The 144179-nt window shown below is 34.5% G+C and overlaps 1 protein-coding gene across 1 annotated transcript; it reads right to left on the bottom strand.

Moving 5' to 3' along the window:
- Positions 1–45497: 45497 nt before the first annotated feature.
- On the bottom strand, positions 45498–116686 carry LOC128995989 (uncharacterized). The gene is made up of 12 exons (XM_054421091.1): positions 116609–116686; positions 115598–115639; positions 114419–114442; positions 110068–110094; positions 107978–108007; positions 100396–100428; positions 97477–97563; positions 82566–82703; positions 81428–81454; positions 67327–67464; positions 48091–48243; positions 45498–45644 (listed from the first exon to the last, which is right to left on the bottom strand). The coding sequence occupies exons 1-12, from the start codon at positions 116645–116647 to the stop codon at positions 45588–45590; spliced, it is 795 nt and encodes a 264-aa protein (XP_054277066.1). The 5' UTR covers positions 116648–116686; the 3' UTR covers positions 45498–45587.
- Positions 116687–144179: the final 27493 nt, after the last annotated feature.

The following is a 144179-nucleotide window of genomic DNA, read 5'->3' as shown; positions in this document are numbered from 1 at the left end:
TTGAGTTTTGCACTTTATTTCGCACTGAACATTGAACATGTTCGTAAAAATTTACGAATTGGTTCTAAAATGTTACACTGTTTAACATAGCATTATCAAGTGTTATTTTAACTTCCAAAAAATGTGAAAATAAAATGGATTCTTGGTACAAAAAGGTTTAATCGTATTTAACAACTAAAGTTTACAGTTTTCTTTCGTCAACTATTTAATTTAGCTGTTTCAGTTCATTATACGTGATATATCTTGCTTAAATGGTGGATTTTGTGTTAAAAACAAAACCATGTTATTCAGCTCCATAGCCTCATCTAGGGGATATATTAATGAATTAACTAGAACTCAGTCAATTTTATCTTATTGGAATTCTAGTGTTACTTTCTATTTTGAAATTATAAAAACAAAAGTACTTGGAGCGAAATACAATTTGTATGGATGCAAATTCACTGCATTTATTATTTCGAAACCATTTTATAAAAAATTATTTTACAGTTTAAAGATGATTTATAATTTGCCTTCTGTCTGTCAGGTGGATTACAATCAAATCAACAACTTATAAAATTTAAAAATTCACCCTAGCTAAATCACATTTGATTTAGTCTTTGCATGAAATATTTGTAACACGTCAGAGAAACATGATTTAAGATATAAAGAAGGAAATCTATCATTCAACATGAGAACCACTGGTTGTGCGAAAATGAATTTCCGCCACGATACAGAAGAAATATGACCATCATGCGTCAAACGTATAACACATGTGACCACGTGTTGAGAAATGGTTCCTTTGGTGCAAATACTGAATATACTGGACAAGAGGAAATTCACTCAATTGTTTGAAAAATATGTTTAAAATTTAGCTGTAAAATTTTATAGACTGTCATTCGTTTTCTTGAATAAATGAATCAACACTCAAAAACTGTTATGAGTTTCTATGCAAGAGGGATGGGTTCGATCCTCGATATATTCAAACAATACAATATGAGTTATTATTGTTTTATTTATTATTCAAGTAGCTACTAGTGTAGAAACACGATTTTTGCCATTGTTTCAAATAAACCGTTACACTCCTAATATAAAAACCCTAAAGCTGGGTTTTCCTAGGCGCGGAGTCGGCCAGCGGAGTGAGGAACGCGGAGAGCGGAATTGAAATTAACATGGCATTCCGCTCCGCTTCTAGGAAAACAGTAACATTAAATTGCCTAAGACAAGTGGAGTCCGCTCTCCGCGTTCCTCACTCCGCTGGCGGACTACGCGCCTAGGAAAACCCGGCTTAAGGAAGAATCGTTAATTACAGGAAAATAACAAATAGATTTATAAATAGGTAAAATATTATCAGTGTTTATTATTAAGTGTTGTTCTAGTATTACAAAGTTGGATTTTATCGGTTATCTTACTGCTCACTTTATTTCTTGAAATCCACAGATTGTTCTTTGTGACTGGTGCAGAAAGAGGCATTTCGCTGTATTTAAGATATTCTTTAATAGAGGTAGATATAGTTGTTTTATGAGTGTCGCAAAGATAATTTGTACTTTAAAAATCGTTTATTGTACAGAAGTACATTTTTGAATAGTCTTCTTTCTCTTTTAATACATATGAAGAAGGAAAAGTAATTGATATTCATCATACCTTTTTAAACTTACTTAACCGTAGAATTTTATTTGTTTGTTTAAATATCTGGTAGTTTATTAACAAAACATTCCTGACTTTTTCTTACTACTCCTGATTAATATAAAATCACTTTCAATTTTTTCAACAATATCTCTTAATATTGTAACCACTTTTACAATTTTTAGTTTCAATACATCCGATTATAACGTACACTATTATTTTCTAAATCACCCTTCAGGCAAAACTTAGTACGTCGTCTATATATTGAAAACAGACAGACTAATGGACGGTGCAAAGCACAATGTATTAGTCTTGTTAATCAGTTATTTTATTCGAAGAGTTGATGTAAGTGAGGTTAGTATGAGACAGAATGTTATATTGGATGACTAATTAATGAACCCCCGTAGGGTGTGTTATGCTTTAGACAGCACAAACTGTATTAACAACTTACTCACGTGTAGTGTGTCTCTAGGTGGATTTAGATATTTAGGAACAAGAAAATAATTTCCGTTTCACAATTTTGTTTCGACTATTAAAATTTCAAATAAAGTTCTTGCGATTAGGTTTTACAAATAAATGAAATGAAAATTAATAATTCATGAGTCAAAGTAAGAAGCATTTAATCTTCAACTGTATTTACACGAGTATTTACAAATATTTTATTTACAAAAAACCCTATTTTAATCAATAAATTGCGTACGAAATGACTCACACACTCAATCACTTTGTTAGCAATTACAAAAGCACTAAAACTTTTCTAGGATAACTAGGCGTTCTTCAGAACTATTTTGTAGCTTAACTTTGAAGATAATGGATGTCACTGTACTGTAAGCGTGGCAAACCTTTCGTTCTGTTATTTCAAAATCTCTATCAGAAATTAATTTAATGTCTTCACAGCTCTCATGAAGTCATTCAGTTCTTGCCCGGAAGATATCAACTGGTGCTATGTCCGATAATGTTGTGTTTCACTAAGTGTTTATATAAACTGAGAATTGCATTCGATTTTGATTTTAAAATGTGAAGATTGATGAAAAATCATCATACTTTTGATTGGATTTTATTTAATCAAAATGTTGGCTGAAGAGGTAAGGATCTCCTGGTTGACGTTCAATAATATTGTAGTCGCTATTTGTGGATTGTGAAAACTACTTTGGAAAGATGTTGGCATATTTAGCCTGGATACCAATACATTTACCTTCGATTCTTCGCAAACTCGTATTTCATCATGGACTCTCATGTAAGGATCCAAACTGAGTTTTGATTTTTTTTTTTTTATGCAGGCTTCGGCTCAGTCTCAACATCTGCCAGAACTTTTGACAGTTCATTAACGCTGTCGTCTTCTGGGTACCGAATAAGATTCGAATGCATCATACTACTGTATCTATGTAGATTAAAAGTGTTCGTGATTCATAATAGCTTGAATTCTACTAACTCACTTTCTAGTATAAACTATTGCCATATATTTAGTGATAATTAAGGTTACTGAAGTGTTCATTTAAACTAACACTACAGTAAAATTGAAATGAAATATGTTCTTACATTATAATTCGAACAATTACTTGTCTGGCTGTTGTATATATATATATATATATATATATATATATATATATATATATATATATATATATATATAGTATAAATACCGTAAGCTGAATAGTTTCAGTTGAAAGGAAGTAAACATATTAATTAACCCTGATGATTATTTATATGTTTTTTAAAGAGGTGTTAATGGAGGCATTGTTTACGAATCGATAAGGGGATCAAATACGATTTTATCGTTATTGAGTCTAGATCTCTCACATTCACTCAAGTACGTTATGATCCTCTATCCCATTTACGGCCTCTTTTATTTGATAGGATACTTCCACAGCTCACAGCTCGTTTATTCGATTTCTTTTCAATTGTGCGTTTAGATCTTGTAAGACCCATCATCCCGTTATGTATTATGTTTAACAAATGAAATCACAGTTGGTAAAGGCACCTGTAAGGTTTAAAACAACCGATCTTTGACTTTCAACTAATTTTGTTTTCGGAAATAATTTGCATATCATAGTTAGAAATCAAAAGCACTTTTTTCCCAAATTGTACTTTGGGAAAAAAAATTAGATATGCTTATTGTTTGCAATTTTTCTTTGCATAATTTGGATAATTTAATAAATTGAACGTTAAATTGATTGAGTCATAAAAAATCTGAAACAGTTGAAGTTTATAGCTTAGTTCGATGATAAGCCAGACAATTTCGGATGGAAATTGGTTGAGAATCTCTTCAAAACAGATCAATATGTTTTGCCAAATATGGCTTATACTCAAATGATTACTCCATAACCAACCATAGTAGAAATTGATCTTTGTCATTGGTAAGTTATGTTGGTAAAATGTTATTCAATGATCAAATAGTGTATTTAGGGCAATCTTTCTTTCAAATTCAAAACTCACCCCATACAATGTATTTATTTATTTATTTGCCAACGGATTTACACCAATTTTACAGTTTGATTGAGTTGTAAATTGCTCATTATGACTAGATAATCCATAATAATAACAATTAAAGGAATGTCAAATGTAACAATAATAAGAGTTGCGTTTGAATCCTCTAAAGTAATAACATTAGTTTCCCTGGCTTTTCGCTACCTCAATAGTGGAACACAACCATCCGCAGAAAAATACACTTTTTTATTTAATGTACCTTCACATCCTAGGACGCTAGTTCCAGACCAGATATGTTTTACACATTACTTTAAGCTAGTCCTAGAGGGTTGCGGCATTATCACATGGATAAAATCCATCGGTGATTAACAGGATTTGAAGCCAGGACGCCAGTTCGCTCCCACCAGTGAAGCACACTCAGGATGTGACAGCTATCACTATATCTGTTGGAAAGACCACACAACCATCGTGGGACTATTTTCTGCTGCACTCGAACAGCCGACATTTGTGGTCTCGGCTTAGCTAGGGAAAAATCCAAATGTTAAAATCACAGATCCTTTTATGATGCACAAATAACCTGGCAATATAGTTAAAGCAAATTCGATTTCCTTTAGAGACCAAAGGAAGACCTAACGGACTGGGTCAGGGAAATGGTAGAACTCACAATCACCATATCTTGTTTCTTTTTTCTTTAAAATGCCTTAGTATAAAGAATTAATGACACCATCCCCTTTGAATATTCTGCATGTTATTGGTACAGTTTTTGGGGAGCAAGCTGGCGTAGGGGTTAGAGTGTGGGACTTCAATCCCTGAGGTCCCGGGTTCGATCCCCGCCAAGTCACCAATGGATTTTATCTAAGTGATAATGCCGCAACCCCTAGGTCTAGCCTGAAGTAATGTGAAAAACAATCCCAGGTTCGTGCCTAGATAAAAAAAAATTCGTGCAGTTTTGACAATTATACGCAAAAATTACAATTATAACGATTGTATTCTGCCCGTTGGTATATAAACTCTAATGACTACCAAATAACTAGAAGGAAATTTTAAATAAAGTTAATTATAAGTCAACAACTACTTATAATAATTCAGTTGAAAACTACGTTAATTGTTGGAACTATAACTCTGTATTAATTTAAAAAGTACTTCACTTTGAAATCTAAGATAGTAATTATTTACTCTGAGGAATATTATAGCATAAACTAACCAACAAAAGTAGACTGCTCAGTCCATGGCAAATCTTGCAGCTCTTTTTTCGTCTAGTTCATGTCTGGTGACACTGATCGCTAGTGGCGTCGAAACTTTGTTTCTAATATTTTACGGTTATTTCCATGATTGGTGCTGTACTGTTAAGCTATACAACTGGGGGGTGAGTGTTACAGCTTATATTACATCGTTTTATTTGGTTCCACGAGGATTTAAATGACTGAAATAACAAGAAACAAATTTTAAACAAGACACGCCTTCTACAGTGCACTGGACGGAACTAACAATAAAATTGGCTTCAGCTGTTCCATAACGATGAGAAATCTACTAAGGGAGTATGTTTTATCTTTGATTACAGTATGACCAGCAACACTTACGATAATCAATTCTATTATTTCTGACTGGTTAATCAGAATTAAATTACTTTAGGGCCGATACTGTTTGAATAGCGTTTATTCTCGTACATGTATTAGAAATCCCTTAGTATGAGCTAACTTATTATTCAATGTATACTTTACCTATCAATAGGCTCGCCTAATTTCACTGATACCTCAGATGATAACACAAGAGAATACATATGTGTGGACTGTTGAAATCAGAACACCTACTATTGTCAATTTGTTTTAACTGTTTTAAGTTAAATAAATCATACTGTCTAATAACAAAGTTACTGCAGAGCGCTTAACTATTTTAACATAAAAACTGCATTATGACGTAATTATCGCTTTAAAGCGAAGACTTATTGTCAATTAAGAAAGTGTTTACTTTATTACGCTTAATAAAGAAAACAGTTAAGTGAAACGAGATTCATATACTCCTTGAAAATTATAAAAGGACACAACTCTCTATTATTTCACTGGTTTTTCAAGATAGAGTTTGTTTGCAATGAAAATATTTCCCAGAAGTATTTAAGACTGTTTTTAAGGTATTTACTAGTATCATACACTGTTCTTTGTTCTTATTGCAATATTTACTGCATTCTTCAACCCGTCCGTTCATTCACACACGTGACTTGGGAGCGTATAAACTCTTAGTTTATATGTTCTTATGATCACCTTAGGCTAGTTGGTGTTGTTTGTGTACAATTGTAACACATTAATTAATTACTGTCAGTTCGAAGTATATAAAGAAGTTAGAGAACTTTTCAAAATGAACTAGTTTGTATAAACATTTTATGTCTGTAAATTATATATCTTTTAAAGGATACCTTAGATAAAGGAGGTTTTAAGCCATAGAACGTGTGGTGTAATTAATTACTAAGACAAGTATCGCTCTAGAGACTATATAATAAACTGAACATTTGTGATAGAATAATTCATGTCTTATGTTCTTGTATTATTTTTGTTAAATTGTATTATTTATTTACTTAAAAGTGACGTCAACTTATTATTGGTGTCGGACATAAATAATTTCAATCCATTGTATATATATTTTTTTTATAAAAGTTTGTTGTTAATTTAATTTAATTTAAAAATTTTATTTCATTTGTGTTCTTCACGTTATTGGTGCATATAAAAAAACTTAGCGTAATATTTGAAGATGACAAAAAATAAGAATAACTGTTACTGTAACAGCAAAACAATCTGACGGATTTTTTTCAAAACTATGCAATGGATTAAGTTTGTCTGATTCGAAATACGAATTTTTAATATGTAAATTACTCTGTATAGTATTAAATGTGGCGTTGTTTTTTTTTTTTTTTTTTACTTAAATCAACTTAAATTTATCTCATGCTTTCTGGCAAAATTATGAAACTTTATCATATCTAAAATAGGTTATATGGATTTGGGATGTTCGCCACACACAAAGTACTAACTATATGTGTAAAGTGTTAACTATATGTTTAACAAACTACTCGATCAGCCACCAGAGCTAGCAAAAAAATTTGTTCTTAAGGATTTGTTGTTGTTAAGGATGTGTTTATTGTAGAGTTAATAAGTTTATCAAGGGCGTGTGTTGAAGCTGAGCACTTTGAAATTAACTTCAGCATTTATTTTGCATTTTTTTAGGTTGGTGGCCTTTTTAAAACTTGCATTGCCCGTCCACATAGACTAGCTGCCCCGTGTGTGGATCGTATACAGCAAAGCAAGGAGTGAGCCGGTACAGTACAAAGGTGATCTGTACTGATAAAATGTTTTCGGCAGTGACCAGGATCCGTACCCACGACATCACTGTCTTGTGCCCGAAGTCCGTGACGCTACCGACTGAGCCACCGACTCACTATTTTATTTTTATTTTTACTATTTAAATCTACACAATGAATGTGTTTGGCATATACATATGCAAGTCATTTGCGGGACAAATGTTTCTAATCCGTCAATTGGGATCAAATTGGGATCCCGCTTTGGGATCAAAAAATATGAACGATTTGTCCCTTCCTTGATATTTCAAAACCATAAAGCTTGATAATAGCTTCTGTAAGAGAAATATTATGACCATTAGACTATTTATAATTTATAATTATTATAATTACCATTTAACTAGAATATAACTATTTAGAACTATTTATTGAGTTTTTTTATATATTTAGAAATTTCACTGATGCTACCCCATTGTATTTCTTCTAGAAATAGTTGTAGTGTAATATGAAAATGAAAACACTTATGGAATAGTAGACTAGGGGGTTTCCTTTATTTAATTACTTAAAAATTCTTTTCGATTTATTAAAGTTGGGTGTCTATAAATTTTAATGAGTTAATAGAATATTTATTTTACAGGTTCTGACTGTATGGTAAAGGTAAATATTAAAGTTATTCAATTAAATAATAATTAACTCTAGTTTGAGGACATGTTTACATAAACATCCAACAAACTTGTTCAAAGTAACGACCAAATTTTACTTCAATATTTCCTATTTTGATATAACATTAAATTCTAAAAATTTGTATAATTATAATATAAATTTCTAGATTTGTGAAACTTTTGTACATCATTGCTGTCGAAAAATAAATTTAATATATCACAAATATACACCTATAAAACACATTTTAGCATTGGTTACAAGATCAGCACTCCCAGTATGCTACAGTTGATAAATTAAATTCTCCCCGGGCTGCAGTCAAAGTCAAGAGGTTATTCATTGGTTTTACCAAACTCATCGACAATCGACTGGCTTTGTTTTCATCAGAATCCACTCAATCAGCTGACTGGAATGAGTTTGTTTTAGACGTGACCAATCATCTGTAGTGTTGTTCGTTAGATAAGAGGATGGGATTGGCAAAATTATCCTCCTTGGGGTAATGAATAGGAGTTGTAATATGTCAACAAGAATAGAATTTCAAAGTCACGAGTTTATATTTATTTATAAACGATCCGTAATGTGTGAGATTATCTCTGCAACATAGTATAATTATTGATTAAATATTTATTTGTGTAACTATTGCGCGAAGTGGCACTTTGTGCTCGTATTACACATTTTATTTTTCCAACAGTTACTATAAAGCATATAAATAATTAGTCGTTAAAAGCCTAAAAAACAAGTTTAAGGTTAGGGTAAAATCCAAGAGATGAACGTTACACGTATTACTTTACTAATAAAGGCACACTTCTTTTGTTTTGTTTGGTTGGAATACTAGAGTGTGGAAAAAAATTAGTGCGGCTAGAACAATAAGTGCAGCTAAGGTAAGTAAATGCAGCAATTAGCTACTTTGCGAGCTATAATCAGTGCAAGGGAGCCTACTTTGTCAGGTATCTATAGGAAAATTAAATCGTTCCTTCATTTACACTTAAATAATGCTAATATATATATATAAATGTTTTGAATTAAACTAATTGAGACCGTAGTATGTAAAATCGCATATAAAATATCAGATATTATGTAAGAAACCCCTTACAAACCAGAGCTATATATTTATTTCATTTATTTGAATTTATGCTCGGAAAAGCACCTAGTTTACCAACCAACAGCAATATAGATCATAATTACAAAAGTTTAAAGTGGTTGAGGTTCTCTTCTAAGCTTACGACTTTGTTCATGTTTATTCATGAACATTAACAGACCCCTTGACAATGTGTTGTTCAATAATTTGACTTACAGGTTAATAATCGAGTTTGTTTAGAAGTTATAAAGCCCTTCTCAAATGTTTGGTTCTAATATAATTCGAATTGTAATGTTTTTCTATGTTTGGTGTTTGTAGGATTTTTGTACCGTAAATATCAACCGGGTTATTTCACTGATCAAACGATATAAAACAGAACTATATTACTATAAGGTAAGGCAAATTGCTTCTTTGGGACATTTATGTAGATTTTTTCAAACATCAGTCTTATGGAATGAATTCAATATGATCTATCATATGGATTCTATAACCGCAGTAGGCTAAATAGTTTTTATGTTGACAGCGTAGGTATTTTATAAAGAAATTTGAAAAGAATATCCTCAGACCAGACCCTAGTCTATTTACTAAACAAGATGGTTTTTGTTGACGAAAGCCATTATAACATCATACATAGTTAGTTTGAATCATGTTCACTGTATTCACGGTTTAAATATTGAATAAAAAATAAAAAAACTGAGAAAAGGCAGATGAGTTTACATTATAGATTACATTTTTGACCTGGCATACTAACACACTGTATAAGCTGTCAACGCAACATTTGGCAGACAAACAATAAGCCTAATATTGCTCTTAAGAACATCCGTTCATGTTTCAATCTAGTAAATAATAAATAGTTTTAACATAATGCAAACCTCAATGTAAGTTTAAAAGGGACAATGCTAATGTTAGACTTAAACATAAAATATAAAAGGAGATGACAATATAAAGCAAGAGCACTATCTTATCAGACAAAACGACAATTAATTATGCTAGCAAAACTCACTCAACAATATCTTTCACTGATTTTAGATTGAACTCATCTTTGTAAAATTCATAATATTTCTGGCCATTCCAAAAAAACCACAAAGATTTGTGAAACGATTTGCTTCTAGAAATTGTAAGCTTTGTCCATTTACATTCAAATAATATGAAATAGCTTCAGTGGACAATTTTCACAGTTGGCACTTCTGTCACCATCGGATCTACTGTTAAAAGTAAAGAAAAATCCAAGTAAAGAGATCTATGGCAATCTCTTGTAGAAGTAAGATAGTAATAATTATTTGCATCTATTACAGTTGTAATTGACACAGAGAATAGTTTATTAATAACTTTGACGTGTCAAATAAATCTTTAGTACAGATTTTTTTCTTTAATTACCTTTTCTATAAACATACAGCTGGCTCAGTATGCAATGTAATTATTTTATTGTTATCATATATGGGTAAGGAGTGAGAGAAAATCTCTAAATGAGAGAAATTATGGACTTTCTCTCATTTAGGAGAGTACCATTATTTAAGTATTAAGAGGAATTTTAAGCGTGTCTTTTCACTCATCAAACCTACAAATTTATGTTTAAGATCAAAGAATTATTGGAAGCATTTGTATCAAATGGTTATGTACTTTATATTGCCACTATTTTTCTATGATCAATAGAATTCGGCTTTTTATGTTTGCTAGGCAGTACCGAAAACAAGTATTTCTTTTGTAGCATTTAATGAAAATAAAAAAATTTAAAGGTATCTATATAATTAATACGCTACACGAAAGTTTGTCGGTTGAACTCCTCCGCCATTTCTTAACCGATTTTATCCATTGACGTCTCATTGGAAAGAGCGTGTCGCGTAGATTTGCAAACTGACCTTACATTTTTGAAAAAGTCCCTTGGGCTCTGCCCCAGTGGCTTTGAAAGTTCCCATGTTATCCTTATGAAGAACATAATTGTTTACATTTTGATCAGCTGTATAATTTAATTGCTGTTATTTATTTTTCAATTCAATGAAACGCATTGAGTACATTTGTTTACTATTTGAGTTTGTGTAAACATAACCTCCAAGACGGATCGCGTTAGTATGGTTGTATCTTAAATTTTGTATTTATCGCTGTTTTGTGTCGCTATGACAGATCGTGTTAGTATGATTGTAACTTAAATTTGTGAATTTATCGTTGTTTTGTGTAGCTATAATTTGTGTATTTGTTGTTTTTTCTTTAAAAAGCCTCCGACGCTATGACAACGAAACATAGACAGGAGGCGTAATCGTGATAACGACCGCAGCTACAGAAACAGTGACGCGTAATAGGCTCAACTATTAGGTTAAAAATGCGCCCTAACACTACCCCAAAACAACTTTCCGTTCTCAATTGGCCCTCTATCAATGACCTGTGTTGCCTGTACAGCGAGGCATTTTGAGAAGGAGAAAACCGGCCGGAATGCAGGTTTACCAATAACGAAGATAAACATGGTCTGAGTTACACACCGGTAATCTTTGAGTTGACTCTTTTAAATTCATTGTAAATATGTCTGTTATTCGTTTTGAAATAATAACTCCTGTAATACTTTGCTATTGCTCGAATTCGAGCAACATGTACACTAGTAAATTACAATCCACTACTACAAGCGAACAGAGCATGTTTCAGTCCGAGGATTTCTACTGAGCCCCAGAGACGTTACTTCACTGATCCTCAATACTGATTCTGTGTGCTCGGCGTGACGTATTTTATCGTGGTGAGTTTCTTTTTAGAGTGATTTCCTTTAGTTATTCACCATCAATTTACTGATGTAAATATACTTATTTATAAAGTTTTCCGCCCGTGTGGATTTGTGGTTGAAATTATATTTTTTTAATTTTATAAAACTTTGAGAGATTAAATATATTCATTAAAATCTTTTGTACGCAGTTTTTCCGATTTCCACCCTGTAACATACCAAGCTTGTTTACGATTCCATCATTTGTGCAGTACGAGGGCATATTGTAACGAGGCTTGTATATCATGGAAAAATTTAAACTCTCATCGAGGTATTTCTTAATCCATTAGGTTTATTGTAGTTGCTGCTGTTCTACATGATGTGAACAGGAAATGAAACGGAGGAAGAAAGAAACCCCTAACATGACTACCGCGTATCCATCATCGCGTCACTCGTTCACCACGATACTAGTGACGTTTGCAAATATTTGATAAATAGGCAGTAACGTTATTGATATGAAGATGCAATAAGAAGGTAATATAAGATGTCACAAAAATAGTGAAATGCATATATCGTAAAAACAAACTACCAGTTAATTTCAGGGTGTTCTATCATAAAACGCAACCCATATTACAAGTACAAGGTGTACCTGTTTAGGTAAAATACAAGCTCACAAGCTGGCAGTCCTTTGATTTTTTACTGATCAGCTGACATGCGTTTTGTCTACACGGTTTCGTTTTGGGGTTTATTTGTTAACAAGACCCAACATAAGTTCAATCCTCACAAAATATTCAATAAGAATTATACGTTAACATTGGGGTATTGAATAAGATTTGGGGTCCACTTATGTTTAATCGTTAATGTTTAGGTTTTTAATGAAGACAAAAATTCAATGAATAGTAAATGTATTGTTGCAGCTTCTTGTTTTTGACTTGGAATATCTTGGCTATTGGTGAATGCCAGTCAATAAAATTTGTATAGGTTCAATTGTTTGTGGAATTGGCAACGTAACATTGCCGTTATAACGGCAAGAGGTATAAATTAATTTGTTTTATCTCAATGGATGTAGAGTTAGTATAAAACTACATACATTGTTTAGTTGGATTAGTTCCATAATCATCTGGGTTTATATTATTTTGACCTATTACATTATTTAACTATTATTTAGATCCTCCAACAAACTGATTAAATGTTCACATTGGTATATATCCTCCTGAATATTACAAACATCAATATTTACTCCCAAAAAGGTTACTGCGTTTCTTTTTATAAACAGCTGTTTTTTAAATTGGTTCTATGTAAATCGTATGGGGGAAACCGACATTTGAGAGCACTTCATGCCCTTAAGGGTGAGAATTTTAAAATTCTAAATCCTTATTGCACAACTAAAAATTTAGACAAATTTTTTGACACCTCAAACGTTGAAATTGGTCCACAAATAAAGGAGGAGTAGTGTTCATACAAAAACGGATTCACGCATTTTAGATATAATGTTAATGTACTCAATAAAATAAATAATTATTAATATCAAGGGGGGGGGGGTGTGAACAGTTTGCAACCAATGTATGAATATTAACGTTTCATAAGAAGTAGAACTTAGCGAAACCAACACTCAGCCTTCAGGATATTACAATCTTTTAAACTTTCTTCATATCCAAAGAGGCAAGGTATTATATTGCTTCAGTTTTGTTTTTGGGAAAACTTTCCAACCAAATGTTGGTTTTTAATATTCCCGGAGGACTTTATTTATTTATTGGCAGTTTAAGGGTAATGCTGGAACAACCCTTGCTATCAAACTAATAATAATTGAACAACAAGAACAATTACTGGACTTTAAACCAGCTATGAATGCCTGGAAGGTACCAGAGCACAAAATGACAACATAATAAACACATCTTATTCCACAAAAGATTTATTAGAATCAAAATTAAAAGATAGCCTTTTAAACAATTAAACATATCAAATGAGAGGGCATAAAAGAGGAAAAAGAATGGGGCAATCTAGAGGTATCTACGTCAATCCTATCAAAAATTATGGAAGTTCAAAATTTCAATTTGTAACGTCCCTCATATTTTATGTACTACAGTTAACTCATTATGAGAGATGCTACTCTTCAGCTTAAAGCCATCAATAGTGAGACAGTATGCACCCAAACATAGATTGGCAGCAAAATAAAACAGTTCACTCCAGAAAAGATTTTTATTACAACAATTCGTAATGTTTACAAAGAATTATAGAATTTTAGATATGACCATAAAATACATTACAATTTTGACTCTTTTACTTGGAAACTCCGAGTAATTTTTCTCTGTTCAAATAAAATAATCACTTACTAAAAACAAATTAAGTACCCTGTAAATTCTCCCCTCTCCTACACAAAATCTCATAAAACACACTCTAACAAACTATCTCTAAGTCTTTACGCCTCAAAATCCAACTAAAATTACATAAAATAGGCCCCAAATCAAAATAAACTGCACTGGAATGGTACTCATCACTTCCATCCCGCGACGTGGTATCCTGGACTGAAGACGTGTGATCTCCATGGAGCATCTAGCTTGAAAATATGTGGAAGTCTGCGCAGATCCAAGAAAATCAGTGATCTGAAGACGAGACCTTCAAAGATGATAGGCCTTCCTCCCGATGCCGTAGATTACAATAGCCTGCCTAATGCCTCAGATCCAGGGGTAGACGTGAACCCTGTGAAAACTCGCTATTCTCAGTAATCACACTCACTGCTGTATACAATATATATACAGTACTCCTCCCAGTTCACGATAGGTACAAATATCTAACCATTCCAGTGCAAAGGTAATTAGTCTACTACATTTATCAAGGCCATTTAATAAAATCGTCTAATTTGTCATCTTTATTTTATGGGAATTTTTTCTATTATAAAATACACTTATTACTCAGATTTTGTGACACATTTGTTCAAATTATTATTAAATTAAATTAACTTCGATTAAGTTACATACTTTTGAAAGGAAGCTATTACCCTAACATGATTCAGACTGTACAAATTAAGCTCAGAAATGAATAATATACCCATGATACATACTTCAAATTACTTAAAACTAAAGATTGAGTGCCTAGATGGAATTTGAAATTACAAAATTATACATTTTCTATCTTGCCACCACGTGGTATGATCCTGCAATCTACAACTTGTCTATTCAAACTACTCTGCAACTTAAAACATTCACTTAAAACAATTAACAATGCACTTCTCGATATATTAACGCTCTTTCCTGGAATAAATTTGTAATTTTTTAAATAAACTAAAATTTCCTTAAAATCTTACCTCGTTCTGAGGGTTATAACATGTAAGATGATCTGCTTCTCCAGATGCGACCAACATGACATACAGTACAATGACGAATGTGGGCATTTACCGTAGTCTGCCCTCACTCATTTAATTTCGGCGTACACCTACAGCGACTCTATCTGTCTGCAAACCATGAAACTAATTCCCCCCTCCGTCGCATGAATAGGTGACCATTGCCTTGTCTTTTGTCCTTGAACGTCAGCTCACCTACATAACATGTAAACCCGTCTGCGAATGTTAAATATTAAACCTATCTAGATCAAACTCTTCTAACAGATTTATTGTAACGAAAATCGTTACAAATCTCCCCTTTTAAAATAAAATCTCGTTTTCCTCCTAACCCATAAAACGACTTTTTATTTACAAAAAAAAACTTGTGTTGAAAAAAAATTGTACCTCAAACATAAAATCATCACCTCTCCTTATGTAAGGATAATCTCTACGTTCCATGACGCTAGTCGCTTCGCCGGCTCTCGGCCCGCGATAAGGCGCCCTTATCATGATTTCTGCCTGATATCGGAATATTCTAGTCCCACTCAGTCAATATTTACTATTTCATATTACACTGGTCTGATTATCATAGTTTATTATCATATAATGATTTATTATCATAGTTTATCATATAATTTATTTTCCACTAACTGGTCTTTTACAACATTACAACAATTCATTTTATTTCTACTATATTACAACACATTTTCAATTAAGGTATTTACAAGACATTTTATACATCTGTTGCTACTCTAATAACTAAGGAAACTGCTATTTTCTTGCGAACATTCCAAAAACATGAAATGATAATATATCACACTTTTAACTCAACTTGTACACTATGATCCCCTATAGCTGTCTCCCCTTTTCTGATCTTGAAATTAGCTCCCTGGCCATGAAACCATTTCATTACCAGATTAACCATAGATAATCGAAGACGGATTTTTAAATTGTTCCAAATCCCTGCATGTCGAGACCTTTGATCACTTAACGCCAGTGCGTCCTAAGTATAAATTATCTACCTTTCAACTGTATATTTTTATCCCTTTATTATTCCAATTATTCTCCTCCCCTTTTCTTTATTTATATTTTACTCTGCGTTCCGTTACAATCATACTGTCACGCTTCACCCACAAGTGTCAAACTCGCGTTCCATTTCAGGTTTTAATCTTAAGACCTCAGGCTTCGCTGATAATTCTCCACCCGGCGTTCGATTACACAGGAGATCCAGGCTTCACAACAAGTAAAAGTAAAAAAATATATATACATAAACCCTTCCTTTGTTATTGAATATCGATTTAAATAGCTACTACTATTTACAACAGGTGCACTCATTACCAAGCTTTCTTTAACTGATCTACGTGAGCCCTTTTAATAATCTTATAGTCATCCACCTTCTGTAACAGAACTGTAACCGGCGTCAAAAATGTATTATCCTATATTTCTCTGACCATTTTAACGCTAACTTTGCCTGAAACTTAGCAGCCTTGTTGCTCAAGTGATGAAGTTTAACATAAACAGCATCAAATAACTTGAATGGATGTTTTTCTCCTTCCTTTAACAATCTCCGCTGCTTAGTCTTTGCATGAGCTAATCTCAGGTTTCTTATAGCATGATTAAACTTTGATTTAACATTCTTCTTATCCGTGTGATACCCTATCAAGTCATTGACTCTCCACATAGCCGACAAGCTACAGTTTGGTTCAAAGTTGAACATTAACCTAAACGCTGTATGTTTTGTCACCTCATTTACCGCAGTATTAAGTGCCAGTTGTATATAGTGCAAGTTGCTATCCCACTTATCATGGCAGTTATGATGCAGCGCCACCATACTCTGTTTTACAGTTTTGATATACCTTTCACTTTTGTTTGACTTAGCGTTATATGCTACTATTCTATGTAACTTTATTCCATACTTGAAACAAAAGTTTTTGAAACCGTTTCCTCTGAAATAACTAGCGTTATCTGTAACCAACATTTCCGCTGTCCCTACATGCTTAAAAACTTGCGTTTCGATCGCCCTGATGATACTGGATGTTTTTGCATCTCTGAGGGGTATTAGCCAAACAAACTTGGTGAAATCATCCACCACAACAAGTAACATGTTATTACCATTTCTACTCCTGGGAAAGCTCCCCGCAATGTCAACGTATAGTTTACCCATGGGCTTATCACTTTGATAATTAACGATTTCCCCGTGGTACACTCTTTGCGCTTGCTTTGATCGACCACACGTTTCACACTGCCTCACATAGTCTCTTACGTCATCAAGTAGTTTTTCCCAATAATAAGTATCCTTAATCTTGTTCATTGTTTTAGAGATACCCAAATGGCATCCGGTGCTAACACTATTATGGTAATAATGTAATATCATCCTTCTTAACGCACTTGGCACAACAATCCTCCCTTTTGTTTTGTTAGGAGGCTTAAACAGTAATACACCCTTTTGAATAGTAAAATGTGTTAGGTTTTCTCCCCTTTTTATCTTGTTCATTACCTGCATAATTTCGTCGTCTTTAGCTTGATGCTCTTGTAGGTCAGTAAAAGCTAGAGGGTAATCAGACACCACAGCTATTTTATTTGGTTTGAGCACTTCACTTAAATTATTTACAAACTGCTTCATTTTACTAATCTCATCGTCCGTCACCTTTTCCTCCACTTCAATTGTAGGGTATCCCTCAAACATTCTCGACAAACAGTCTGCTATTTTGTTATCTTTCCCCTTTATATGTTTAACTTTAAAAGGCAAGCCAAGTATTAATTCGGTCCATCGCCCTAGTTTTCCCAGTTTGTTGTGGTGTGACAAAACCCATGATAATGCTTGGTTATCCGTCTCAAGATAAAATGGAATTACCTCCAAATAGCTCCTAAACTTTTGGATTGATAAAACGATCCCTAATGCCTCCTTTTCATAAACTGTTAGGTTTAACTCCTGTTTCGTAAACTTTTTGGAGTAGTAATGAATCGGATATCTGACACCATCTACCTCTTGTAGTAAAACACTTGCGCACCCAACTTGACTAGCGTCCGTTGGCAGAATAAAAGGCAACTCATAGTTGGGAAGTCTTAACACTGGTGGGTTACAAATACCTTCCTTTAACTTTTGAAAGTTTACCTCACACTCCTCCGTCCATTTGAATTTTACATTTTTCTTTCTCAACTCATTTAAAGGAGCACACAGTATAGCATAATTTTCTATAAATCTGGAGTAAAAATTTATCATCCCGATAAATCTACTCAAGTTCTTGGAATTAGTTGGGCTCTTATAATCTCTAATCGCCTTGGTTCTGTCCGGATCTATTTTTAGACTGTTATGAGATACTCTATGTCCCAAAAAACTGATCTCCTCAGCTGCAAATAGAACTTTGCTCGGATTTACTGTTAGATTAGCTTTCGATAAACGTGCTATGACCTCCGTGAGGTGTTCTATGTGTTCTTCCGGGGTTTTCGAAAACACAACAACATCATCTACAAAAGATATCACACTTATGAATTTCATGTCCGAAAAGACTCTGTCTAAGTAGCTTGATAAAAGCCCAGATCCTAGATGTAACCCATAAGGACACCGAGTATACTGATACAAGGAGTATGGAGTGCTGAAGGCAGTTAAGTGTCTACTTTTTTGGTCTAGAGGAACTTGATAATAAGAATTATTCAAATCTAAAACTGTGTAAATAGACGCCCCGCTGAGATAATTAAATGATCCATGGAGCTCTCCAATGGGATGTACAATCGGCTCGATTTTAGAATTTAACTCCTTGTAATTTGTAACCAAGCGATAACCCTTTCCTTCCCCTTTACTTACAAGGAAACTCGGAGATGAATACGATGATAAACTTGGCTCGATTATTCCCTGTTTTAAAAGGGAATCAGTTATCTCCCTCATAACCTTCATATTAGGTGGTGACACTGGATAAGGTTTTATTTTAACAGGATTTGTATCTTTGAGTTTTATTTCACACTCAAAATCAATCGCCTTCCCTATCTCATTTGTAAAAACTTTTGAATTGTCCTCTACTAGCTTAACTATCTGTTCCTTAAGCGCTTCGCACCCAATTTTCAATTCCTGTGTACCTTCATTCGTCAACAACTTAACAGGTTTAATACCAACACTTAAGTTAAATACATTCCCAGAGTCAAATGCAAAATACCCTTGATTTTCTCTTAAGTTTAAGTGTAATCCTGTTTTCTCCATAAAATGCATACCTAATATGACATCCCAACTTATTTTGTTCGCTATTACAAACCGCACTACCCATGTCTTATCTTGGATTCTTATCTTAGCTTGACAAACTCCGATTATCTCGACTGGTTCGTTTGTAGCTGTGCTACAGCTAATATTTTCTCTAGAGAAACTCTAGAGAATTAATTTCCTAGCTTCCAATTCCTCATATACACTTGACTTTAAAATATTTACAGAACAACCAGTAACTAATAACGCACATTTCACAAAGTTTTTACCAAAACTTATACCTACCGTGGGCAAATTATAAATACTCCTTTTGGTCTTAAACCAGAGTTTGTTTTTCTCCTTTCTCTCTTTCTTTCTCAATTTAATTTTCTCAAATTTGAAATGCTCCTTGACATCTAATCTATTTACATAACCATCTGTACTTCGCACTCTATTTATTAACTTTTTCATATTCCCACGACCTGTTTTTTGGAAGGCACTCTTCCGACCGATTAGTTTTCCGGATTTTGACTCACAGACTGGTTCCTATTTTCCCCACTGGTACTCTCCCCGTTATTATTTACACCTCTAAAAAAACTTCTTCTATCAGTCCCCTCATAACCCCCCCTGCTGTTACGTTGCCAACAGCTTCTTATCTGATGTCCCGGTTTTGAACAATAAAAACAAACAGGGTGGTCATCGTTACGAACATTTCGCTCTGTAGATTCAGACACATTATTCACACCTTTACTTGCGTAACTACCTCGCGCCTGATTTCTTACTCTCTCGTCTCTCTCTTTATCAATATAATCTATGTTCTGCACGAACATACACATTCTGTCTAGATCCTGGACCGTTTTAGGCAAACCTTGGAACACTAATTTACTCCTATCACTAGAGTTTATTCCCATAATGATAATCTCGATTAACTCATCCTCCGAATATTCACACATCAGAGTCTCAACGTTCTTTTTAATATCACACACATACATCGCCAAAGGTTCATTTGCACGTTGTGGTCTATGTACCATGTCCCTCTTAAGTTTCTCGTACAGTCCGCGGGGAATAAAGTATTTTAACAATGCTTTCTGCGCGTCCTGAAGGTTCGATCCACTTTTAACGAGACCATTTATTTTCCCAAGTAAAGGTTCACTTACATAACTAGAAACAAGTTCTAATAACTGACCTTCCTTTAAATTACCATACTGCTTAATCTTATTTATAACAGTGATGAAACTTAGCAGCTTAACATGATCAAGACCGTTAGTGTTTGGTGGAATTTCCCTTAAGGTTCTTTCTAAAGGATTTACTAACTTAGTAAACAATTTACTTGATTGACTGAGTGAGGATTGATTTGAGCATTCCCCAACATAGTTTACATTGCTTTGTTGGTTATCATTACCACATTCTTTAACTAAGGTCGCTGGCCCCTTATCTTCGCTAACTACACTATCGATTTCTTTGGACGGACCTGCTTTCACTAAACTATTGTCCGAATTAAAAACATCATTACACATTTCACTAACATCAACTTCCACCTTACTCTCCTCTACTTCATGGCTTTCGCTTAATTTTCTCAAAATTTCCTACGATACACTACTATCTAACTCGCCCATTTTATTACTAAGCAACGTCTCCCATTTAACAGTTTCCCTTGACCACTCCTCTACCACTTTGCGATTTTCACTTGGCAAACGCGTTTCTCCGTTCTCCAACAAATTAATCAACCTACGACGAAGATGACAAACCCTTTCTTTCAACCTATGTACATGAACCGGTTCCTTAACTCCACCTATTCCCTCAAGAATCTCCCTAAGTTCGCCTAGCTTTTCTCTACAATTGTCAATCTCGATTGAAACTCTTAAAATAGTCAAATTATTCCAATCTGTGGGCAGCCCGTCTTTTAATGCCTTCCTAAGCCGCTTTCTTAAAGTCGCTACAGTATTGTCACTTGTCACAGGTAACCCCCTCCATTGCAGCTCATACAAAAGTTCGTCCTTGAGGAGCAGATCCACATTAAATGCCATAATGATGCCTTTATGTTACTTTATTTTTATTTTGTCCAATCCGTGCTCGAACCGCATAACGTCTGACTCACATTGATTAGCAGATTGGCGCAACTTGTAACGTCCCTCATATTTTATGTACTACAGTTAACTCATTATGAGAGATGCTACTCTTCAGCTTAAAGCCATCAATAGTGAGACAGTATGCACCCAAACATAGATTGGCAGCAAAATAAAACAGTTTACTCCAGAAAAGATTTTTATTACAACAATTCGTAATGTTTACAAAGAATTATAGAATTTTAGATATGACCATAAAATACATTACAATTTTGACTCTTTTACTTGGAAACTCCGAGTAATTTTTCTCTGTTCAAATAAAATAATCACTTACTAAAAACAAATTAAGTACCCTGTAAATTCTCCCCTCTCCTACACAAAATCTCATAAAACACACTCTAACAAACTATCTCTAAGTCTTTACGCCTCAAAATCCAACTAAAATTACATAAAATAGGCCCCAAATCAAAATAAACTGCACTGGAATGGTACTCATCACTTCCATCCCGCGACGTGGTATCCTGGACTGAAGACGTGTGATCTCCATGGAGCATCTAGCTTGAAAATATGTGGAAGTCTGCGCAGATCCAAGAAAATCAGTGATCTGAAGACGAGACCTTCAAAGATGATAGGCCTTCCTCCCGATGCCGTAGATTACAATACCCTGCCTAATGCCTCAGATCCAGGGGTAGACGTGAACCCTGTGAAAACTCGCCATTCTCAGTAATCACACTCACTGCTGTATACAATATATATACAGTACTCCTCCCAGTTCACGATAGGTACAAATATCTAACCATTCCAGTGCAAAGGTAATTAGTCTACTACATTTATCAAGGCCATTTAATAAAATCGTCTAATTTGTCATCTTTATTTTATGGGATTTTTTCTATTATAAAATACACTTATTACTCAGATTTTGTGACACATTTGTTCAAATTATTATTAAATTAAATTAACTTCGATTAAGTCACATACTTTTGAAAGGAAGCTATTACCCTAACATGATTCAGACTGTACAAATTAAGCTCAGAAATGAATAATATACCCATGATACATACTTCAAATTACTTAAAACTAAAGATTGAGTGCCTAGATGGAATTTGAAATTACAAAATTATACATTTTCTATCTTGCCACCACGTGGTATGATCCTGCAATCTACAACTTGTCTATTCAAACTACTCTGCAACTTAAAACATTCACTTAAAACAATTAACAATGCACTTCTCGATATATTAACGCTCTTTCCTGGAATAAATTTGTAATTTTTTAAATAAACTAAAATTTCCTTAAAATCTTACCTCGTTCTGAGGGTTATAACATGTAAGATGATCTGCTTCTCCAGATGCGACCAACATGACATACAGTACAATGACGAATGTGGGCATTTACCGTAGTCTGCCCTCACTCATTTAATTTCGGCGTACACCTACAGCGACTCTATCTGTCTGCAAACCATGAAACTAATTCCCCCCTCCGTCGCATGAATAGGTGACCATTGCCTTGTCTTTTGTCCTTGAACGTCAGCTCACCTACATAACATGTAAACCCGTCTGCGAATGTTAAATATTAAACCTATCTAGATCAAACTCTTCTAACAGATTTATTGTAACGAAAATCGTTACAAATTCATCCCCCCCATTTTTAGAAAAAAAGTTTGATTTAAAACGTCTATAGCTCGAAAACGGTAAGTGCTAGAAAAGATTTGAAAGAATTTTCATGATCATGAATTACAATTTCTACAAAACACTCCTTTGCGTTTTCCGACAGTCACACTTCTCCGATTCCCAACTCTTTGAAAGCAAGCTCACGACTCTCTTTCATTTTGACTTAAATTTGCCATGAGCCTGATGGCTCTTTTCTGGAGTCTAAACTCATAATCTCACTTGGCACAACCACCCCATAACCTAATTTCATAGGAAAGGTTTGAGTGAACAAAGCCATATAATAGGCCATGATCAGAACTTGTGTTGTGCAGATCAGTTTGAGATTCCTCAGGTCAAAAATGATCTTTTTTTACGATTCTTAAGTCCATTGCGGACATCTTCGATTAACTTGTTTACTGTATCAATGGTGGTTTTTCCTGGTCTAAATCCATACTAATTATCTGAATGAATATTATATTTGTCAAAGAAAGCTGTAGCCATAAAAGGAAAACTCATTCAGAAATCTTACTCATAACTGGTAAGATTGCAATTGAGTGTTAACTATTTGAAATTTCCTTTTTGAAAATTGAAATGGATTTTGATAATTTTAATGCAGATGGGAAAGTTCCGGACTGAAGAGAATAACCATACTAAAATGTAATGATGTTTCATTTTATTTTATCAAGCATCAAGTTATGTGATGAGTTTCATGTATTGTTCTATGAATTTCGTTAATGGGGTAAAAATGGATAAATACTTGTTTAAGTAGCCACATTGATATGCCATTTATGTCATCATGTGTTTAGATGGTAGGTCATGAATACTTTGTGCTACTTCTATCTCGCAGGTTAGGAATAAAACCATGTAAGAGGATTATTATTTCTAAATAAAAGGAAATGTTAATGAATATGATATTTTTAAATTATATTGATAAATTCACTATGTCCCGACTCTCAGTTACACTCTTTTAAAGATCTGATAGTTTTATTTTGGGTTATGGTAACCTGAGTGGTTCAAAATAAGCACAAACTAAAGATTAAAATTAAAGAAATAAAAATAATAAAAAAATGGGCCTTCCGAGTTGGTGATGAAATAAAAACAAAATATAAACGGAAAATTAAAACAAATAGAAGAAATTCCAATCACATGTTTTATTTACAGTGTGGGGTGAAAATAGAGAAGTATACATTACATACTTTTGTTCGTGTTTTCGACCACTGGACGACTTATAGTATGGCATTATTATCTTAAAAACTAATTAAATTTAAAAACTGGTTTTAGAGTGTTTATTTTCAAAATAGCAAACCCTTAGAAGTTGAAAACTTGAATATCTCAAAAACTTCATCTAAAAAATAAATTACAAATTTTGATACCGAAATCAAGAAAATCGGTACATCAATAAGGAAGGAAACTTTTTTTTGTAAATGTGATCATGTCAATACCAAATTATTGTTACTATGTAAAACCATTGCTAGTAAGCCATGTCAATCAGCTGTTTTATGTTAATTTACACTGATCAGCTGTTGGAAACAATACATTGTTAAAATGTGTTAATTTCCTGTGTGTTGCTTTAGTATTATTTAAATCTACTCGTATGTATAAAATCCAATGTATGTTTGTTTGTTTGTCCTTTATGGACTCCGGAACCACTAGACAGATTGTAATGAAACTTTCAGGCATTATTAAGCATTATTCAAGGATGGTTTGTGTGAAGTTTGGTGCAGATCCGTCAAAAGGGCTCCGCCCCCATGGCTCTGGAGTTTTCCATGTTAACCTTACGAGTACTCATATTTAAATGGAATTAAAGAATCTTAACAGCTGGTTCAACAAAACAATTTGATTCTATGATGTTCAATAGCATTAAAAGTTAATAGGTTTACAAACAGGGTGCAGCACTATTATTTTTTTTTATTTGTGACAACAGCAAATTTGCAACCTGAAGGTGAGTGAGTGTAGCGAACGAACTTCAGCCTGGAGGCGAGTTAACGTTGCGAACGAGCTAACCTGAAGGCAAGCGAGCGCAGCGAACGAGCTCCAACCTAAAGGTGAGTGAGCGTAGCGATCGAACTTCAACCAGAACATGAGTGAGCCATGAACGAGCATATGACATAAAACCACATTAGGACAGGACGACGCCTGTCGGGCCAGCTAGTAAATGTATAAAAACATAAAAAATTTAAAAACTAAATTACAAAGATGAATATAGTTTATTATTTTTGTAGCCCACTGAAGAGAAAGAAAAACTTTATCTTATGTGTGAAACAACAAAATCAAATAATACTATTATAAAACATAAAACTCACAGCTTTTTAACCACGTATCTATGTTCGAAGCAAACTTGACGCAAAGCCCGAGTTTATAAATATAATTACATCCTATAAAAAAGGGGTTCCTCCCGTTATTTCATTATAATGAGAAATATTCAACCAAAAGTGGCTCTCTTTTGATAATTGTGTAATCTCTTTGTAAAATATTTAGCTCGCAGAGATTAAACAAACAGAAACATTACACCTCTGAGTCCTTTTCTGACTACAAATTTTTCTTATAACAAAGCCTTGATCGTCAAAGTAATTGAAAATGTTGCAAGCCTTTGTTATAGTTATTACTACCAAGTTCTTTTATCCTTAAATGAAATTCCAAGCTATAAATTGTATTTAATTTTTCCTTTATCTGGTTTTATTTTTTATGAACACAAACTACTGTACGTAGTTGAAGTTGTTACTTTTTTTAGTAATATTATCACTAATATAGTAAAATATAACGGAAAATCCAAAAACATAAGATGAAATGTATAAATACACACGACGAAGTTTTGTGCTATAATTTTTACTGTACTTTTTTATTAACATAATAAACTACTAACTATTATCTGACACTATTATCCAAAGAAGTCTAAATTATTACTACTGTATTTCATTACAAAAATTAATCAGCCAAATTTTTTAAGTAATCATCAACAAAAAGATATTCTTGTTAAAATCAAAAGGTTCTTATATTACTTCGTTGTCAAGTAGGTTAATGTATTTGATTATTTTGACTTTTAAAAATATAGCATTGCTGACTGAACGAATGCTGATCGAAGAAACAATCATAAATTATTCAAAAGGAAAGCAACAAAACACGACGTACGTTTTCATCAGACGTACTCAAGCTAGGGCTCTTTTAAATTGACTAGGTACTCTAATAATAAACTTTGTCAATATTGGTCTTTTTTCATATGATAAGTTATTTTATAAGTTATGAAAATTCATTTAGAAATATTTATCACAGAGTACCGTTATCAACGCTGTCGGCAGAAAAGTAATACGTCAAACATTACCTTTGTGTAGCTAAATGTATTCAATGGTGTGAGACGCCTGAGCTAATGGCGTGGTTAATGGAGGAGGGGTGGAAAAAGCGATTTGTCATTGACGATTTAGGCATTGTCACACTCACAAATAGTGTTGAGTAAAAAAACTGAAATCATCAATACTGTCAATAGAGATGATTTACTCAACGATACATAGTTGAGATTAGAAACAACAAAATAGTTTACTCAATACAATAATTTACATTTGGCAAATACATAATTTACGGCTGCAGGTAATTTAGGCCTACGTCTGCAAGAAAAGTTAAGTTTATAAAATCTTCAAGATAAGGTCGGGTAAGCAATGTTTGTTTCTTTACACAACAACCGCTATAAACAATGCCAGGCCTAAGCCAGCGTTGAAAGATTCCTTCCTTAAGCCACCGGATTTCTCTTAAATAAGTCTGTTAACTTAAAAGCTTCTGTAAAATTAATAATTTTCCAGATGTTAATGTTGTATTTATTTATGAAGCAGTATTAAGAGGGGTTGGCCATAACATTTCCAAATAGTTTAGTCCTACAAGAAAATTACAACAGTGGATATACTCCCTTTTATGAATAACATAGAAATTTCTTATTCACAAATTTATAATTTTCTTTATCACTTTTAGACGTAAAATAGCACTTACTTTTTAAATTGTACAAATTATACTTTTGGTATACAAATTTAAACAATTAAAACCTGTGAAATTGATCACATCGTCAAGATCTAAGTCATCAACAATACTGTATTCGATTGGAAGTTCGTTTAAACATGTACCAAGGCACACTCCACATGCACCTTCAAATCGTAAAAAAAGAATAAAAAGTGAATAACAAATTCCTATATTGTTTTTATAGGGTGTATAAAAATAAACTGTTTTCATATTTATAGATTTCATTTTTTATCGGATTTGAAGATTCTTGTATAATTTCATGCTAAGCTATTTACATTTTTATATAAACTCACCTTATTACCTTCCCTGTAACAGCTAATCTAATTACTCATAGAATTGAATGTTATTTAAATAAAAAAATACATCTGAAAAAGTCAAGGAAATATTTTTGTAGAAATGCAACTAGACAATTGGAAATTTGTTTAGGCTGCAGGTTTGAAGTAGAGGGGGTATATTACGTTACTATATTTTCTTATGTATGAAAAACCTAAAAAGGGCCCCCTTGGCTTCACCCCCATCGGCCAGTAGTTTTAGTATGTTGTTTAAGGACCCTTCCACCACAACGTTACCAAATTTGGCTTAAAGTATACATGAATTTTTTCTCTCTTTGGTATTTCTTTATCTGCGTTGCCTGGACTAATGATACAAGATTTGTTATTCTAAAAAATGGACTGATGCCTACAGTTGATAAAGATTTTTTAATATACATTTTTCCTACATGACCAAAGTCTGAGTAAATTAGTGAGCTGGACTGTTCTGAAGTGAAAATGTATTGCTGCGGTAATATAATTTGTTGAAACATTTTAATTACAAATACCAAACCTCTACCTTAAGGCTGAAACATAATTAGTGGTGATTTTATAATTAGTAAAAGAGTTTTTAAGCATTGACAATAATTGTGTATGATAAATTTTTACGGCTTTTCTTGAAATAATGCAAGTTTCTTAAGCACTTTGCAATGTTAAAATATGCCAAATTGTTTGAACAAAAACACATTTGTGCATAAGGTTTCTACTTATGAAACTCATATTAAATCAGCTTTTAAATAAAATATTTTAGTAGCAATATCTAAAACATCATAATGGCTCTATGAATTTTTTAAGTAGTTGTATGAGGATTTGGAAATGTGTTTTTTTGCCTCTTGAGATATCAGAACAAATAATAAATCGGTCCAGTTCTAGATTTTACTATGAAACCTACATGGGAAATTGGCTAAAACAAGAAAATTAATATATTTTGGATTAGTGTATTTTGTTAGAAACGGGTGGAATTTTGGCAAATTTACAACTCCTTTTAAAATGCGTTTCTAGTATTGCGAATAATGTCCACATTACTGGCAAGAAGAACCTCCCCCAATCAGCACTGAGGTCTGATGACTCGGTCGCCAAATTGAACCGTCTCTGGAGCAAAAACCTTTAACAAAAACTTAATGAAACTGAAATGTTTGCCTGTCGCAGCACCCAGCCAACCCCATTACTAGTAGGACAGGCAAACCCTCATTGTGATATATATTATTGAGGATAAGGTCAAGGAAGGTTATAAATACCTAGCTTGTTAGGAATTACAATGCTTAAATTAATCCTATAAAACACATCTTTTTATTTGAAACTTATTCAGCATTTTGTATTGTGAACATTAAAATTTCTTCCATCAATGTTTACTAAAATATATATGTTAATATGTCTAATTTGGCTTAGAGTAAATTTTGGCTACTCAGTTTTAGGTTATCAAAGGTCCTTGATGCATTTCGGTGGATTGGCTTTTTGATATTCATAAGATGATTTCTAATGGTTGGCCTATTCATTAGACAATATGATATTCATTTGATTACATATTGTACGAATGAAATTTCATACAATGTATAAACTAAGTAAAATTCAACTGCCAAATGACGGAGTTAACAAAATATTTCTTGATTGGGTTTTTCATAGAGAAGCTACCAATGATGTTTTACAATAATATTAATAACTTTTTTCAAAAATACAAGATAAGTAATATATGCTCATATCAAACATATGGAGTGGTTGGTCTGGTTAGGAGGTACTCGTATATTTGATATCGTTAAGGCTCAAAATTTAATCACACAAATTGCCTATGACGTCTACCTACGTGAAATATCCGTGTTGACAAGGTAGTTCGAAGTCCACATTGAGCGTTAGGTTAACTTATGAAATAAATAAAAGGGCTATTTAATGATGAAAACTGTTTATGAATTGTCATCTACCAAGCACTAGACGATACCCTTTAAGTAAGTACTTACAATGTTTGAAGCTTATTGTTATATACGTTAAGGTTTTAGAACCATTCAACGTAGAAGCTATGTATGGCTAACTCGAATAGAAAGAAAGATAATCAAGACAAAAATGCGTTTTCCAAAATGTTGTATTGTTATCCGGACTCTGAAATAACCATAGCACTTTTGTCTAAATAATTTACTTTTAACTGTTGTTAAGTATTCCTGCAAATTAAAACAAGTCTTGCAACATAATAATTTATGGAGGGTCTCTTGTTTGGTAAAAGTTGTTATATTATTATATACGTAGTAACCTAAATGATTCAAACTTCTCATTGTTCAACTAAATAATTAGTTCCTCACTAACCAGGGTATTAGTTTACTACTCACACACCATGGATGTTTGTTAATTAACACTGATTAAGTGGCTGTGTACGATAAAGCCGCTAATTAGACTGGAATTATAAAGAGGTTCTCAGTAGTTAACACGAACTGTTCACACATAATGAGACAACAATCCACAACGAACGCTGTAACTCCATAGCTCTGCTAATTAGGTATAACTACTTCTGAAGTTTTAGACCAACATATGCCTTCATTCACTAGTAGTCATGTTACACTCAGCATAAAGTCAGCTAAACACAGGAAGTAATATAAAACATCGCTGTGTAAAAACAGGTAAGAATTGGGATAGGAAAAAGTTGTGTTTAAAATATAAAAATTGACACCCTCCTTATTTTTTTTCCGATTACTTGGTTGTGAAAATAATTAAGCTGTGATGAACTTTGTTTGTATAGAAGGCTATTGGATATTTATGACTATGTTATTATTTCAATGTTTTGTATTGTAACTCCAAATATGACCAAACAAACCAGAAATGTAAATATAATTAAAACAAATTAGAAAGAAAACAAAAAAAAACTGTTATGAATTATGTTAACCTAACTTATATTGTAAACAGTTAGGAGGTGGTAAATATGAATGTATTATTTACAATGGTTATTGATCTTCACTAGTCACATAAGTGATCATAATGGCTAAACGGAGTGTGGAACAATGCGATTACGATAATCTTTGATCGATCCTAACAATTAAATTCAGGTATGACCGGAAAATTTCCTCGTTAATTTAACTTTCTCTTTATTCAGTATAATAACGTATCGTAAATGTTAAAATAAAAGTAAAAGTATAAATAATTAGAAAATTCTTCAGAGGCCGTATTTAATTTATGTGTAGTATAGTATACATAAACAACCTATTCAAACAAAAAAAAATATAAATATTATTGAGATAAAAACCTAAACTTTTCACGGTAGGTCTGATAATAGGTCTAAAAGTAGGTCTTCTTAAAATAGTTCGCATCTAATATCGAATAACTAGTCAGGTACTAGTTCAACACATTTTACACTGGAATTGGGTAACGCAAAAACAGGATAATCTGAATCTCGATCAACCTGAAATACGCGCTGTTCAGGCAGCAGCATTTCGTTTTAAAAAGCACGCCACGTTCTCTATTTCTAGGTTAAACGTGTTGGAAGTAATTTCTAGTTAGAATAAAATTGAATTCGTTTGAGATTGACTGGCATTTTGACACTTGAATGCCATTCAAATAGATATCACTCTTACGATTTCTATTGTAAATTTATAAGGTGGCTTTTTCCAATATCAAAGAGTGTGTGTGTGAAATAAATTGAAATAATTTAATTCATTATCTAATTTTACTAATTGTGTTGGTTTCAGAAAACACAATTTTGATGTTTGAAATTAGGTGGTAGAAACTGACAATTTACATAGCTGATATTAATTCCCTCACTATGTATCAGGGTCTATTCATGCTCACAAGGATTACTTCAAGTTGTTGGCTGGTTCAATATTGATGTTGTCTGAGAGGTAAAAAGTCAAAGTCAAAGTAATTTTTATTTCCAAGATATTATTAAAAATTTGATTGAATATATAACCATTTCTTAGTATGTATCTTAAAAATACTGTCCTTTAAATCATAAAATAAATACTTAGCCTAAATTACACATTTAGATAATTTAATTATACAATCACAATTTAAATCTTACCTATAACTATTCTATATGGAAATAAAATACTAACGTGTTATTAAAAGATTTTCCTGCTTGCATGTAGGAGTTACAAGTCTGAATACAAAGTGATTGAAATACAATACTAGCTAACAGAAATAGGACATAAAGGTTAACAAAGGACTTAACATGTAACAAAAATCTAATTTAACAGAAATCACACACTTTGTAGAATAAAAGTAAAACCTTAAATACGTAAAGCTATCTTAAATGATCGTATATTCAATTTGGAGAATAACGGTCTCTATATTATTCTAATGTAAGTTTTCTGGAGAGAAATTATAGATTTGATATAACTAATGTAATACCCCAAAAACAATTCCATAACTAAACTCAGAATGGACAAAAGCTTGGTAGGTTTGGATCAGCACTCTATAAAAAAAAAAAACAGCTCCCCTCTATAGAATGTTTTTTTTTACAGTCTGAGTTGGTATTCTGGAAGCTAGGAGGGAAAAATGTATTGTGTAATGGAAGTACAACTGTTTACAATAGTATTTATAAAATGACATATAACTGTTTACTCACAGTATTTGAATTTTCTACTTTTAGAGAGCTGTAAAGAGATAGAGATGTTTTTAAATTTTTAAGTAAAGATGGTTGAACAAAGAATGTCAAGGGATAAGATGGATAATTGATCGGTGAAATATTTTTTGCAATATATTTTTTTATTTTCAATAATAATTGTCTAGTTTTTACAATACATTTGGTAGTTTGTACAAATTAATCACGTTATAAATGCTGTACAGACTCACGCATGTAAACTTAATCCTGTTGTCGATAACTTCACGTAACTATGTTACAAACTGTACTGTGTAACTTGACCGAACCTTTGATCAAATTTAGGTAACATGAGGAGACTAACATCTAATCAAGTAGGAATTGGGTAGAAACATCCATTTATAATGAAACGGTAGATTTTTTTTTTTTAATTCAAAATAAACTACACTGTCTATAATTTAAATCACCCGATCCACATTTTTTTACACTGGAAAGCCTGAATATCTATGAAAAGCTTGTTTAATTTCTTCAAGGTTGAGTTTAGAACATCTAATAGTATCAACTATAATATAAATGTCTAATGGGTGGTGACGCTAATGAAAATTAATTATTTTACTATCATAAGAAATTAAATGCATTTTCTATATTTAAAAATAGTAGCAAACCTGGCGCACGGAATCTTGCCCAATCTATACAAAGAAGAAAGAGGATTTTTTTTATTGCTTCTTTATGTATGTAAAAACTGCAATAAATAAAAATATGCAGTTTGCGGGAAACGGGGCCACAATTGTTGTGAATTTAATGTTTTCCTATTCACAACCTTTCTCCCCTACCCTTAAATTCAAATTTTTAAATTGTAAGGTACCCACATTTGACAAATGTGAGGGCATGAAAAAAGAAAAATAATGGCGCTAACTAGAGATCTCTACGTCAATCCTATCAAAATTTATGACGGTTCAAAATTTGAATTTTTCGCCCCCTTTTTTAAGAAATACGTTGTTTTTTTCACGGCTGTAGCGCGATAACGTTAAGATTGTTTTAGATTGTCTTATATAAAGATTTGAAGAATTTTCACAGTCAGGAATTAGATTTTCTACAATAAACTCTTACGCGAAAATCGCACTCCTTCACCTTCGAAATCACCCTATTTCTAAAATTTGTAAAATTACTCGGATTTTTTACGGGTTTTTATTGAACAAGCATTTATCAAAGGTGTGACTAGCTGGCTTGCTTGTCATTCCTAAGCTATTCTTATCGAGAATATTTTAAAATGTTGTAGTTTGCTTGTTTATGGAGATTATTTTGATATAACTTGGCAAATGTATTTATTTTATACTAAGCTATTATTATTTTACTAGAAAATACGATTTATTAGTTTCTCTGTAGCAGCAAACCTAAGTACTTATTAAACCTAATATTATTGAAATAGGTTTAGTTGAAAATCAATTCAGACAAAAGGAAATTCACTTAGTCGGCAGGTTTGCTGTGGTGGGGGTATTAAATATATATATTCCTGCTTGGCCTACTAAAGATTATAATATATTTATAAATCTTAAATCAATTCTTGACAAAGTGTGGGTCAAACACATTTTTTGACACAAGAAACCCGATGCTGTAGGTCATATTAATCATATGTGTTTTTGATTGAACAAACTAATCCCTTTTGTGTGATCTAATCTATGTAGTCAAATTGGCAAAGTGATGCCCACAATCCGTGATTAGCCACAACGTCATGCCCAGACATAATCTGCTACTCTGAGTGATGGATTTGATCATTTGGATCAACTGCTGCGAACCATTGTCTGATTAGAGCCTGACGGGATGATATAATCACAACCACTAAATATTTGGTTCGATAACTCTTCAGCTTGAATTTCCCAAATATAATAACCAGACTAAAAAAGTTTTTTTTTTATTTGACATTGTAATATAAAAAAAGTCAAACTTGAGCTACTTTTATTCAATTCTTTTGAACTTGGTAATGTGTGTTGGAAATTCGAACTGTTAAAAAGTGTACTTAACATAAAAATTATAAAATCAGCCATTTCAAATATATTTTAATTATAAAAAATATATTGGCTGTCATTTCCAAATTTGGAATTCGACCAAGTTAATTTGTTTTTAACGTAGGTCCCTTTTATTTTACCATACATTTACTAAGTTTCATATATATATTGGTTGGAAGAATTCAAAGATAACAATATGTATGTAAAAAATAAAAAATTATGGATATCTCTAGTTAACGAATAATAAAAATGAAAAAATTAATGTCGATTTTTTTTTCATTATTTCGATCTATAGAACGATTCTTCGGAGTTTAGCTGTTTACTTACGGCGCCTTCTGCATGTAAATATGTATAAGCGTTAGAACGAATTATGTTTTTTTTATCTGGGGTCTTTAAAATGAAAAATTAAATTAGTCCCGAGTTTAGGTCTCGACGTGAAACCTAAAGTAATAGCTAGATTCCCCATTCGGGAAATTTGATAAAAGTAATTGATTATTGCTTAACAAAGTATTTAGTTTATGGAATCTATTTAAGCTAATGACGAATCCAATAAAGAAATATACACGTACTTATCGATTTGAAGGAACAGTTTTGGAGATAAATAATTTAAACTCAGGTGGGGCTATACATATTCAAAGTAATAATAACAATTACAACTTACGTCAATCAATCCAGTCTGTTTATGGAGGACGCACGTTTCGACCTTTAGGTCATCTTCTGCTCCGCTTTTTCACCAGTACAACCACCACAGGAATCACCAGCACAGTTGTTGTTTTTTCAGTTTGACCTAAAGGTCGAAACGTGCGTCCTCCATAAACATACTGGATTGATTGACGTAAGTTGTTATTGTTATTATTAAGTTAAACATCAATCCGTTTGCTACGAATCAATCATGATGATATTCAAAGTAATCTGAAATGGAAAAGAGAAGGAATCGGCATCGACTTGAGGCTAGATACTAGTCTCTGGGGATTCATAAACGGAATCTTTGTCCGGTCTGAATATTACTTGTTATTGTAAATTTCAAATTCAAATTATATTCTTATTAAAAGGCCACTCTATAAAAAAAAACTTTTGCAGATTGATTCTGCAAATTTAACATGATTTTAAAAATATTTATCAACATGAAAAAGTACAAAAACTTATATAACTTAAGTAATTACTTGTCTGCATTATGCATAATGTTATGGTTCGTACAGCTAACAATATTTTCAAACTAGTGTCCCAAGAAACTGTATTTAATAGCATCCAATCAGAACACGAGGCTTGAGTGGAGAGTAGTTATGTGAACCTGTCGGTTGTTTGTAGTGTTTATAGTTGTGTTATATTTGAAATTAGCTGCACCAACAACTATACTGTATATAGCATTAGTATGTTACAAAGACTGAAATTTAGCTTTGTGTCTAACATGATGGTACTACTTATCATTACCACATGATCACAAGGCGGAGTAAGTTTTTGTAACATTTCTTTATCTTAAAGCAAGGTATATTTTAAAATTTTGGTTAACCATATAAATAGTGAGACATTCGTGGAAAATAAAGCATCCTAAAATTTGTATTTTAGTCAAAGATCATCTTAGGATTGTTATCAGAGTACTCCGAGTACATTCAATTGTACACAAACATTCTACAAATCATTATCAATTAATGTATTACAATTTTGCGTTTGATAAATGATCAATTTTTTATGTCGTTCTGAAACACATTTTCACTCACTGGCAGATGCAATGCAGAATTTTTATTATATTTCCAGTTTCTGCCCGCAAAGATTAATTATGTATTTCAATAATAATTGTCAAGAAGTGTTCTCTGTTTTGTACTGTGCTCGTTAATGTCCTTTAATTGTTGGATTTTGTTATTATAGCATAAATAATTTAAAAAGTGAGTTACTCTGATCATATGAAACCATTGAATAATTTAACTCATAGAAGTGCAATATATTTTGTAGAATATGGTTATCAGAATATTCAACCCTTGGATGGATATTTTGAATGACAGATTATCATTGTGATTTTGCTAAATTAGCTATTTTGGTGAAAGTTCCGTATTTTCAAAGTACGTATGATCACTTGAAATAAACACAAATACATATAAAACGAAATATTTTCTCATATTCAAAACTCATTAACTGTTAATACTAAACTGTACAATCAACATGTTTTAGAGGATAGAAGAAAAATTCTAAATTTTAATTTACTTTTACAGAGGCACGTTTATGTTCAAACGCAATCACATGTTTCATCAATGTAACGTAATCAGTGTTAGTCACCACATGTCGCCTCAATGTTATCATGGTTACGTAACCTGGTTACAGGATGAGGTCGCTCACAACAAGGTTACGTTTAGACGTGTCGGTAAACAAAATGGAAACGTTGTAAGAAGTAGACACATTTTAAACACTTTAGTGCAATATTAAAATGTAACGCAGATTTTGGCTATAACCGTGTTATAATGAGCAATCAGATTAAGCCCACTATATTTCAAACGACATAGGGCTATTCAATTTTAAAATACTTAGCTTAAACATGTATAAATCATTTTGTTTCCATAGAAACTCTAAATTTGTTAACTGGTCTTTAACGAATTAGTGCTTATCAATCTTACTAAACGTTTGTATCCTTAAATATTCATTCTTTGAATACTTTTGGCAAAACATGGTCGTATATTTCTGTGAGTCTTTCGGTTGTCTGTTTCTTCTGCAGGCTATACCTTTAACTTGATAAAAAATACTTGCTTGTCAAGTATTATCTTTATTTAATCAATAAATCTACGTATATAATATATTTACAATTTACGAATAATCGGCAGAAAAATACTGTAGTAAGAGTTAAGCTACTCTTAAATCGTTCTCAATACTCGTAACAAATTACATATTATTTTTTTTATCTTTTATGAAAGCTTTCGAAGCTTTGTAGCTCTAGACAAATTACACGTACATAGGAGCAATGTCAAGACATCTATATATGGTTGGCTCATATCATTGTTTCAGCTATAATTTAAAAAAAAGTCATTTTTACTATCATAATTGTGGAGGTTCTAAGTAGACCAGCAAATCAATGTTATAACCTCACTATTCATATGTGTATTCAAGACATTAAATAATTGGAAAAGGAGACACTTTAAGTGAACTCAAGTTTGACTATAAATATCCAAAGTAATCTGAAACGGAAAATAGAACGATGCAGAACCAACTTCAAGCTAGACACCAGGACTCGAGGGATTCATAAACGGAATCCTTGAGCATCCGGTCTGAACATAATGCTCTTTTGCGAATTTCAACCCCTGTCCTCTCAAAAAGTTATGTTAAATTATAATTTTTCAATATATCTTACGGCTAATTTAATTGATTCACTAACTATGATTATAATTATTAAATGTATTGCAGTAGTCAGTCAGGGACAACGAGGCCCACTGGCTAACTTTAAACTTGGTAAACATACATTAAATGTTAGTGCAATAGTTTATGCATAGAAAAAAAATGTATGCATTTTAATTATGAAATTTAAAAAACCCGTAAAAATTGTAGTGGCCTACTTTTTAAACCTGTCATAAACCGATTAAATACATAACACATAACTCAAGAAAAGCTTACACACAGGCTAAGTATATGGGGAGGTTTCTTTAACAATAAAACGCAACAATAAATGTTACTATTATTATTTTTTTTTACTTTTCAAACGTTTCTTGTGTTTTTATATTCTTTTTTATTAAAACGTTTCTGCAGCTGGATCAACTTAGTTTTGTTTGTTTTAGCTGTATAGGCTGTAAGTACAGTGTAGAGAACTAACCAATTTTATTTTTTCAGCATTTTTTTAATTTAGTTTTAACCTTATGTTCTCATAATGTACTTTTTACTCTTACACTAATATAATCTTTATAACTTACAATATGTTATAAATAGTTTTGTTTTAATTTGTTTCACTCCTTAAAAATTATACCAAATAATCTGTAAATCTGTAAACTGATTTACATTTTATTCTTGCACTATTTAGGGTTGAAAATAAATATATAATATTTACTTATAAGCTTGCCTGTCTCCTTAAACCTTTGATTTGCCCCACCACATAGGCTACGGACTTGTGCGTTGATCCAAATACGAAATCTCTGCCTTGGGCCTCAAATCCATGGCACTTCGACTGATCCACCAACTTACTTATACCAGCAGATTATAGATATGGTCAATTTTGAAACAATTAAATCTAGATGGCTTAAGCTCTATATGGATTAGGGTGAAAGATTTCGTCTTAACATTCAAATTGGGACAACATTGTTCCTTTAGTTGTTTTTCACTTGAAATAGCTTGAAGTGTTCTACTAAAAAGACACCTTTTTAATGCCTTCTAATATTTCGTAGATGTGGTAAGCAACAATCAAAATGATAATTTCACTCGCTTATTTTCTGGGAAATGAAAACTGGGACAAAATATGTAAAAGTAGGTTATTCAATCACGTATTACGGGCAACGCAATTTCAATTGTGATATTACGCTAGCAATATAGTAATTAAAAAAGAAACCTAACATGTGCTTAAAATGTTTACCTACGACCGTTCTTTTTTTTACCATCCGTTTCAGTTCAGTTCTTTGAATTGAAAAGACTCACTTAACAGCTGGTTTACTTATTAAAGGCACTTTATTTACTTTACAACACGGGTAGTGAACCAATGAGGTTCATGGATTGGGAGAAAAGAAGTAAAATTTTAATGCTTCGAACTTCAACTAATCAGCCGTTTAACAATTCAATCTTTAGTGATCGGTGCAATAAGTAGTTGGTACAACGAGACGTAACATCACTGCCAGTGGGAATGAGAGGTTATAAAAGAAAACATAACTTCTCTTTGGAAGTTATGAGTAGTGATTGTTAGTAATTAACAAACTGAAGTAGGTAAAGTAGTGAACGCAACTTGTGTAATTAGCAACAACACTTCTACTCATGTCGTTAAGACTATCTTTACGCGATAGTTGCTTGAATCACTGATTCAAAAATGATACATTTTCTAGGCTTATGTTTATTGACCATCTTTATTTAATGCGACTTATTTCAAATAACGAAAAGTAATGTCATTGAAAAAGTGTACGGAATGAAACAACTTTAGTTTCTCAGTCTGCGGCAAGAAAGTTTCTGGTGAGTGGAAGTTCGCAGACCGCAACAGCTGTTTACATCCTGTAATGCTAAAATAAATATAAACGACGCCAAGAACTTACTACTTATTTCGATGACTACTTGTATTTCTACTTTTATTTCAAAGTCTAGTTTTCCAGGAATTCTCTTTATTTGATTTTAAATACAATGTTTTCAATTTTGCTCAACTTGACTTTTTTTCATTTTGACGAAGTTCCCTTGTAACTAATTAGCTGCTTATGTTTGTTACTAAAAATTAGTTATTTTTGATCTTTCTTCAAATGATTATCTATTCTGTACATGTTTTGTTTTAGATCAGATGGTTTAATTGATTTTTATTTGGAATGTTTTTTATTCGCGATTTATTTTTGTGGAAATAAAATACTCCAGTCAAGTCTAATTGGATTTATTAATCCGTCTTATTAATAATTTCCTACAAGTTGGTGTCGAGACACATATAAAATGTCTGCCAGGAAATCTTCCACAGACAAGAAATTACCTGACAGGTATACTCCCCCAATTAATGATTCCAATACCGAAAGGAATTTAGACCCTAGTTTTTCTCCGGCAAACAACAAATCTTCTTTCGGAGTTGCAGGGCCCAGAAAAATCTTCGGTGACATCAGCATCACCATTGCTTTGATCTTTCCTATTCCATAAAAACAAGATGTTGTGTCACAGCCAGTCAGTCCATGAATAAATAAAAGAAGTATTTGACTATTTCCATACTTTTCAACTAAATTTTCAATACTATAATTTTATTCACTGTTAATGGAGCAGCACAGCCTTTCTCCTCATTCTTGGCAGTAGGCACCTCTGGATACCCGTCAAAAACAATAATAACATTTCTTCCATACTTACTAATAATTAAATAGTAATAGTTTTCTATTATATCACCATACAAAATATTCTTTTGCTATGATAAAGAATTCAATAGCAAACCCCGTACGGTATAAAATATAGGTAGCTTCGTTCGTATCTAGGTTTTCAATGACACCATCTTCAAACATCTTCATCAGAGAGGACTTTGAACCCTCCCTTAGTGATGTGTCATCAAAAATTGAAGGGAGGGCAATTCATATTCTAAATATGATTTAAATATGTTGGGACTATTACAGATACACAGTATGCGATGAAAAATCTGCTGGTCATTTACAGTAAACTTACTTTACCTTGTTCTTCTAGTTGATATACATTTAGGTAAATTTCAGCTTTACCCTAATTATTTCCCTTTCCAAACCTTTATTGACTGGTCTACGAGTTCAACTCTAGCAGTGGTTAAGACTCTAGTTTAACTTCAAATTAACTTCCAAGAAATTCACTCTAATTCAGTTTCAACTTGTTTGAAGTTAAACCTCCTGGTAGGTCCGTTAACTAGCGATAGATGTGTTTAATGGAGAAAACATAGTAGGCGAATAATTTTATTTAATACCAGCTACCTTTTTTACCAGTGACATCCTTGCCTTTTTATTTAACCTTAACATTTTAGCAATTGAACTTCAAAACACAGGTATAATTAGTAATATTAGAAATAAGTTTGGTTAATTCAATGCAAACGTGGCTCATTCTGGGACTTGATACAGTTTTGATTACATTATAAATTAATAATGCTATGAACATTTAAATTTAGTTATACATTTAACTATTAATTGCCAATATCTCAAATATGAGCTATATACTTATTTTCTTTAATAAACCAATTCTTTTCTGCCTTCCATCATTAGCTTCTATTTATTTCGTATGATCGGGGTGTTATGCTATTTATCTTAAGCTATCAAAAAATGTATGTTTATTTTAGTTCACCTGTTATGTTGTATAGTGCCATTATTTGCCTTGATTAGAACCCCACTTCCACTTAAATTCAAAGTGTGTTCTGCACAGATATAAGGTGAAAGGTTGAGAATTTGTCACTGTGTCGATTTCTCACTCCTATAAAGTCTGGTAATGGCTTCTGTCGACTCGACGGGAAATTGTATTTTCGTTTAGTGTCTTAGGAGTTTTATGGGTCTACTCAATTGTACTTCTACGCTCTCTAGTTTCCTTTAAATAACTATAGTATAGCTTTGTTTCTAATAAAACGGTATTGACTCTTTTACAATGTAAATTTATATACGTCAAATTCGGGTTTTCTGTGTACAGCTCGTGACATCTAAGCTGGCACTTGGCCGATCGCTACTAGTACCTTTTTCAAAAACATTATGTCCCGTCATGCGGGTAGCATCAACTGTCCTCGCGACCCATATGAAGGCGCTCAAGTACATAATAAAAGGGGAATCAACCCCGTGAGGCAGCGGAAATGTTTGCAGTCCGGTCTTTTCCCTACCTCCACCCTCCTCCCGTCTACACTGCCCGTGCTAGGCCAAGTGCCAGCTTAGGTGTCACGAGCTGTAACTCTCTACCTTTTCTGCCATCTTACTTAAACAGTTTTTTATCATCCTGCAGCAAAAATAGGCCGTTTTCAATGCATTTGTTGCGGTTTTAATAGTATATTTCATAACAAGAGTATAAAGAGAGTCATACCATATTTGAGACCATGTTTGAAGTGCGAAATCTATCGAGCACTTTAAATGGTCGAGATAAGTATATACCCACTTTTCCTCGTGTTTTAAACGTTACTTTTCGCTACACTAAAAAGACTAACTATTTTCTTAATTAAATCATACTTTGGATATTCCTTAGTTACAGTTAGGAACATTACAAAACACACAGCATTTTTAGATATTGCCTTCAATTCAAATATTTACTTTGGTTGTACAGTTTTGGTTTTTAAAAATTGAAACAGTTGACAAAACTAACAAATCTTTGTTTCTTTACGTCGGCAAAATCCAAAAAAGATAGTAAACATTACTTTCGCATAGTAAACATTGTTTTTCTGAGGTAAACAATGTAATGATGAATTTTCACATGAGATAACATGTAACGAAAACACGTCATTTCAGAGTAGTGTAGCAAAAATTAGTATTTCTACTCTCTAGTGTGTAAAAAGGGTTTTAGCCCCAAGTGAATTAAGGCTAGCAGTACACTATCGCCGAATGTTCGGCCGAACGTTTCGCCGGCTTTATGACTCGAGTTGCTACGACGAATGGTGTCGAACGTGAACCACGAGCACATCCAGTACACTATCGCCCATGTTGGCCGAAAATGCTTGCTGGTGGTTAAATACATATTTTACTTCCGGCACTCACCAGTCGCCAGACACTATCGTCGCCGGACACTCGCGACACTATCGTGCTGGCCTTCGCTTGCCTATATTCGGCGATAGTGTACTGCTAGCATAAAAATCAGCTGTTGTAAGCTCCTTTGTAGATTTCGATTGTAAAAAATCACATGTATTGAAGGTATGTTTCGATTGTTTGTTCGTTTGTAGCTTATAGTGAACCTTAAGCCTTATTGCAAAGAGTTCAACATATCTATCAACATTTCAGTTGATAGTTGCATAAGCCTTCTCAATCTGCATTAATTGGTTTAAAAATCATTCTACATTTTGATGTCATTGTTTTTACTCCATCAGCTGCCTTCGATGAGCTTTATTGTCATGGAAACCAATCATCCGCTTTGTTGATTATTGGACCATTGGAAACAATTAATTGCTGATCGTTGCGGCATGAGCTTCAGTATGTATAATTGAGTTGGATCTGAAGTCATGTGTAGCGATTTACAAATTCCTTTCCCAGATGATGTGAGCTAGGCGATGACCGGTAGGGCTGACTTCCAAGAAACATCGTTAACCTATAAGCCACACACCCTATCGGTAATCAGCCAATGAGAAGGGCTAATGAAGAAGATGGAGGGGTCAGGAGTCTCGGAGCTGGAGGACCTGGAGAGGACAATCGAGGAGATCACCACGGGCCACGGGACCAAGAAGATCAGGAGTTTCGGAGTGCGTGTGCTTCAGGGACAATAAACAGTATGTAAAAAGAATAAAATATATAACTAAAGTTTTGTGAAACAAACGAGTCATGTAATTTGTCAGTAACTAATTCTTTTAAAATTTCAATTGATTTTCTTTTCTTGTAAATTTAACGTTGTAAATTAATTTATCTTACTATTGTTGATTTTTGCCTTTTCACAGTTTTCTTTTGCTGTTGTAACACTTTGTAGCCTTTGTTGTTTTTCTAGATTTTAATTTTTTTTTATCATTACACGTTGAGTAACACCCTTAAGCAGTCTTAAGTCTCATTGACCTAACACCTCTTCACTAAGCTAAGCGAGTGAAACATTTTAGGAAACTTAAATTTAAGAGTTTAGGAACTTTTAATTAAAGAGAGAAATAGAGAGAGAGATACTATATTTTGAGTTTAGTGGTTTACAGAATATTCTTTGTGACGGTTTAAATAAACAGTTTTCTAAAATATTATTAAGAGAACATGCAGGGTTTTTATCGCATGCAAAGTAAACGAATTGATATTTACTATGTGATGCACACTTAGATCTGGGCTTAAATATGGAGGATGATAAAGCAAGATTGGAACGCAAAATTGAAAAGAGATGAAATGATGAAGCCTTGAAAGTATCTTGCTCGACAAAAGAGGCTGTAGATGGGATGAGAAATCATAATGTATTTCTTTGGGCTAGTGTAAAAGATCTGGATTCAATACAAATACAGTTTTTGTCACTTACATACAAATTGAACCCTTATGCTATATTATACCGATTATTTATGTTACAACTTATTGTTAGAAACAGTATTTGTAGTTTTTTACAATCACTTAATACGAATCCTCAACATAAATATTATTAGCATGACCCCACTTAACTCTTGTAGAAGAATAAAACCCAGTTAATAAGTATAAATTATTTTTCACCATACTACGATGTTTTACCCGTTTATTGGAGGCCAAAAGCTATGTATTGCTGTCAATGGCAGCTGTCATCGTCATTTGAGGACCGAGCAGGTTTTTACATCCCTAGGGCCGAAAATCAGCTGCCCTCCTAATTTCTTAAAACATTAATGCATATTAAATACACAATCAGGATCCATAGCGTTGCAATAGAGCTTTTTTATTATTAACCGCTGCCTTGCAACTATTTATTATTATTTTTAAAGATTCCATAAATTATTTTTTCACATAACCTTAAAGTTGTAGTTGTGTTGACTATATTAGTGTGCATTATTATAGTGGTAGGCCTAATAGGGTATAGATTGGTGAAAATAGCGTTCGTACCTTGGACCGAAATGGGTTTGCAGCTCTCGATCGTTAAAAATTATCTCGAGTCGGCAAAACGTCATTTTTGGCCCTAAGTACGAAATATACTATTTCGGCTGTTTGATTACTGTCATCTATCAAAAATTGATTGTTATTTTTATAATCAAATGTATCAATCTTACTAATGATTTGTGATTTGTGCATTATAGTACACAAGAAATCCAGATATTTATAAAAGGCAAAACCGTTCTCTCAAAGTCTCATTATCGATATGTATAAAAAATTACTCATCGTAAGAATTTAATAAATATAATAAGTGACTTCTATCCATGCGTGCTCCATGCGTGCAATAAGAATACTGTAGTTTAGATTATATTATATTGGAGCTATGTACCATTGTCATTTAAAAGTTACAATGTTATCCTAATTATTTTATTTTAGACTAGCTGAGCACCCGTCCTTCGTACGGGGTTGGCATATAAGTATAAAATGCTTATTGCAGTTTTACTCAAGCTTTGCGTTTGCAATGGGGGGAGGACACAGTTTGATAAAATTTGGTTCATAAATTTACGGTATGATAAAGTATAACACATATGCCATTGCCATAATGTTCTACCACTGCACCTAAACAATAGAAAAAAATAATCATCAAACATTCGCAAAATATCCCAAATTATTCATAAATTAAAAACTCAAACCTAACTGTGAACAATCGTACTTTGACAGTTCTCATTGTGTATCACAGCTTTTTGTTGCTGCTATGTTCAAATTAGCTGTTGTCATATGCAAAAACAAAATAACAATAGTGCTGCACCCTGTTGGGAAACCTTATTACTTTTTAATGCTATTGCATATTATAGAACCAACTTGTAAAGTTGAAACAGCTGACTAAATTCTTTAATTCCCTTTAAATATGAATACTCATAAGGTTAACATGGGAGTGCTGCACCCTGTTGGGAAACCTTATAACCTTTTATTGCTATTGCATATTATATAACCAACTTGTAATGTTGAAACAGCTGACTAAATTCTTTAAAAGATTAATACTCATAAGGTTGGGGAACTACAGAACAACTGGAGGGGTGTCCGAAAGGATTTTTCAGATAAGAATATGCCTAAATGTTAGCTATCATCATGCCAAATTTCAGCCCAATCTGTCCAGTAGTTTATGCGTGATTGAGCAACACACAAACACACACACCCACACACACACTCACACACTCACACGCACACACACACACACACACACATACATCACCTAGAAAACAACTTTTTTGGTCTAGAGGGGCCCAAAAATTATATATCCACTCAAAGCTCAAACTCGAAAATTTTGACGAAAACAAAACATTTTCCATAAACTATGTATAGGGGGAGCATTCAATTTGAAGCTAATAGCTTCATCCGGTTGTTATCTTTGTAAATTATTGGGAACGTAAAGGTTAAATAAATTTAATTTTAAAATTGGATTCTTTATTTGATTTCTAACACGTTTAAGCAGTTTGTCTTGCTCAGAACATGTGTCGTCTTTCTTGGAATCTGTTTGTTGCTGGATTTAGCAATTGTCTAGATTAAATTTTTCAGTGGCTCCTGGTTCACGTATCTCGAACAACTGAAAAGTAGCAAATAAATTAGCTGTGGTCAACCCACAAAAACGTAATAGAGTGATTAGTATATGTAGTATTCTTTATACTGTATATTATCAGCTGTTGTCATTAATTAAAAAAGAATGTTTACCTTTTCAATTTGCAGTTGTAAATATTACTTTCAATAAAAGAGTTTATTCAAATGCGTGCTTATTATGAACTCTAATTCAAAGTCACAACAATTGGCGACGAGAAAAAGTTTTTCAAAATTTCTACTCATTATTTGGATTTAAACCCTTTTCTAAATTTCGATTTTGTACATTATGGATACAGAACGATTTACAGCACTACTGAAAGCATTCACTGAAAGCCAAGTCACACTTGCACCTACACTTGCAACGAAGATCACAGAAAAACTTCAACTTCAACCTCCAGTACAGCAGAGTAATACGTTAGTAAGTATTCAACCATTTGAAAATTTCGATCAGAAAAAGGAAAAATGTAAAAACTATTTGGAACGCTTTGAAAATTATCTTGCTGTCAAAAACATCTCAGATGAAGGGAAAAAAGCACAACTTCTTTGCGCTTCAATTGGCTCTGTTCACTACAATAATCTTTCATCATTAATTGGACCTGAAAAACCTATCAAAGACCTAGATTTTGCTACTTTGGTCAAATCACTACGTGACATGCTTTCACCACACAGAAACGTTGTAGTTTCACAACATTACTTTTTAAACACTTATCAAAAAGCAAATCAATCAATTCCTGAATACATAGCTTCACTACAAAAAGACCTGTCTGAATGTGAATTTAGAGTCCAGTGTGAATGTTCAAAACAAGTTTCAGTCTCAGATACATTTTTAAGAGCTCAATTCATAAGAGGCTTAAAAGATGACTGGATTCGAGAACAGTTATTACAATCAGACACTACTTCATTCAAAGACGTTGTAACCAAAGCTACTGCTTTGGAAGCTTCCCGATTAGAGACCCAGGCTTTGAACAAACATCAGCATTCAATTCCAACTGATGTAGATATCAATAAACTTTCAAATGTAGGTACAAAACATCAGAGAAGTCGTTCAAACTACCGTAAGAATCCAAATTCTGGTCATACTTATCGTTCTCAATCAAAAGTAGATTTCAATCGCCTAGGTTTTGGAGATCTTTGCTTTCGATGCGGTAGAAGGTTCGTTTCAACGAATGTGAAGAAGTACCTAATCAAGTTCCCATAATTCCACAAGTCCCAATGCAAGTACCCATACTTCCGCAACAGCAAGTTCCTATCCAAGTTCCAGAATTAGTCCAATTACCAGCTGAAGAGAACTTACAACCAACATCACCACGACCACGAGTACGATGTTCAACCCGCACTCATAAAGCTCCAGATTACCTTAAAGACTATGTTACAAAATGAGTTGAAAATAAGTCGGGGAGATTGTAGTATTCTTTATACTGTATATTATCAGCTGTTGTCATTAATTAAAAAAGAATGTTTACCTTTTCAATTTGCAGTTGTAAATATTACTTTCAATAAAAGAGTTTATTCAAATGCGTGCTTATTATGAACTCTAATTCAAAGTCACAACAGTATACATTGTTTAGCACCATGTGCTTTGGAAAATATGTTTTCCCTCCAAATAAGACCACATTCCACTTGTTTGAAAATACCAAAGTTTACCCAACTTACATACCCAAGTTTAGCAATTATTGATTCAGTAAGAATAATAATAAATAGTCCAAGGATATACGTGACCAATATACGTGATCAAACCCACCATGGGGCCTACGTCATGGATGACCCAGGTTCAAATGTGTCATATAAATATGATGCATTGTGAAATCAAATATATGTGTTTTACTTTCTCCAAAATGTTTATTTAATATCATATCATCTTTCACTTTTCTCATGGCGAGGTCACATAATACTTAATGACATTCTACACTTGTACAAATGATTCTTTTTTTACACAGTTATGAAATACATAACTGTCCATAGTTATGAAAAATAAATTATAATCAATTTACAATGAACAATCATACAAATCATAAAATGAACATCATGATAAGAGTACAAAAATAATAGACCGTTTTTACTTATGTCTATTTTATCGTAAGGCTTCTCATTTAAGCTAAAGTGTTTTGCTTAAAAATAGAACAAAACCAGAATTTTAATTACTATAGTATTCGGGGAAAAAACTAAAAACTTAATTTGAGCATGCAAAAACACACAAGGAAAAACATACAAAAATCAAGGAATCTTAGTGAGTAACAACAACTAAATACATTTTATGTTGCTTAGTGAGTTTAAAAATGTATATATCTATTAAGGTTTAGTTACCAGTAAGTTATTTTGAAGAAAAACACATAGTAATACCTATGGACAAACATAGTTTTAGTTTGTATATACTTTATACGGTTTTAACCTTCATTAACTTTCCAAAAATAATATTCAAGAGATTTCTAACATACCTTTGACCTGTATTCAGTGAAAAATGCAGGGTATTGTTTCGGAACTCCTCGATTTGGACAGAGGCTCTTTATTGACTCTTTGCCGACGAGATCCACATGAACAACAAGCACAACGACCGGGACAGCTTCAGAGTAGTATACACCTTCATACGACTTGTAAAAACATAATAAAACTCATTATGAATACTATGGTAGATACATTTGTGTGCACCATATTGAAAGTGCCTTCTATTGATAGTGCTCTGATAGTGCATTCTACTTACAATGCATTCTACTCTGATAGTGCATTCTACTTATAGTGCATTCTACTCTGATAGTGCATTCTACTGATAGTGCATTTTACTAATAGTGCATACTTATAGTGCATTCTACTCTGATAGTACATTCTACTTATAGTGCAATCTACTCTGATAGTGCATTGTACTTATAGTGCATTCTACTGATAGTGCATTTTACTGATAGTGCATTTTACTAATAGTGCATACTTATAGTGCATTCTACTCTGATAGTACATTCTACTTATAGTGCAATCTACTCTGATAGTGCATTGTACTTATAGTGCATTCTACTGATAGTGCATTTTACTGATAGTGCATTTTACTAATAGTGCATACTTATAGTGCATTCTACTCTGATAGTACATTCTACTTATAGTGCAATCTACTCTGATAGTGCATTGTACTTATAGTGCATTCTACTGATAGTGCATTCTACTAATGGTGCATACATATAGTACATTCTTTATGTACTAACTACTCTTTATGTGCGTTCTTTGTGTTCTAAAAACGATGGATTATTTGTATTAACAGCTATTGATATTAAAACACATAGTTACATAGAGCTATTATATTGTTAGCAGAATATTAACAAACGATACAATGATGGCATTATCATGGTTATATTAAAGAATACGTTAAGCCATAGCGAACGCAATTTCTGCCTTATTTCTTGTCAATTTTAACATTTGTGGTGTCAAAAAATTTGAGGTTTGACGTTAGTTTTGACTAAAGTTAAAGAGCATTATATACATTTTAATGTTTAAAGCGGCAAGATTATATTTTAAATACAACAGTTAGTAGGCCTAAACCATATTGCCCCAGTATTACATGTGATACACAGTCACTAGTTTATAACGCTTGATTCACCTCTAGCCATCGAGCAAATCGGACGGGGAAATGATTAACCCCCCCCCCCCCACGTGATTTATAACCGTCCAAAAATACCTGCGGGCCTTTGGACACTAGTAGTAGTAGGCCACCGGTCGTACTGTTTTACGCAATATTTCAGACCGTCCAAAAGGATTAGGGGGTTGATCTGTTTTGGGCACTGGGCTTAAGTCAGGTAAGAAATTATTCTCTTTTGTGCATCGAGCCCAGAGGAGCGCCCAGGTATCCCCTCAGACAATTATCATTTGCGCTTTTTGGTCACATATTTATTAAAATAAATGCTTTTGTACTCTATGAGGCTTGTAATTACAGCTTTATCGTCAATTACGTTTGAGTAATCTAATATGCAAAGCTGAATGGGTCAGATTACGGCTTCCTGATGCTGTCTTATTGAATATCACACTCGATTGTGTGAACAACATTTCTAATAAAATTCGGTTTCATAGCCCTAGGATTGCGTTTTATGACAAATAATGGCTGAACATACCGCGTCAGGCAATCCTTGACATTTAGTATCTACGTAGTATAAACGTGCTACATATCTTTTGGTGGTTATTTATTTAGCACCACCATCACCAGGCTAACAAAATGGAAAATAAAATGGATCCTCTTGTTAGCCTGACGATAGCGGAGTTATATAAATAAATGCCGCAACTTATGTAGCATGTTTTCGATTTCGAAACTACTTACATGTCAAGGATTGTCTGACGAAATATGTTTAGCCATTCTTTGTCAACATTTCTACGTTATCATAGTACTCACTCATAGTACGATGTCGCACTTAAGTACTGTATTAAACTTGTTTTTCTATGGTTATATTCTAAATATCATATTGTAGACGCATTGAAAAATTACACAGTATACTAAATTCATTATATTTATGGCTACAATTCTTGACTCGGTTGTAGGTTTGATTTCAAATTTGCGGCATCATACTTACAAATAGTTTTTTCAAGTGGGGAATACCGCTACCTGGCCTGATGAAAGAGCAACAAAAAAGGGATTAAGTGACCCTTGCTAATTCTTCTGGAGAGTCTAGAATGGTCAATGATCACATAAGACCAATAGATGGAGGACGCCTATCTAACTAACATTCAAGCAGCTGAAGCAAAAAAAACTAATAAAGTGTGGTTTTTAGTAAAATATTAATAGCTTAGTAAATAATAAATACATTTGCCTAGTTTCCCTTGTAACACAAATATGTATTTTATAAATATTTTATATATTCAAAGTTATATTTGATAGAACCTCGAATAAAATATATAAATAATATATCTTTAATAATAGTTTGATATATTCAAATATATATTTATAATATTACCAAATAGCAATGCAAAATATCAATTAAATATATTATATATATATATATATATATATATATATATATATATATATATATATTAAATTTATATTTTTCCTATTAAATATTTAACAATTTTATGTTTTGAGAACATTTTAAAATATAATATTTTTGAAACTGTATTATATATTTCATGTATTTATAAATATATTTAAGATATATATTTTGAAAAACGTCAGATATTTTTATTAATAAAACAATAATATATTTGTAGAATATAGAGGGTGGCTGAAAAGTAACTTTTGAGATATTTGAAATCAGTTTGCGGCAACCTTCTTAGATATGAGGGGCTACAATAATTATGGCCAATTTTGAAAATTTTGCCCTTAGGAGTAGTGGGGGTAGAGGATAGCTTAAAATTTTCAAATAGTATAGAAATAATTATTCAAGTATAGTCGAGTTTGGTATCATTTTGTAGGTCTCGACGAAACATAAACATTGACATAAAGAAAACCAAAATCGGCTCACTAATAACAAAATGGCGCCCTAAAATGTTTCAAATCCAAATAACCATGAGGGTGTCAAAAAAATTAACTTGCACCCTCTTTAACTTTTTAACTGTATGAGATATTTGAAATCGGTTTGCGGCAACTTGTTTGGATACAAAGGGCTACAATAATATTTGCCCTTAGGGGTAGGGGGGTAGCTCAAATTTTCAAATAGCAAGTATAGTCCAGTTTGGTATAATTTTGTAGGTCTTGACGAAACATAACAATTAACACAAAGAAAATAGAAATCGGACCATTAATAAGAAAATGGAAGTTCAAAATTACTTTAAATAACCATTGCCTCAATCATTTTTAGCTGCTATTTTGTTATTAATTGTCCGATTTCTATTTTCTTTATGTTATTTGTTATGTTTCGTCAAGACCTGTAAAATGCTACCAAACTCGACTATGCTTGCTATTTGAAAATTTTGAGCTACCCCCTACCACCGCTACCCAAGGGCTAAATTTTGAAGACTGACCAAAATTATTGTAGCCCTTCATTTCCAAACAAGTTGCCGTAAACCGATTTCAAATATCTCAAATAGTTAAAAATCTAAAGAGGGTGCAAGTTAGTTTTTTTTGCCACTCATGGTTATTTGGGTTTGAAACGTTTTTGGACGCCATTTTGTTATTAGTGAGCCAATTTTGGTTTTCTTTGTGTCAATGTTTATGTTTCGTCAAGACCTGTAAAATGATACCGAACTTGACTATACTTGTCATTTGAAAATTTTGAGCTACCCCCCACCCCCGCTACCCCTAAGGGCAAAATTTTCAAGATCGACCATAAATATTGTAGCCCCTCATATCTAAGAAGGTTGCCGCAAACTGATTTCAAATATCTCAAATGGTTGAAAAGTTAAGGGGGGTGCAAGTTACTTTTCAGCCACCCTGTATATAATCTATCTTAATTGGCAAATTAATTAATAGCAACTTTTTATTTTTTTATAGTGTCTATCAGTTTATACATGCATTTTTTATGAATGTTGCGAATGTGAAAGCGTTAAAATTAAGTAAATAATAATGCATACTCTGTATGGTGTCACTATATCACGCACGTAAAGAAAAAAATACGCATATAGTTAAGAGGGAGTATACATGTTCGACAGCTACATGTGGGTCAAACGAAAAAGGTGTTGATGGGTTTTATTTTTTTAATTGCAATATGTGACAATGAATGTGATCATGGAAATCTCGAATTATTGGCTACAAAGCAAAGGGTGCTAGTGACTGGTGACCTTTTAAGGAACTAATGAAGATTGTATATGTTGTTCTAAAAATAGTTAATTGATTTACTTATGTCATAAACTACCTAATATTGGTTATAGTATTTAAATAAACTTTTGTAGTTTACTGTATTTGTATCCGCGGGCACTGCTCACGATTCACTACAGCGTTATTCAACTCAACTAGTTGATGCCTAAACAGATTAACTCATATTATACTGTAGTTATCAAAAATATATTTATTGCAACTGTATTGCAACTACTCTTTCACCATTTTAAAACTGAGACTATCAACAATCACAGATAGCTCAGAGGTAAGGTAAGAGGCTCATAAGTCAAAGAAATCAAGTTCGAGACCCATCTGGAAAAAAATCTAGTTCTTTTCAAAATCTGTTTTATGAACTATTTAATCAATATACTCAATTTATAATTGTGATTTTCATATAAATCTTTATTATTTTGTGTTTTTATGTTTAGGCCCCATGAGATGGTTTGGAGTGATATTATATACATTTTTATTTAAATATTATTCACTAAAATATATTATTGGAACATATTTTTGAATATAATTGATTCAAAAACATATTTTTTCGTGTTAAATATATTTTAAATATTATATAAAAGGCGCATTAATACGCACTTTCAATTTATACAATAGATTTTAAATATCTATTTAATATATTATTGTGCTACTAGGGGCTGTCATCAATCACGTATTTAGGTTATAAATAAATAATTAAAAACATTTGAAGGAAATCGTCGTTTTCGAGATCTTTGAGCAAGCATACAAGCTTGCATACATACATTCAAGCAAACATTGCTCATTAATAGGCGATGTATAGGCAATTGTATTCATTGGAATAGGATTGTTTGGGGGACTTCAACTATTTTCTTATGACATGAAAAATATGAATTCCACTTATTTAAATTTCCGATATTTTTCAATATGGCAGATGCCGTACTTTGGGACACCTTGTATTTTTTGATGATTTTAAAAGTACATTTAAAAACATTTTTATTCGTTAAATTTTTTTTCTTAAACTACCCGTTTAGGAGTTACAGCGTGTTAAAATTTGTAAAAAGTCCCTTTTTTGTAGGCTACATTCTGCATGTGGTAGTTCCTAAACAAGTGATTTTGGAGAAGAAATGCAAGGAATAAATTAACGTAGTTTCTAAATTGCATCTTAATAAAAAAAAATGTAATCGTACATTAACAATATGTATTTTGGTTTTTACAAAATAGCCACAAAAATGGCTTCTCTTAGAGCTCAAATTTCGTGTGAATCTCCCTGTATTTTATAAACTTAAACGAGATACAGCTTTTTTGTATAAGCAAAAAACCACTCTTTCCCAAATTTAACATGATTTAACTGTAGTCCATAACCCAGGCAAGATGTCGGTATACTTTGGGGGTACCAATTTTCCTTTTCTTCAAAGTTAGACGAGTCTAGAATGTCAAAAGACCATGATTGCCATCTCAAAGTAATAGCTAATAGAAATTGTGGCCAATCCATGATGGCGGATGTTGATTTTTTAGAAAACCAACTGTATCTCTGGAACTATTCACCCTATTTCATTATTCTTTACCAAAGCTCTGCTAAAAATGTTGTTATATACACTATTTCGATATAATTGACCGTTAGCTAGTAATAAAGGAAAGTTTGATTGTTTTTCAGAATTGTTTGTGAAAACAAATATTGTCAAGATTTTACTAAAGGACTCCTCAGGGTGTTTGGCAGTCAGTGTCAAAGATTCTCGTCATTAGTATACGCCCGAAATTGCGATAAAAATATGCCATTTGGACATTTATATCCACTCCTACTTTCGCCATCAGCCGTTTTTAAATTGTTAAAATTGGTCGACATTTCCTAATAGAATCTCATTTTTTTTAACTTTAAGCCTAAATAACGGCTTGTTATTTAGTTGTTTTAAACAACTTGTTTTAGAATCTACATTAAATATTCTATCAGGAAATATGGTTTGTTACATCTAAATCCATATAAAACTTTGATCCATATGAAATGACTCGAAAAAGAATTTTGAAAAACCAATAAAAAAGAGTGACTCGACTTTTTTAAGAACGATATGCGTCTTGTTAAACACTTTCAAATAGTTTACAAGCTTCTACGCTATTTAAGCGTCAAAATGATATACAACATGTGACTTTATTTTCGCCTAAGGTATATTGGGTTAAACATAATTTCGATATTTTTTCATGCCAATTATTACAAGAGCGCTTTTAGTGAAGGTAGGTACTCATATGATGAGGTATACCTAGTGATGTGGGCCGGGTAAATACCTAGTGGGTATTTACACCAGGCATGTAGAACAACACAGATTGAAGTTATTTGAGAAAAAGACCAGTTTCATTGGCAACAAATTTTTATTTAGCCTACCCAAAAATATTTTTAATGAACATAATTACAGCAACTTTAAAAAACTATTGAAAAACTATTTGCAATCTAAATCATTATATTCAATAGAAGAGTTTTGGAATTTAAATGATTAGAAATGTGTTATATTTTAATTTATGTTTGTAATCTATTATTTAGGATACTTGTATTCCTAATTTTTTGTTTCTCTTTTCCTTTCTGTGACGCAATTCATGTATTTGCTATAAAATACTTGATGAATAAAGATGATTTGTATTGTATTGTATTGTATTGGGTAGGTAAATATAAATTGGGTATTTACCCAAAAACTGGGTATTTATAATTTGTATTAAAGTTAGAGAAGATTGAGATTTTTTTTGCAATTATTACCTTGTAAGGATAGCAAAATGATAATAAAATGTGTTAAACAAAATTTCATATGGTCACTACTAGCATTTTACTTCTCGGTATGATCGCCATAAATACCCAGCTCTGAGCATAAAGCATAATCGGCATAAATACCCTGGTCGCATGGTTGCACTGGTCCCGACTACTTATGATTTTTTTAATTTCTATGATAGATGAATTTATTTTATTAAAAGTGAAGAAAAATTATTTGTAAAATAATAATTATTATTTAGAAAGACAGGAAAATTTAACCTAGTAGTGGCCTATGTGTAAACAACTTAAGAAAATAATTAAAATTCAAACTGTAGGATGGCAGGATTTAATAATATTTTTGTTCTAGATCTTTTGTTGGTATCAAAATAAAAAAAAACTAATTTCATAAACTTGTGATATAAAAAATTTGAATCTATAGCATGTAACGAGTTAGGGGGGTATATTTTTGCTATTTGGCCGCGCACCGATTGTTGAGGTGAGCGAGCGGCGGCAGCGAGGCTAGCGAGCGCCCTTTGACCCGGCTTATCGGTGCCGATAAGCCTGGGATATCCTAGATCTTCAGGACAGTATAGGACAGACATTCGAGTCGTGGATCCCGTGCAGTGAAGAGCGAGCGTGTGTCTAGTGAGACGTCCAGTGGTGTACGTGACAGTGGTGTCGGAGAATGCTGGTGGTGTGATCGCGCCGAGTGTTGGTGTAAGTTGGGTACAGACCCACTATTGGTGAGTGGACGACGTTCCTTACATTTTGGTTTAAGAGCTGATAGTTGTTACTAAAACATTCATCTCTGATTTCATTGTTTGAGTTGTAACCGTGCTAGCCAAAGCCTGACGATAGTTAGGATTTATTTATTAGTCAGGAATAATATTAAAGTATATTCCTGACGGTTCTGGGCAGGTGCTAAAGCGCAAATAATATATTTAATTGGCTGTAGTAGATATTATTTTGCGTTGTACCTAGAGTTAGTTATATTACTAATAACTGTAAGGCCCGACAAACCTAGGCTGCACGATTTGGCGTGCGTAGTTGGAAGCACGCGGCCAGTAGGCTAGTAGCTAATTGTATTAGCCTGTTAACAGAAGCCCAGCTAAGTAATATAACGTTGATGTCGTAGTAGTAGCAGTAGGGTTGTTATTAATTAATCATTTGATTATTTTACTTAAACCTGAACAGCTTGCTTAGTAATCCAACACGTTAGCTTGGTAGCTTGGATAGCGGAGTACCGGCTATCAGATAATATATTTATCTAGTGTTTGGAACGTATTTAATATTTATTCATCTGCTACCAAGTTGCTCAATAATTTAATAGTAGGCTATTGCAATTTACATATAGTTTTGCTTGTTTAGCTTGGTATTTATTGAGACCAGCTACTAGCGGTGTAGTCACTCTGTCTATAGTATACTTGTATATTATTATATGGTATTAGTATCGAGTGGACTGTTTGATTCTTAGCTTGGGCATTAGAGTTGTGTATTGGATTATAGTGGCCTAGTAGACCCCGCCTGGTGATAACACGCGTTGTGGTTTTTATTGGTAAGTCGTCGTGTACCTCACCGTGTTTTAGGCACTCTGGGCTTAACTATTGGATAGTTAGGACGAAGCCCGAGTTGCGTAGTCAGCAACGACCCCCTAGGAGTGTGGAGAATCGGCGTAGGCCTGGTAGTGATTATTGCTCGTTTGTTTTGGTGACTTGTTTTTGACTTGTTCACAGTGCCCGTGTATGAGCCAGTCCTATACCGGTTAGACCCGGCTTTTGGCCTAGTGGTTTCCCTGACCTTATCGCAGACCCTGGAACTTTACCCAGCCATCGTAGGCTGAGCTATCCCCGGCAAACGGTTGCGACTGCACTTTTAATATTATTTTTCCAGTGCAGAAGGTAGCGTCGCAAGATGGCCCAGCCATTGTAGGCTCGTCGCAAGATGGCGCCTGCGAACAGGGACTGAGGTTGGCAGTGGTGCTGAGTTGCTGACGTATTAACGGCGCCCGAACAAAATAATTTTATTTGTGCAGATTTGCTGCGGACTTGTGCAGATTGGCTGCGGACCTGAGCTGTTGAGCAGAGTTTTAGGCAGACCTGCTGTGATTTTATAGTCGGTTGGGTAGGCCTAACCTGTTTTCTGTTACAGCGTTGTGTGTTGTGAACCCTAATTTATTTAGTGGTTGTATACATAGATATTAGTTAGTAATTTTAATTTTGCTAATTAATTGAGCTTTATCATTGAATATTATTTGAGTGAGAACCCTTATTGTGTATTTGTGGTTTGACTTTCACACCTATAATTGGTTTGATTTAATAGCACGGTGTTAAATAGATTTTAATCGGTTTCGCTCTTATTTTTGCGGATTAGTCGTAGTATTTGAATTTTAAATATGGTTGTGACTACGAGTACGACGTCTGTGCTGGGCGGTACGCCTATTACGTCTGCTATTGCTACGACTAGTTCTGGGGTTAGCTCCGAACTGTCGGTGATGACGACATCGTCATTGTGGCCAGCGTCTTCGCCCGTTTGGCCGACAATTTCTTCGGTAGTGGCTACGACGGTGACAACGTCTCTGACCTATCCCGCGCCAGCGACTATGTCCTTGGGGTCGCAGCCCCGGGACGGTCGCGTGGGTTGGATATATGACCTCTCGAAAGGGGAGCTCATGGGGACGATGGACCAGTATGGTTTGGTGACCACTGGGACTTCTGCGGAATTACGGCAGAGATTTTCATCGTTTTGGAAGCAGCGGAATGCCCGTCGGTACAGCGATGATAGGCTGTGTACGGCTGGGGCTGCTGCACCGACATATGTACCGCCGGCTACTACAACTGTGGAGCTTCCTGACCCCCCGAGAACCGTACCTCAGGTACTGGGTAATACGGAATCTGACCAAGCCGAGGTAGTAGGAATTAGCAGGGAGTTAGAGGCGGTCAAAGAGATTCTTGGGTTGTCTTTGGAGACTGATACCCGGACTCTTCGAGAACAACTTGCATTGGTGGTGCGGCAGGCGAGGGGCTCGCCGAGCAATGGGGTCGGTTATGGGTTCGGAAGACCCGCCAACCCTACGTCCCCCGTCCCCTGTTGTGGCTGCTCCCACGCCTACCTTTGGGTTACCAAGTAGACCCGAGGGATGGCAGCGACCTAACGATTATTCAGAGAGACCAGTCCGTCCTTCTAGCTTGGAGCTGCCACGAGGCTCGGGTATACTCTCGGATGAGGCCAGCAGGGTGGAGCCAAAGGATTGCTCCAAAGTATGCAACACGGTACGGAAGTGGGGTTTGAGGTTTGATTGCCGACGAGACCCAGTGTCATTCCTGGAGCGCCTTGAAGAGCTGATGGCCTCGTACTCTATATCGTCGGAGGACCTGCTCAGAGCGCTGCCGGAGCTGTTGCAAGGCTCAGCACTTCTTTGGTACAGGAACTGTAAGGAGTTCCTGTATTCCTTCGAAGCTTTTCGGCATCAATTTGAGATCCAGTTCCTTCCACCTGGTTATCAGAGGAATTTGGTTGAGGAGATCCGGAAAAGGACACAGGGTGAAGGCGAGCACTTCCGGGACTACGTTGTTGCCATAAGTACCTTGCTTAGGCGTAGCGGTACGTTGTCGGAGCATGGTAGATTAGACTTAATCTACAGCAACATGCGTCCGGAATACAAACTCATGGTACGCCGGCGTGACTTCAGGAACCTGGCCGAGATGGTTGAGTTGGCCGAAGATTATGAGGCTTATATGCGCGAGAAGGCAGCCTTCCGACCTCCTCCTTCTCCGAAAGTAGCGCTGGTTTTGGAAACCGCCTACACGCCCAAAAAGAAGGTGGAGAAGCGCGCCGAACCTGCCGCCGTCGAGAAGCGGAGTTTCGAGAGACCATCTCCGGAAGCCGAGTCGCGTGGACGGGTAGCTTTAAAGTCGGATCGGGTCCACGGTCAACGGCCCGTGACAGCAGCTAGAGCGCCTGAGGGTCCACAGGGGACGGTGAAATGTTTTAGGTGCCTGGAGATTGGTCACTTTGCCCGAGAATGTGGTAAATCAAGGACCGTCTCCTGTTATGGGTGTGGGAAACCTGGTTTGACGGTGAGTCAGTGTGGATGTCGGGCGGGAAACGGCAGGCCAGCCCAGACATCAGGAGGTCAACTGGGCAAGGCCACCCAAAACGAACGACCTCAGAAGACTGGTCCGAGTGGCTTGGAAAACTAAACAGCCTGGTTGGTGGGGTAGACGAGAACCGGCTGGGTTCGGAGACAAGGCCCTTTGTTGAAGTTGTGCTGATGGGCAGCGTTTTTAAGGCGTTATTGGACACTGGGTCCGTAGTTAACCTGGTTGGGCGAGAAGTCGCCGATCATCTTCAACGCCAGGGGGTAGAACCTTTTAAGAAACCCTCTCCTCTAAGGATGGCAGATGGGTCGCGGTCTAGGGCCGAGTATTCGTTCCGATTGGCAGGAGAGGCTGCGGGAAGACGGTGGGTTGGAGACGCCTTGTACGTTCCCACTCTTACCACGGATATGATTTTGGGTATGGATGTCATACGACATCTCGGATTTGTGACGGTCGTGACGGAGGTGATAAGAATGGGCGTGGGTGAGGACTGTTCTGGTCAAGTGGGCTGCCTAGATACAGTCGAAATTAGTGACCAAGACCCCAGAGGCCCTGACGATGGAGATCCCCGTCTTATTCCTGAAGCCGAAGTATCTGACACTTCGTTGGCGGGTAGTGGCGTGGATTATGATCCCGCTTGTGATGACGTCAAGAGCGAGGGAGTGATAAAGCCGTTGACGGAGACCCAAAGTCAGTCGTTGGCGATCTTCTTGAAGGGAGAGCTGTCATAATTTGACGATGTGCCCGGGAAGACCCATCTCTTGGAGCACGTTATTAGGCTGAAAGAGGGAGTGGTTCCGGTGAAGCAGAGGCATTACCCGAGAAATCCAGCTATGCAAGCTGTGGTTAATGGGGAGGTGGAGGTTATGTTGAAGGATGGGATTATCGAACCTTCTTCGTCTCCATGGAGCTCACCGATCGTGCTGGTAAAGAAGGCCTCTGGCAAATTTAGGATGTGCCTTAATTTGCGAAAGGTTAATGAGGCCAGCGTGCCGGACGCTTACCCCCTGCCGAGGATAAACGCCATTTTAGAAAAGCTTCGGCGGGCCCGGTACATAAGTACTCTCGACTTGTACCGTGGTTATTGGCAGGTGCCTGTCAATGAACGGAGTCGCCCGGTTACAGCCTTCACGGTACCCGGGGTTGGCTTATTCCAGTTTAAAGTAATGCCTTTTGGTTTGCATTCAGCGGGGGCCACGTTTCAGCGTTTGCTGAACAGGGTGATCGGCCCGAACCTAGAACCATCGGCGTTTGCGTATCTGGATGACTTGGTCTTGGTTTCTGAAACTTTTGAGAAACATCTGGAATTGTTGAGGACCGTCTTCGCCAGATTGAGAGGGGCGGGATTGCGCCTGAATCCTGACAAGTGTCATTTTTGTAAGACCCGGTTAAAATACCTGGGTCACGTAGTCAGCGATGCTGGGATCGCAACCGATCCAGAGAAGGTCAGGGCAATCAATGACTTTCCTACACCGCGAAGCGTGAGGAACCTTCGAAGTTTTCTTGGGCTGGCCAGCTGGTACAGGAGATTTGTTGACGGATTTGCGTCGTTGGTCAGGCCTTTGACCAAGTTATTAAAGAAGGGGGAGAAATGGCAGTGGGGCTCAGATCAGGAGATTGCTTTCGAAGCAATGAAGAACCGCCTGAGCTCAACACCAGTTTTGGCATGCCCGGATTTTTCTAAGACGTTTGTGCTGCAAGTAGATGCCTCAAACGATGGCCTTGGTGCGGCTTTGACGCAAGACCGCAAAGAGGTTGGTAAAGAGGCCGTAGTTGCATACGCGAGCCGTCTATTAACAGACCACGAGCGGAAATATACGACTACCGAGAAGGAGTGTTTGGCTCTGGTCTGGGCGGTGCGGAAGTTCCGACCATATCTGGAGGGTTATCGCTTCGTGGCCATAACGGACCATGTGGCATTGAGATGGTTGATGAAGCTGCAAGAACCGTCCGGTCGGCTTGCTCGTTGGGTTATGGAGTTGCAACAGCATGATTTCGAGATCCGGTACCGCAAGGGTACATTGAATCGTGTTGCAGATGCTCTCTCCCGTCAGCCCGTGGGTGGAGAAGATGACGATACCCCGGCTGATGTAGCTGTGATGGGAGGAGACCCACGAGAGGCCGAATTAGAGACCGAGGGTATGCAGCCAGAAGATGGCACATGGTACCAGCGAACTAAAGAGTGTGTGTTGTCCAATCCCAGACGTGTCCCGAGTTATTGTATTAGGGATGGGGAGTTATACAGGCGTCTTGGGAAAGATAAGAACGATGAAGGCGGAGTGGTATGGAGGACTTGTGTACCACCATCTAAGGTTAAGGATGTGTTGGTAGAGAACCATGACTCTCCTATGGCGGGCCACCTGGGAGTTAAGAAAACAATTGCCCGGGTTGGGGAAAACTATTTCTGGCCGGGTTGGCGTCGTGCCGTGAAAGAATACGTTAGGTCCTGTGTCGCGTGCCAGGAATTCAAGGTGTTGCAGCAGAAACCGGCAGGACAAATGTACTTTCGAAACCCTCAAGGACCTTGGCATTCGGTGTCGGTCGACTTGATGGGTCCATTCCCCAGATCCAAAGGTGGGCATCGTTTTCTTGCAGTTTTCCAAGACCTGTTTAGCAAGTGGGTTGAAATAAGACCCCAACGGTCAGCTACGGCCAAGGCTGTAGCTAGTGCATTCAAGGACGGGCTATTGCTGCGTTTTGGCGCCCCTGTGATTCTTATGAGTGACAATGGAACCCAGTTCGTCTCTAAGGTGTTCCGAGACCTGACGAAATAGTGGGGAATCGAGTTCCGTCAGACTGCCCCTTACAGCCCGCAGTCCAATCCGGTTGAACGGCCGAACCTGGTTATCAAAACTATGATAGCCCAGTTCGTTCAGGATAATCATCGTACTTGGGATGCACTCATTGCCGAGTTCCAGTACGCGATGAACACCGCCGTTCACGACTCCACTGGGTTTTCACCTGCCAAACTTTGTTTTGGGAGAGATCTCAGGCTACCTAGGGCAATCGGGTCGTCTCTGACCACAGGACCGGAGCCGGGAGATGACCGTGAGAGAACCGTGGATGAGCTATATAGTGACCGGGAGCGGGCGTTTAAGAGGTTGTACGATAGTTGTTGACAGAACTTGAGGAGGGCTTTCCAGCGCCAGTCTAAATATTATAATCTTAGACGACGTGAGGTGCAATACCATCAAGGTGATCAAGTCATGAGAAGACTACATGTCTTGTCCTCAGCGGCTGAAGCTATAGTGGGCAAACTGGCCCCTAAGTTTCAGGGTCCTTGTACCGTAGTCAAGCGAGTGGCCCCTAATATGTATGAGGTAAAGGACGAGGGTAGGAGAGAGACCCATGTCGTCCATGTTAAAGACCTTAAGACCTACCATGAAAGAACCGATGCTTAGTCATTCTTGGTTGGTTAGATAGCATGTTTGTGCTTGCTATTCTTTTGATGTTTTGTTTAATCAAGTAGTTTTGTTTTTGTTTTGCTTTGAGACCCGTGGTAAAAGAGGAATCATTGGGTTAAGAGCCGGAGTATTTTGTTTTGGCCGGAGTTCAAAGATTTTTTTTTCTTTTGGCCGTTTTCTTTTTTTTTCATCCCGATGTAAGTGGGGGATGTAACGAGTTATTTTCCCTAGGGGGGTATATTTTTGCTATTTGGCCGCGCACCGATTGTTGAGGTGAGCGAGCGGCGGCAGCGAGGCTAGCGAGCGCCCTTTGACCCGGCTTATCAGTGCCGATAAGCCTGGGATATCCTAGATCTTCAGGACAGTATAGGACAGACATTCGAGTCGTGGATCCCGTGCAGTGAAGAGCGAGCGTGTGTCTAGTGAGACGTCCAGTGGTGTACGTGACAGTGGTGTCGGAGTATGCTGGTGGTGTGATCGCGCCGAGTGTTGGTGTAAGTTGGGTACAGACCCACTATTGGTGAGTGGACGACGTTCCTTACATTTTGGTTTAAGAGCTGATAGTTGTTACTAAAACATTCATCTCTGATTTCATTGTTTGAGTTGTAACCGTGCTAGCCAAAGCCTGACGATAGTTAGGATTTATTTATTAGTCAGGAATAATATTAAAGTATATTCCTGACGGTTCTGGGCAGGTGCTAAAGCGCAAATAATATATTTAATTGGCTGTAGTAGATATTATTTTGCGTTGTACCGGACAATTTTTATCAGCCCATTGGTTTAACCTGACTAGATTGGCAAGAAGTGAGCGGTACTAAAACTACTGTTCTCGTGGGAAAGATTTGAGACCAGTGATCACGTATCTAAATACAATGCTCTCCTAAATTAAAGTCGAATATGACAGTACTGGTCCACGGTTTCCGTTTTAACAAGTTTTTGGGGACGTCGGTTTAACCAGAAAAACCGTTATCTGGACTAGCCTCGGTCCGGATAAGACGGAGTCTACTGTACTTTCAGTATTCTGCCATTCTGCCTAGGCCTATATCAATCAGGCCTCGGGTCTGTCTAGCCTTCCAAGCCATTTACACAATACAAATTTTAACTATCATAATTTAATAACAGTAGAATTAGGTTTAGGTTCACTATTTCTCTGATGAGGTGTTGTCTTCATTTCATAAAAAAAGTGCTAAATCATTAAATAAAAGGTACTAGCAAAGCTTCAAGTTACTATAAAAGGTGTAGACTATCCTAATTTATCATGTAATGATAACAATAACACATTTAGGGGTAGATAAAAACGAATTTCAATCGATTTCATAAATACCCAAAATACCCGGGTATTTATGGATTTTGGGTAATTACCCGGGAAATACCCAGGGTATTTACCCCAAGTTTTAAATACCTGGGTATTTTACATCACTAGGTATACCTCAAGTAAAAATTGTAAAAACGTAAATCTTATTACAATTTAAGCTAGTATTAGTGCACTGAATACCAAGTAGAGTATTTGATACACACACAAGTCAGTAATATTTAAATAAGTGCTACCTCTTATTTATGATTTAAACTATTGTAAAGGAAAAAAAATCATTTAATTTGATAAAACCAGATAAAGTAATGGAAAAGATGTGCCTTTAGAGTCTTGATTTAAAAGATCTTGTTTAATGATTCGTCAGGCCATAGAATATTTTTGATTAAATTATACTTCTTTATGTCAGTATTAAGGAGTAGTTGGAATAACTCTTGGGGCAAAGTCAGATTCTTCTTGAACAGGTGTCAAATGCTGGAAAGATTGGAACGTGTTTTTTTTTCAAAACGTCCCTACATTTTTAATTAGCAATATTAATATCTCTGGCAACGTCCCTAGTACTTACAGTCTGTATACCGTAGGGTGGCGCAAGGGCCCATCAGCTACCTGGGTCGGTAACTTATCTCCCCTCGGCACTCGCAACCGTTTCAGAGAGAGTGTAAAACTTCGTATGTTATCGTAATCTTGAGAAGATATTTTTTTAAGTACTTTGAAAAGGGATGGATGGTATAAAACTGTGTTATCTCATCCTATTTAATCAGCCAAAGTGTCATTAAATGGACTAGATACACTATGTATCATTTATACAAATATATTCAAAGTAAAAGCATATTTACAAACTGTGGCCAAATTTATAATTGACCTAGACTTTCAGAAAAAAAAATAGTTTAGCACATTAAATTCAGTTCTTTTTTAAATATTACTGAATCAGTCACAACAAGATAGCTAAACCAAAACATTCATAGCACGTTTTAAAACATCATTTAGAATATATAACAAAACATTTACAAAATCAATTATTGCTTTAAATGTCCTTATAACAATACAAATACTTATTAAAAACCCTAAAAATCCTGTTGTAATTCATACAACATTACAGCCCAACTCACTCATAAAAAATTAAAAAGTGCTTTACTTAATAATATTAACATTACGACATATATTTTCAATCAGTAGAGTAGCCTGTATAATGGCATTTTAAATTATTAAATAACTTAGTGTAATATATTTTTTAAACACTTCCCTTTTCCAGTATAGTATAGAAAAAATTAAATATTGTCTCAAATTGTATCAAGTGAAAAATAGTGTTGTCAAAGTAAATTATATTACAATTGAAATGTTAAACCTCGGCAATTTTGAATTTTTAAATTGAAACACATATTGTTTTATGTAAATATTCTCAGTATTTTTAAAAGTTTACGAATATTATATTTTTATTGAGGTATTATGAGAAAGAAAAAGAAATAAGTTATTTTATTTGAGATGCTAGTTGGTGACTAATCAAGGAAACAGCTGTGAGCGCCTAGGGGAGTTAATGACCAACCCTGGTAGCTGATGGGCCCGTGCGCCACCTTACGGTATACACACTATAAAGTATGTTTTCTGTGCTATAGTGCTAGATTATTTTCCACATCATCAAGGATTGCTTCGTTCGTCCTCACTTCGTATGAGATACAAATATCCAAATTGCGTATCTTTAACATAATTTAGGTGTATAATAATGTCAGACAATCTTTGACACTGACTACCTAACACCCTGTATGTACATTCGAGATAACAAACAGAAGAGTTATGCAGTGTAATAAATAATTATCTTCTATTTGAATCATCACATAAATAGATTGGACTGAAAAGATGAGTAACCTAATTTAAATTTTAAAATATACAGTTTAAAGAATAACTGAGTGCAGAAAAATATGTTTCAGAGTTTGTAGTTGCTCCTGTTTTAAGTCATACAAACTTCCATCATGTTCTAGAATGGATAAAATGTAAAATGTAAAATGCGTGTAGACTGTCAAACTGTAAAAAAACTACCGACAAGAGGAAGAAAGTAATTTTAATTTGAATAAATCTTTTGAAAGTGACGAAAATTACTTTAAACTTTTTATTTGATGTTACGAAATTAGAGTGACTTTTCCGTGTTATGCTATCAGATACATACATTTAATAGATACTAGTGTACCTGTTGCTCGAATTTGAGCAATTTCGAAGTATTATAGGCGTTATTTTAAAACTAATAAATAGTTTTCGATGACTTTAAAAGAGTCGACTCAAAGATAATGGAAATACTCACGATGTACATAACAGTTTGAAATAAACAACATTTATTGTAAATATCTTATCATTTTTCAAAAGCTGATCTAGTTTTTTAGTGTTTCCTACAAAAATTTCCCACTCATAGCCGCATTAGGTTGTCCATAATAAAGATTATAAATTCTAAAAAAACAACATAGTTTAAATTTCTTTTACTTGGTGGTGTTCTATGACTTTCCTATGTTTTCATAGTTTGAAAATTTACTCTTTCAATGATTGCTCAAGAAATGCAGCACAGTGTTAATTCAGTTTTCTCTTTGGTTAATAAAAATGTTCAGACTTTCTCGCTTATTTCCATTGTCATATTTACGTCAGGATTTTTGATAAGGATTTTTGGTTTTGGTGGCCAAAAAATTATCCCCAATTTTTCTCGTAGAAAAAAATGCCCCCGTATAGCCTCTAAAACGTCTCCAGTTACTTCATATTCTTCTATTGCCACTACTGACCAGAACTGTGGGCTCAGCAGATGACATTAGTAAGCAAACACAGGAAAAAATACCGATACAAATGATGCTATGTATGTATGTTATGTAGTAACCTCTTTACTTATGCAACTTGTTATACATAGATGTTGATAGTTCTGAGCGAAACTGATAAGTTAAATTAATGAAAGTTTGTATTTTGTATTATATCTATATATATTTTTTAATTTATTGCTTTATTAAAAAACCATGAAACGTGATCGCTCCGCTCAACTGGCTTTCATTGCTGTGAAATCAATCTACATAATTATCCTTTTTGTTGATGTAAGCCATTGACTATATAACACTAGTATTAAACAGGGTGTATATAAAGTCCCGCATGGGCTTAATATTTTCTGAACGACAATAGATAAATCAGTTAGATTTGGTTCATCAACACCACACTTAAAAATCGACTTTTTCAAGGAACTACGAATTTTCTGTCATATCATTGGGACGTTCCGCAAGGAGTCAGAAGGAAATCTTAATCTTACCTTATTTTTATCTTATCCAAAAATATTAAGCCCGTGCGGGACTTTATATACACCCTGTATAGTCAATGTGTAAGCCCATTATCAGCGTGAGCTACAACATGTTATAACTTGTTATGCATAGTCTTACTAAAAGAATTCTAACCATTTATACATATATTAATTACTCACCAATAGTGCACGATTTATTGTTAAATCCACGCAATCCTCGTTGTTGAAATCTTTATACTTGCAACCTGGCTCGAAGTTGTGAAACATAGTGACTAGAACTACATCGTTGTAATTTTCATGTCTTTTTTCATATGCTACCTAAAAACACCAAAATAGATGAGTAATCAGATTAATCAAACTTCGGTTTTGAATGTAAGAGGTGTTTATCGTATAAATTTTATTCAATGTAATATTGTAGGAACTACGATTATAAGTATATAACTTAGTATTATAACTTAGGATCTATGAAATCTTTTGAGGAAGTTTTTCCTCTATAACATGTATTTATAAATCATATAATTGCAGTTTTAATGGACGGGCAAATTTTAAAACAAACGAATGGATGTTATAATTAATTATAGAATTCTAGCCGCTATACTCGTGCCTTGCAACGGGGTCAGGATGCGAATAAGACAATGTTGGTTCTTTAAAAATTCCGTAAAAATTGTGTCAAATGCACCATTTAATTTATAAACTAAATTTAACTCCACTACTCACCTTGATAAACGTATGTTTTTTGGTAACTCAGGAGGTGAATACTTACTTATGATACATGTGATGATACATCTATGAAATCATTGTATAGAGAAAAATTTGATTTTTAAATCTGCCGTATAAAATAGTTACACATCCGTCTTTGGTTTGAGGAACAACATTTTATTGGACCTCTTAGTTTCAAAAATGTCTTTCTTTAAAGCTAGGATAACTTATAAGGCTGTCTAGTAAAAATTATATGATGTGCTGATGCATGTATACTGTAACATTTTATTTTCAAATGATACGCTTACAAGTTTAAAACGTACATATTAAGTTAATGAGTAAAAAAGAATTGCACAACATAGGATACTGTATTAAAGAAAAAGAAAAACAATTTACAATAATGATTTCACATAAAATAGATAGGCCTATGGCGTAGCCTAACTACTGAACTTTTGAACTCGTTACTTAGATCATTGTATTTACATTAACTTACACACCAACCATTGAGTAAAGAAATATGGTTAAAAAAATGTAATTGATTTTAGTAGCAAAAGGGGTTTTGCGTACAGCTCAGTTTTGTGATATTCTCCATGGTAAAATTAAAGCAGTGTTGTAGAAAAACACAATAGCTCCTTTTCTCTAAATGTGAAAAAGCTACGGTAACTTGAAGTACGTTACAAGTACACAATATATACAGGGTGATTGGTACTCAGTGTGACAAAAAAGTTTGGTGTAAGTACAAAGTAAATTACACATCCGTGTTTGGTTTAAGGAACAACATTTTATTGGACCTCTTAGTTTCAAAAATGTGCGACGATGTTTTCTGCACTGGGAAAATAATATTAAAAGTGCAGTGCAGTCGCAACCGTTTGCCGGGGATAGCTCAGCCTACAATGGCTGGGTAAAGTTCCAGGGTCTGCGACAAGGCCAGGGAAACCACTAGGCCAAAAGCCGGGTCTAACCGGTATAGGACTGGCTCATACACAGGCACTGTGAACAAGTAAAAAACAAGTCACCAAAACAAACGTGCAATAATCACTACCAGGCCTACGCCGATTCTCCACACTCCTAGGGGGTCGTTGCTGACTACGCAACTCGGGCTTCGTCCTAACTATCCAATAGTTAAGCCCAGAGTGCCTAAAACACGGTGAGTTACACGACGACTTGCCAATAAAAACCACAACGCGTGTTATCACCAGGCGGGGTCTACTAGGCCACTATAATCCAATACACAACTCTAATGCCCAAGCTAACAATCAAACACTTCACTCAATAATCGTACCACATAATAATATACAAGTACACTATAGGTAGAGTGACTACACCACTAGTAGCTGGTCTCAATAAATACCAAGCCAACCAAGCAAAACTAAATGGCAATTGCACTATTAAAATATTGAGCTACTTAGTAGCAGATAAATAAATATTAAATACGTTCCAAACACTAGATAAATATATTATCTGATAGCCGGTACTCCGCTTACGGTCAAGCTACCAAGCTAACGTGTTGGATTACTAAGCAAGCTGTTCAGGTTAAATTAAAATAATTAAAAGATTAATCAATACCAACCCTACTGCTACTACCACTACTGCTACTATATCAACATTATATTGCTTAGCCGGGCTTCTGTTAATAGGCTAATAAAACTAGCTACTAGCCTACTGGCCTCGTGCTTCCAACTACGCACGCTAAATCGTGCAGCCTAGGTTTGTCGGGCCTCAGAGTTATTAGTAATATAACTAGCTCTAGGTACAACGCAAAATAACATCTACTACAGTCAAATAAATTATATTATTTGCGCTCTAGCACCTGCCCAGAACCGTCAGGAATATACTTTAATATTATTCCTGACACCTGTAAATACTAACTACCATCAGGCTTTAACCAGCACAGTTACAACTCAACCGATAAAATGTAAGATTAATAAATCAAATCTTAAACCAAAATGTAAGGAACGTCGTCCACTCACCAACAGTGCGTCTCAACACCCAACTTACACCAACACTCGGCGCGATCACACCACCAACGTACTCCGACACCACTGTCACGTACGCTCCTCTCTACGTACACCGTACACCACCGACGTATCCTAGTCGTCTCCACCCACAAGACACCACACTATCCTCACTGTCCGGGATCCACGACTAGAATGTCTGTCCTAGGCTATCCTGAGAAACTAGGATATCCCAGGCTTATCGGCACTGATAAGCCGGGTCAAAGGGCGCTAGCCAGGTTCGCCGCCGCCGCTTGCCTACCTCAACAATCGGTGCGCGGCCAAATAGCAAATATTTACCCCCCTAGGAAAAATAACTCGTTACATCCCCCACTTACATCGGGATGAAAAAAAAAGAAAACGGCCAAAAAGAAAAAAAAATCTTTGAACTCCGGCCAAAACAAAATACTCCAACCCCTAACCCAATGGTGAACCCTACACCACAGGTCTCAAACTTAAAACAAAGAAAAACTCTCGCTCTAGCCACTACCAGCCACCATAGTGCTGAATGATTTGGCATCAGGAACCAGACGGGGATTTCCATTGCAAGGGCCTTCGGGGTCTTCGTCACCAATTTTGACACTGTCCATGCGGCCCACTTGACCAGAACAGTACTCACCCACGCCCATTCTTATCACCTCCGTCACGACCGTCACAAGTCCGAGATCTCGTATGACATCCATACCCAAAATCATATCCGTGGTAAGAGTGGGAACGTACAAGGCGTCTCCAACCCACCGTCTTCCCGCAGCTTCTCCTGCCAATCGGAATGAATACTCGGCTCTAGACCATGACCCATCTGCCATCCTTAGAGGAGCGGGTTTCTTAAAAGGCTCTACCCCCTGGCGTTGAAGATGATCGGCGACTTCTCGCCCAACCAGGTTAACTACGGACCCAGTGTCCAATAATGCCTTAAAAACGCTGCCCATCAGCACAACTTCAACAAAGGGCCTTGTCTCCGAAATCAGCCGGTTCTCGTCTACTCCACCAACCAGGCTATTTAGTTTTCCGAGCCACTCGGACCACTCTTCTGAGGTCGTTCGTTTTGGGTGGCCTTGCCCAGTTGACCTCCTGATGTCTGAGCTGGCCTGCCGTTTCCCGCCCGACATCCACACTGACTCACCGTCAAACCAGGTTTGCCACACCCATAACAGGAGACGGTCCTTGGTTTACCACATTCTCGGGCAAAGTGACCAATCTCCTGGCACCTAAAACATTTCACCGTCCCCTTTGGACCCTCAGGCGCTCTAGCTGCTGTCACGGGCCGTTGACCGTGGACCCGATCCGACTTCGAAGCCACCCGCCCAAGCGACTCAGCTTCCGGAGATGGTCTCTCGAAACTCCGCTTCCCGACGGCGGCAGTTTCGGCGCGCTTCTCCACCTTCTTTTTGGGTGTGTAGGCGGTTTCCAAAACCAGCGCTACGTCCAGAGAAGGAGGAGGTCTAAAGGCCGCCTTCTCTCGCAGATAGGCCTCGTAGTCTTCGGCTAACTCAACCATCTCGGCCAGATTGCGGAAGTCCCGCCGTCGCACCATGAGTTTGTACTCTGGTCGCATGTTGTTGTAGATCAAGTCCAATCTACCATGCTCGGACAACGTACCGCTACGCCTAAGCAAGGTACTTATAGCAACCACGTAGTCCCGGAAGTGCTCGCCTTCACCCTGTGTCCTTTTCCGGATCTCCTCATCCAAATTCCTCTGATAACCAGGTGGAAGGAACTGGATCTCAAATTGATGCCGGAAAGCTTCAAATGAATACAGGAGCTCCTTGCAATTCCTGTACCATAGAAGCGCTGAGCCTTGCAACAGCTCCGGCAGCGCTCTGAGCAGGTCCTCTGATGTTATAGCGTACGAGACCATCAGCTCTTCAAGACGCTCCAGGAATGACACAGGGTCTCTACGTCCATCAAACTTGAAACCCCACTTTCGGACCATGTCACATATCTTGGAGCAATCCTTTGGCTCCGACCTGCTGGCCTCATTCGAGAGTATACCCGAGCCTCGTGGCAGCTCCAAGCTAGAAGGACGGACTGGTCTCTCTGAATTATCATTGGGCCGCTGCCATCCCTCGGGTCTACTTGGTAACCCAAAGGTAGACAGCTGAGCAGCCACAACAGGGGACGTAGGGTTGGCGGGTCTTTCGAACCCATAGCCGACCTAATTACTCGGCGAGCCCCTCGCCTGTCGCACCACCGATGCCAGATGTTCTCTAAGAGTCCGGGTATCAGTCTCCAAAGACAACCCAAGGATCTCTTTAACCGCCTCTAACTCACTGCTAAGTCCCACTATCTCTGCTTGATTCGATCCCGTATTACCCAGTACCTGAGGTACGGTTCTAAGGGGGTCAGGAAACCCCACAGTTGTAGTAGCTGGCGGTAAAAATGTCGGTGCAGCAGCCCCAGCCGTACACAGCCGATCATCGCTGTACCGACGGGCATTCCGCTGCTTCCAAAACGACGAGAACCTCTGCCGTAATTCCGCAGAAGTACCAGTGGTCACCAAACCATACTGGTCCATCGTTCTCATGAGCTCCCCTTTCGAGAGGTCATAGATCCAACCCACGCGACTGTCCCGGGGCTGCGACCCCAAGGACATAGTCGCTGGCGCGGAATAGGTCAACGAAGTTGTCACCGTCGTACCCACGACCGATGAAATAGTCGGCCAAACAGGCGAAGACGCAGGCCACAATGACGACGTCGTCATCATCGACAGTTCGGAGCTAACCCCAGAACTAGTTGTAACAATAGCAGACGTGATAGGCGTACCGCCTAGCACAGACGTCGTGCTCGTAGTCACAACCATATTTAAAATCCAAATACCACGACAAATCCGCAAAAATAAGATCGAAACCAATTAAAATGTATTTAACACCGTTATAATAAATCAAACCAATTATAGGTGTGAAAGTCAAACCACAAATACACAATAAGGGTTCTCACTCAAATAATATTCAACACTAAAGCTCAATTAATTAGCAAAATAATATTTACCAACTAATATCTATGTATACAACCACTAAATAAATTAGGGTTCACAACACACCACGCTGTAACAGAAAACAGGTTAGGCCTACCCAACCGACTATAAAATCACAGCAGGTCTGCCTAAAACTCTGCTCAGCAGCTCAGGTCCGCAGCCAATCTGCACAAGTCGCAGCAAATCTGCACAAATAAAATTACTTTGTTCGGGCGCCGTTAATACGTCAGCAACTCAGCACCACTGCCAACCTCAGTCCCTGTTCGCAGGCGCCATCTTGCGACGAGATTTTCTGCACTGGGAAAATAATATTAAAAGTGCAGTGCAGTCGCAACCGTTTGCCGGGGATAGCTCAGCCTACAATGGCTGGGTAAAGTTCCAGGGTCTGCGACAAGGCCAGGGAAACCACTAGGCCAAAAGCCGGGTCTAACCGGTATAGGACTGGCTCATACGCAGGCACTGTGAACAAGTAAAAAACAAGTCACCAAAACAAACGTGCAATAATCACTACCAGGCCTACGCCGATTCTCCACACTCCTAGGGGGTCGTTGCTGACTACGCAACTCGGGCTTCGTCCTAACTATCCAATAGTTAAGCCCAGAGTGCCTAAAACACGGTGAGTTACACGACGACTTGCCAATAAAAACCACAACGCGTGTTATCACCAGGCGGGGTCTACTAGGCCACTATAATCCAATACACAACTCTAATGCCCACGCTAACAATCAAACACTTCACTCAATAATCGTACCACATAATAATATACAAGTACACTATAGGTAGAGTGACTACACCACTAGTAGCTGGTCTCAATAAATACCAAGCCAACCAAGCAAAACTAAATGGCAATTGCACTATTAAAATATTGAGCTACTTAGTAGCAGATAAATAAATATTAAATACGTTCCAAACACTAGATAAATATATTATCTGATAGCCGGTACTCCGCTTACGGTCAAGCTACCAAGCTAACGTGTTGGATTACTAAGCAAGCTGTTCAGGTTAAATTAAAATAATTAAAAGATTAATCAATACCAACCCTACTGCTACTACCACTACTGCTACTATATCAACATTATATTGCTTAGCCGGGCTTCTGTTAATAGGCTAATAAAACTAGCTACTAGCCTACTGGCCTCGTGCTTCCAACTACGCACGCTAAATCGTGCAGCCTAGGTTTGTCGGGCCTCAGAGTTATTAGTAATATAACTAGCTCTAGGTACAACGCAAAATAACATCTACTACAGTCAAATAAATTATATTATTTGCGCTCTAGCACCTGCCCAGAACCGTCAGGAATATACTTTAATATTATTCCTGACACCTGTAAATACTAACTACCATCAGGCTTTAACCAGCACAGTTACAACTCAACCGATAAAATGTAAGATTAATAAATCAAATCTTAAACCAAAATGTAAGGAACGTCGTCCACTCACCAACAGTGGGTCTCAACACCCAACTTACACCAACACTCGGCGCGATCACACCACCAACGTACTCCGACACCACTGTCACGTACGCTCCTCTCTACGTACACCGTACACCACCGACGTATCCTAGTCGTCTCCACCCACAAGACACCACACTATCCTCACTGTCCGGGATCCACGACTAGAATGTCTGTCCTAGGCTATCCTGAGAAACTAGGATATCCCAGGCTTATCGGCACTGATAAGCCGGGTCAAAGGGCGCTAGTCAGGTTCGCCGCCGCCGCTTGCCTACCTCAACAATCGGTGCGCGGCCAAATAGCAAATATTTACCCCCCTAGGAAAAATAACTCGTTACAAATGTCTTTCTTTAAAGCTAGGCTAACTTATAAGGCTGTCTAGTAAAAATTATATGATGTGCTGATGCATGTATGAATATACTGTAACATTTTATTTTCAAATGATACGCTTACAAGTTTAAAACGTACATATTAAGTTAATGAGTAAAAAAGAATTGCACAATATAGGATACTGTATTAAAGAAAAAGAAAAATAATTTACAATAATGATTTCACATAAAATAGATAGGCCTATGGCGTAGCCTAACTACTGAATTTTTAAACTCGTTACTTACTTACTGGGTGATTGGTACTCAGTGTGACAAAAAATTTTGGTGTAAGTACAAAGTAAATGAATCGTGATGATGCATATAAAATGTTCCAAGTCTAAAAATTAGCTTCCCAAAAAATTGTATTATGTTTTTAAAAAATAACCATGCTTTTAAACTTAATACAGTGATTTCTCAACTACCTGTATATGGATTTGAGTAGATAATGTCATTTTCGTGTTCTACATTACGTTTTTTACAAGAATAATACAAAATGACAGAGGATCAGTTGTAAAAACTCCATTGTATATAGATTCAAAGATAAAAATTAGGATGTTTGATAAAAATTTAAAAAACTATGGTCTATTGCATTTTTCACACCCTGTATACAAGAAAGTGTCGGAATATGTTAAAACCTGCGCCATCTTATAAGCTTTCCAACCATATGCTATACTATAGGGGTTTAGATATTATTTTGTTTGTTTTAGTGGTTTGAATGCCAGAAAACAGGGAACTTTTTTACTGTTTTACTGTTCAAGCTGAAACAAAAATACAACTTTTGCTTAATACATGCCGACTTTCCATGTTTTAAATGTTAAAGACACCATGCTTTGTAGTCTTCAAACCACGAAAGCGTACATAAGCAGACATAAAGCTCAATGGTTTAGCATATGTTTGGAAAGCTTATAAAATGGCTCAGTTTTTAACATATTCTGACACTTTCTTGTATACAGGGTGTGAACAAATGCAATTGACCAATGTTGTTTTAAATTTTTATCAAACATCTTAATTTGTATCTTTGAATCTATTTACAATGGAGTTTTTACAACTGATCCTCTGTCATTTTGTATTATTAGTATTCAAAATTTAATGTAGAACACGAAAATGACATTATCTACTCAAATCCATTTACAGGTAGTTGAGAAATAGCTGTATTAAGTTTAAAAACATAGTTATTTTTGAAAAACATAAAATAATTCTTTGGGAAGCTAATTTTTAGACTTGGGACATTTTATATGCATCATCATACTGCATTTACTTTGTACTTACACCAAAAAATTTTTGTCACACTGAGTACCAATCACCCTGTATATATACATATATATGTGTCCGTTCGTATGACAACTATAGAAAAAATTGTCCTATTTTGATGAAATTTGGCACAAAGGTGTAAACCTACTTTTACCCGAAGTTCGCAAACCAGTATCATTGGGCTATGGGAACAGGGTATTATGGTTTTTTGGGGTAAAAATGGGTTTTCCCTATTTTCCCCCTATACAGATAAAATTTTGCAATTGCTTTCCAAGCCATTTTGTAGAGCTAAAAAAATACCCCCGCCACAGCAAACCTGCAGACTAAGCGAACTTCTATTTACCTAGCTGGATTTCTACTAAAATATACCCTGAAAATTGTCAGATTTATTTCCTATTTAAATAATAACATTAATTTTTATGAGTACCTAGGTTTGCTGCTACAGTGAAGGTATTGAGGTGTGTTTTTTATTGAAATGTTAATAGCTTAGTATGAAATAAACAAAATTGCCAAATTCGATATCCATAAACAAGCAAACTACAACAGCAAATTTATTCTCCATAAGAATAACATGGGAATTTAAAATTTAAAGTTGTTTTAATTATCTCCGTAATCGTTAGGCATACAACAAAGCTTCAATATACAAAATTATTTCTTTTTTAAGCTCTTCAAAATGGTCTGGAAGGAAATTGTGAAATCTTATGTTTTAGAGTCAAAAATGGGAAAAACAGATTTTTACCCCATAAAAACCCCCCCTAAACCCCCGTTCTCATAGTCCGTTCATGCTCATGTTCGCAAACTCGTTCGAATAAACGTAGGTTTACACGTTTCTACCAAATGTCATCAAAACCGGATCATTTTTGCTCAAGTTATCGCGCTAACGGACACATAAATAGATACATATATATATATATGAATTTGAACGGAGGGTGTTTTTGACCTATGGGGACCTCAAAACGAAAAAATAAATCGGTCACGGGTCCAGGTCTTACCATGAGTACAATGGTAATAGCTTTTTCCCTATATGGGAAATTCGCTAAAATTAAGAAAATCAAAGAAAATAATCCAACATAATACCCCCGCTGCAGCAAACCTGCAGACTAAGTGAAATTCCATTTACCTGGCTGGATTTCTACTTAAATATTCCCTTAAAATTGTCAGATTCATTTTCTATTTAAATAACATTAATGTTAATGAGTACTTGGGTTTGCTGCTACAGGGAATGTATTGAGGCGTGTTTTTTTTATTGAAATATTGATAGCTTAGTAAGAAATAAATAAAATGGAAAAAATTGGTTAATATATATCAATAAACAAGCAAACTACAACAGTTTTATTCTCCAAAAGAATAACATGGGAATTTTAAATTAAAATTTTTTGAAATATCTCCGTAACCGTTAGGCATACAACAACGCTTCAATATACAAAATTATTTCTTTTTTAAGCTCTTCAAAATGGTCTGGAAGGAAATTGTGAAATCTTATGTTTTAGAGTCAAAAATGGGAAAAACAGATTTTTACCCCATAAAAACCCCCCCTAAACCCCCGTTCTCATAGTCCGTTCATGCTCATGTTCGCAAACTCGTTCGAATAAACGTAGGTTTACACGTTTCTACCAAATGTCATCAAAACCGGATCATTTTTGCTCAAGTTATCGCGCTAACGGACACATAAATAGATACATATATATATACATATATATATATATATGAATTTGAACGGAGGGTGTTTTTGACCTATGGGGACCTCAAAACGAAAAAATAAATCGGTCACGGGTCCAGGTCTTACCATGAGTACAATGGTAATAGCTTTTTCCCTATATGGGAAATTCGCTAAAATTAAGAAAATCAAAGAAAATAATCCAACATAATACCCCCGCTGCAGCAAACCTGCAGACTAAGTGAAATTCCATTTACCTGGCTGGATTTCTACTTAAATATTCCCTTAAAATTGTCAGATTCATTTTCTATTTAAATAACATTAATGTTAATGAGTACTTGGGTTTGCTGCTACAGGGAATGTATTGAGGCGTGTTTTTTTATTGAAATATTGATAGCTTAGTAAGAAATAAATAAAATGGAAAAAATTGGTTAATATATATCAATAAACAAGCAAACTACAACAGTTTTATTCTCCAAAAGAATAACATGGGAATTTTAAATTAAAATTTTTTGAAATATCTCCGTAACCGTTAGGCATACAACAACGCTTCAATATACAAAATTATTTCTTTTTTAAGCTCTTCAAAATGGTCTGGAAGGAAATTGTGAAATCTTATGTTTTAGAGTCAAAAATGGGAAAAACAGATTTTTACCCCATAAAAACCCCCCCTAAACCCCCGTTCTCATAGTCCGTTAATGCTCATGTTCGCAAACTCGTTCGAATAAACGTAGGTTTACACGTTTCTACCAAATGTCATCAAAACCGGATCATTTTTGCTCAAGTTATCGCGCTAACGGACACATAAATAGATACATATATATATACATATATATATATATGAATTTGAACGGAGGGTGTTTTTGACCTATGGGGACCTCAAAACGAAAAAATAAATCGGTCACGGGTCCAGGTCTTACCATGAGTACAATGGTAATAGCTTTTTCCCTATATGGGAAATTCGCTAAAATTAAGAAAATCAAAGAAAATAATCCAACATAATACCCCCGCTGCAGCAAACCGGCAGACTAAGTGAAATTCCATTTACCTGGCTGGATTTCTACTTAAATATTCCCTTAAAATTGTCAGATTCATTTTCTATTTAAATAACATTAATGTTAATGAGTACTTGGGTTTGCTGCTACAGGGAATGTATTGAGGCGTGTTTTTTTTATTGAAATATTGATAGCTTAGTAAGAAATAAATAAAATGGAAAAAATTGGTTAATATATATCAATAAACAAGCAAACTACAACAGTTTTATTCTCCAAAAGAATAACATGGGAATTTTAAATTAAAACTTTTTGAAATATCTCCGTAACCGTTAGGCATACAACAACGCTCCATTACACCAAATTATTTCTTTTTTAAGCTTTACAATATATAACGGTTGACATGTTCCCGTTCCGAACAGGAACATGCCAACCTTTAGTACGAAAGGCCTGAACTGTTTTTGTAAATATTTTAAATGTTTCGTATTGTTCGTGTGTGTTATGTGTTTAAGCTTCAACGACGCTACTTCAGCCGAGTTTTTGTAGTCTGACGATAGCATTGTAATGCCGAAACGGCCGTAACGTAGTTACACCACCAGTATTTGAGCTGCAGTGACGAAGGTAAAGCCTATTTTAGTTATTACACAGCTCAGAGGCTAAAACATGGATTTTAATAGTATTTTTGGACTCTGGGGACCTCTAAACTAAAAAGTAAATCGGTCCCAGGTCTAGGTCTTACCATGAGAGCTACGGTAATAGCTTATTCCTATATGGGAAATTCGCTAAAAACATTATACACGTGTATTATGAAACATAGATTATTTGTTTCTTAGTTTGCTTTATTGAAATTATAACAATAATGTATTTTATATTTGAGGTTTTAAGAGCTTCTACCACTACAAGCCACTAGTTTGCTTAAAAAAAGCTTTGCCTCAGAACTTTGAAAGCCTGCGGGGCGGTGTTCCAAGTAACTTAGGTTAATATCGATGCGGGATTACTATACTGATAGTTGCTGGCAGGTCTACAGTATCTACGGGGTTTTTTCACCTGGAGAAATGTACACATATAAAAGTGGCCTTTCTCAAATCTCTCGTAAAAGACATGATCAAAACTCCTTCTCATGCATATACTTCTCTACAAGGAACATAAAGAACTTTTTTAATTCACTTTAACCGGTAATATTTTACATAATCCGCCATAAACGTGAACTTGGATTATAAAGCAACATACTCATAATCAATTCTATGATTGTAATATCGTTATTAAAATAGACTATATGAAGGTATGGCAGATATTGTACTTTTCAAGAGCTTCTGATCTTCTCCCTTCAGCACTATATTATAAATAATCATAAAGCAGTGATATAAAATGACAGATACCATCCCTTGAAATATTAGACGAAACTCGATTGCATATAATTTGAACGTTGACATCGATATTCAAATTAAACAACATGCTGTTATTTACCTGCATAGAAAAACAGATCTTAAAAATCACAAAAAAATAGTGCACACATCTGTTTTTGTATTCATTTAACGATTACAAGAAATGTTATGCACTATACCTCGTTTACAATATTTAGGCAGTTTTAGGGAAAGAAATCTATTACTTTCACTTGATCTTTACCTTTAAAATAATAGCTCAACAGCAAATAAAACAACATAGGCTACATTAAGTAAAAAATAAGTGGTGGGGAAACTTCCCCTCAAACCGCCCAAATACTGTGAACAAATTAAAAAACACCAATTATTTACAAGCTATAAAATAATGCAAATATTTTGCATAACCAAATTTAATACAGCCAACTATTCCCCACTTAGTAAAAAAGGGGAAAAACAATGAATGCAAACCTTACAACAAAGGTTTGTATTAATTAGAAAAACTCAAAAGGAATTATCCGTGAAATTGTAAAAAGATTGCTTCTACATGAGGATAACATAGGAACCGGCCACTGGGACAGAATACGCCTCTTATTGCACACCTAGAGCTTAAGTAGGACCTCCATTCCAATTCCTCAGTCTTTTGGTTTGTAGTTTTTGAGATATAGTGATCAGCGAGTGAGTGGTATCCACTTTTAGCGAATTTCCCATATAAGGAATAAGCTATTACCGTAGTATTCATGGTAAGACCAGGACTCGGGACCGATTTACTTTTTTGTTTTGAGGTCCCTTTACATATTTATATATGTGTCCGTTAGCGCAAAAACTCGAGCAAAAATTGTCTGATTTTGATGAAATTTGATACAAACGTGTAAACCTTTCAAACGGGTTCGCAAACCAGCATGATCAGACTATGGGAAAATTGGCTTATGGAGGGTTTTATGGGGTAAAAATTGGGTTTTCCCATTTGTTACCCTAAAAACATAAAATTTTACAACTTCTTCCCAAACAATTGTGTAGAGCTAAAAAAAAAATATTTAGTATATTGAAGTGTTATTATTCGCCCAATGGAGAAAATTGTAAATTTAAAATTCCCATGTTATTCTTATGGAGAAAATTGTAAACTGTTGTAGTTTGCTTGTTTATGAGCATATTTTGATAAAAATTTGAAAATACATTCATATCATACTAAACTACCCTCCCTGTTGCAGCAAACTAAAGTACTCATTAAACTAATGCTAAATAGTGAATAAATGTGATATTTTTAAGGACACATTTGACTGTAAATCCAATCAGGCAAATGGGAATTCGCTTAGTCTGCAGGTTTCCTGTGGCGGGGGTATTATTCTCTGCTCTGTTATGGTATCATAGGTAAAACACACTCAGTCTAATGTGGTATTTACCTTTTATAAGTATAGATAGTATCACAGAATATAAACTAAGCCGTTGGCCAGACAAAAAATTGTCAGGCTTATATAAACATAACTTACTAGTTGATAAAATTACTATATACTTACTTTGTCAGCAATACGTTCAAATGTGTACTGTAAAATAAGTATCAATCATTATTAGAGCCAAATATTTGACAGTAATAGCTTAGAACAAAATTGATACAACTAATGCTTATCGAAATTATTTTAATAGTAGCAGTTTTTTAAGGTTATTTGGATTATCCACTACGGAATAGTGTTATTTTTCTACGTACAAATTTAATAATTTTTATACAGACTATATGTCACACCCGCCCTTCGATCGGTTGCACTTTTAAACTGAAAACATAAATCTACCACCTCTGAAATCCACCAGTTACAGTTGCGAATTATCATATATTATGGTATACTTGTCCTACAACTTTGAGAGAAGACAATGAAACCATAGGTGGTGTGGAAGGGGGGGGGTGGTTCAATGGCTAGATTTGTACAATCATTTATCTTTTCATCTAATTGTTAAAGAAAAATATATATTATTTTATCTAACAAAATTCAGTATAAAATATAAAGTTTAGGTTGATTAAATTTGTGTGGCACGCTGAATATATATATATATATATATATATACGTGTATATATATAAGCCGGTTAGTACGATAATTCGAGTATATCCGATTTTAATGGCATTAGTATACACCAACAAGTTTTAAGTTCCATCTGCCTGCTATTTACTAAAGGAACTGGCGGCAATAAGACTGTATGTTGGGCTTCAATGCTTGACTGACTTGAGGTTAGGATGAAATGCAGAACTAAGAAATTAAATATAGTTTGAGCCGTTGTTTAAACTAAAAGTAGATACCACGAAACCCCAAATGAAAGCAACCAGTATTAGTGGTTTAGTTTGTCCATAAGACTGGAATGTACTTAGTATTTATAATTTATGCATCTTATGAACAAATGATACCTAACTTCAGAGCTGAGCCCAAGGATTGGATGCATAAGCCCAGCTCATTTAATAAGGGCAGGGAAATATACACTTCTCTTGGAACTAAATTGACTTAAATGGCAAGTGAAAGATTCATATCATGTAGCCACTAAACAAAAATTTAAAAGATTCAATTTACGTAAAAATAAGGCGGATTCCATAGCATCTTTGTTCAGCTACTAATTACGTTTACATAACATTATCATTATAATATTTACAGTTAACGAAGCCCCAGGTTTACCTTTCTTTTCCATTCGAAAGACAATGTATCCTTCGATGGCAATTCGTTTTTGATTTCGCCAGAAAAGTTGACAAGGTCCACAATTAGGTACACTCCGTTTGGAACACCATGACGTGCAAACCCCTTCGCAGCTTCAGCCTGTAACATTCATAATCTATTTTTATTTAGATAAGTACAATATCTAGTCCTTCAGTTATTAAATCTGAACGAAACAACATTGTTTCTGACAGGGGTATATAATATAAACTAATTGAACCTTCTAATAATTAGGCAGCCAGATTCTGGGATCTTCTTCGCGATGCTCCAGACCCGAGAGCTGAAACACCACTGAACTAAAGCCTACTAGACTGTTTTAGGACTATGTTCTCTTCAGCCAAGGAAAGGATCGCAGCTGTGGCAGATACGTGTATATAACAAATTGAAATTATGCTGCAGCCGCTGGTTAGGGTAAGGATGGTTGGTTTTAGCGAATTACCCATTTGGAATAACCTATTACCGTAGGTCTCATGGTAAGACCTGGACCCGGGACCGATTCATTTTTTTATTTTGATGTCCCCAGAGGCCAAAAACACCATTAGTTAAAATTCTTATATCTACACATACATATGCATACACATAACAGTTTACTTATCCCCCCATAACATAACATGAAATTTTAAATTTTATATTTTACAAATTTCCCTAACCAAAAACTGTACAATAACTCTTCAATGTGCTAAATTATTTGTTTTTAAGCTCTTCTAAATAGTTTGGGGAGAAATCACTGAAATCAGGAAATCTTATGTTTTGAGGGCCAAAAATGAGAAAAATCAATTTTTACGACATAAAACACCCCATAAACCCCCGTCCCTATAGTTCGATCATACTGATTTGCAAACCCGTTCGAATGGATGTACACACGTACACACGTTTGCACCAAATTTCATAAAAATCGGATCATTTCGCTCGATTTATTGCGCTAACGGACACACACGCACATGACCGCCTGGTTTCATTTTGGACTCGGTCGTCCGCTTGAGTCCAAATTTGCGGCATTGTATTCTACTAGTAAAGGCATTTAATTTGATGAGCGTATCAACCTATGCTTACTTTTAAGATTTTCTTCTGACTCCTAGGGGGCCGTCCCCCTGAGGAGGAAGTGTATCACTGAATCATTTGTTAAAATTATATTAATGCCCAGTAACTGTGTACCGAGTTTTGAATCTCTATATGTATTGCTTTTAGCGAATTTCCCTAAGGTAAGTAGCTATTACCGTAGGTGGCATGGTAAGACCTAGGCTTAGGACCGAATTACTTTTTTATTTTATGTGCCCAGAGGCCAAAAACACCATTCGTTAAAATGTATATGTATGTATAGCTTGAGTAATCTTTGTTCGATATTGATGAAATTCGGTTTCTATAAGGTGGTATAAACTTTAATGACTTCGCAAACCAGCATGATCGGACCATGGGAACGGGGTTTTACGGGGATCTTATGGGATAAAAATTGGATTTTCTCATTTTTTACCCTAAAACACAAAATTTCCCAATTTGTCTTTGAATCTTTTTAAAGAGCTTAAAAACAAATGATTTAGTTTATCTAAGTGTTTTGTTCGGTTATTAGTAATGGAGAAAATACAAATAATTGTAAATTTGAAATTCCCATGTTATTCTTGTGGAGAATATTGTTAACTGTTGTAGTTTGCTTGTTTATTGATTTATTATGTTGACCAAACTTGGTAAATTTATTTATTTTATACTAAGCTCAAGGCTCATTTATTTCACTAAAAAGACATACTTTATTAGTTTCCCTGCAGCATCAAACCTAGGTACTCGTTAAACCTAATATTATTTAAATATATTTAATTGAAAATTAAATCAGGCAGATGAAAATTAGCTTAGTCGGCAGGTTTGCTGTGGCGGGGGTATTTGGAATATTTAACCGTCTCGGGACTTTAGCATTACAACTATAACCGTCCGATAGCATTATAATTTGAACAAAACTCATCCATTTTTGGTGAAATTTCGCACAAACTTGTAAACCCACATTCATTCGAACCAGCTCGCGAACCAGCAAAATCGGGCCATAGGAAAGTTGGTTTTCCAATTTTTGACCCTTGAAACACAAAATTATTTCAGTCTTTTTAAACCATTATGTAGTGCTTAAAAAATAAATAATTTCGTATATTAAAGCTTTGTTATAGGCATATGCCTAGAAAATTCCTAAGAATTAAAAAGATACCAATTTATTCTACACCAAGGTTATAAAAACGATATTATGTATATAGAACTGTATAGCTTTTAGTACTGCATAAGACCTCTGTAAATAGTTGTAATGATGACTTAGCCAATACAAATTGTATAATATTTTGTTAATTCTGGCTTAATAAACGATTTGATTTGATTTGATTTGATTATAGGAAGCGACCACTCCCTTCTGAAAATGCGAAAAGAAATTAGAGAAGAAAAGAAGAATAACAAGAAAGGAATAACAATGGAGTTTGAAGTTAATATCTATAAGCTTAGACAAGAAGAGAAAAAATTACAGTTTAGGGACGCTTTAGAGGAAAAGACATTACCATTGAGGCAAGAAGAAGTTGGTAGGCCTAAGAGTTTTCAGGTAAAGTGGATGGCATTTAAAACTGTGCTTACAGACACAGAAAAAAGAAATTGTGTAGAATCAAGAGTGGGCACCTTTATGAAAACGACTAGTTGGTGGAATGATGAAATCAAAGATGAAATCAAAAAGAAAAAGGTTTTATGGAAGAAATACTTGAGTACAGAGAAAATTAAACAATACGAAGAATAAAAGGAACAAAGGTAAATTGCAAATGGCCCCGTTAAGGCTGCTAAGGAAGAATCGTGGGAGGACTTTGGTAGAAAGATGGAAGAAAACCATACTGAAAATCAAAAGCTATTTTAAAACTCATAAAAAACACGAGGAAAGAGAAATCGTGCCCATTAAAAGGCTAAGGCTTTAAAGATTCGCCTTCGGTAACCTCGATGGATACACTATACACAAATACGTGCATGAGAGAGGGTCTGGGTTCGGGGTGTTTTGTGGTTGAGGGTAGCTAAGGGTTGAATGGTTTTAGTTGTGGTTTCAAGGTACTTTGCCTGTGTGCCTAAGACCGTGGGGGATGTTTGTGGTGAAGAGTGTGGCGTCGGCGTCCTGTGCGGTGGGAAACACTAGAAGGGTGCTGCCATTCTTCACTTATTGTGACTGTAGTGGTTTGTGGGAGACGGGATGGAAGGTTTGTACTGACGCATGACACGGTAAGGAGTAGGCTGTTTTGAGTTTTCTCCGAAACTTTCATTCGTTTTTATTGCTCGTTCATGTAATAATTGAAATGAAATAAAAAACCTTCTTTATTGAGGCGAACTTAGGACCTCGTGCCCCTTTATTACAGTTAATCTATAATTCCGTTTTGGATCTGCGTATGTTATAAACACACGGTTTTGTTTTAACTTTTATAAGCTACAATTTTGCCTGATATAGGTTTTTCGAGCAAATTCAAATTTTCTCAGATAATCGCGAAAACCCGTTAGAAAATGAATGACTGAAAATGAATGATGAAATTCTTCTTCTGTTTTGGGAAGGTGTGGCAACTCTCCTCCCACCAGGTGGACTTTTAAACTGAGAACAAGTACTGAGTCTACTCAGAAGATTGGGATATTTTGAACCAAAAGTCTGACTGAAAACTGCTTAAATTGAATTCTTTCAGAGTATTTTATTGTAGGGCCTGACAGACGTATTACTGGGCGATACCTAGAGCCCCGTCACATCCTGCCCCTAGCGGAGAATCGAGAAAACACGCAGTCTCGCCACAAGCCAGTCGCCGTCGCCGGTTGCAATTCCAACAGTTCAACGCCAACTCATTGTTATTCTTCCCCCCGCACCTCGCGCGGTACTTGCGCGCTACGACTGTCTGTGCATATATCTGCCTGCGGGCACTGTTTTTCATTTAGTGATTAATTTAAGCATATTTTAGACAAAGTTTAGCAATACAATGTAGTTAGTATGTAGTTTTTTTTTTTAATACTGTAGACCTAATATTGAAATTAATCAGTTATGTCGGGTAATCTGTGCGCTTTCCGAAAATGTATAAACAGCCGGGCAAAAGTGAAAGGATTGAAAATGTTTTTTTCCCCACACCCTACGCTAAGACCTGGGCTATACATTCTGGTAAGTTAAACTTATTATTTTATTACTTATATTTACTTATATACAGGGTGTTTCCAAATTGTCTGGACATATTTTGATAACTTGTTCCTTGTGCTAAGACAAAAATAAAATGCCATATAAGTATGGGTCTGAAATGCCTAGATTTCTGTTTGTCAGTCTGTTTGTGATTTTTAAGAATTATTTTATATTTTGGACATTTTTCATGGTGAACATTTCAAAATTGGTATAAATGTGTATTTTAGTACGAAAAAAAACAGCTTACAAAGTTTCGTTCCAATATCTCAAGCCATTTTATGAATTTCAATGCAAAATTTCATGAATACCATAAATATTGAGAATCTTGTTTTACAGATAACAAAGATAGATAATTTAAATCCGAATCAAATGAGCCCTTGTTTGTTAAAATTGGATGACAAACAACTGAGTTATAGGTTTTTTCTTACATTCGGTTACGCAATTTAAAAGTACTTCCATATTGTTTATTATTATTTTACAGAGCAGTAAAGACAATTTGGAAACACCCGTACAATATATATCTAAATATATAAAAGGCAAAGCCCTCACTGACACACTCACTCACTCACTCATCACTAATTCTCCCACTTCCCATTTACCTAGGAGGCTGAAATTTGGTACACCGATTCTTTAGGCATTAAAGAGGAAAACTAAGTTGTTTTTATTCTGATCGGACTCTCGGGCTCCGCCCCAGTGGCTCTGGAGTTTCCCATGTTAACCTTATGATTTTTCATATTTAAAAGGAATTAATGAATCTTATCAGCTGTTTCAATTAAACAAGTTGGTTCTGTTCTATGATGTTCAATAGCTTTAAAGTTACAAGGATTGCCAACAGGGTGCAGCACTATTATTATTTTTTTAATTTATGACAACAGCTAATTTGCAACCAAAAGGTGAGTGAGCGTAGCGAACGAACTTCAACCTGGAGGCGAGTTAACGTAGCGAACGAGCTAACCTGAAGGCAAGTGAGCGCAGCGAACGAGCTCCAACCTAAAGGTGAGTGAGCATAGCGAACGCACTTCAACCAGGACGTTCGCGTTTGAGTCATGCGAACGAGCTCATCTTGAAAATTAAGAAGTTAAACGGGGCAAAGCCCGCGGGTACAGCTAGTATACTTATATTACTTATATTGATACACATTATCATTCGTTTAGTGAGCAACATTTTCAAATTTCCCGTATGTGCTGGTTTCAAATGTTGGATAAAATGTAGATTTTCAGAAAAAGCTGAATCAAATCTAAAATTAATAAAATAATCCACCTGGAAAATACCGGGAAATTCACCAACATAACCTTTAACAATTAATACCATTGTTGAAAAAAATAGTAAATTGAATGTTTAAATAAACATAAAGTTTGTAATGTGTAGTTTGTATCATGTTAAGTTAAGAAAATAAGTAACACACAACTAAAAGGGCACAGTACTTATTTATAGGGTGTTCAAGAAAAGGTGGGGACATAATTTACTTAGTTATTCCTTAGTTAAAAATTAAGAGAAAATCAAGAGTAGGCCTAAACATTTTTTACAATATTTACATTTTTTCAACCGATCTCATGAAACTTGGTATGTGTGTTAGTTGACTCTCTTTATTTTGACCCAAGGAACGACTATGTAAATTAATTATGTCCTCTTCTTTTTTGAACACCATGTATACAGCGTGATTCTAAATTATTCTAAATTACACTTTTGAAAATCTGTAAATTAAAAAATGTAATTTTACAACCTATCATCACGGTGTGAGAATCAATTGAAAGATGTAATTTTCAGGTCTCGTTTGACACTTTTTATGTATAGATAGCTGCAAAATAAGCCTCCACAGACATTTATAAATTTAACCCCGGTTTTAAATTAATTATATCCTTAAATAATACAAGAAGGCGATTTCTACGAATGACTACTCCTCCGTTAATAATGGACGGATTTAACAAAAATGAGTCAAAATTAACTATTTGTTTGCGGTAATAACTTCCTTTCACCAATCCCTGTAATAAAAGTCCTCGGGCTTTGTCCCACAGGCCATCAAAAGCTCAATGTATTTCTAATGAAGAAAATTTTTTGTTTACTTAATCGCACGACGGGTAACTGCAAGTTTAATATAAAATATAAAGTTAAAATTAAGTTAAGAAACCCATCCGAAATCTGAATTGAGCCGTTGTGTGAGCCCGGCTATCTATGGGGATGTTTTCTATGAAATTCCATATCGTCGCCTGCACCGATGCCTGGCTGAGTAGTAGACGCCAACATTCCTAGACAAGGGGAGGGTTGCTATTGTTTGTTTTATGACAGAGTTGAAACAAGGAAACTTTCTCTTTAAGTCCCTGCTGCCGTGTCAGGACAAAGTGTGAACTGAGACAGGTGATACAAATTCTGTGGTGCGAAGCTGCATGCCATTCATAGTCTGTTCAATAATTTTCTTTATTGCAAATATTATACGCATATATTGGTATTTATTGCAGCTACCATTGTTATAGAAATAAAGCAAATATAGAAAAACATCCATAAGGATTTCATTACAGCTTATTCATTAACAATTTATATTTACAGAAAATGTGTTGTGGATTACAAGGATAACATTTCTCCGTATAGTTTCTTTTTTGCACATTGCGTTTACAATAAAAATAAAGTGTACCGAGCCATGGCTTGGTTCCCCGGTACTAATTTATTACTTATTTAGCCCACAAATCGTTTTTAATTAATTATTACGATCATTCACCTCGAAAAAATGTCCAACTGTTAATAATCGTATGAACAGATTTATAGCACAAGTAATTCAGTTTATTAAAAATGGCACCATCTATATAAATAAAATTAGAGTTTTGCCTGTACATTGCTCAGAATCACAAATTTTAATGTTATTTTTACGTCTTATACATAAAAGAAGCCGAAACAAGTCTCATCTCAATTTCTGTATGTCTGTATGTCTGTCTTCCGTCTGTCACGGCCCAAGAGCCATTTTACAAGGGCTTCTCCTGAAAAACGAGGGTACCTATCAAGATCCGAATCATTTTAATGTATTCACTGGATTGGCGAGAGTGTCTTTAGCTATTAAAATATCACTACTATGAAAATAAATTTACGGACGTTTAAAAACCCAATTTTTGTCAAGTTTTCTCCCAATTTAACACCCAATCATCTATGTTATAGCGAATAGCTGTTCGGATTTTGTTTGTTTGCCTCTGGGAGTGCTAAATTATTTGGTTACTAAAACGTAGGTATTAATTGTTCGTTTAAATGGTAAGGTATTATGTATACGTAGTAAGCGTACGGTAACCATTGAACTATTTACAATATACTTATACTAGTGTACCTGTTGCTCGAATTCGAGCAATTGTGAAGTATCACTGGCGTTATTTTAAAAAACAGTCTAAATTTCCGATGACTTTAAAAGAGTCGCCTCGAAGATTATGGGAACTCACAACGTACATAACAGTTCGATATAGCGGATCTTGTTTTTAGTGTTTTCGTTTTCTATAAATGTTTCCCACTCGAAGCCGTATTAGGTTGTCCATAATAAAGATTATAAATTCTATAAAAAACATTATTTTTATTTCTTCTACTTGGTGGGTGTTCTATGACTTTCCTATGTTTACATAGTTTGCAAATCGGCTTTTTCAATGATTGCTCAGGAAATGCAGCACAGTGTTAATTCAGTTTTCCTTTTAGTATATCAAATATTACAGGCTTTCTCACTTTTTCCATTGTGATATTTACACCAACCCAAATTCAAATAGTAAATGTTTCATTTCAACCAAGTCAGTAAATGTGTTTAGCACACGTTTCCTTAAATTGCAAATAAAATATTAACAGCAATAAAATTATCAAGCTGATCATAATATAATATATATATATTATAATAATATAATCATATGTAATATAATATATATATATCATAATATATAGCACCATGGTGATAGATAAATTGTCTTGTCTTTTCCCTGTAATGCCTTTCCTGACTCTAAACTAAATTCTCTGAACTTCCCAATGACTGATGAACTTTTCAGTCCGTCCTATTCCCTGGCAACCCTGTGTACACCCCAAACTTCTAAGCTGAATCTGGTTCTGTTTCGCATTACAGGGAATCCGGATTTATTTGATCTATCTCCAAAGTCGCTGCGCAAGAAAGTATTGTGTGAGAAACACTTCCGACCGCAGGACATATTGCCAAGTGGGCGTCTTATCAAGGGTGCAGTACCACTACCATACTCAGCGTCTCAAAGTCCATCTTCTTGTGTCCAGCGAAGTCCACCTCCTCGCGTCCAGGGAAGTCCATCACCTTCTGTCCAGGGAATTCCATCTCCTCGTGTTGAGAAAAGTCCATCTCCTTGTGTCATGCCGAGCCCATCTCCTCGTGTCAAGCGAAGCCGGCAATCTCCCAAGAGATATCCAGGGAAGATGACAGAAGAACAATCTCCATCAGCTGTCAGTACATCTTCAGCTAACTTCTGTGTTGAAGAGATGTCTCCGTCGGTGCACCAGTTGATCAATTCCGCTACACCCGCTGATCGGAAAAAAATAGTGAAACGGACTTTATTTGCATCTCCAAAGCAATTAGAAGAAAAAAACAAAGCTCGAAGTAAGATTCTAGCACGAAAAAGAGCTCAAATTTCTATCTTAAAGAGACAACTTCACAAAGTTAGGAGTAAGGTCTGTATGAAAAATGCAATGGAGGAGTTTAAATTCAAAACAAAAGAGGCCGAACTGTTGTTTAAAATGCAAAGCCACAAGAGACGAAGACCATGGTCAACGAAGGAAAAGAAGCTGGCAACAGGAATATACTTGAGATCGCCGTCTACATATAGATACCTAGCCAAAATTTTATGATTTTACCTGCTGAGTCGACAATCAAAACATGGCTGTCGTCCAAAAATTGCCAAACACCTGGTTTTAATGAGAGTTTAATGGAAAGGCTGAAATTAAAAGCAGATGGCATGACAGACATGGAAAAGGCATGTGTTGTATTGTTTGATGACATGGCCATTAAACAATGCCTGGAATATTCCCCAATGTACGATTTAATTGAAGGATACGAAGAATTGGGTACATTTGGTAGAAAAAACATTGTAGCCAAACAAGCTACTGTATTCATGGTAAGGGGACTGTATTACCAATGGAAATTGCCCATTGGATATTTTGTAACAGGAAAGGGGTTAAACGGTCGACAAAGTAAGTCAGTTTTGGAACTTTGCCTTAAAAAGCTTAAAGATGTAGGATTGTTGGTCAAAGCAATTGTATGTGACCAATCACCAACTAATGTGAACGCCTACAAAGTTCTAGGAGTATCAACTGAACATCCCTATTTTTTTACCGAAGGAGAGGAGAAAGTATTTACGATTTATGATCCGCCTCATCTATTGAAATCGCTGAGAAATAACCTCTTGACTCACGATTTCACATATGATCAAAAACGAGTCTCATTCTTAGACGTAAAACGACTTTTTGATATTGAATCCCAGAGTGGCACAACAAGGGCTGCCCATCAGCTAACACCAGCACACATTTGGCCAAATAATTTCCAGAAAATGTCGGTTTCTCTGGCAGCACAGGTGTTTAGTCATACGACCTCAGCTGCATTGACTACAGCGGTTTCAAAAGGACAAATCCATTCAACCACCGCAACGCATACGGCAGAATTTTTAAGCAAGATAAACGCACTTTTTGATGCCATGAATAGCCGTACCAGATTTTCCCAAAACCCTGACAAATGTGCTTTGAGCCCTACAAATAATCATATTATACATATTTTTACAGAAGCCATAGATTTGTTTACAAATTAAAAAAAAGAAAATGCATTACACCCTAGACCTCCATGTTTTGACAGATTTATTATAACAATCCGCGCTTTCCTTCAGCTTATGGAAAGCGAAAAGTCGAAATACATCCTCACCTCCAGACTTTCTCAAGATCCTCTGGAAAATCTGTTTTCTTCTATAAGACAGAGAGGAGGATTTAACAGAAACCCTACAGTGAGAATCATCCGCTCAACACTTAAAATACTAACCCTTCAGCAGATTTTGGACCCACCTAAAACCACTTCGTATGAACCCGACTATGACAAATTACTGCAAATTGATGAACCCGCAAGTGAAGAAAACAGTTCCACTTTAAATCAAGAAGATGTTGAAGCAAACTCCATTACTTCGACAAATGATTCAATGACAAGTGACGAACCATCTTTGGCGAGGAATCCGGGGTTACACGACGCTGTGACGCTGGAGGAATGCTCCCAGGTTTATTTTTCTGGTTACCTAGTTCAAAAGTATAACAATAAGTTTAAGTGTAATGATTGTTTCCAGATTATGTCCAACGCAGATTCCACCCTTACAAGTCGGAAAGAACTACTAATTCTTAATAGAACCTTTTCAAATGTCAAAGTCGACCACACAACTGGACAAGTGTCTCTATCAGATGCAATCCTATATGTAACCAGCGTCGCATTCAAAGTATACAAGAGACTTTACAGAAAGATTGCACACAAAAAGGGAATCATTGGCCGCCTCATGAAAGTGTCAGATAAAACCATCATATGTGACTCTATCGTCTGCTCAAGATGTTCAAACAACTCCAAGTACATTTTGAAACTTTTGTTTAAAGTCCTTTTGTTCAAACAATGTAAGTGGGTTTCAAGCAATTTTAAACAGTTGTCCACTGAAAAGTTGAAGATATTGAAGCACAGTTAAAAATAGTCTTTTATCGTTCAAACCCGTAAGTGTTTTGTTACTGTGGGCATAAAGGATCGTAATGAAGGGTTTTCAATTGTTTAGCTTTAAAGTGTTTGCTGTTGAAACAAAAGTTTGTGGTATATCATTTTGAATATGTTTTTTTGTAAACACTACTTTTCTTTTACATACTATTATTGTGTTATATGCATATCGTGTTTATACAAATTATAAGTGTTTTATCATTTATCAAATGTCCCATGTTGCTTGCTAAACGTATCATGAACACCTTGTATGTTTCATTGTAATACAAAAATAATTTCATTTATTAGTTAGTATAACACATGAAATATGTCATTGTAATCTTGTCTGAAATGTACGCCAATTTCAATTTTAGAATTTAAAGTTTCGTAAATTCCTGAACGAAATTAATGACGTAATTTTTAAATATCTATCAATAGGTTATGCTTGACGTCTAAGTGAAAACTAATGTTTTGTTAACCATATAGTCTAATGCTGTACTTAAATGTTTGAATGTACCGTTGTTATTTTTTTTTTATTATATTACAATATTTTTTATTATGTTAAATATGTTAACTGTGTATAATGATTGTTGGTATGATTCTCTAAGTAATTTTTAAACTCACATTTTCCATTAACAACCTTTAATAATAACGAGTATGCAATTTTTCGATGATGATTTATGACTACGTTTTTAATAAATTTTACAGTATTTCTATGGACAAAAGTGACGGTATGTGTTAATATTTATATGTGTAATTAGTTTTTGTGTATAAACTGTGTATATTATACTTATGATTTTCACACTATTTTTTGGGTTTTTTTGCAGGATTATTGCTACAGTTTAAATATTGTCTTACCAGGAAATTGTTTTGATTAGGCACTTGTAAAACTATTACTATCTCGAATATTATATTTTGTCGGTTTATATTGTAACATATTTCAATTTAATAATCAAAGTTTTTAAATTATTTAGCTATTTACATTTTTGACGTCACTGTACTTTTATTAACTGTAGTGTGGTACTCACGGAGAAAGAGGGTTACTCAAATATGTGGTAAAAAATATAAAGTTACATTGATGTAGAATTTCACTTAAACTATTTACTGTACTGTATAAATTAAAACAAATGCTTGTAGAGAGAATTTATTGTCTAATTATAACCTTATGATTTTACCACTAAACATAAGAGCTAAGTCATAACATTATTTTTGCATTTTTTCCAGCAAGGTGAATAATGATTGTTTTATTTTCAAGATTCAGTTAAACGCCTGCCTATGCTTAGATGAATCCAGTTAACCGAACTGTGATAAATAATGCAAGTATTGCCATTAGACTAAAATATTAAATGCAGAGTCAACATTAAAATAGGACTCAATTTTATGTTATCCGTGTCAGTGATGTCATAACATGTTATTTCTCTTCTATTCAAATATGTCAAAAGACTAATTTTACTTATAATTAAAAGTTATCCTTAAAATAAATTTAAAAATGAAATTTAAAAAATTCCCAAAAGAAACACATCTAAAAAATATTTCTAAACGAATAATGGCTCATTTTCGGTAATTTCATAAATACATTTAGTTAATCATCAACAGAGTTTTGTGTAGGTCTTAGGTTATTTATAACGATCAACGTCATGAAAGATATCATGGTAAGTGACTAGTAGTGTAAATAGATGTACAATGTAATTCCCATCATACATCTCTAACCCAAATTTCATGAAAATCAGACCAAAATTACTAAAGTTATCGCATTCACGGTCCAATCAGAGATGTATACTGGGTGTCCCAAATGTAAGTACAAACAATTCAAGAATGTTGTCAATGGATAAAAAAATCAAATAAAACATAAGCATATTCAAAATGTAGAGTCTACTGTTTGTTCGGATAGGGCCACTTGTAATATTTTAGCACAAGTCATAAACACCGTCCTTCTGCGAAAGGACAGGCACTTCCTCACCAGTTCGTGGAATTGTTGTAACTCTACAGCCTGCACCTCGCCTCGCTCCAATGAGCGGCGGGCCTAATCTAGGGCGAGGGATGTGTCTTTTGTCAAGAGCAGGCAGATCCCTCCACGTATTTCACTTGTCAATTCCATTTATAGTTACAACCGCATTCGTTTCGTTATAGCAATTTATTAATCAGTTTCATTTATACAGTCCACTCTAATGGGATTTTTTAATAATTTCTACATCAATAAGGTCACAGTTAATTTCAAAGTGTAAGTTTTTATTATTACCAAAACATTGGCGCATCACGTATAGGAAATTATACATTATACACCACGTACGAACATTATAATTTAGCATTTATAACTTCCTATTAAACTACATCAAGTTAAAAAGATCTTATAACTAATAGTTAAGATATCAAAATTTTTTTCGCGAAATAAGGCGAAACCTATCAGGAAGTTTGTTCCAGTTCTTAGTTTAGTAAGTCAGCAGATCTCCTAAGGCAAATCTGATGGAAATTAGAAGCAACAACTTAAAACTTAGTGCGCCATATAGGCTAAGGATGAAATATCTACCTCGGATTTGCGTCATTGTATTTCTTTTGACAAGCTCTTCAAAATAAGGGGTCACTCAATAGGGGTTGCTATTTGAAAAAAAAGTCACCCCCACCCCATACCCTGTTAGGGGGGTTAAAAAATATTTTTGATATAAAAAATTACGGAACCGTTGTTAACAGCCAACGTCACTAACAGAATATTTCTATCTATTTCGGTTTAAAAAATACATATTTCTTTCAAGACTTTATTTACACACTGTATATAAATTTGAACGGTTGGTGTTTTTTTGCCCCTAGGGACCTTAAAACGAAAAATAAATCGGTCCCGGGTCCAGGTATTACGATGAGTACTACGGTAATAGCTTATTCTATATGGGAAATTCGCTAAAACACCGCTATTTTGAAACAGGATCATATGTGTAAATGATTATTTTTACTTAAATACATTATGACGTATTAAAACTGTATACCAAGTTTCATAAAGATATCTTAAATAGTTTTCGAGTAATATCTCATTCAAAGCGCGTTCATTCAAATTCAAATAGAATCCCACGGCGCCACTCGAGGAGGAAACGCTTCGCGTCTTCCGCTACAGTGGCGCGGCAATACAGCCGCATCATGAAACAGCGCCTAGCGCAGATGCAGTTGACCGTCTGCATTAGAGTATTATATTGTCTGTGGCCTGAGGCTCTGAGACGCCGTCTCTGGGGTCGAGAGAGTTCTGCGCTTTTAAAAGAAAGCAGTTAGAATAGTAGTTGGTGCTGATTAATTGCTTCATTGTAGACAAAAACATATTTTATTTGTAGCTAAAAACATAATGACGGTTTGTAACATTTATATATTTTTCAGTCTTTGAACAAAATCAAGAAGGAGTGGGGCTCCCTTGAGCTAAGAGGTTATATCCATTCCTACAATACACGTAGGAAAAGTGATCTGAATTTACTATTTGATAAGTTACGTAAGGTTTAAATGTCAAATAATGTTCTTAGTTATAAGTTCCTTAATAAACTTCCTTTTGTAGCTCGGAACCTGCCAGGCCCAAAATCGAGGTAAGGAGTCGAGGGGCTTTTGGCAAACCCTTTGTACAGGGTAAAAGGAGTGTTTGACATAAAATAAGCCTATGTAAGTAGGTTTTTAATTTTTAAACGGAGTGAAGTGTGCTGTTTTTCCCCTCTTTCATTTAATTCTCAGCCTTGAGAGTTCCAGGCAACTGTTTATATTGGTAATAAACCATGCACTTTTTCTTGTTTTAAGTATGACGTTTTCCAGTAATGTATTCATGCAATTTGTGGAAATCAAGTTAATTTATTCTTGATTCTTGACTCGACTGTAAAATATAACTGCGAAACGCCCCCACGTATCTGATAATTGAATTCTTTATTATTTATTTTTTATCAAATTATACGTAAATTAACTTGTGGTAGTTGATTAACTAGAAGGTTAACCCGACATTAAGGTCGTAGAAATGGCATCTAACACTCAACATACATAAAGGAATCCCATAAAGTTTACAAAACCTTTAAAACTATAAACAGATTACTTACCTTGTACTTAGCTTCGTCCCCTGAAATGGAGTAGAAAACAGCAAGTTTTTTGTCTTTGTGGTTTTCAAGCCTGTTTACATAGTCTGACTAAAACACAAACGAAAAATTCTTTCACTATTATATTTATAAACTTATGGAAAATAATGGTTACATTTAAACAAAGAACATAATGAATTTTGAAAGTGGAGTATTTTGTGTGCTCTAAGTGATTATACAGGGTGGAACGAAGTTAGTGTTAAAAATGTGTATGTGTTAAACTTAAGAAAATAAGTTTTACTAACAGAATGGCACCAGTTGAAGGTTCCATACCCTCAAAGGTAGGCAGCAACATACAAAATAAGATTATGTTAAATATTTGTATTTGTTTATATAAATAACCATAAGTGCACTCAAGATTGATTTTATTTCAACGTCCTAGTAATTTTCGGAGTCCTCATTAAACTTCCAATAATAATAGTACAAAATGACTATGGTATTTGTATAATGTAGTAGATGATATAGAAAATATAGGGTCTTCCATAGGAAAAATCAAAGTTTGTGGCCATATTGGAAAAATGGCAGCTAAAATTATTTTTCCAACTTGACCAAAAGGTTTAAGATAAAAAGCCAAGTCAGTAGGCCTAACAATTTAACATTTTTATATCTCTTATAACACTTGAATAAAACAGCTGGCACACTTTTATCAATTACCCTGTATAATAATGTTTTTATTTCCACAAGTGCTTTCGAAAACAATTTTTTCATCTCACAGCCTGAAGATGAAAACATAGTTTTTAGAAAACGCTTGTGGACAAAAAAAAATTATATACTGGCCTTTTGAACCTTAAAATTTAGTATTACATTACATTTTTTGACAATATCTCGAACATAAGTTATCAAAACGCAGGGAAAAATTTATCAGTAACAGAATTTGAACCAAGCAAAAAATATTCATTAAAGGTGAGTGTAAGTACATAGCCACTACGAAAAATATCCTAATAATCTACTTAACAAAATGCAAATCCAAGAAAACCAAATACTGTATATGAAAAAATATTATACGGTTAATCCAGAGAAAATAACATCTCATTAAACCTGTGCTACAAAAGAAAATTCCAAAACTATATGTTGATTTAATTATTTATTTCTTGTTTTACCCCTGCTTCCTAACGGAATGAGAATACGGGAAAAATAAGTTAATGTGAGTCTCTAAATATACTATAAAAATGTTACATGCACACAAATGCTACATTTTATTACACACACGCCTACCTACCATGCAAATTATAAAGGCAAATTCCAATCGTACTTATTGCTTATTTTATGAAAATATATTTTGTATCCTATACTCTTATATGAGAAATGTCTGCTTGTATGTATGTATGCTTGCTTGCTATGAAAATCTTGGAATCACAAAAAATTTCCTTCAATTGTAAATAATTTATTTATGGCCTAAAAACGTGATTGGCAACAGCCACCACCTTAAAATTGGTAAATTGAAACATTGGTATTTTACCACACAACTCATTGGAAAATTTAAAAATTGAACATTGGCTTTATGGGTTGCCTAATAACTATTTTGCTTGAAAAAAATAACAATGAAAACGTAAACAAAATACTTGAAACATGTGTTTATAACAAACCATCAACAGTATGATAGCAAATTACAATATACAGTACAAAGAGAAAAACATCAATTGTTAGTAGTGAGCAAAGATGGAACATACCTGAAAATTTTCCTTTTTTCCAAATATTGTCTCATTATAAATTGAAGGAACAAAAAACACATTTTCACCCTTTTTTATAGATATGGACAAACCATGTTTTGAATTACAAAGGAAAATCTGATAAAAGTTCTTACGTTTGGCCTGCTGTGTTTGACCCATACAATTAGAATTCAACCATTTATCCAAAGATTCCCTATATCATTTAGTAAAAAAAGCCAATCTCAAGTTTTGTAAAAAGTCTCAACTGTACCGATTTTGTTGAAATACACAACAAATTAATATGACGAGTGGACGTGAAGAACCGGTCAGCTGATTAAACAATAGACGACGATACCCATAGTGCACTACGAGGAGTGGGGAGGAAATTAGCCATCCAGGGATCGGTCTTCATCTACCAGTTCGTTCCCCGCCTCCTCCATGATTAGGTGAGCAAAAGTTCGTTTCATGCAAATTAAATTCATTCGCGGTGTTGGTTGGTCAAATTTTATTTTCGTTAAAATCGTTAAGCCTATATCCCGAAGGGATATAATTGCAGTGCGAGTTGAAAATAAAATCAGTTTTGTGAAACAAGTGTTGTAAATTTGCTTTATCGGCCAGCACAAACATTCAGTCATTACATTACATTATTGTTAAAGTTACATGCATTTATTGACTAAACATTGAGAAAACATCAAATTGTAAATTGCTTTATTTTATTGGTTATTCTGCACAATAAATTGAATTGTTATATATTTTCATAGTTTTCAATAACCTGGGTATTTCTTTTTAGCAATACTATTCATTCAAAAGGAGTTTGGTATATTATAGTAAACAACAGGCCACTACAAAAGATTCACATTGAAGTGCAACACTAACGTTAGTGTAGTAGTGAGCAAAGTAAATTCAGTGTACGTTTAAGATTTGTTTTCAGCTTGTAAGAACTTCAAACAGTATCAGGGACGTCCCCTAAGGATCTCTGGGAATAATTTTATTATATAGGGCCCACTCAATTTTTATTTAACATCAATCTTCCACTGCCAAAGCTCTGTTGATTAAATATTGTTCACACAGTTCTACCAAGCTAGGGGCAATCAAGATTTGTGAAGAATTGATTATTGAGAGTATTGAAAAGAGAGTAATATATATTTCAATACATATTTAAATATATGAGTCAGAAGACAACTAACAAAGCCCTGTTTGGATTTACAATATTTTTTGAGAATTTAATACTCACATCTGATGTCACTTTTTTCCCCACCACTTCAATCTGAAAAATATAAGTAGAAAAAATTAATAGAATTGATAATTGATGTCTATCAATCTTTTCAGACACAAGAGGTAGTACAATACAAACATTTGATGACAATTTGGAAACATGTTCCTCGAAATGTATATATTTACTAGATGTTCTGCCCGTGCTTTGCAACAGGGCAAGAATGCTTAAGAGAATAATGTTGGCCTCGAAATCTACTGTAAATACAGTTACACACTTTTACCATGCGAATTATACAGGCAAATCTCAATCGTACTTATTGAATTTAGCGAATTTCCCTACAGGGAAGTAGCTATTACCGTAGGTCTCATGGTAAGACTTAGGCCCGGGACCGATTTACTTTTTCATTTTGATGTCCCCAGAGGCCAAAAACACCATTCGTTAAAATTTTTATATATGTATATATATGTATATATATATATAGATATATAGATATATATATAGATTTATATATATATATGTGTGTCCGTGAACACGATAACTTGAGTAATTTTTATCCGATTTTGATGAAATTTGGTTTGAATGTATTGAATATATTGTTTGAATGAATATATTTGCCAAGTTTGATCAAAAGATATCCATAAACAAGCAAACTACAACATTTTACAATATTCTCCATAAGAATAACATGGGAATTCCCATCCCGCCTTGGCGGGATAAACTTGAATGAGTTCGCGATCCAGCATGATCGGGCCATGGGAACAGGGTTTTATGGGGGGTTTTATGGGGTAAAAATTGGGTTTTCTCACTTTTGACCCTCAAAACACAAAATTTCCCAATTTTTCTCTAAACCTCCTTAAAGATCTTAAAAAAACAAACAATTCAGTAATTAATTTTTTTTTTAATTACCACTGCGTCGCCGATGACCAGATGATCTGGATAGGCTGTGTCAATTCATGTCTAGGCTATCTTGGATTGCGGATGGCTCCTCTCCAAGGTTCCCTCATAAATTCGTCTGTGTCAAATAGGGGGTCCACCAGGAGTCTCTTACCAATCTTTTAAACAGGGCATTGTTCGCCTGCTTTACTTCAATTGGGAGTCTATTGAAAAGTCTCACTGCCATAACTGGGAAGCTGTTCAGTGACTTAGCCAGTCTGCATCTTGGCACATCCAGATCGATAGCTCCTCTAGTGTTGTGCTGATGTACTGCACCACGCTGTATAAAGTCACCAATGTTCTCCTTAACGTAGCAGACGGAGTCAAGTACATATTGACTAAAGATGGTAAGAATGTTAAGAGAGGAGAACAGAGGCTTACTGTGGTCTCGACGGCCAGATGAAGTCAAAAGCCTCACTGCTTTCTTCTGGAGCCGCAGAATCTTCTGACTCTTTGGACAGTGTCCCCATAATAACAACCCATATGAGATATGACTGTGGAACAGGGCGAAATAGGCCGATACCAAAAAATCCACTGGCACTGATTTTTTCAATTTCCTTAGCAAAAAGAGGACTCTAGAAAGCCTATGGCAGACCTGAGTTGCGTGTTCACCCCACGACATCTTCGGATCAATCCAGAAGCCAAGGAGCTTCAAGGGGTTCCCAGCATCAGTCGTCTTCAGAGTGCAAATGAGTCGCTGAGTCTTATCATCGTTGAGCTGCAACTTGTTGCTCACAAACCAATTCTTGGCCTCGTCAAGTAATCTGTCTGAGTCCAGACGTATTTGATCTATGTCCTTTCCCCTTGCCAGCAGGGTAGTGTCATCCGCATATAAAAGTGAGCGGCCCTGAAGATCTAAATCGTTGACAAGAATGACGAAGAGAAGGGGACCAAGCACAGACCCTTGAGGAACCCCATGTCGCAAACTAAGCTCTTCTGATCGAGCACCCTCAACTTCCACTACCTGCTTCCTGTTTCTCAGATACGATTGCAAGGTGTTAAGAGCAATCCCCGTTATTCCATAATGTTTGAGTTTACTAACAAGTATCTCGTGAGAAACGCAGTCGAAGGCTTTGCTTAGATCACACAACACCAGTCCCAGAGAGTCGCCAGCCTCAAAGGCCTCCATAACCTGACCAACTAATGATCGCACAGCCGATACAGTTGATCGCCCCTTGCGGAAACCATGTTGGGCACTTAGTATTATATCGTTCCCTTCAAAGTGAGTCACCAGTTGTTCGTTGAGAATTGACTCTATGATTTTACCAAAGGCTGGAACCAAGGCTACAGGCCTGTAGTTGGTCGAAAGTTGGGGGTCACCTTTCTTAAAAATTGGCACTGCCCTAGATATCTTTAACTCGTCCGGGAATACTCCCTTACTTAAGCATGAATTTATGAGCCAGGCCAAAGGAAAAGAGATCACATCAATGACTGACTTGAGTAGGTGGCAGGACACACCATAAACATCAGGACTATGAGAGTTTTTGTAGCCCTTAACTATTTGGCAGATTTTTTCCGGAGTAACCAGCCTCCAGGTTGACATAGTAGGTATTTGTCTCGACCGATTTCCAGCTCTTAATAAGGATGAGCTATCAAGAGTTTGAGAAGTGAGGTTAATATTGTCAACAATCTCATTAATGTTCTGAATAAAGAATTTGTTAAACTCATCAGGGCTAGCATTAGACTTAGGCTTAGCAGAATTTCTATGTTGGTTAATTAGTGCCCAGGCAGCCTTCTGGGGGTTTTGAGCCATCTCAATAGACCTTGCATTGAAATTTCTTTTAGCTTTGTCAACCATGTTACGGTAATATCGATTTATTCTTAAATATATTGTTTTCCAATGAGCAAACTCCTCATTAGATGATGCTGAATTCATCAAGTCCCTGTACAGAACCACATACATTTTAATCCTATGCAGGTCATCTGTATACCATGCTTTATGAGACGCAATCCTCCTAGGCTTAGCTTTGTTTTCTACACTTTTGGTGTAATTTACACTGGGGAAAATTTCATTAAAAATTCTATCAAATATTTCAAGAAATGCAGAGAATGCTTCATGAGGCTGTAGGAATTCACAATACTGTACAAAGTTAACCCAATCAGTTAGCTCAAGAGCTGTCCTAAATCTATGGAAATCTATATCTTTTACCTTTCTATGACTAAAGATATAATTTCTATGCCAAGAAACTGGATTTGGACTCACCGAGGTTGGACCGGAGTTTACCCTAGAGACAACGGCATCGTGGTCCGCTACCATGGCATCCACTACCTCAATGCTGTAGTCCCACACGTTCAGACTGGTAGCCATGGTGTCCAGGCAGGCAGTCCCCCTAGTTGGCAGACGGTTCCCAATAAAAAGTCCGCAGCTCAACAGCAGATCAGTGAAGACACGCTCTTCCTCTGATTGTTCTTCCAGGTGGATGTTAAGGTCACCACACAGTATAGTTTTGTAGTCAGTTTGACAGATACACAAGACAGTTCTCAAGAGACTCAAAAAAAACTTCCAAGTTCCCATCAGGGGAACGGTAAACTGATAAAATAGTTAGGGATAACTCGGGAATACTGATGCCGCACACCTCTAGGCATAGTTCTACACAGAATCTATTCAAATCTATAGTTTTAATGGATTTAGTCAGATGTTCCGAAACGTAAATTGCACTACCTCCATGTCCTACGTTACTTCTGCAAAAAATTGAAGCAAGCGTCATATATTCTAGCTTTGAGTAAAATAAACTCTCGTCAATGTTCAGCCAATGCTCATAGATACAAAAAATGTCAGGCCTAACTTTGTTAATAAATAGAGATAGCACATTTAACTTAGTCCTAATACACTGTACATTTAAACCCACTACTTTTAAAATATTGTCCTCAGTGGTGGGAGGTGACAAACAAGTTCTTGAGTTTAGGCCTAGTTCTATGTTTCCGGGTTTTGACCCACCCTCCAAAATAAAAAACGCTTGAGGGTTATATTCTTCGGCCACATAGCACTGTCCATTACTTTGGCCATATAGGCAAAATCACAGCCCAATTTGAAACTATCGTTGGTCCCTTTAGTGGTCAATTTTTCTATCACAAACTCAACACCAGGGAAGACTTTGTCAACGAAACTACGGACGTCCTCCTCAGTTGTTCCTTTAACCAGTTTTCCGAGATGAAACCATGCCTTTTTAGCTCCCCTTAGACCGTTGTCCTCAGATGAACCCACCAGTATTTGATTCTTGTGTGCAGACGATGTTTTCTTAATGAAGTTCTTCCTTTTGACCGCTGCATCTACGCTATTCTTCACAGCAGACGCATAACTTGGTTTCTTCATAGCACCGTTCTCTGCATTTCGTACATTTGATGCAAGTCCTTGATCTTGATTTTGATTATGGACGGACGAGTTTCGTTTCCTCCTATTTCTATTTCCAACTCGTTTCCAGTTGATATCATTGCCATCATGATTACGTCCTCTACCCTGTTGATTTGACAAACCTTTTTCTTCTAAAGTCATGTTTTCTTCTTCTTCTTCCGAACTAATATCTTCGTCAGTTTGATGATGTAAGGTTTTATTGGATTCTTCTTCACTTTTTTCAGTGACGTCATTCGAATTCAAAGTTTCCGGTCGTCTGCCAACCTCGTTACTAATTAACCTCACTTTTTCAAATTTTAAGCTATCAAGTCTCTTAACTATATTAATATTGTCTTCAGTTAATTTTCTAACATATCAAAGTGTTATTGTACGGTTATTGGTTACGGAGAAGACTAAAAAATTTGTAAATTTAAAATTCCCATGTTATTCTTATGGAGAATATTGTAAAATGTTGTAGTTTGCTTGTTTATGGATATCTTTTGATCAAACTTGGCAAATATATTCATTTTCTACTAAGCAATAATTATTTTACTTAAAACACACTTTATTAGTTTCCTTGTAGCAGCAAACCTAGGTACTCGTTAAACCTAATGTTATTTTAATAGATCGATTTAAAATCAATTCAGCTAAATGGAAATTCGCTTAGACGGCAGGTTTGCTGCGGCGGGGGTATTTTTAATGAAAATCTCTTGTGTATTTTGCATTAAACTGTATGGCAGAATCAAAAGATTATCTCAGGGAAAAGTAACCAAACTATAAATTAAAACACATGTAACATCTGATGCATCTTCAATGCCATTTTACTTGTAAACATTTGTTAGTAAACATATCCAACGAATTTTTTTTAAATCCCTGATATGGGTACTTTTAAGATGGTCCCAGGGCTAAGCCCCGAAAATCATCACGAAATAATTGATTGTGTATAAACCTACTCTATGAAATTCTACTTGTATGACGTATGTACGACGTTTCGTGGCCATCGGTCCAGCGGTGTCTTAGTTTATCACTGCCAAATATACAAATATACAAACCAACATCCTCTTTTATAATTATAGATTTGTATAATGCTTTTGATTTCTTACGAGAATTAGTTATTCTTATGAAATTAACTGCAAGTAATAAATAAATACAAATTCTTTATTAGCAAGCGTTTCTCTGATACATATCAGTTCTTCAGAACAACTATTGAGATTGAGCTACATAAAACTAAGCATTGATATATTTTAATTACAGAATGCAACAGTTTTTAGTCTCTTGGGTATTAAATTGTACAATATAGGTCTGAAATAAGATAAACGTTTCTTTCCCAATTCCAAGGAGACTTTTGGCAAGTGAAGCCTCCCACCAAGACGTGTCCTACGTTGGATAGCCTCATGCCGGACAGAAAGCCTCTCGCAAAGATAGCTGGGCTCACGGAGAGTCAGTACCCTGTGAGTCATGCAGCACGTCAAAAACATGAACATGGGCTCCATGGGCAGCAGACTGGCTGCGTCACGGAAGGCGAATACATGATCATTTCATTAAGCAGAAAACATGTCCTATTCTTTAATCATTCTTTAGGAGAATAGGACTGCTAAGTTTTGAATCCACTCAATCCTGCATATGTCCTGGGAAACAGTAGTAAACTACGGAAAATACAGTGTCTGCATTAATTTAAGCTTTGCAGCCTCAGGCAGCCCAACTCTGAACCTGTACAGACCTCTCAGTCTTCCTATTGTATGTTGAGATTTTAATGTGTGGTATTATCTGAAAAAACATAAATATCCGTCAATATTGACGCCCAGAGTATTGGCTTTGACCCACACCACCAGACTCCTGCCATCAAGATTGATACTCAATACATTATTTATCAGGATATGTACTATGTTCATGCAGTATGCAGCACCGTGCATTTGTCTGGGTTAAGCCCATTAGAATGAAACCATTTGAAGATATTCTCCAGATCAGTGTTGATAATGTTGATGGCCTCCTTCATGGAAGCAGGCTCATATGACAAGTGCAACTGGGAATCATTTGCATACAAGTGTGCAGTACAATGTTTTACACCGCTGTGTAAAAGTACAGGCACAAAACAACTACCTTGAGGAACACCCACCAAATTAACGAGTAGTTCAGATGTCTCACTTCCCAATCTGGTAACCTGCAGTCGTCGATAAGGTAAGAACAATTGCTAAAACCCATATTTTCAATTTTTGCAATCAGCATACTATGGCCCATAGAACAAGTGAGCTATGTTTCCCTTTGTCCTTGGCATCAATCATGTCACAGAATAAATTGGTCAAAGCCGTACATGTGCTATGATTTAAAAAAAGATATTTTTTGTCTAATTGAATATTGTTTCTGAAACCAAATGCGGATGTGTTTGCTATTTTATATATCAGATTTAAAGATCAAATTTTTCTCTTCACTGCCAGCTAGTTATTCATCAATTGAGATATCTGGCCAATCACTATTCTCTCTAATATTTTAGATACTCTGGGAACAATTGATATTGGTCTAAGATCTTGTACCTTAGTTGGTGCATTAATTTTTGGAAATCGGCTTACAACACTTTGATTTTATACATTTGGGAATACTCCACTGATGAGTGACTCATTTACAAGATGTGCGATTGCTGCTATTGTAAAAGGAATCACAGCTTTTAACATTTCTATATATATACTCACTGCCCACAGCATTACTTTATTAGCATGACTTTATTCATTACTAGTCTTACAGATGCTTCGGTGGCAGCACTAAATCTGAATTCATTTCTTGTTTCATCTTGTTTATTAGTCATATTTAAATTTTCATTGATTCTTTTTAACTTTTATTCTGGGCCCCATTTTTTGTAAAATATTTATTAATACCATTATATTTGAAACAATATTTTTCATAATAACTTTTACATAAACATCGCAACTCTTTATACATTTCCAGAAATATTTGCTGTTGTTTGTTGTCGATAGTTTAAATTTAATCCGTTTCTAGTCTCATGTTACTGTTCTCATGCAAGAATCACTTCTTGATTTGCAATATCTATTTCTTAATTTATTTTACGAACGAACGTTTTTTAAACTAGCAAACACTACTCGTTTTTTTTTTACTTTTTAGAATTGAAAATATCTACTTTACAGCATTGTTTACTTACTTTTACGCATTGCAGTTTTACTTAAAGGACTGTAATGGACCAATGAGTTTAAGGATTAAGAAAAATTAAATTGTATAAAAGGACGAGGGTTTATGGCATGTGTTTGCCATAAACCCTCTGCCATATTTCTCGGGGTAGTTTAACATCAAGCATTTAATTAAAGTATGCGATAATATTAGACTTACCTCCCAAGATAATATTTTAGTTGTGCATGTCTGAAAAAATTTTATAACATATTAGTGATTAATTTTCCAACACATGTAACATTGAAAGAATAACAGTAATAAAAAATACATACACTAATATCCATACGTTTTAATGAAACACATTTGGATTTTAGTATGAGTATATTTTTTAAAGGCATTCTTTTTAGGTGTACAGGTAAAGTTTATAATAGGGGCCTAAGTGTTTGACTTAAGGTTTTCTCAAAAGTTCCTGATCATTTTTAGCTTTATATATAGATTATACTACTTCAGTCAAACAATTCCCGAAATGAATTTCTGTATACACTTAGCGCAATCGATAGCGAGAAATTCGACTTGCAGTCGCTGGTACGACTCCTGGGGAGGGTATTTCTGTAGTGCCTAGCTCACGAGCCATAGTCTAGCGTTGAAAAGCGCTTTTCTTGTACTGTACCTGTAAGTCTACATTGTCGGTTTCCTGCATTGAAAAACGACAATTAATGAACAATATGTGAATATTAAGTTCTGTGTTTTACTTAAAAACCACCTAGTGAGACTATTGGGTTGTTAATTAAAGCTTATTGTTGAAGAGGCGATGAAGAAAAATCAAGTTTATGAGTAGCACAAACTGTTTCGTGAAGGCCGTAAAGGCATTGACGATGACCCTCGTAGTGGACGTCCTTCAACGGCAGTCAATGACGTAAACATTAGGCGAGTACGACAAGTTGTGCTTGAAAATCGGAAATTAACAACCGATGAACTTGTACTCGATTAATGTTCATGTCATTGACTGATGTTGAAGGACGTCCACTACGAGGGTCATCGTCGATGCTTTCCCGGCCTTCACGAAACAGTTTGTGCTACTCATAAACTTAACTTTTCTTCATCGCCTCTTCAACAATAAGCTTGAATTAACAACTCAACAGTCTCACTAGGTGTTTTTTTAAAAGTAAAACACAGACCTTATTGTTCGCAAACTGTTCAATGTAGACGTGCAGGTACAGTACACGAAAAACACTCTCCAATGCTAGACTACGGCTCGTCAGCTATACCCCTACTACCGAAATGCCCTCCCCAGGAGTCTTATAAACTATTTTAATGCGAATTCCCCGCTGGCAATCACGCTAAATCTCTAAATAAATTCATTCCGGGAACCTTTTGACTATTACATAAAATAAAAATAATATAGTGGGTGTATTAAAAAAAAACTACGGTTAAGTCATATATTCTATGTTATTAATACGCTACATAAAACTTTGTAACAAAAAGGTTTTTTTGTGTTAAGATTTTACCCCACACATTATATACCAAAATGTTCGGCTAGGTGTGCAGATTTGCAAACTGACCTTACATTTTTGAAAAAATCCCTTGGGCTCTGCCCTAGTGGCTTTTAATGTTTCCATGTTATCCCTATGAAGAACATATTTGTTTACATAATGATTAGCTGGATAGTTTAATTGCTGTTAATTTTTAGTTGCAATTTAATGAAACTTGTGCAAAAAAAATTACTGGGTTGGTTGAAATGAAATATTTACTATTTGAATTTGGGTTGTTGTAAATATTACAATGGAAAAATCGTGATTGCCTAGACAATTTGATATACTAAAAAGAAAACTGAATTAACACTGTGCTGCATTTCTTGAGCAATCATTGAAAGAGCCGATTTACAAATTATGGAATCATAGGAAAGTCATAGAACACCACCAAGTAGAAGAAATAGAAATAATGTTTTTTTTTTTATTTATAATCGTTATTGTGGACAACCTAATGCGGCCATGAGTGGGAAACATTTGTAGTAAACACTAAAAAACAAGATCAGCTTTTGAAAAATGATAAGATATTTACAAGAAATAATGTTTATTATATCGATCTGTTATGTAAATCGTGATTATTTCCATAGCCTTTGAGTCCACTCTTTAAAAGTCATCAGACATTTTTATTGTTATTCGTTTTAAAATGACTCCCGTAATACATCGCGATTGCTCGAATTCGAGCAACAGGTACACTAGTGGTTTATTAATTGGGCGTGGTAGAAAGTTGGGCAAGTAAATAAGTAGTAATGAAGACTAAACAAATCTAAATACTGTACTCACCTCAGGTTTAGCACGATCAGTGCATGTCTGGAAAAGTTGTTATACCATATTAAAGATTATTTATAAAACACATACGACATTGGAAGAATAATAGTAATACTATAACAAAAATGAACAGTTATATCTCTACACACTTGCGCAACTCTACCTGTGTCACATGTTCACTTGTTTATCATTACTGTAATGTCAAGTGTGGAAACAAACCAAAAATACAATATGGAACATTTAACAATTTGTCTGATAATTTATACTAAGAGAAAATGTCATGTGCTGAGCATATTACAATTGAATTGCCCCATACAATGTTGCCTCAAAATTATGCATATCAACTGGGGTCGATTACCCTAAATTTGCGCAACTACGAGAAATTTTTGTAGGCATTTAAAACAAAATTGTAAAATGACATAACTGGGAAATTACCAGCAACGTGTTAATTGTACCAATTTAAAGTTGTGATTATAAACTTGTACATTAAAGCAAAACGTTTGTGCACATTAGTTCTCTGAAATTTGAAAACATGTAGACCTATTATAGATCTCGTTGTTTTGAAAAATCTGTACGTTAAGGAATATAAATGTTATAAAGAAAATCTACTAAAATAATGTACAACATTAAAACATTGATATTTTCCTCTGATTACATAACAATCTAGAAAAACAACATTCTAATTGGTTAACATTCATAAATCTGGAGATGAATCTAGGTTTATTGTAGATGGTACAATTGAATTTAAAATGTTAGCATTGGCTGCTAAAAATTAGAATGATTTAGAAATTATTGTTAAATTTCTACAAAACTGAAACCCAAAATTAAAAGTATTGCTTTAACATTCATTCCTTTACTCGCAAAATTACCTTAGTTTCAATAAGAGATCAAATTAATGAGAATTAACAAAACCCCCGTACGTTTTAATGTAAAGTAATCTTATACTGTATATTAAAACGTCAAGAATATTAAAATCATCTTAATTATTTAAATATCTGGAGATCTCAGTAAGCCTATTATGTTTTCCTGATTACAAAATTATTACGCCACATGGGGATGGAGCACTTGTGGAGGGGGGGTTAGATCACATGACGTTATGACACCCCACTCAGACAAGGGCATTGGCGCACTTCGGAATGAACGTAATAGTCTCATGTTAAATGGCTATGTTAACGAAACTCATTTGTATTTTAGCAAAATGATACTATTAAAACTCACTCTTTTAGAAGCATATACCTTTGGCTATTGAAACGGTATCCAATAGTCAATGCTTATACTATGATTATCGTTACAGGGTAATTTAATACGCAACTGTTTATTGTTTTATATAATTCTGAATAGATTGTTATCTCACAAGTAAAAAACCATATTTATTGTCACAAAAAAGAGTGTATCATTAAATTAATTGAATTAAATTAATGTATTATTAAATTATAAACTCTTTATAATAACAATATCAGTTTTAAATTTTCAACAGATTATACTTGTATTAATAAACTTGTATGTCACCATAAACCATCTATTCTATATATAATTCAGTTTTAAAAATCTTTGTACAACTAAATCTAGAGTTCTACTGGACCGATTTTATTAATTAATGGGTTGTTGGAAAGCTTAAGTCGTGTAGATTTGCAAATAATTATGAAAGTTTGTTTTTGTTATGATTTATGGTGATAAATTAAAGAAAACGTGTTTCCATAAGAAATACATTGAAAACTGTGTTTTTCACACTTTTTATTTGGGCGCTACTTTTAGCTGCCATTTTTTAATATTTCCAAGAAGTGCATGGTATCAATTTGTAGGGAATTTTATTCTCTTTCATAATATCACCACTTTGGTCGATTTCTTCACCATTTAAAAGTTATTTGCAAAAAAGCTATGCAACCTCCGAATTTATAGTAATGAGAAAATATTGAGTTTGGGATATTTTTGTTAAACTTTGTACAACTAAATCTAGACTTCTACTGGACTGATTTTGTTAATTAATGGGTCATTAGAAAGCCTAACCCATGTAGATTTGCAAATAATTATAAAATTTTGATTTGATTAAATATTTGTGGTGAAAAATAAAAAATAACAAAATACATTAAAAACTGGGGTTTTCAAGTTTCTGTTTTCAAGATTCTTTTTGTAGCCAGCTTTTGGCTGCCCTTATTAAGTATTTTCAAGAGTTGCATAGTAGTTATTTGTAGTAAATTTTATTCTCTTTCATAATATCACATTTACTTTGGTCGATTTACCCTCCATTTAAAAGATATTGGCAATAATCTAAGTGATCTCCAAATTTATTGTGGTGAGAAAATACTGAATTAGATATATTTTTGATATTTGTAGGCTATATTTGTAGGGTTTTAGGATACCTTTATTGAGTATAATCAAGAAATTCATAATAGTAATGTGTAGGAAATTTTATTCTCTTTCAAAATATTACCTTCCACTTTGGTCGATTTCCTCACCGTTTCAAAGTTATTTTAAAAACGTTAGCAACCTCCAGGTTTATAGTAGTGAGAAAATACTGAATTAAAGATTTTATCGTTAAACTTTGTACAATTAAATCTACAGTTCTACTGAACCGATTTTATTAATTAATAGGTCATTGGATAGCCTAATTTGTAAAGATTTGTAAATAATTATGAAAGTATTGTTGAGGTTGCAAGCAAGATCGTTTGGCTATAAATCGATGATAAATAAGTCAATTTTTTGAACAATTTGTGTTGGTCGTGATTTAGCTGCGTGTTTTAATGAAATGGAAGCTGGTATTTCAATTAAGGTTCTTAGGTCAAATCAAATAGAATAACGCAATTAGAATTAAGTAAATGTATCTAAAACTAAATTCCATATCCAAGATATAATCAAATTTATATTTTCTGATTGAGCGATACAGTATCTTGAACTTAACTGATTAAAACTATCAATATCTCAAGTGAAAGCCTTTGAAGTATTTTAAGACCAAGACATATAAAATAATTTAAATAAAAATAGAGTTACGTATCATTGATTGCAGATATGTACTAAAACAATTGTATTTATTGTTGATTCGTGATTCAGCAGTGTGCTTTATTTAGGTAGTCCGATCTTAATAATCAATAGCTCAAATTAAAGCTGGTATTTCATTTAAGGTTTTTAGACCAAAATGTATAATGTAATTAGAACTGCTAGAATACATTTTTAATTGAAGAGAAACAAAATTCTTTCGTCGAATAATACATTAGATAAATTAATGATGATGCTTGATGACAAATATGTGCTTGCATAGCTTTATTTTAAGACAAAAATTATGAAAATCGGGCAGGTAGAAGAGCCCTCCTGTAAACCATCGCCCGCCTGCGAAACATCGAACTCGAAAAAAACAAATTTAACTCCCATAAGAAATGTACAGGGAGGCAGTTTGTGCATAACTCGAAATATACGTCAAAATGAATGCCGATGCTTGATGGCAAATCTGCGGCACGGCACGTCCATACCAGTTTAAGGCCAAAATTATGAAAATCGGTCGGGTAGAAGAGCTAACCCGACTCGGAAAAGAAAAACCAATTATTTTTATAGATGGCAATAATTTGGTTTACCAGTATGCATAATCTAATCATACGAAACATGTGTTAATGATTCAACAGTTTATTGTTATATTGTTTCTAATTAATTTTTCTTTGATTAAATGTTGTTGTTCAAAGGTTTATTGCGGACATTTTCCATCACGAATGTAAAAAAACAATACACAACGTTTCGGGATCTGGAATCTGATCCCGTCTTCAGGTGAAAAAAACTTAACTAACACATTACAACTAACAATACACAAACGCCCAACCTAAGTTGGAATACACTACCGAGGGTAGTAGTCAAAAAATATGCACTGTATAGCAGTCAAGTCATGATACAACATGCAATTAATAACAAAACACAAAACACTATAATCTATAAAAGGTTTACGTACAAAAAACTCACACAATGGAACACTAACAACACCGTACGCTATGACTCCACCAATGAGACTGATTGTAAATGTTGTTGTTAACAATTAGCATTTATGTTTAAAGTGTGTTCCTTATGTTAAATGTGTGATTCTAATGTTATGTGCTAAAACTGTACCATTAATATTAGTGAGTAAAGTGGTGTATGGATTTCATAACCATTATTTTACTAGAGACCGTTATATTTAACCACAACGGGCACTGTTGTTAGTTTTAAATCAATCAAAACTAAAACTCGGTTGATGCTATAAAATTAAAAAAAGAATTCCATAAAACCGTATTACTACTTTAAACTTGTAAATATTTGTCACGGTTCCATTTTAGGGTGCACCATTTCCAAATTAATGCCTTAACATGACTCTATACTTTTATTAAACTTACAGGTTTTGGCAACTTACTTCTAATTCAAAGTCAACAGTTTCCTGCAAACAAGAATAAACATATTAGATATTTCGTTAAATTTATGTCTACTAGTCTAAAATATCTAAAATATAAAATACATTGCCACAGCAAACCTGCAGACTAAGCGAATTTCCATTTGCCTGATTTGATTTTCAATTAAATCTATTTCAATAACATTAGGTTTAACGAGTCCCTAGGTTTGCTGCTACAGGGAGGGTAATAAAGTGCGTTTTTCAGTAAAAGATACTATGGAGTGTTGCCTAATAACCAGATTTGATCAAAATTGGACCACAGGTGTATATTCTGTAGCTCTATACACATATAAACATACAGACAAACAAACAAACACACACACACACACACACACACACACACACACACACACACACACACACATGCATAACTTCGAAAACCATTTTTTGGGGTTCAGGGGGGAACATAAATATATAACAGTTTATATTCATTTGAACCGTAGTCGATTTTGGCCTCTGGGGACTTAAATACGAAAAAGTATATCGGTCCCGGGTCTAGGTCTAGGCATAGATTAACGGAGTAGGTGGTCGCTGCAGCGCAGGCCCACTGCCACTCTATCTCACTCTCTGGGAAATGGGGATTGCCGGGATCCCCGTGCTGCACGACGTGGCAACACGGCGAGCTTCAAACCCATTCAACGCTATAAAAGCGACTCTGGTCTGGGTCACGAGACCAACGGTGGTAGATTTTTCCTATGTGGGAGCATTAGCAAAAACCCCGAATGCTTGTAATAGCTTCGTTTACGTATTAATTTCCCTATAACCTAATCAAGATATCTCTAAAAAAGAACTCAACATCATAAATCGCCATATGTAATGGATATAAAAATTCAATATTTGATAAGCTAGAAACAAACATAAAAATAAAAATTACTCAAGGGCGTCAACACTGAGCTAGAAATAGGTATGATTTGAATACAAACTGTACTGAGCAACATCCTGAAATATAATATTTTAAAAAACAATATGAACACTTAATTCAAAACTTCCTAAAAGAAATATTATAAAACTTTCAGATTTAAAATATTCTTCTGTTACGAACACACTTTACTATCAACTTAACTGATACGGGCTCTGTTTATATTTAATATATTTACACACAAAAATAGTTGAACAAAACTTAATATAAAACCAGATCCTCACCTTTGCACCTGGTTCTGCACCTGTCTCCCATACTAGACATGTCTGGAAAAATATTCGTTTTAGGTCTAGTAAAATTTACTTGTCAAGTGAAAAACTAGTTTGCAGTTTTAGCCAATGGCAACTAAGGGGCAACAGTTAATATAGTGTATCTTGTTTAAGTTACAGAGAGCTAAAATAACGAAATTGAATTAAAATCACACTTTCAACTATTTATAAACAATAAATTTAAAAATGTCAAAGACTTGCAAAAAATACTACCGAATATAATGTACCGTAATATTTTTTTATATGCTTACGTCTCTATGCTTTAAAAAGTTAAGAAATATGCTTATTAATTCGTACCATATAATTAGATAACATAGTATATATTTTATAGTATTTTATAGTATTTTAAGTTTTATTCCAGTTTCTGTCTGTTTCATTGTCGTAGTGTCGGTGTCGTACAAGAAGCCAATTTACAAGTCCTAATTAAAAAAAAACTACAATGGAGTGCCGATCAATACTAAACCAATTTTCATTGTTACTGAAATATCTTTGTTTATCTCTTTACTCAACATTTGGACTCAGAATAGCTTATTCATCCTATGAATATTTTCTGAGGTACCGTATATGTTATTAAACCCCCCCCCCCCGTTTGTTGTTTGAATATACAGGCAAAATGTGTATTGATTAGGATACGAGAGTTCGTGAACCACCAACACCACAAACCTATACCAAGAAGAGAAGTAAAAATATGTATATTAAGAAGGTTTTCACATGGCAGACAAAAGCAATGAGAACAAAGAGTAAAAACAACCACTGGATCTTGAAGTTACAGTTTGTCTTGATACGTGAATACTTGGTACTTATTCTATTTTACAAAGCATATCTTAGTTTTATTTTGTAACAAATAATTTAACTCGATTTTTGAGATACATTCGATTTTGTAATAAAATTATTAATGGAAATATAATCATTGGAGTCTGTTAAGATAAATCGAGCAAACTAAAGCATAAGAATGGCTAAACTTACCAGCACGGACATCTCAAAAATAAAAAGGAAGATCTTCATGTTGAAAGCAATGGAGCTGGACTGAATCGTACGCGAATTTATACCATGTAGCATTGGCAGTTTTAGATTTATTACATCCATTAATTACAAGTTAATAATAGACGAGTTAATGAGCGCGGTAATATGTTGGAATGTGTGCTTGCGAAAAAGTATGGCGTTGGCACCAATACCCATATCAGACTTGGCTTAACATGAGTGGAATGAAACCTTTTTGGACGAAAAAACGAATAACTTAGTATATTGAAGTGTTTTTGGTAACAGTTATTAAGTATGGAGAAAAAAAAGAAGTTTAAGATTCCTGTATTATTCTTATGGAAAATAACTGTTGTAGTTTGTTTGTTTATGGATATATGTTGATCAAATTTTGAAAATTTATTTATTTTACCATATCGACTATTGACATTTGGCCGAAAACCCATTTTTAACCTTCCCCATTGCAGAAACCTACGTACTCGTTAAATCGAATGTTATGTAAATACGAAATAAATGGATCTTCTTGATGGAAATATTTTGGCATGAATCCAATTACATAATTGGAATTTGCTAAGTCTGTAGGTTCGCTGCAATGGGAGTGTATATAGTTTATTATATTTTCATAAACAATATCACCTGAACACTCTTTTAGCGAATTTCCCTATAGGGAAGTAGCTATTACCGTAGGTCTCATGGTAAGACTTAGGCCCGGGACCGATTTACTTTTTCATTTTAATGTCCCCAGAGGCCAAAAACACCATTCGTTCAAATTTTTATATATGTATATATATATATATATATATATATATAGGTATATATATAGATTTATATATATATGTGTCCGTGAACACGATAACTTGAGTAATTTTTATCCGATTTTGATGAAATTTGGTTTGAAGGTGTAAGGCGGGATAAACTTGAATGAGTTCGCGATCCAGCATGATCGGACCATGGGAACAGGGTTTTATAGGGGTTTTTATGGGGTAAAAATGGGTTTTTCTCACTTTTTACCCTCAAAACACAAAATTTCCCAATTTTTCTCTAAACCTTCTTAAAGAGCTTAAAAAAACAAACAATTCAGTATATCAAAGTGTTTTTGTACGGTTATTGGTTACGGAGAAAACTAAAAAAATGGTAAATTTAAAATTCCCATGTTATTCTTATGGAGAATATTGTAAAATGTTGAAGTTTGCTTGTTTATGGATATATTTTGATCAAAGTTGGCAAATTTATTTATTTTATAGTAAGCTATCAATATTTTACTAAAAACACACTACTTTATTAGTTTCCTTGTAGCAGCAAACCTAGGTACTCGTTAAACCTAATAATGTTATTTAAATAGATCAATTGAAAATCAATTCGGACAAATGGAAATTCGCTTAGACGGCAGGTTTGCTGCGGCGGGGGTATTTCATTTTCAAACAGTTGTTTGGCCTCCGGATTACTGTATTATAGTACTTAAAATGGTTTGTAGTATCCGCATATAGTAATCCTTTGTTGCTGTTTTGGCAACTAGTGTAGGTTTTTCTGAGCCATTATCATACCTCAAGGTGTCAGATAACAACTTAATTCGAAGTTCGTTAACAGAGTTCAATTAATAAAACATATACGGGACACGATAACATAGAGCGGACACACGATTACAAAAAAACACAAAACACACGATGGGACATTGTCAAAAACTATCGTGACCGGGGTCTTGACTGCGGTCGAGGTGGTCTACGAGACGTCTGTCTCTGTCTACTTAAATCACCGGGGCGTGTTCATTCATTTCTTCGCTCCCCCCAGTATCATGATAGCTGTATCATAAATATAGTTGGATTCGAAGGAAAGTTTATCGCTCAAAACGTTTTGATGGCCAGTTTTAACTGCTTTGAATATTTTAAACTCTTCCAACGTGTTTCTGGTTAAACGGTCCTGTTAGACATTTATTTCGCAATACGATTGATGTATGATTAACTGTGGTTATGTAACACCAAATGTTCTGCAAAATTTGATGTTTATGGAGCTGTTGAAAAAATATCAACATTTGTAATCACAATTTAAAAATGTCGAAACTGTAACACAGATAATGATCCCTCATCACATAAATTGTTCGTACAAACTCATTGCAATTTAGCGTCTTACAATAATAAAAAAATCGCTATTTGTGAGAGAGCGCAATTTACGAACGTGATTACTACAACACAGAACAAGGTGAGTAGTAAAACTCACTGCAAGCGCATCCTAACCCACTTTTGTCTTAAAATTAAATAATTTTATACTTATAGAAAGCCTTGTTCATAAAGAATCGTACTCAGTCCTTAAATGCTAAAACATATTTCACCCCTATTAATCTATTTTAATGTATATATAATTTTTTTTTGAATAGTGCCTTTAGCGTCTGGGGACATCAAAAAGAAAAAAGTAAATCCGTCCCGGCTCTATAGCCATTTTCTTGCCACCTACTGTAATAGCATCTTTCATAAAATTCGCTAAACGAACTATCAACATTAAAGTCACTTAAAACACTATCACTCTATACTCTACAGGGTTTCTTGAAAACCTCTCCCGAAACTCCGTGGTCATCTTCCTTAGGTGAAAACAAACAAAAAATGTAATATAAACATATGCCCTATCTCGCTTCGTTTTCCGTCTGTCGGTGTGTATGTATTTTTTACATAACTTCCCATAACTTTTAAACCAATTAGGGTACCAACTTCAAACTTAGTAAGTGTGTGATGAATAATGGGAACTATTATTTTGCAAAGTATTAAGTTTCTACTTTGTATAACTTTAAAATGGTGTCCATTTATACTCTTCATAGCTTAATAACTAAAAAGCCATAGGATTTTAAAAAATGTTACAAATGACAAAAAGAATGGATATTGAATTCACTTTACAAAAACTGTTTAGGATCTTAGCACAAATAACGGGTAAAATAAATTTTTCTAAAGTTAAAACAAAAAAACTGGGCAAATGTAATAAATTATCAGATAGTACCTATATAAAAATGAAACTATCTCCATTATTTGTGGTATGACCCTATAAACATTTTACATTTCTGTAAAGTGAATTAAATTTTCATTATTTTTTTGTTATTTATAACTTTTTTATAAATCCTATGGTTGTTTGAGTTATTAAGCTTAAAGAAACGGCCGCTATTTCGAAATTATACAAAGTAGCTTTGCGAAAAGAAAAATCCTATCAGTCGTCATACACGTACCAAGTTTAAAGTTGGCACCTCTAGTGGTTCCAAAGTTATGGAAAGTTGTGTATAAAATACATACATACTGACAGACAGTAAAAAAAGTGAGATAGGGCATTTATAAGATATTTTTTGATTGTTTTGACCTAAAGAACATGCCCAAGGAGTTTCGGGGGAGATTTACGAAACACCCAGTATATAATAGCTGTGATTTTTTTTATTAAATGAAAACTAATTTGGCCCTAAAAATGTCGTTATAGTTTTTTTCGTGCCACCTACAGTAATAACGTTTAAAAAGGATTATTTCTTAAACGAAATCAGTGAACGAATTTATAAAAATAAGAAATAGCACACATTCATAGGGTGTGATTAATTATCCGCGATAAAATATATAGGTCATAATCCGTTACGTGCCACAACTCTATTTTTTTAAATTACACTTCTGTAACTTATTGAAACCTTTTCTAGGTAATAAGTAACGTAAAAATACAATTCTGTAAAAAAGGTTTTGATCACACGCTATATACATTTGGAGAAAACACACAAAATAGTAGAATAACTACTGCAAGTTTCATTTCTGTAATTTTATCTCGTAGTTTTTAACATAGCGAACTGTTAGTTTCAAACGTACGAAAGCTACAGTTATTTCAAGTTAATTGCTAACACTTGCACGTTATTAAATGGTGTAGCGCACAACCCAACATTTCTAGCAGATAACCTTTATAATCAAGAATATTTTATGTGATAACACAATAGATAGGTACAGTATATTGAAAATCTTCATTAATCTACAAATCGTATAACAATGTAAAACATTAATATTATAGTTACTCTACATTAAAACATTCTAAATGAAAGCTAACTTTTGACTCCAAACTGTTCAATATAGTACCCGTATTGTATGGTAAAAGTTTACGCCGTTTCGACCTTCAGTTTTAAAATTAGTTGTTTTTTTTTAGTTAAGTATCTCGAAAGCCATGTGGTTTAGCACTAGATACGTTATTTACGAAAGTGATCTACGATAACAGTTTCAAACAAGGATGGTCCTATTTATAATATTGTTTAAGTGTATGGTTATAGAGTTAAAAAGTCCCGGAGCAGTTAAATATTACAAGAAATAATAAAGATAGAGCTACAAATTTTGTAAAAAGTCATTGGACATAACAATTATGTTAATACATTATTCAGTGATACGCCGCCGCCTCGAGGGGACAGCCCACTAGGAGTCAGAAGAAAACCTTTAAGGTAAGCATAGGTTGGTTGATATGCAAATAAAGTTAAAGGTCTTTGATTGTAAAACACATTGCCGCAAACCTGACATTGCCACCGGTGCAAGATTCATGCACCAAGGAATCGTATGGTGCGCTGTACACAAGCGGCCGTTGATTGGTCAGTTTCTTGGAAACAAAAAAGGAGTTAATATATAACTCTTTAAAAAATTTTATTAGATTTGACTTATTAAATATTAAGTTTCTTCCGGAAGTACTCACTGTTAGTAAAATCATTTTAAAACAATATTTTGGATAATGTAAATATTTTGTAAATTTTCACGAGCTTACCTTGTTCATTAGAGTTTTACAAAACTGTTCGAGCTCTCCAAAAATAAATTGTTCATCATAATGTCCGGAAAACAGCCTTTTTAAGTTCTCCAAATCGTCCAAAAAATCATTCTTTTCGAGTAACTTCAAATAGAAAACAAAGAAACATATGGTAAACTTTTCGGCTCGCTAGCCTCAACATTTAATAGTAGGCTACATTATGAAAACAGTGCTAATTACACGATATTATAGGTTATGTTTATAAACAACAGAAATGTTAACATTGATGACGACTTTGTATAACCTCAAATTATGTGTTCTAATTTTGTAACAATTAGAATGTTAATTCCACAGTAATAAAGTTGAAAATAGTATTTCATTAAATGCTATGCTAAAGTGTCTTTTTGGTACTTAATCGTATTTCCACTATGATAAAAAACTATATGGTAAAACACGATTGCGTACCAAAAAGAGTACGCAACTTATACCACTTAAGCTCCTGGTGATGAAAACTACTGTGTTCCTGACATGCAGCGTTGCTCGCAGCCACATAAGTCCATGTGAAAATGCAGGAATGCTAATTTCTAGCTAGTAATATTCAACCATTACTATCAACTGACCTAAACTGTTGCTAAACTGTATTAGCGTCATAGCTGATGCTGAAATTACCAAATATTAAGTTTATTTTTTTACATAGAATCGCAGCATTTGTCTAATGGATTTAAATTTACTTCGCCTATCAAAGTTTGTTGCAGAGGCGTACTTGTGAAACCAATCAAAACCGCACAGTTTCTAACAATCTTGTTTTGTTGTATGAATGTAAAATTGGAGTTGTCCGTTGGTATGTAAAATAAATAAATAAATAAATAAACAGTGTTGCGCAAAAATTGTCCATGTAATATTACGTTCCATTGATCGATCAATTTCATTTGTTTAACTTTCTTATCAACACTACCACTGATTTTATTTTGTATTAGCCAATGTGGTGGCAGTTCACATAGAAAACAGACAATGATATAGGTACAAACCATTTAATATCCTGTTGGGTATCATTGGTTCTTTTCCTGCTTATCGCTGATATTACATCGAAACTTACATATACTATTTTAAATCCTGGGATCATAGATACTACACCATTGTTAAATTTTAATCAACCTTTGTCTTGTACTGTTAGAATGATTCGATCAGCATTCAGACCACGAACTTATTATTTGGTTTATATTTCAATAGACATAGTACATAGTTTAGAATAATCGTCCAATTACTAAATAAAAAAAACTAAATGAATAATATAATTTGTGTTGTAGTTGTGTATACTAAACTCTCAGGTTTGGATTTACTTCACACGATGGAATTTTATGTTTCCCGCAATATGTTGATGTATTATAGTGATAAGTTTGGAAATGTTAAATCTCATGTTTCGTACTTCATACGCCAATTTTGTTCTTACCAGAATTTTAACTATCATATAAAATGTCTTCAGACATGCAGAAACAAATCAATCAATCTTTTATGTCCATTTATAGAAATTAAATCTTTCAATGTCTAACGAGTGGTTTTTTTCTTCGTTTAAAGGTGTTCGAGAAAGAATGTTTCCTTCACTCTCCCCTTTTCTTAACACAACGGGGGCTTAGTCTTCTTTGTTCTTTGTATGACAGCACTGGAATTAAATAAAAGTACCCATATGGTTAACATATGGTTAACTTAGGCAAGAAATACTTAATAGACAACAAACTTTACTAAACGCTACACGATAGTTTGTTTAAGGTCTAGTATTTTCGAAATCCCCACATGGGGAATTGTGAAATATAATTTTCACCATACTATGATGTTTTTAGCTGTTTTACATACGTTATTTGGTGGCTGAAAGTTACGTTTTGCTGGCCATGCCAGTTGTCATCGTCATTTTTGGACCGAGCAGGTTTTCACATCCATAGGGCCGCAAAATCAGCTGTACGCTTACTTTCTTAAAACATGAATGCATATTAAATACACAATCAGTATCACCGTTTTGCCTAGCAACTATTTATTATTATTTTTGCTGATTCTTCAAGTGATTTCTTCACATAAACTTAAAGTTGTAGTTGTGTTGACTATCAGTGTGCATTATTATTGTGGTGAATAGTGGTAATAGGGTGTGTGGTGAAAAATAGCGTTCGTACCACGGACCGAAATGGTTTTGCAGCTTTCGATCGTTTTAAGTTCTGGACTTCGTCTCGAACTTAAAAACTATCTCGAGCCGGCAAAACCTTATTTTCGGCCCTAGGTACGAAATATACTATTATATACATGTAGTATTGCTAGAGCTAAAGTAACCATCTAATTTCAAATTAGCTACGAAAAGCAAAGCAATCTAGACTTAATAACAACCCCGCCGCAGCAAACCTGCACATAAAACAAATTTCATTTATTTTCTCATTGAGTTTTACTACAATATTTCCATTAACATTTTATATTTATTATCTGTTTAAATAATCATTAGATTTCACGAGTTCTCAAGATTAGTGCTACAGGAAAGGGAATAATTTTTTTTTTTTATCAAATTTGGAAAATATATTCATTTCATACCAAACTGTAAATATAAAAAAACACTTTTTTACACTCTCTGTTGCAGCCAACCTAAGTACTCGTTACACTAATGTTATTTAAATAGGGAATAAATGTGATATTTTTAAGGAGACATTTTAGTGTAAATCCAATCAGGTAAATGGAAATTCGCTTAGTCTGCAGGTTTGCTGAGGCGGGGGTATTTTATAAGTTAGCTTCCTAAAATTGCTATTATTTTTGTATTTTATTTATTACATGTTCGGCAAACTATGTCCAATAGTGTTAAAATTGGTACAAACTGGTATGGTTTGATAGAAATAGCTTAAGTATTTACAATAATAGTGAGATATACATTTTAACTAGTTGTACAAGGCAGGTGTCAGCCAGCAATATTGAGCGGAGCTAGCATATTAATCCAATACTTTTCCAAGGTCAATGTTACATCTGGTTAGCGTAAATGGAATGTATACTTGCTGTATCAATAAGTCACTGCTTACTGTACCCAAAGTCAACTGTACATCTGCTTTTCGTAAATGAGATCTATACTTACAGTATCTAAAGTCAATGGTATATTTTATTCATACAAGTGAAAAGCCTTTTTGTAGTAGCCAAAGTCCATGGTATGTCTGGTTCCAGTAAATTGAATGTCTAGTTGAAGTACCCAAAGCCAATGGTATCTTTGGTTTATTACATAAATGTAATGGCTATTATTTGGAGTATCTAAAGTCAATGGTGCATAAGCCAAATTCCAACGACACTAATTAATTATTAATTTTGCATGAGGCAGGTAATTTAAGATGACAGCCCTTTCCACTTTCAGAATATAAAATATTTATATTTTTAATCCTGCAAAACATTGTTGAAAGCAACACATTGATTTGGCAGACCTGATCTGCATTGGTTAGATGGGCGTCACTTTGCATACCCGAAAAATATCAAACAGACATGCTATGTACATCTGTGTGTTGAAAAGTGACTAGCTCAACGTCAGATGGCTTGGACTGTGTGTGAAACAATCATGAAAATAGGTTAAATGTGCCCCACGCACGATCTAGAAGGACACTTGGCAGAGCAGCATCAAACTTCTCTCAAGAAATCAGTTCTACTATGTTGGAAATTGATGTCAGAAGATCAAGTCCTTAATCAAGATGAACTCAGCGAAAACGTAGGAGAAGTCAGAAGTTTGGAGGAAAGAAAACTTCAGCAGAAGTGTCAACTAAAACTGTACTGCCTAGAGGACATTGTTCTTAACAGCATTGCTTGGTTCGAGGGTTGAACCTTCAACAAGTGACTAATTAGGTAGGCTTAGATTTAATATTAAGACTTGTATCATCAAAAGGTAATTAATTAGTGTATTAATAATAATTAAATTAATTATTAATTTTTAGTTAGTAATAATTAACAATCAATTATTAGGTAATTAAATTAAATAGTTACAGCAGGCACATCTTTATTCTTTAAGTTAAGTTATTGCACTTCACATATTGTGCTATGATAGTGAAATCCCTTACTGAAACATATATATTTTTCAACTTTAACACACACACAGACACCCCAGATATATTCACAGATGACGGTACGCACAGAAATGATAAACAAATGAAAGACCTATACAAAATTTACATTAAGATATTTCCTCTTTTGAAATAGCGTAATTGTATGTTAATTTTGGATTGTGGTGTTGTTCGCCGCTGTACCAACGTAACAACACCACATTGCCCCAGGGCTAGATTGCCCTGCGTTGCCTGTCCCAACGCCACCGTTCCGTCTGGCCTGGCTGACTGAAGACGCACCACAATACACTGCCCTGTACTACTGCTCGCTTCTACGAAACTGCAGGCAGTAGAGCGCGCGTCTCTTTCTGCACCGAGATCAGGAAGCAAGGAATACCAATCGCTGCGTTAAAATCATCCCTCCGTGGGATAAAACCGTCAAAATCGTACTGAACCTTACGATAACTTGGACAGAACTGTTTACATTCTACTAACCAGGGAAATTTCTATGTTATGCAATGATATATATACGTTAAATACCCCGTCCCAGCAAACCTGCCTACTAAGTGAATTTCCATTTGCATGTATTGATTTTCAATTAAATTATTTATTAAATTGACATTTGCAGGGCACGGTAAAAGAACATAACATTACTGTTCCGTGTGTTGGCACGGTAAAGGACAATTTTCCAGCCTTCTATGTAGTGTGATGTTACACTTTATACCAGTTTAGAGTGTGTCATCAGACCGTAAACCGTTTATGTTCCCGCAATGAAGTTTTATTAAGTATTGCACTGAACTCTGTTTATGTTGCTCAGTTGGTAATCTAATCAAGTTAGCTTAGTTTTATATCCTACATGATATAAGTATTAACAAGTTGTGAGTGTTCTGATTACAAAATAACTGAACTTTTTACATACTTTCATATAGAATAAGGCAATTTCAAAAAAACTATCCGAATATAATTAGGGACATGTTGCAGTGTTCCAAATTTAACCAAGCAATAAAAAATACAAAAAATGAGTATGAAGATTAAAATCCATTTAGAGTTATCTCTTTGGACAACATAAACCTACACAGCAAAATTGTACAAACAATCTTAAAACCAATACTCAGCACAATTATATGTCATGAGAATCGTCAAAACTAACATAATGTAACATTCATAATAGTTTGTATTCCTACATCTGGATGGATAGCTGAGTTGTTATAGGTGAAATAATGTGGTATAAGATCGTGCAATGAATACAAACGCAGGATCTGGAGCTCAGTAGAAATCCTCGGACAGAAACAATTTCTGTGCGCTTGTAGTAGTAGATCATCTGTATCCTATTCTTTTACTATTTACCAGAAAATATTTGGAAAAAATACCATCAACTAAATATACAAATACTTTAGAGTATCAAAAACTTCTCAACGTACGTTAATACCAAATATGATGGACTTTCAATGAAAAATCGCAAGAACAGTAGTATTTAAAACTGAAATTTTCGGAAAGATATAATAGTTTGTTCTACCTCAAACATTCAAATCTTCATCGTAAAATTATAAAAATGTATTTTAAATCAGCTTTTTGCTAAGTGAAAAAATGTACTTAACATACATTGAAAGTCAAGGTAAAGTCCACTCCGCTAGTTTACGACGGAAGAGGGGCTAACATATTGTAAACAAACTGTTTATATACTTAGATGAATTTGGTAAACCAGTCTTAAAACTTTTTCCCGGGATAAATTTTCAGATTCAATTCCTAAGGATGGAACATTGATCATCGTTATCTTCAAAAACAATATATAAATATCAAAAATATCTTCCGCCTACAGTACCTAAAAAAACAGCGTGCCAATTAGCTTAGCTCGGTAGATAAGTAAATATGGTGCTCCCCCCCCCCCCCCAGTAATCCGTAGACTGCGGTTCGAGCCTGAGAAAAGGCTAATGCTCTTAAATGGTTCAAAACTGGAGCCCATCTCCGTGATCATGCAACACTCGTTCAATAATTTTCTGTACGTTTAAGTTTCGGCATCGCACAAATATCTCTACAGTATATCTCTATATCTAAATGTGTAAAAAGTGAAATCATTTGCCTGTGACTACAACAAAAGTAATATTTGTCAAAGCAGAACTTTCCTCTTTATGTAAAATAGCAGAGCCAATGGCGACAGGAGTACAAACTGCAACAATTACTCACTGAAGCGTATTATACCGTCTTATCTGAATGTAAATGGACAAAGTTTACAATTCCTAGAGGCAAATCGCTCGTCTGACTTTCTGTGAGGTTTTGTTAACTAATTTAAAGTAATCTAGTATTACATGTTTTTAATATTTTATACTGTACAATGAATAGAAAGTGATGGAGCTGACTCATGTGATTTAAAATTTGTAAATTATTTCTTGACAAGCTTTTGACTACGATTTATTGTAGCATATCTAAAAAATATTGTTATACTTGTTTCAACACATGTTTATATTATCTACAATAGTACATGTTAATCATAGTAAGTGTTACTCTAATCCTCAAATTATTACCACTCTATTACTCCACAAAGAACACAAAACAATCTTATTTAATTGCTCTTAGTTGTTACTATTCACCAAAAACTAGAATTAAATAAGTAAGCAATATACTCGAGAAATGTTATGATTGTGATCAAGACAAAGTTTAAAATTCTCATAATCAACACATATTCAAATACACTTTCAACATAAGTCATATTCAAATGAAACTAAAAAGATTATTAGGTAATGGTATCCATTTAAATATCCAGACTAATTACAGTAAATATATACAGTAAATAATCCTTTCTTACATTGTGATTTTAAAATTAAGAGCTGTCTCTTTAAACAGTAGTATGGATATAACAATAGTCATCTGTTCAAACGTTGGTAAAATAACCTTATCTTACTAATATTATAAATCTGAAAGTTTGTTAGTTTGTGCGTTTGGGTGAGTGAGTGTGTGTGTGTGTGTGTGTGTGTGTGTGTATTGAAGTGTTATTTTGCGCCTAATTTGTAATATCAAAATATATTTGTCATTCATTTGTCATTAGCATTAATTTCTCTATTATTTTGTATATTTTCTCCCATTATTTCCCATAATCTTCCCATAATTTCTGTTAATGGCTCTGATAATGTGTTATCAGTTATTTAATATGTTTCCCCTTGTTAATGTATTATTTTATCCAATTTTGTTCATTGTTATATAATATCCCATCACCCCACAGAAATATCATCCTATTTTATGTTACAATATAATATTTATGCCAATTCTCACTATATCTCTCCTGTACTTAAAAAAAAATCAACAATAATCATTTACTTTGAATAATATATAATTGTAAGAAAATTGCAACATAGTAATAACATCTTAAATATAGTATTACTTTTCAAAATTATCCAAAGAAAATCAAAATTACTGTAGCAAGTGTCATTTATGTGAATTAACCAGCTGTACATCATTTCAACAATGGACATGGACTTCCAGAGCTTCAACCATTGCCTCTCCCCAGATCCTGCCAACTCTTCACAGTGTTAACATCATTTTATTGGACATTGTGCTTGACTTAAATTAAATTCATCCAAAAGTGTAATCTAAATTTTAAGTTGTTTTAAATCAAAGGGACAAGTGCCTTGAAGAGTACCAAATTTTAACCAACCCCTATTTTATTTATTACATAAGTGGTACAAAGGTGAAGACAGACACTCCAAATTTCGTTACCATCATCCATCTTGTTTAAATAACTAAGGACAAATCTTCATTGGACATTTTGAATCAACATAGCCTAATAGGCCCAATTAACTTAACTCATCAAGATATAAATATTTCAAATTGAACTTTTATTCAAAATTTAATCTTCAAATCTTATTTTATTTCATTAAATTCAGTGAAACCATTTGGAATCTTTCTTTGGACATTAACATATTTCATTATAGCATCATGAACCTAGCCTATTTCAGAACAATAATTAAATTATCTGCATTTTAAAGAAGCCTAATATATCATTCGAGCCGGCACGATCACCCCTCCCTGAGATCAAGAGCTCATATATTTAAATACTAATTAGCCTACTTCAGAGGAAACCAACCCAATATAACTATTATAGCCTAGAATCTTTTTATCCACTTTGGAAGCCCCACCATTTTGTAAATTTACCATTTTTAGACCCTAATATAGCTAATTCAACCAATAACTTATCTTATATTTGTATTTCACTAATAAATTTCATATTGTAACTTACCAAATCTATTTATTCTTAAAATAATTCATATATTATAAGATAACTAGACTTACCTCATTAGACAGAAATAATACCCCCGCCGCAGCAAACCTGCAGACTAAGCGAATTTCAACTTGTCTGATTACATATTTACTAAAATACTTCCATAAATAAGACATATTTATTCCCAATTTAAATAACATTAGATAGGCTATAACGAGTGCTTAGGTTTGCTGCTACGGGGAAGGTAAACAGTGTTTTATGACCAAACGTCAATAGTATAGGATGAAATAAATAAGTTTGCAAAATTTGATCAACATATATCCATAAACAAGTAAACTACAACAATTTTCAATTTCTCCATAAGAATAACATGGGAATTTTAAATTTGCATTTTTTTGAATTTTCTCCGTGACCGTTAGGCATACAACAATGCTTCAATATACTAAATTGTTTCTTTTTTTAAGCTCTACAAAATGGTTGGGAAAGAAATTCTAAAATTTTATGTTTTTAGGGTCAAAAATGGGAAAACCCATTTTTACCCCATAAGACCCCCCATAAACCCCTGTTCCCATGGTCCGATTATGTTGGATCGCGAACTCGTTCGAATAAATGTAGGTTTACACATTTGTACCAAATTTCATCAAAATCGGATCATTTTTGCTCGAGTTATCGCGCTAACGGACACATATATATATATATATATATATATATATATATGAATTTAAACGGAGGGTGTTTTTGGCCTCTAGGGACCTCAAAACGGAAAAAAAATCGGTCCCGCGTCCAGGTCTTACCATGAGTACTACGGTAATAGCTTATTCCCTATATGGGAAATTCGCTAAAAAACACAAGTTACGAATTATCTTTATTAAGAAATGACTTTGAGTTCTATGTGGGCTAAATTAATAGCCAAAGGAATTTTGTAGGGCCTAGGCCTAAGTTTAAGTTAATGAATAGTCTATAGAAAGCTTTATGGTGCGTAGCAAATGGTTACGGTGAAAATTCAAAAAAATTGGAAATTTAAAATTCCCATGTTATTCTTATGGAGAATAAGTAAACTGTTGTAGTTTGCTTGTTTATGAACATATTTTGATCAAATTTGGAAAATACATTCATTTCTTACTAAACTACAGTATTAACATTTTACAACAAAACACTTTGTTATCCTCCCTGTTGCAGCAAACCTAAGTACTCGTTAAACAAATTCTATTTAAATAGGGAATAAGTGTGATATTTTTAAGGAAACATTTTAGTGTCAATCCAATCAGGCAAATAGAAATTCGCTAATTCTGAAGGTTTGTTGCGGCGGGGGTATTTTATTACATTTACTATTTTAAGTGTATTACTTATTAATAGTTTAAATTAAAACGAAACCCAAAGTTTACCCTCGAGGATAAATCTCTATAGTATTAACCTAAAATGTAACATTTTCCAACAAGACGCGTCTAATTTGAGTTAATTGTAACAAATAAAAAAGCCTATTTTTAAGACAAAAGTTTGATAATTCGTGGTTACCGGGATATTATTATTAGGGAAACTGCAATAATGGATTTAAACAAACGTTACGTTATACAGGGTGTTTGTGAACACCGTCTTTAAAAAATTGGCAGGATTGTTCCTTGGATTAATACAAGAATATTTTACATTATAAACATGGGTCGCCAGACCCTCGTTTTCCGGCTATCCGACTGTATGTGTTTTTTATTAATAACTTTATAACTCGAGTTTGAATTGGATTACAAACTTTAAATTTGATACATTTGTGAATCTTCCTTTTGTATAAAAGCATCCAAAATTTCATGACTAAAGCCGTTTTAAAAATGGTGGCCATCTAAAATATTTGACGTCAAATTACATGAAAACCATTGTAGTTACAGAAATAACACAAGAATTACAAAAATTAGGATATTTAATGACAAATCAAATTACACCTAGTGTTTAAAGATCGTACAACAAATAGCTGAGTTATTTCATTTTTAAATAATTAAAATTCGTTGTTTTGTATTTAATACTACCTGTTTGTCCGCTGTTTGCCCGTTCTACGTACGGGAATCTTGTAGTAAGTTGAAACCTTATATTCAGAACAGGAGTTGGTTTGCATATTTAGTGTACATTTTTTCAGATATGCTGGCAAAACTATTACTGCATAGGAATACATATAAACCTTCGCAAATACAATATCTGACAGTTTAAAGCCAAAACGAATGCTTCGCAATTAAATGTCACCCGATCGTGTTAGTCCATATTTTATATCTAATGATAAAAGGAATAATTCCTTTATAGATCTATGAGGCATAGCCCTAAGGTAGGCCTGTAATTGAGAGTTACTTTTGACACTGGTTAAAGGTAGTTAAAATACTACCTCAACCTCACTACTGCACACTTTACTTTACTACTTTACTTTTTAAAGAGAGGTTGGCGGCCTCTTTTAACCTTGCATTTGTAAAAGGAATTGCTTTATAGATCTATGAGGCATAGCCCTAAGGTAAGCCAGTAATTGAAAGTTACTTTTGACACTGGTTAAAAGTAGTTCAAATACTACCTCGACCTCACTACTGCACACTTTACTTTACTACTTTACTTTTAAAAAAGAGGTTGGCGGCCTCTTTTAACCTTGCATTTGTAAAAGGAATTGCTTCATAGATCTATGAGGCATAGCCCTAAGGTAGGCCTGTAATTAAAAGTTACTTTTGACACTGGTTAAAAGTAGTTAAAATACTGCCTCAACCTCACGACTGTACACTTTACTTTACTACTTTACTTTTAAAAAAGAGGTTGGCGGCCTCTTTTAACCTTGCATTTGCCCTTCCATATAGACTAACCGCACTAAAAAAAATCTTTCACTAATGTTTTATCATTTTCATAGCATAAACTAACATTTTGGAGTCCAGACAGAAAATGCAAAAATTATACAGTAAGACATAAATTAAATTTAATAAGAAATAAGGTGCAGCACTAACGATAACTATAGTTGTAAATATTAATGTGTTTGTACGTAAAAATGATTCTTACTGCTACCACCGGTTCTAAGGGAAAGTAGCAGTACCAAAAACCAACGTTTACATTTAAGAAAAGAACTATAGTACTTACGACCAATTTAAACTGTCCTTCTAATCCAACTGTATTATAGCTGTTAATCCGTTGGCCAATACATAAATAAATAAATACACCCACAAAACATGTAACGTTAACAATGTAAAGCTTTGAACACTCACTATGGTTTGCTCAAAAAAACTTTCACTTAATGTGGTGCAGTACCAAAGTTATTGATATCCCTTGTTTTTTTTAGTTTTTGAAAATCAAAGTTATTTCCCATTAATAGCATTATTTGTAAGCATCTTTTAATGTTAACATATTAATGACAGTTTGAAGAAACCACCTTTATCCAAACAAAGGTTTCTTATTTAAAAGATTACGTAATCTCTAAACGATAATCGGTACATATATCTAGCAAACATTCGGAGGAAATGTGACAAAAAACGCACAAATCTGGGGTTTTGGACGTTTGTAGTTTTACTTCTTAAGTAGGAAAAGTACTGATATCGATGTCGAAATGTAAGTACTGTGAGTAGAAACCAAAGTGACACATTGGAAAAGCGAGTTTAGCTACATCTGTAAGTTAAACCTCTGTTACGATCACAGCGAAATCAGAAAGAACTTCCAAGATCGCAGCAACATCCACGATCACCCACTGCAGTTGTGATTTTTTACTTTGCACTTTACACAACTGTCCTTGAAGCGCCGTCAATGAGTGGAAACCTTTTTTGTAAGCTATTGGTGACGATGATTAAAAAAATGTAAGTTTCCCAGCACTAATGCAACACTGATTCGCAGTATTTTCCCCGGTTATCAAAACTCAAGAACAATCGTTGCACTTGCGATTAATTAAACCGGTTAAGTAAGGCACAACGTTTTAATCTCACTTGGTTTGGATGTGCTAACAAAACTTGATCGAAAATTGTTGCAGTTTGTAAACAACTTTTAATGTAAACATATCAGTGACAGCTAGAAGTGAAAACTAATCCAAACAGCTGATCGTTATTTCATAAAAGTAATAGTAAACATTGGGATACAATTTGACAAAAATCGAACAAAATTTGGTTTTTGATGGTTCGTTATTTTGTTTTCAAAGAAGCGAGGCCATGCTTTTATAGCCAAAGACACTCTCGCCATTCCAGTAAATACAGAAAAATGATTAGAACCTTGATCGGTACTCTAGTTTTCTAGGAGTAGGCCGGGTAAAATGACATTTTGGCGTTACAGACGGAACCACAGAATGGACAAACAGACAACTAACAGACAGACAGACAGACATAAATTGAGATAAGACTCGTTTCGGCTTTCTTAGGCTATGAAACGTAAAAATAACCAAAAACGGCATGATTCTAAGCAATGTACAGACAAAACTGTTATTGGTTTCCTAGAAATAACATATCAATGTTAATTATTTAAAAATTTAATAGAACTCAGTTGTTTTTTGTAAAATCTTTAAACACTAGGTGTTTTTTAATTCGTCATTAAATATCCTAACTTTTGTTATAAGTACTTGTGTTATTTTTGTAACTACAATGGTTTTCATGTAATTTGACGTCAACTATTTTAGATGGCCGCCAAATAATATTACACTATAAAGAGATAGTGACTTAGGATACATATTAACATAATAATTAATTTCTAAATATATACTCTAAATATATGAATATCGAACAATGAGTAAAATGATTGAAAGTTTTTTTTCCATTTTCCACGTGAGCTTCTGACCTGGCACCACAAAATCCGAAACATTTACTGTGTTCTTTTAGTTTTTGCTAAAAAGTCAAAAATATCCATCCTACAGAATAGCATCTTATACGAATTGTAGAACACAAAATGTCCATCCATTGAGTACCTAGCGATGAAAATATAACCAATAGTAAGCTATTATATCATAGTACCGCGGGACCAAGCCTTGCTTGGTTGTGGTTAATTTGGTTTAATCATTAGCCTAAAACAATATCGTAAACAAATTTTATAATCTATGAATACATTTTTATTACAATAGATAGGCATTTTATAGCTGAAATATTAACAAATCTGTAACGTAGATGAAATAATAAAAATTATAAAAAGACTTAAGAGTAAAAGGTCTGCCGGAGTAGATGGGATATCACCAAAACTAATGAAGTCAATCTCAGACTTAATTGCAACACCGTTATGTCACATAATAAATTGCTCGTTTGCTGAGGGAAAGTTTCCTAGCCAGCTAAAATTGTCTTTGGTTAGGCCAATCTTTAAGAGCGGAGACAGGAGTTCTTGCCATAACTACAGGCCTGTAAGTCTAGTTTCGACGTCTTCGAAGGTTTTTGAGAAAGCAGTCATAATTAGACTGTGCGATTTCCTAGAGAAACACAATATATTAGTTGGAAAACAGTACGGCTTTGTAAAGAACAGTTCCACAACAAAGGTCATACTCAGCCTCATAAATAAAGTAGTCAAAGATATTGATTCGGGACAGTCTGTGGCTGGCATGTTCATTGACTTGAGTCGTGCTTTTGACTTAGTTGGCCATGGTCTACTTCTGAAAAAAATGCATTATGCTGGCATTAGAGGCATTGCTCTTGATTGGTTCGCATTATACCTTGAAGGAAGAAAGCAGTATGTAGCAATCCCTGCCATCGATGAAACAGGTCTTCTAAAGTATCATCATTCTTCTGAGGCCTCAGTCACGAGAGGTGTGCTCCAGGGTTTCGTCCTAGGACCGATCTTATTCCTTATATTCATAAATAACTTGCCCACTTGCGCAAACAAGGCAAACATTTGTCTGTTTGCCGATGATATATCTCTTACTGTATCCAGCCATTCCACAGAAACGCTTGAACAATCGATTTTTCTTTAATCTAATAGCCTGCTCCAATGGTGTGAGGATAATTATCTTGTCCTAAATGCCAAAAAACCCCAACTTCTCCAATTTAGCATTTAAAATCAGCAAACCAAAGAACATTTAGCTTACTGTTGGGTGAAAATGAGATTCATCCCTGTCAAGAGGTTAAGTTCCTTGGTGTGGTCCTTGATGAAAATCTTAACTACCACAAACATGTCACAACGAAAATATCAGTAAGTATTTCCATGCTTCGTATGCTTGGCCAAACAGTAAATTCAGAAGTCCTCCTGTCTGCTTATTATGGTCTTGTATATCCATATTTATCCTATGCTGTCCCTGTCTGGGTTAGTGAAAGTGAAAAGACTAAGTTTCTTTTCCGACAACAATTGAAAGCCATCCGCATTATATTCCGCATTAAGTCTTACAAAGACATTTTCAAAAAATTCCGAATTCTAATTTTTCCATCCATATACATTTTTGAAACACTATCCTTCACCAGAAAAAATATATCTTCTTTTTGTTCACAGTTCAACAACAGATATCCATTTCGTAATTCTTCCGACCTTGCAATTCCTAATCACTCAACGTCATTCTTCCAAAAGAATTTTCAATACAAAGCCGTCAAACTTTTTAATAACCTTCCTCCTTCCCTAAAGACCGAACAGGACTTAAATATATATCAGAAAAAACTAAAGCATTTTTTGCTTGATAATGCCTTCTGCAGCGTTCGTGAGTTTCTTTGCTCTAGAACTGGTAGTGTAAATACAGTAGCATAGTTGACAGTTTTAATTTATATAAGTTATTTTTTAATGTAAATACTGTATTTTTTTTATTTTCTTTTTGACGTAGCTAATGCATTTTATGTTAATTTTGCTGAATAAACAACTTATGACTTATAACGTATAATCTTTGACAGTATCCAATAGTCAATGGTTAAATTATGCAACCAAATAAAAAATTAAAATTAAAATACAATCAAGTGGACGGGCAAACGCAAGGTTAAAGAGGCCACCAGCTCTTGTAAAAAATCAAAATAATTGAAACTATCCATTCGGGTACTTATAATAATATGTGTTTTCTTGTAAAATATTAATAACATAGTGACATATGACTATACAGTCAAATGGTTATTTTAATTATTATTATGTTGTTTTTTGTAAACAATAATTCTTGTAAACAAACTTACAGGTAGGTACTTAAATCCGTTCCCATGGTCCGATCATGCTGGTTCGCGAACTCATTCAAGTTTACCCCACCCTACACCTTTAAACCAAATTTAATCAAAATCGGTCAAAAATGACTCAAGTTATCGTGTTCACGGACACACACACACCTATATATATATATATATATATATATATATATATATATATATATATATATATATATATATACACACACACAGGGTGATTGATATAAGTGTGCCAGCCGTTTTATTCGAAAACCATAAGAGATATCAAAAAAAGTTAAATGGTAAGTGCCTTGGACCTTTTATTTAAAAAATTGTAGTAAAGTCGAAAAAAATATTTTAGCCGCCATTTTTCCAATATGGCCGCCAACTTTGATTTTTCTTATCGAACACCCTGTATTTGATGATGTATTCTGATAGAAAATGTAATTTTGAGACAATTTTATTTTTGTGATTTTTTTCATAAACCTAACCGTTTCAAAGATAATAATGGTTTAAGTTGTGAAATTTTGAATGGTTTTCGAATAAAACAGCTGGCAAGCTTGCTTAGGCCTTTATCGAAACTCTTTCTCATGCAGAAATTTCAAAACTTTAACCATTATTATCTTTAAAACGGTTAGGTTTATAAAAAAAATCCCAAGAATAAAATCGTCTTAAAATTACATTTTCTATCAGAATACATCATCAAATACAGGGTGTTCCATAAGAAAAATCAAAGTTGGCGGCCATATTGGAAAAATGGCGGCTAAAATAATTTTTTTGACTTGACTACAATTTTTTAAATAAAAATCCAAGGCATTTAACTTTTTTAGCTATCTCTTATAGTTTTCGAATAAAACGGCTGGCACACTTATATCAATCACCCTGTATACCAGGTCAAACCCGTCGATATCGACGGTTGCTATAAAGGCTTAAGCTAATGCATCTAACTGCGATAAATATATTGAAATTATAAAAAAAATCCAATTTAGCATTGTTTAATGAGTAGTAAATAAGTGTAAAAACAATGTCTATTGCGTTAGTTACAAAATATGGTTGATCATCCAACGAATAACATATTTCTTATACAGTACGTCATAGGAGTTGTTGTTACTATATTAACTGGTTTCTCTTCTTTTGGAGGAATATGTAAAGAATGGTTTTGGGGGAACCTTTAAATAGTATTAAAATCGTATTGGTGGATCTATTGTGGTAAACACTTCCACCATTTCATCAGTGTTATGCAGATAAAATCCATTCTTTTTTTTAATATCTGTTTGTTGAGAAGGCACCTTCTTAATTGAAACGGGGGCCCACCCTAAAGTTGTGTAAGTGAAAATTTTAAACGAATGGTTTTTTTGGCATCTGGGGACATCAAAATGAAAAAGTAAATCGGTCTCGGGCCTAGGTCTTACCGTGCCGCCTACGGTAATAGCTACTTCCCCATAGGGAAATTCGCTTAAGGTTTGTAGTATGAAATTAAAGAGATATACATTGCCCAAAAAATACCATGACAACGCGACGTTTAAATACAGAGTGGCTGAAAATTAACTTGCACCCCCTCTTAACTTTTGAAATCGGTTTGCGGCAACCTTCTTAGTTATAAGGGGCTACAATAATGATTACTAATTTTTGCAAATTTTGAGATGTCCCTTACCCCCACTACCCTTAAGGGCCAAATTTTCAAAAATAACCATCATTTATTGTAGTCCCTCATATTTAAATAGGTTGCTGCAAACTGATTTCAAATATCTCAAATAGTTAAAAGGTTAGGGGGGTGCAGATAAATTTTCAGCCAACCTCATGGTTATTTGGATTTGATACGTTTTAGGGCACCATTTTGTTATTATAGGTCCGATTTTGGTTTTCTTTTTGTCAATTGTTTGGTTTTGTCAAGACCTGTAAAATTATAGCAAACTAGACTATACTTGGCATTTGAAAATTTTGAGCTACCCCCTACCCAAACTAACCAACATTTTCAAAATTAACCATGATTATTGTAGCCCCTCATTTCTAAGAAGGTTGCCGCAAACCGATTTCAAATATCTCAAAAGGTTCAAAAGTTAAGGGGGTGGGTGCAAGTTACTTTTCAGCCACCCTGTATGTTTGTTGTGTTCATAATTATATACACACAGTATAAATTATTTTACATCTTTATACTGCGGATAGCACTAAAAGCAGGCTTCAGATAGTGTAACACACATGTCATGTTTTACAGAGCAAGTATAATATACCAGGTCGTTGCCTTCCTCGGCATATCTCGATGATGAAGTGTTTCTAACACGATGATAAAACTGTTGGTCAAACCTACAAGTCCCCGGAGTACTTCTACTTAGGTTGTGAAAGATAGGAGAATTTGTCTACATGAAACAAAACACAAAATGGTATGAATATGTATCATTTACTGCACAGTATATAGTTCATTATTCGTTTATTCAGTGTTATCCATGTATTTATATCATGTAGTTTTTGTTTTCTTAACGCTTTAGTGTCCCTTGTGTATGTAAGCCACAGCAGTTTTAGATATTTGATTTAACGCCAATACGCTGGTAACCTGCAATCAAACAACAAATTTGAATTCGTACATAGTTCTAAAGAAGGAGTTACTAGATTTTTTTACTAGCGGGTTAAAATGGGTATGTGCATTTTACTCATTGTTGTATCCATCTAAGAGCAACGGCCTATTTATGAAGAAATCTGTTTTTGTTTGCTTTTATTTTATTTTTTTTTATTTAACTCTGAATCAGATGTTGTGTCCTGAATCAATTGTTTTCAATTATGACTACTCGTAGGGGTAAACAATAACAATAGTTAGTAGTAGGCCTAATGGTACTTCTACGGAATTAAAAAAGGAAACTAAAGGCATAAGAATTAATTACTGTACATTTAATTTTGGTAATAATTTAAATTTATCTTTCTTTTCAAAATAAGAAGGCTACAACAATGCATGCAGACTGCCTATAGTGGTCCTCGATCATCCATCAGGATTACGCGTTTCGGTATATTGTTATACCATCATCAGATCCTTTTTACAAAACTTGAAGTTTTCCGACTCATGATGTCAAGTCACAGTTAAAAAAAAATAGGCACAAAACATTTAATTAGGAATAAACTATTTACATTATGCCTACGATTTAAAAACGAGAGAAAAAAAGCAACGCATGTATTTCTCAAGTGTCGAGTCTCGGCTCAAATAGTAAATACTGTAGTTATTCCTGATTAAATGTTTTGTGACTGTGTTTTTTTTTACTGTGACGTGACATCATGAGTCGAAAAACCTAATCCTGTTGGATGATTTAGGACCACTACAGGCAGTCTGCAGGTATTGTAACCTTCTTATTATGATTTGCATGAAGTGGCCTAGAAAAGCAACTACAACATGTATCTTTCTTTTACTATTACTAACTACACTAATGCATTACTAACGTTTTCTAAAGGTTTAGATGACCACCAAATTCTGTTCATAGTGTCTATGTGATATATAATTTAGGTCTATTGTTTTGCAATTATGAAAATGTGCTTTTATTATTTTCCTAATTAGGGCCCAACTGTTTGATGTATACAGTAAAATGCACTATACTTCAATTAAAAGTGCCATGTTACGTTTCCACATTTACATTATCCATTGTCCTCAAATCGTGTTTTTCTTATTTACAATTGCGTTATCCGCGGTATTCCTGTGAGAACCAACTCCATAGGGTTTGGGACATTCGGCCCGGAAGCTAAGCCACACGTTCTTACTAGATTGTCTAGAACCAGTCTTTCGTTGGTTTTGCTGTTTGTTTTCTGCTTTTATTTGATATTTGGTGGTAGACAATCATTATTGAGGGTTTAAACCTCTTCAGGGTTTTAAAATTACATTAAACAATTACCTTTAATCGATATGAAAAACATATTTTGATAGATTTAAACAGCCATTTGGTTTTTAAATTTCACCGGCTCTGTCAAACTCATACGAATAATGATTACAAAAAAATCGTCAATAATAAAACGAACCGGAAGTAAGTAAAATATATAGATTTAGTTTCAGGAAAAACCAAGTTAGAGAAAATATAATCCTAGGCTCATGATTAAAAATATCTAATTTACAGGCATGTTCTCATTAATAATCTATGTTAGTTTTATTAAAGGACTGAAGTAACTTTCTTCCCAAGATGGGATCATGCCTCAAAGCTCAAACTTAATTAGCAGCTTACAGTAGTGTTGTGTATTGGCTGTAAGTGAGGTTAGTGTGAGGCAGAATGTTATATTGGGTGACTAATTAATGAACCACCTGAGGCTGGGTTATGTCTCAGGCAGCACCAACTTAATTAACAACTTACTCTCGGACAGAGTGTCTGTAGATGGATGGATAAGGATGTTTAGGGAGAAGATTCGGGGAAATATTTAAACGCATTTTAGTTGTGCTATTTTAGAAAGATTTACAAAAAACAAAGTAACAGCAAATACACAATACTATATTCACAATATTTAGGTGGTTTTAGGGGATGAAATCTAATCCTCTATTTGATCCTACCTTTGGCTTTGAAGCAATATAACTGCTGAGGTTTGTCAAAACGCTAATCAGCTGCATATATACAGGGTGTCCATAAAAAATTAAGGGGTTTCCGACTAACTTTGCCTTATTTTTTCACAAAAAACGTTATATTTTAGTTATCTTTGGTCCGATCTTTTTGATATTGGTATCGTTTGATAGGGTATTAAAAATTCTAAAAAAAAATATTCTTGACATTTTTTCATAGAATTAGCCGTTTTTGAGTTATTCAAGTTAGAAAAATTCAAACGGCTGCTATTTTGAAATTTACAATCGGAACAACTGTATTATTTTTCTATTATAAGTCTTGTGTATGTTAACATAGCTACTAAATTTCCTAATCATCGAACGAAAAACTTCACAGATAAAAATATTTTTGTATAAAAAACAAAATGGCGGATAGCTGAGTAAATTTGCATTTTCGGACATACCTTCACATAAACTTTTTTCTTCCTTTTAGTATGAGGATTAATTTCCCAAAGTCCTGAAACGTTTTTTATGGACACTCTGTATATTATCGTAGATTGGAGGAGATTGGATTGGAATGGCGAATGGTAAAAACGTGCAAGTTTGTCCAGCTTGTAAAAATGTCGTTTTAGACTCTGACGACGCTGTTGAGTGCGAGCTACAACTAGACATTCCGTTCCCATGTTAAAGTTGTAGCCAGGTATTTAATAAAATTTTTCTTAGTTGATGTGAGCCACCTACAGATAGCGCTGATCTAAATTACTGATTTCTGCCGATTACATGATTGTTTTTACCAAGTCAAACTGATGGAATGACTTATTATGAGCTATAGCAACTGTTGTGACCCAGCAACTACTCACCGTCAGAATCACAATAGTAAAAACTAGTAATGTTGATCAAATTATTAAAGTTGAATAAAAAGTGATAAAACTGGTTAAAAATGTAAAGGCTGGCCAGTACTGTCTTCTGTCTGTTAAAGCGAGAACCCACACAGAACCAGTATTGAAGATCAGCGATATAACGTCTCTGGGGATCAGTGTGCTTGTAGAAGTAAACTGTTATTGTTTCATGCAACGCTACGTACCTTTAAACCGATTTAAGAAAAAACTCTGTTTAGTTTCTTTTAAACGACACACTACTGCAAACTTGCAATCATACCTGTAATCACTATTAATAATAAAATATAGAATTAAACATACAAGAAATATGAAATATAAATCAACAAATTTTACTAGAAAATAGTAAAAGATTACAGGAACAGAGAAAATCAATTGGAGTTGAATAACGAAGTAAAATTGGTTTGAAATGTTCAAAATTAAATCTGAAGATAACATTTAAACATAAAAACCCCCGCCGCAGTAAACCTGCAGACTAAGCGAACTTCCATTTGCCTTATTGGATTTTCAATAAAATATATTTAAATAACATTAGATTTTAAAAGTAAATAGGTTTGCTGCTACAGGGAGGGTGATAAAGTGTTTTTGTTTTGTAAAATATTAATATCTTAGTATACAAATCCATAAATTTGCCAATTTTGATCCAAATAGATCCATAAACAAGCTAAGTACATTTTACAATATTTTCCATAAGAACATGGTAATTTTAATTTTTTTAAATTTTATCCGTAACCAATACCGTAGAAAAAAAACACTTTGATATACTAAATTACTTGTTTTTTAAGCTTTGTAAAATGGTCTAGAGAGAAATAGGGAAATATTGTGTTTTGAGGGTAGAAAATGAGAAAATCCCATTTTCCCCCTATAAAAAATCCCGTGAAACCCTGTTCCAATGGTCCGATCATGCTGGTTCGCGAACTCATTCAAGTTTGTCCTGCCATACACATTCAAACAAAATTTTTTATCAAAATCAGTCAAAGATTACTCAAGTTATTATTTACGGACACATATATACTTATATAACAATTTAGACGAATGGTGTTTTAGCCTCTGGGGACATCAAAATGAAAAAGTTAATCGCTTCCTGGCATAGGTATTACCACGAGACCTATGGTAATAGCTACTTCCCTATAGGGAAATTCGCTTGAGTTTTATTTTAGACTAGAAGTTACCCGGCGCGCGTTGCTGCGCTAACAAAATACATCTTTCTGTGTGAAAAGCATGTTTTTTCTACATTTAAACCGACGATAGTCAGGGATTTTCCTAGTGCCTTATAATGTGATTGCGAAAGCAAGACACTTTTAAGGAAATTGTAGTTGCTTAAATTCAGAGGGTAATTCGGATGATATCATCAGTATTCTTGGGATTAAGACTGTTTCTCCCTTAAACCTACCACTGATAATTTTTGCTTTAATCAATTTTCACGTCATTTTTTTAATCCTTAGTCTGGTAACGTTGCACAGCTTCGGTGGATTTAAGTTTCGCATTAATATTTTTTGGGTTCCTTCTTTTAATTACAGTAATGTGGTGGGTTAATTAAAAATTGAGAGGCATTTGAATATTCGAGATGGCACGCACGATTATTATTCACTTAATAATTTATGTTAGATTGTGTGGGTATAGAACGAAAGATAAAAATATTAAGGCATTGTCGTACCTTTTATTGTTTATAAAAATTTGTTAAAGGATAAAAACCTTTAACAATCTTAACAAACCTTAAACGTTTTTAATGTTTAACATTGGAGAATTTAAACGTTGTTGAGTGCACAGGTGTGCTGCGATTGGGGTTTAATACTTTTGGACTTATTTAAAAGTAAAATAGTTTTCTGTGCTGCACTCTGTAGAAACACTGTGGCACTATTTCAAATCATGGCTAATGCTAATACAGAATGTTGTGATTATTCAGACCTACAAAACAGTTGGTGAAAGTAAACATCTGCTTTTAAATTATATTCATTTGTAAACATTGTAGATCAAAAAGTCTGACATTGGCCCACTTAAAACCCTCTGGGGCAGAGCCCTTTTGACTGATCTGCACCAAACTTCACTCGAACCATCCTTGAAAGATGATAAACAATGCCTGTAAGTTTCATTACAATCTGTCGAGCGGTTTTGGAGTCCATGACGTATATACATATATATGTACTAGCTGTAAC

Source organism: Macrosteles quadrilineatus, unplaced genomic scaffold, assembly GCF_028750875.1.
Source record: "Macrosteles quadrilineatus isolate MER2022 unplaced genomic scaffold, UCM_ALF_1.0 Scaffold_5__1_contigs__length_97177068, whole genome shotgun sequence".
NCBI lineage: Eukaryota > Metazoa > Arthropoda > Insecta > Hemiptera > Cicadellidae > Macrosteles > Macrosteles quadrilineatus.
Note: the sequence above shows the minus strand (reverse complement) of the source record. Positions and strands in the feature narration are given on the sequence as shown.

What these genes read in the sequence shown, in the direction of transcription:
- LOC128995989 (XM_054421091.1), bottom strand. Translation starts at nt 116,647, where the DNA reads ATGAAGATCTTCCTTTTTATTTTTGAGATGTCCGTGCTG. An exon ending in GGGACGAAGCTAAGTACAAG is followed by an intron (nt 82,704 to 97,476) that starts GTAAGTAATCTG and finishes TGAATGTTACAG; the next exon opens with GCTGAAGCTGCGAAGGGGTT. An exon ending in TTGAACGTATTGCTGACAAA is followed by an intron (nt 67,465 to 81,427) that starts GTAAGTATATAG and finishes TGGTGTTTTTAG; the next exon opens with GTAGCATATGAAAAAAGACA.